This window comes from Tursiops truncatus, chromosome 1 (genome assembly GCF_011762595.2).
Source record: "Tursiops truncatus isolate mTurTru1 chromosome 1, mTurTru1.mat.Y, whole genome shotgun sequence".
NCBI classification, from domain to species: domain Eukaryota; kingdom Metazoa; phylum Chordata; class Mammalia; order Artiodactyla; family Delphinidae; genus Tursiops; species Tursiops truncatus.
In genome coordinates, this window is record NC_047034.1 from 165,214,198 (window position 1) to 165,326,514 (window position 112,317).

Here is a 112,317-nt window from a genome sequence, read left to right on the forward strand (position 1 = left end):
CTCCTCAGGCTGGCCCTGTCCCCACCAGGCTGCACACCCGCTCAGGTCTCTGGCCTCCCAGGCAGGCAGCTCAGGCTACCAGCTAGGGGACGGAGTGTCCAAGGCCCCGGAGCTGGGTGGGGACGCTGGCATTCCTGAGTGTCCTAGGCTTTGACTCCACCACCAGGACTCTCCACAGCCTTGCCCCGCGCAGTCCAGAGAAAGGTGAGTCTGCGAGGTATCACCTGCCTCCAAGGCAGGCAGAACCCAGCCCAGGAGCAAACGAATAGTAGTCCAGCAGTGGCTGCACGAGGAGAAGTCAGAGGAGGAGGAACTCGACCCCGCTGCTGAGAAGTTCCTGTCCTCGCTGCCTCGTTCTTCCATTCACCTGCCCTAATAGGCCGAATTACAGATATTTTACAGAGGAGGAAAATGTGGCTCAGAAGGGTTTCTTGCCCAAGATGGTTTCCTAAACTTGCCTCACCATGAGAATCCCCTGAGGAGCTTACTAAAAATTCAGCTTCTTCAGCCCTAACCCAGACCTGCTGAATCCATAGCGACTGGGGAATCCGGATTCTCAGTAAACTCCTTTGACGATTCCTCTTAGGCAAGTGGAGGGAACCATGCTCTTATACCAATAGTTGTCCTACCTTGTGGCCTCAAATCATCCCCCTAGAGCCACCCCCATCTCCTCCCCTGTATGGGAGCTGGGGAGCTGCAACAAGGGGTGGTATTTCACCCTGGGATGGCTACAGATCCCTGGCCTCCCAAACCCCCAGCCCCAAGAACACACAGGGGTTGCCTGAATTTCCACGCAGAGAATAGGGCTGTCGGGGACGAGGGCTCCTCCAGAGTCCTGGAGGGCAAGGCCGGATCCCTCTGTGCCCATCCGCAGTCTGAGTGTCAGCCTGGACAGAGGGACACGACTCTGAGACCCCATCCCCCCACCCTCAGGCCCTCAGCTGATCTTCCCTTCCCACTCTAAGGAGGAAGGGGCATAAGGAAAATGCGTTTTGACCTGCTAGTATGAGAAGAACAGTAACTGGAATTAACTGAAGTGTGAGAACAGCAGAGGGAGGGAAGGGAGACTAAAGCAGGGAGAAAGGAGGTAGCGGGAGAACGCATTGGACCAGACAGTTCTCCACTTGACCACCAGGTGGGGCCATCAGCCAAAAACAGTTTGGTTGCTGTCAGACAATGGTGTGGAGGTTCAGGGTGGTTGGCAGGTGGAATAGGGTTCAAATGATTGTCCATAATATTCATAAGTCCAGGGAGGGCAACGAAAGGGAAAAGGAGGGGAGAAAGAATGAAATATTTAAGAAGTACTAGCCATGAGTTAAATACTATACCAGGCATTTCATGCATTTTAACCTCATTTGAGTATCATAAACATTCTGCAAGATAGGTATTCATTCGTTCATTTTTGACAAGCATACACGGGGAATTCCCTGGCGGCCCAGTGGTTAGGACTCCGCACTTCCACTGCAGGGGGCACACACGGGTTCCATCCCTGGTCGGGGCACTAAGATCCCACATGGCGTGACCAAAAAAAAAGAAAGAAAGGAAAAAAGCATATATCAAGGACCCAGTTGTATGCCAGGCACTGTTCCTGGGGCTAGGGATACAGTGAACAAGACAGGCAGGCAAGTTCCCTGTTGTCTTAGAGCTTGCATACAATTTGCAGATAAAGAAACGGCCCAGAAAGGAGGCCAAGATCCCCCCATTAGTACAGGTGCCAGAGGTGGGGATTTTTTTTTTTTTTAATATTTATTTATCTGGCTGCGCCAGGTCTTAGTTGCAGCACGCGGGATCTTCGTTGCAGCATTCAGGCTTTTGGTTGTGACATGCGGGATCTAGTTCTCTGACCAGGGATCGAACCCAGGCCCCCTGCATTGGGTGCGCAGATTCTTAACCACTGGACCACCAGGGAAGTCCTGAGGTTGGGATTTAAACCAAGGTTCTTATACCTCCAAGTCTGACCTCTGCTCAGCCTCATGGCCTGAGGGCTAGCTGTGCTCACATTAAGGCACATCAGGAGGAGGGAGGCCATCATTGGGTTAGGGTACATGGAGTACATGGGAATCCCACACCCAGAAGGAGGGGCAGAGAAAGCTCTCAGCACGCCTAGAGTCGTGCAGTTATTGGTGGAGCTCTCACTTAGCAAATGTTGCTGGGTGCCAGACATTGCACCACAGGCTCCACATTCCCTATTTGAATCTTTGCAATCAGACTGCAAAGCAGGCATCATTGAACCCACTGCACAGGTGATAAAACCAAAATGGCTAAGTGACTTGCCCAAGGTCATAGAGCCAGTAGGCGGGGGCACCTCCATCAAGCTGCTTTGGGGGGAAGGGGTTATAGAACCAGTTTAAATGTCTGTCTCGTGCTGGATTGGAAGCCCACACCTCTTGGCTGTAAAACAGATTCACACTCACTCCTCACAATGAATGTATAAATGTGGGTCTTGGAAATCCCTTCCTATGTTGGGTCAGTATAAAATGGGAGAGAGGGCTTCCCTGGTGGTGCAGTGGTTACGAATCCGCCTGCCAATGCAGGGAACACGGGTTCAAGCCCTGGTCCAGGAAGATCCCACATGCCACGGAACAACTAAGCCCGTGCGCCACAACTACTGAGCCTGCGCTCTAGAGTCCGTGAGCCACAACTACTGAGCCCGTGTGCCACAACTACTGCAGCCCACGTGCCTGGAGCCCGTGCTCCGCAACAAGAGAAACCACTGCAATGAGAAGCCTGCGTACCACAATGAAGAGTAGCACCCCGCTCGCCGCAACTAGAGAAAAGCCCGCGTGCAACAACGAAGACCCAATGCAGCCAAAAATAAATAAATTTATAAATTAAAAAAAAAAAATGGGAGAGAGCCATCAAATGGTCTCCACCCAAAGATGCTCTTAATGCTGCATCCAGGAAGGAAGGGAGATACGTAGGAAGGGGGTTTCAAATAGGGCAGGAGACTGAGAATTTTTTTTTAAATTATTATTATTATTATTTTTTTTTTTTTTGCGGTACGTGGGCCTCTCACTGTTGTGGCCTCTCCCGTTGCAGAGCACAGGCTCCGGACGCGCAGGCTCAGCGGCCATGGCTCACGGGCCTAGCCGCTCCGCGGCATGTGGGATCTTCCCGGACCGGGGCACGAACCCGTGTCCCCTGCAACGGCAGGCGGAATCTCAACCACTGCGCCACCAGGGAGGCCCTATTTTAATATTTTTTATTGAAGTATATTTGATGTACAATATTACATAAGTTTCAGGTGTACAATATAGTGATTCACAACTTTAGAGGTTATAGTCCATTTATAGTTATTATAAAATACTGCATATTCCCTGTGTTATACAATATACCTTTGTAGCTTATTTATTTTATACACAGTAGTTTTTACCTCTTAATCCCCTACCTTTATCTTCCCCCTCCCCCCTTCTCTCTCCCCACTGGTAACCACTAGTTTGTTCTCTATATGTGTGAGTCTGTTTCTTTTTTGTTATATTCACTAGTTCGTTTTATTTTTTAGATTCCACATATAAGTGATATCATTCAGCATTTTTCTTTCTCTGTCTGACTTATTTCACTTAGCGTAATGCCCTCCAAGTCCATCCATGTTGCTGCAAATGGCAAAATTTCATTCTTTGTTATGGCTCAGTAGTATTCCATTGTATACATACACCACACCTTCTTTATCCTGTCATCTGTTGATGGACACTTAGGTTGCTCCCATATCTTGGCAATTGTAAATAATGCTGCCATGAACACTGGGGTGCATGTATCTTTTCGAATTAATGTTTTCATTTTTTAAATATATTCCCAGGAGTGGAATTGCTGGATCATATGGTAGTTCTATTGAATTTTTCAAGGAACCTCCATACAGTTTTCCATAGTGGCTGCACCAATTTGCATTCTTACCAGTAGTGCGTGAGGGTTCTGTTTTAGGAGACTGAGATTTTGTCTGAAGAGCTCACTTGTGTATTCTCTCCCCAACACCCTCTCCTGAGGGGTCCCCAAGGCACTAGGAAGAATGACAGGCACAGTGCTGCTGGGCCCCCCCGAGGTCCCAGGAGGAGGCCAGGAGGGAAGCTGTGTCTCTGCACTGGGGCGCAGCCTCCCCCAAACCTGCTCATCCCCCGAGACCTGGCTCAGGTGTATCTTCCTCATCACGTCCTGTTGTAACTGCCTGTGTCCCCGTCTAGATTAGGGCTTATTTCCTAACGTCAGGCACCTTATCTTTTCCCTTCTGCATCCCCAGTGCCCACCAGGCCTAGGTATGAATGAACATGAGGGGAAAAAATTGAGATGGGAGCAGGGCGAGCAAAGATGGGGAAGAAAGTTCCCACAGTGGCCACTCGGGAAGCCTGAGAACTTTGGACAGTGAAGGAGGAAAAGGCTTCCCCTCCTGTCCTGCCTGTGCCACACCCCTGCACACACCCTCGCACATACCCCACTGTGGCCGGGCGGGGCTGGTCAGTAGCTGCTGGAGGGGGCTGTGTAGAGACATGAGAAGAAACCCACTTCCATTTTCACCAGTGATAACTTATGAGCACTGAAGACTCATTTTTAGGTCACATCCCCTCCATGTCTTCACAAAGTCTGGGGGCCCAGCCTCACTATCTCCATTTTCAGAAGGGGAATCAGATGAGAGAAGCTGAGGGTCTTCCCCAAAGCACCTGTCACGGTGGTGGGCAGGGCGGGGGGAGGTGGAATTCAGATCAGAGCTCCCAGCAGCTGAGAAAACCTCCCCTGATCTGTTTTCCATACAACCAGGCCTGAGCTATGAGCTCCTTTCCACTGCAGTGGGGATGGAGCCGAGGGGAGGAGCTGTCTTTGGGTGGGGGTGGGGGTGGGGACAGCTCCACCTGTTGCTGCCGTCTTGGCAATGCTGGACCCAGGGAACGGCCCCTCCCTCTGTCGGCACCCCCCCCCCCCACCATAGTTCTCATCCATTATCATCACACTGCTTCAGCGCTGCTATATTTAAGGCCCGTGCAGGCTCCAAGATCACATTCTTCTCCCGGTCCTTGCTGAGTCCAGGGCAAGAAGAAATCAAGGACCCTCTCATCCTCTGGAATCTTCTCCCCAGAGACACTAAGCGGGCACGGCTGCTTCTGTGAGTCACCTCCAGGGATCAGGGGTGGAGAGGGAGACCTCCAGATAATGAGACCCTCAGCTTTCCTTTGGCAAGTGGAGTGTGTGTGTGTGTGTGTGTGCGTGTGCGTGTGTGTGTGTGTGTGTGTGTGTGTGTGTGTGTTGGGAAAGGATCCTGGGAGATTTGGAAAGCAAAAGTATACATGTGCTTGGGTATCATCCCAAGTGGAAATGAGAGGGGATTCTAGAAAAAATCTCTGCCCCATCACACTGTTCTGTGTGGCCCTGGGTCTTCTGAGCTGAGCCCTCTGTGATGCGAAAGCTACAAAGCACACACACGCGCGCACATCACTTGGGGACGCCCTGAGCAGTGGAGGCTTTCCTGTAGGAAGCAGGCATCAGCAGGGACCGGGGTGGACCGGCAGGTCCAGCAAACCTAGAGCAGTCCTGGCGGAGCCCTGCTTGGCCGGCCCGGCAGGCAGGGGATGAGCGCAAGCCCGGAGGGCCCGCACGGCAAGGCGGGGAGGGCGTTCATCCAGCCTGGGCTCGCTGGTACGAAACCGAGGCCAGCACTCCAGCCTCGGAAGCTGGTGGGAGCATTAAGAGCACATCCCAGGCTGGGCAGGCTGTGTCTCCGCTCCCGCCCACAGGACCCAGCTTTCTGCCATCAGGGCTCTGAGTCACTGTGGCTTGGTGCACGTCTCTTCCACTCCTGAGGAATAGGAGAGGCCTCCTTGCCCCTTCTCACTGAGGGATGCTGTCAGGGGACCGGGCGGGGCAGGGCTGGGGGTGGGCGGCAGACAGACCGAGGCTTGGGAGGAAAGTGGAGTGGGTGGGGAAAGTCACACAGCAGGACCCCTGGCCCGCGGCTTTGCACCCTCCGGGGCGGGCACGGGGGACGATTTCCCTTTCTGGCCGACCACACCCTGCTGACCCCTCCGCAGCAGGCACACGGCACTCTGGGGACAGGACTGGGAAGCTGCGATCTCCTCCTTGCTGCCTAATCCTTAGCCTCAGTCATCGCTTTAAAAAGAATCGATGGCTCATCCACTAAAGCCAGGGGTCTGGTTGCAGGCGGCCCTGGAGGTCAGGGATGAGCGCCAGGCCTGCCCTGCTGCACCAATCAGGAGCAGAGCATCCGGGGAAGGGAGCCAGCAGCTGATGCCAGGGAACATTAACCCTCAGCTGCTGGGGCCGGGGCCATGTGTCCCAGGAAAGCCAGGGGCCTCCCTCCGCAGGGTGGTACCCAGCGGCTCTCTCCTTGGCTGTGAGGAGGAAGGGACAGAAAGGGCAGGCCAGTCATTCTCTGGGTGCAGGCAGACCCTCTTTCTCAGGAGGAAGCGGATGGGAAGCCCAAGGGGTGCCTGTGCCGTTGTGTTCAGCTGAGGTCGCTGTAGGAGGCCAGAAGCCTCACGGGCAGCCCTTGGTCTCGGCGAGCACTCTGCAGCAACCCAGTCTGCCCTGGGTGTCCTTTGTGGATGTCCAAAGTGAGCAAACTTTTAGGAGCCGGAAGGATCAAATCCCAATAAAATTGACCCTTGGCAGCCTGAGCCCCCTGACACCTCAGAACAGGCCCTTTTAGGCCTAGGATCTCTGATGATGTCAGCGGGCCCACCTACCACATCATGGACTTAGAGAAATGGTCCCCCACGGGCAAGTTCACACCCAGGTCAGAACACAGTCCCGCACACACACTCCGCCATAGCCAGCAGGCCCCGAGGGAGAGGCATGGACAGGGCAGAGCCGGACCTCGTGGAAGCAGACAGGAGAGGGCTGAGGGGGTGGGCCCCCCTTCTTCCTCCGCCTTCACGGCCAGGGTCTACCTCAGGGCCTCCCAGGTCAGAGGCCTGGCCCCGAATTCCCACCTGGAGAAGGATTGGAAGCCACTCCAGGGCGTCCACCAGGCATCCTAGAGCTTCAGCGCCAGAGGGCCCTCAGAGGCCTGCTGGTGACACCGCACCCCAGATCTGGGAAGGAATTTAGTGCAAAGAACCCAGAGCTAGCTAGCTGGGGGTCCCCCACTCTCCTCGCCTGCCTCTCCACGTCCTGAACATCAGAGTGCTCAATCCCTCACCGTCTGGGAAGCTGAGACCTGGAGAAGGGAGGGCCTTGCCCAGGTCATGCGGCGGGGGGTGGGGGATGGGGGCAGGTGCCGCTGGAAGCCGGGAGCCACTGGGGCAGCACGTGGAGTGGTGGACAAGCCAGGCTGAGAGCGCAAAGCCTGCCTCTGTCACCTGGGCGGGTCCCCCCGCATCGGGCCTGAGCTCCCCTGTCTGCCCACGGGAGAGAGAACCCCTACCGGCAAACCTCCAGAGATGCTGACGGACCCACGGGGAAGGGGCGGGTGGCCGCCTGGTGGAGTGACCGTGTACCTTGGCTCGGCAGGTCGTCGCTCTTGCAGCCATGACTCTGCCTCAGAGCCCGGGAGGTGTGGGGGAGCCCCGGGCACCCCAGGCCGTGGCGATGCACAGGCTGGAGCACCGCCACGAGGAAGAGCAGAAATCTGAGCAGCAGCACAGCCTGCGGATGGGCTCCTCCGCGCGGAAACGGACCTTCCGCAGCAGGTGGGAGCCTCGGGGACCCAGCCCAGCCCCTGCGCTGCCCCCAGGGCCCTCGGCCCGCCGGGGAGGCGCAGCTCTGCTCTCTGGAGGCCCCGGTCTGCGGGGGGAGGCGTAGCCCTGACCTCTGTGTACTTGAGTTTGAGGAGACAGGCACAGCCCTGCTTTCTGAGAGCCCGGTGTGAGGAACGAGGGTGCCTGCTAGTACCCCGAGGTAGGAGGACGGATCCCCCAGCCAGACCCCCAGCCAAACCTGCAGGAGCCATGACCTCTCTTTTCCCGGGGGCAGCGAGGAAGAGTATCGGTTCAGCGCGGCAGACTACGCCCTCGCAGCAGCCCTGGCTCTGACGGCCTCCTCAGAGACGTCGTGGTAAGTCAGGTGACCTTGCCAGAGAGCCCTGGGCCGGGAAGAGGTCGTCCTGTCCAGTCCTCTGCCTCCCCACTGGGCTCCCACACTCAGCTTAAAGAACCTGCCCGAAGTTACACATCTAGAGTAAGCGGCTAGTCGGAGGTTTAAGCCCGGGGCTGACTGACCACAAGGCCCGCCGCACCACCCTCTGGATGAGCCCTCAGGCGGTAGTGAGGGAGCGTCCCCGGGGGAGAGGCTGGTGGGGGTCTGTACTTCACCACCCGGCTTCCGTGGCGGGGAAGGAGGCGGGGATGGGGAGAGGAGGAACAAGGAAAGCAGCCCACGTTTTGGACACGAGGCCCGAGATGGGAAGGCCTCTGAGCCTGAGAGCATCAGGAGGCCTGGGTCCTGGTCCTGGCTGGCCTGGAGCAGGTTACCCAGCCTCAGGTCCCTACCCTGTAGAACGGGGAGACTAAGACCTGTCCACCTGCTTGCAGTGAAAACAAGAGGAACGATGGCTTGTGAAAGAGCCTCATGAACTGGATCAATCATATTCATTACGCACCTTCTAAAAGCCGGACCCTCGCAGGGCATTCTGGAGGCAAGAGAGGATTAAAAGTTGCCCTTGTCCTCAAGAAGCTTTAAGTGTGGCCGGCAGTGCTGGGCGTGGGGAAGGCAGGGCCAGGGCGTCCCCACATCACCACCCCCAGGGTCTCCACCCCTGATGGCCTCCGTCACTGCAGGGAGGCCCAGCTGAGGCGCCAGACCAGCACCGTGCAGCTGGAGGAGAGAGGGCAGAAGCGGGTGGGCTTCGGCAATGAGTGGGAGAGGACGGAGATCGCCTTCCTACGGACCCAGTGGCTGCTGCGCCAGAGGCGAGACCGGAAGGCGCTGAGATGGCAGGTGAGAGGGATGGACTGGGGCCTCCAGGGCCCTGAAAACTGAGACCCATCACACGCCAGCCAACTCAACCTACCCCCTTCTCAAGAAGAGCTGGACATCCCAGTGCCCCTACCCTCTAGCTGCGTGACCTTGGTCAAGCAATAATTCTAACTGAGCCTCGGTTTTCTCATTTGTAAAATGGGTGTATGTGGTACCAATGCTTGGTGTCGAGGTGGGAAGTAAATGAGATCAAGCTGGTAAAGTCACTTTCCCAGTGCCTGGAACACAGAAGACCCTCAGGGAATGCTACTCCTAACAAACGTCAGGGATCTGAAGCCAATTCCATACCCCCTCCCTGGGCAGGACAACAATAGCTGTAATACTTACATGGGTGTTATCAGTGCCTATGTTTTTCACATATTAACTCATTTAATCCTCACTGCAACCCCACAGGAGGGTGGGGGAATATTATTATCATCCCCATTTTACAGATAAGGAAATGGAGGACTGGCCTATTGTCTCACAGCTAGTAAGCAGCAGCGTTTGGCCTTGACCCCACGCCCTGCCCTCTGTGGCACGCTGCCTCTCAGCTGCTGGTTGGGGGGGTGCGCGGCTCTAGCCCACGTGGGCCCAACTCCAGAGCCTGGGTGTCGGGGAAAAGGCAACAGCAAAGACTGGGGAGAGGTGGTGCCCCGGCTCATAGAAGTCACAGGCCCCCTCCCACCTCCAGACAGAGAAGAAGGTCCGGGAGGCCAAGGAGCTGAGGGATCTGTGTTCCGGACGCGGGCCCTGGTTCTGGATCCCGCTGCGCTCCCACGCCGTCTGGGAGCACACCACGGTCCTACTGACCTGCACCGTCCAGGCCTCGCCTCCACCCCAGGTCACCTGGTAAGCCCCCAGGGGGCAGGAGAGAAGGGGTCCTTGCCCTGCCCCCATGCTCTGGGCCTCTGGGGGTTCCCTGAGTGTGAGTTCCTTACACCTAACACCTCCCTTCCAGGGACCCGGCCCCTCCCCTAGAAGTTCCTGCCGCCTTAGAAAAGCTACAGACCCACAGACCCTGAGCTCTGCCCTCCCCAAACAGAGCAGCAGCTGCTGGGGAGGCTCAAGAGGGGTTATTCTTAGCTGCCTCCCAGCCAGCCTGGGGCTAGAAGTCTGGGCTGCCTGGGGAGCCAGCGCTTGTAAAAATATGATTCTGGTGGCATGTGAAGGCAGCTGCTCTGAGCTGGACATCCCTGGGGCTGCAGGAAGATGGGGGGAGGCAGGGAGGGCAGGGGCCCTGCAGTGAGAAGGAGCTCAGGCCTCGCTTTCTCTCTGCCAATTTGGTGTGTGGTCTCAACTATGGCTCTTAACCTCTCTGGTCCTGCCTCCATATCCTGTTCTGTAAAATGGGTTGAAGACCTCCTGTCCGGCTTGCACGTGGTGAGGATTTAACGCCACGACAACGTGGAAGCCCTCAGAACTTGAAAGGTGCTGGGAAAGCAGGAGGTGCCGTTCCTGGGAGTGAACCCGTGACAGAACCACAGAGTCGAAGCCTTGCTGGCGGAGGCGGGCAGAGGCAGGAGCCTCCTGGATGGGCCTGGTGGAGGTGGGGGTGGAGAGTAGGAAAGTGATCATTCCAGTTGGCTTTTCTTTTCTTTTTTTTTTTCCTTAAAGCATATATAATACCTTGGAAGTCAGAGAAAGAAAAAGAGCTTAGGCCAAGAGCAATCAAGAAAAGTGTTCTGAGGGAGGTGGCCTTGGGGCTGGCCGTTGCCAGGTGGCATTCATTCACATTCCTTGGGAACCAAGGCAGTCCGGTAGGAGGACTGCTCCCAACAGCCAGCCTGGGCTAAGTGGGGGTCAGCTGCTCAGCTGGCCTGGCCTGGCAGCTAAGCCCTGCCCTGCCCTGGCACTGAGGCCCACATCTAAGCCATGCCATGGGAGCCTCTTGGGAGGGAGTCTTGTTTCCACCCTTGCCAGCAAGGTTGCCACAACAAGGAGCTGAGCATTCTCTGTAAGTGGCAGAGGCCAAGGCCAGGCCCACCTCCAGCCAGAGGGACTCAGGTGGCCCCCGGGGCTCCTGGCTTTGGGATCTGGTTTCCCTTCATCAATCACCTCCGGCAGGGCCACACATCATCCTGGGATTGGCCTCCAGAGCTCTGCCCGGGCCCTGGTAGAGACCCAGCCCCCCGGTCAGCAGGAAGATACTGGCTGCCCAGGCTTGTCAGGCGAGTCCATTCATTCACCAATTATTGAGCACTTCCTGAATGCAGGGGCAACTTCAGGCGAGTTAGGCAAGGCCCAGGCTGGCTATGTTTATACTGCAGAAGTGGGCCCTGGCCACAATTCATTAATGTCAGAATCACTCTCCCAGGCCAAGCCGCCTTCAAAAGTAAAATCTCACACCAAAATATGGGGAATTCCTGGCTGGCCAGTGGTAGGACTCGGCGCTTTCACTGCCAGGGGCATAGGTTCGATCCCTGGTGGGGGAACTAAGATCCCACAAGCCGCATGGCCAAAAACTTAAAAATTAAAAAAATAAAGGGGGGGGGAACACACCAGAATATGTAGGGGAAAAATAATAAAAATCTCACTCTTTTATGTGGGCCTCTCTGAGCCAGGCTCTGGGCTGGGTGCCTTGCCTTAGCTGTCTCACTTAATGCTGTTTTATGATTGGCTGCCATTCAGCCTCATCCTTCAAGGGCCTGTCGCACAGGCAGGAGACTGAAGCCCAGAGGGGGGCAAAATGAGACCTCAGGTCTCTGGCTGCCCAGGTTGTGCCCAGAGCTGCAGCTGCTGCTTTTTCTGGGAAAGGCAGAAAGCTGGCCAGGCTGAGTTGTCTGGAATGTTCCTGACAGCTGGCGGGTGGGGGGGCTGACCTTGGCCCCCAGGCCTGGGAGATGTGGAAAGATTGGGCATGCAGATTAGGCACCATCCTCCCCACAGGAGACTTAGTTGGGGTCCTTTCAGAAGAGGTCACAGCCTGGGGGCTGTGTAGTGGGGCGTGGGCACAGCACTGTTTGGTTGCCATGGAGACAAACGGGGGCGGGGGGGGGGTGTGCTGTCCAAGGAAGGTGATGTACTGAGGTTGGGGTGCCCTCTCTTGGCCAAGGCCTCCTCTTTGAACTCAACCACCACTGGGGCTGACTTTTCATGCAAAGTTCTCATGGACACAGAGGCCCAGAGAGGGGGACTGATTTGCCCAAGGTCACACAGCAAGCTAATTTTCACAGACATTCACTCGCCAGCCCCGACTCCTCAGGCCTCCAGAACATACCCCAGTGGGCTGTGGACAGACACAAGGCCACCTCATTGTTCAGTGCCTGTGGCAGATAAAACCAGATCCCAGAGTTCACAGAAAACAAAAGGAAGTATCCAGGGTAGAGCGGGGCAGGGCGATCTGCGGGGCCAAACTCGGGAATCACCTGGGAAATTTTAAAAATTACTGATACCTAGTTCCCATGCCCAGAAACTCTGATTTCATTGATCTGGGCTTGAGACTGGGCATGGAGATTTTTTTAAGGCTTAAATAAGATAGATCTTTTTTTTCTTTCATGTAAATGTCTGATGTAGACAGGGCAGGGCTGCTGTGGCAACTCCACCACAGATTCCTCAGGGACGCAGGCCTGTTCCCTCACACTGCTTCAGGGCACAGGCCTTCCTGGTTCGAGATGCAGCCCTCATGGCCATATTCTTGCCGCAGAATGGAGGGAAAGATGATGGGAAAAGGGGCAAAGGATGTCATCAGAAGCTTGTACTTACCTTCTGCTGACAAGACTTAGTTTAGTCACATGGCCACACCTAGCAGAAAGAGAGGCTAAGAAACATGTCATATTTACTTTAGAATAAGAGGGAGAATAGCTACTGGAGACCAATGAGCAGTTTCTGGTGCAAATTCTCAAAGGCTTATGTTCAGACTCTGAGCATGGAGATTGTTAAAGCTTCCTCTAGTGATTTTAACAAGAACTGAGATCAAGAACTGCTGTCCCTGGGGTTGACAAGAAGGTAGGGATGGGGAACTTTCCTTGGTACCCCCTTCAGAGAGGAAGGAAAAGCTGGGGCCTGTTCTTTGGGGGATACCACTGGTAGGGGAAGGGGTAGATACCCCTAATGACAGCTCCCTCTTCTCGCCCTCCAGAAGAGAATGAACCCTTGAGCATCTACAGCAGGGATTCCCAACCCCTGAACCATCCCCCTCCCCACCCCTCCCAGTCTGTGGAAAAATTGTCTTCCACGAAACCGGTCCCTGGTGCCAAAAAGGTTGGGGACCAGTGATATGTACAGTCTTCAAGCTTTACATATCTTATCCCATTTAATCATCACAACAACCCTACAAAGTCAGTGCAATTATTATTCCCATTTCACAGATGAGGAAAACTGAGGTTCAGAGCAGTGAAAGTGCTGCCCTGGGTCGCACAGGTAAGCAGCACAAAGCCGAGGTTGGAATCCAGGTCTGAGAGGCTCGGGATCCTTCCCACACAGAATCACACTGCCTTCCACACACCACTGTGTCTCTACAGGTACAAAAATGACATGCGAATTGATCTCCGCCTCTTCCCTGCCGGAAAGTACCGAATCACCAATAACTATGGACTGCTGACACTGGAGATTAGGAGGTAGGACCATGAGCCCTAGAGACGCACGGCCCCCAGTCCTAGCACTACCACAGCCAGAGCAATGAATCCAAACCCTTCCTCGGAGCTATGAACCAAGTCAGCCTCATCTTCAGAAGTACCTGGGGTGCTTGTTAAAATACTGATTTGTGGGATGTACCCTCCTTTTGCCCTCAGAGAGTCAGATTAAATAGTTCTGAAGTGCGGCCCAGGCATTTGTATTTAAAAAACAGCCCCATGTGATTCTAAAGCCTTGGGATACACGGTGAAAAATTTGGACTCAGAGGCTAGCAGCAAGGACTGAATGAATGCTGAGCTAGGCATGCAGGGAGAGCTCCTTGCTGGAGGAGAGAAAACACACGTATACACACACACACACACACACACACACACACGTGCAAGGGGGAGCAGCTGGAAGGAGAGAGTTAGGCAGGCCTTTTAGGAGGTGGTGAGTCTTAAGCATGGTTTTAAAAGAAGAGGCAGGATGTATGGAGGGAGCATTTGAGCGCAGTCTGCCCCGAAGTGTGCGTTATGCGTACGAGCTGCCAGGGGTTGAATTCCTCCGGGTGCTAAGCCCTGCGCTCGCTGCTTTACACATAATGCCCACCACCATTCTGCACAATGCAGGGAAGCGTTGTTCTGTCCGTGTTACAGGTGAGAAAACGGAGGCTCTGAAAGATTAAGTGTCTTGCGCAGCCTGTACAGGGCAGGGCCTGGGTTTGAGTCAGTTCTCTCCATCTGGGTTCTTTCCAATACACCAAACCCTCCACCTCAAGCAACTCGGGCTTCAGAGACACAAATATGAACAGGACCCTCGAAAAGCAAAGTGAGGCTACATGGACATAAATACCTGACCATCCAAGGCTACAAAGGGAGGCGCCCCGTGGGCTGCACAGTTGGGGAGAGCATGCAGGGCTGGGCAGCCTGGAGGGACACATGGAACCGGCCCTTGAAACGAGAGGGATTCCTGCCCCGAGCAGCCAGGGGAGGGGAGGGGGCACCGAGGGGCCTCTCTGCTTGCTGATGGGGTTGGATGTGTGACTTGTGTCCTACCATCTACCCTCTTTGCCACCGTGGTGCCCTGGGGTGGAGCTGGCTCAAGCCTCCACTGGGAACAAGACAAGGCTGGCCTGGCTGGTGGTGAAAACCAGGCCTGCGGTTGAGAACCCCTGGGCATCCGGCCCGGTTCTGGCACAGACTGGCATTGTACCTGGGGCAGCTCCAGCTCCAGGGTTCTGCTCTGGAGGTGTTGATAGGGCCAGAGGCCGTGCCTGGGGGAGGGCTCGTCCCCTCGAAGCTCGGTTGAATTCCAGTTGCTCTGGGACTCTGGACAAGTCACTTAGCTTAAGTGTTCTGATAACAATCATATTTTCAAAGTATTTTCACCTGAGGTGGTTTAGGCTGCTGTTACATCCCGAGATTTTCAAAGGAGGACCTGGAGGCCTGGAGAGGGACAGTGGCAGCCCAAAGGCCCCCAGCTTCTCAGAGGCAGGCCCTGACCTAGAGCCTGACGTCCTCCCCCAGGCCTTCCTGTTAACCCCCCCCCTTCCCCCCACACCCCACCTGCACGGGGACTTGAGTTTCCCGTGGAGCCCAGCCGTCTCAGGGGGAACATCTCCCTCCCTGCTTTTCAGATGCACCATTGAGGACGCAGGCACCTACACAGTGATGGTCAAGAACGCCTACGGCCAGGCCTCCTCCTTCGCCAAAGTCCTTGTCCGCAGTGAGTCCTGCCATCACCAACAGGCCAGAAAGCCCACAGCAAACCCCAGATGAGCAGATGAGGACATGAGTCTGCGCCAGACTCGGGGAGGGACCCTCAGCCCAGGGGTATTTGGTCTGGGATCAGGTGACCAGGGCAGCCACCGGGATTCCCGCTCCCCAGGGCCTTCAGAGCAAGTGAGATCCTCCGCCCTCGGACTGTACAACCTATATCCCTGTTCAAGGGGACCCCACCTGCCTGTCCCCAAAGAGCATGCTCATCCCATCGAGCTGGGCTTGGGTCCAGATCCAGCTCAGGGCCTCTGGGAGGGCGGCCTGGCTACCAGCGGTCCTCAGGGGCAAAGGTCGATGCCTACCAAGTCCCCTCCTGACCCCCACTGCCCCTTTTGGCTTCTGGTGCATATTCCCCAGTGGGCTCAGGTCCCTCCTGTAGGTTAATCACAGCAGGAGGCAGAGGAGACACTCAGGACTCCTTCAGGCCCCCGTCCACCTGCTGCCTCTGGCGCTGACCGGCCGTGTGAGCCTGGGTGCCGTCTCACTTACCTGACCTCCCCACCTGCAAAGGGGGCATCCTACCGCCTCCCTCAGATACTCCTGTGGATTAAATGAGATGGTTTAGGTAAAACTTGGCTGGATCAGGGCCGAGCCCAGCCCAGAAGGCCACACCTTTGAGCCCAAGGCTTTGCCCTCAGGGCCCTGAGAGAAGCTGCACACACACACAAACACACACACACACACACACACACACACACACACACACACACACACTGAGCAGCAGACAGTCCCCAGCCTCTCATCGGACCTTCTTAAACTGTCCTTCACAGCCTCTCCACCCCTCTGCCTTGTTCCCCAAATCGCTCTTGGTAGGCAGCTGTCCCCGCTGCCAGGCCAGGCTCTCTGGGTGGAATCTGAGCCGTCCCTATAGGCAGTGCCCAGAGTCGATTGCAAGGTCAGGCATCGGGCCCTTGGGCCCTGCCTTCCTCTGTCCACCCGTCCTTCCCATCATTTCATCCACATATCCCCATCCCTCCTCCATCAAGGCCATCCCAGGGACCAGTGTCATGTCCTGGCTTCAGGCTGCTGGGGTGCTCGCTAGGTGACTATGCCTCAGTTTCCTCATTTGTATGAGAGGATAATAATGACAACAACAGACAAGGTTGCTGTGGATTAAACGAGTTAATAAGCGGCACGTGGTACCCGCTATGTGAATAAAAATGTTCTCACTATCCCCTGGTGGTCCGTGTCCACACCACCTTGGACTTCACCCTGAAGCCTCCAGGAGGCTCTCTTAGCGCTGCCCTGGACCCACCAGAAATCCCAGTCTGACCAGGCTCCACCTGTAGGACTGTGATTCTGGCGGTGGATTTGGGTAAAGGAAGGAAACCACCATTTATTGAGCACTGACTGTATGCCAGGTTCCTGCTGAGGGCTTTGTTCATGTGAACTCATGTATTCAGAACCCCCCCGCCACCACCATCAGGGAGGAGTCAATAAGGAACTGAGGCACAGAAAGGCTAGGGAACTTTCCCCAAGCTGAAGGGGGAGCCACTGCCAGATCAGGATTCAAACCCATGACCAAAGGCCATGCCTCCAAAATCCAGTAGGAACGTGGGCTCTGAGCCTCCTCCAACTCCATTTGCTCTGGGTTTTCAGCTTACCTGGGGAAGGATGCTGGCTTCGATTCGGAGATCTTTAAAAGTAAGGAGGCTTGGGGAGGGATGGGCCCTCAGGGAGGAGGGTGTCTGGGGCTCCTCGTCAGGGCCCCCAACAGTCCCCTTTAGAATATCGCCATCCACTGCCCACAAAGGGATGTCCACGTGTGGTTTGCCTATAAACTGTTCATACCTGTAGACTGGTTTCTGGGGTCCCTAGGCACCCCAGAGCTGCCTCCAGCTGCTGCACTCTCAGTGGCCAAGACTGAATGAGAAAAAGGCAAATCCAAAAAGACAAACCAGTATTTGCCGTTTCAGCTCATCTGGTCCCACCCAGAGAAATCTCTCCCCCACCCCCAGCCCCCAGGATCAGGCCCCCTCTTCTCTTTGTTAACACCACCTGCAAAACTGTGAATCCTGAGCGGGGAGGAGGAGCGGGGACACCCCAGAAGGGTCCTCACTCGCATCTAAGCCCCAGGCTGAGCTGGCAGCCTTAGAAGACTTCTGCCCTAAATCTCTGTTCCCACCCAGGACTGATGTTTGGCTCCAACGTGGAATTCACATCGGTGCTGAAACCAGTCTTCACCCGTGAGAAGGAACCCTTCTCCCTGTCCTGCCTATTTTCTGAAGATGTATTAGACGCCGAGCAGAACATCCAGTGGTTCCGGGATGGTGAGGACCCCTAGTCCTGGCCCCTTACCTGCAGAGGCAGAGGTGGAAGCCAGAGAGGGACTAGAGCCCTGGCTCCATTCCCACCCCTGGGACCCCCGGTGGAGAGAGGAACTCAGCTATACCCGCCCCCTAACTGGTACAAGCTGGGCGATGGGTGCTGATGAGGTAGAGGGAAGCAGAGCACAGCCAGGTGGGTTCAGATCAAGTCACCCTGCAAAGTGTCACCGAGCACCTGTGGTGCCAGGCCCTGTGCTGGGTGCCGGGGCAGGGTTAGGAACAGACATGCGTAAGCTCAAGGGGCTGTCCATCCGGGAGGAAGCAGGAAGCCAGAACACAATTGCACACTGCCCATTGAGAGCCTGTGGTTGGCCAGGCACCAGCCCAGCCCTTTACATCTATGGACTCGACATCAGCACCCTAGGGGTAGGTGATGACATTTGAAGCAACAAGAACAGAGGCTAAGGCCAGGAGCAGGTCAGCCTGAGGAGGGTCCCGGCAGGTTGTGACAATTGCCTCGGGCTTTTCAGAGTCAGGGTTGTAGGTGCAGGTACATAACTGCTACTCGTGAGCTGGAAGGTTCACGGGGGGTCATGGGCCAGGGCTGGGGAAGGCCGGTCAGCCAGGGAGGAGAGGAACAGCTGGGCTTCCTGCCCCATTCGTGACCAGACCTGCAGCCAAAGGGCCAGGAGCACAGCCCCCTGACACCCCAGAGCTTGAGCCTGGGGAAGCTGCCCCTGCTGGGGGCTGGAGTGGAGGAGTGGAGGGAAAGCCGCGAGCCCTGAGAAACAGCTGCGACAACAGGCAAAGAGCTTTCCCAAACCTGCAGGTCTTCCGGAACAGAGGCGCTGGCAGGAGGGAGGGGCCTTCGCGTGGCACAAAGAGCAGGGTGGTGCAACAGCAGGACCGCAGGGCGAGGCCTAGAGCCCCAGAGCCCCTTCCCCCTCCCCTCACTAAGGTCCCGCCTGCCCAGTCCCCACCCGCCTCACTGGCACCCCTCCCTCCATTAAGCTCACACCCCCTGCCCACCGAGCCCCGCCTCCTTTCTCCAGCCCCAGGCGTCCCAATGAGCCCCTGACCCTCACACAGGCCCCATCTCTCTTGGTCCCACTTCTTCACAGGACCTCCGACTCCTTACCGAGCCGCTCACCCAGCGCTGACCACTTCCCTGAACCCTCATTACCTCACTGAAGCCCCAGCCCCTTCCCTGGGCCCGGCCCTGCCACTCCCTGCCCGCCTCAAGCCTTCTGCAGAGGAGAGTTCAGAGACCACGTTGGCAGAGTCCTGGAGGTCACCACCCCCTCCCCAACTGCCCAGCAGAGCCTCAGGCTCTAGCCAGGCCAAACTCCCCTCTGCCTAGACCCCCAGAGCATCTGTGGGTTCCCAGGTGAGGCCCAGATCCCCCACGGGCTCACCCTGGACCCCTCCCTCTGCAGGGAGGCTGCTGAAGTCCTCCAGCCGCCGGCAGATCCTCTACGCAGACCGCCAGGCGTCCCTGAAGGTGTCCTGCGCCTACAAGGAGGACGAGGGTCTCTACACGGTCCAGGTGCCCTTGCCCTTTGGGCTCCGGGAGCAGAGCGCCTATGTGTTTGTGAGAGGTGAGGGGGCGGTGGGGGACCGGGGCTCTGCCTTGACTGATTTGCTGTGGGACATTTGGGCGAATCCCTGCTCCTTGAGGCCTCGGTTTCCATGCTATATATTGGGGGTGCTGGGGTAGAGTCTCTCTAAGAATCCCTGTGCATCCCATGACCCTCCAAAGGGACACAGCCTGAGAGTCTGAGACGCGGAGCCAGCTGGAAAGGGAGGGCTGATCGTGGGCTGGGACCATTCTAGTCCTGGTTGATTTCTGTCTCCTGGCTTTGCCACTTCACTAGCTGGGTGATTTGGGGAAATTCACTTCTCCTCTATGACACTCAGTTTTCCCACCTGCAAGATGGGGGGTTGCGCCGGGACTCAGAGATTAATTATGCCAATTGTGCAGGTGTGTGGCGTAGAATGGGCCCCTAATAAACGGTACTCCTACCCCTACCCCCAGATGCTGTTGTTTGAAAGGAAGAGGCTGTTATTCAGGTCGTTCTCCTCGAGATCCAACTGAGCCCCTGGGGGGTGGTGAATGAGAAGAGGATGAGGGGTGAGAATGGGAGGGGGTCTGTCGCCAAGTGGACATTGATGGGAAGAGCCTCCCCCCACTCTCTTCCCACCCCCGCCCACCCCGGGCTTCAGATGCTGCAGCCGAGAAGCCCGGGGCTCCAGGATCCCCCCTGAATGTTCGATGCCTGAACGTGAACAGGGACTGCCTCATCCTGACGTGGACCCCGCCCAGCGACACACGTGGCAACCCCATCACCAGCTACTCCATTGAGCTGTGAGTCGGTCTCTTCAGTGGCAGAGCCCATGGGGGTAGATGGCTCTGTGAGGATAAACGTGGGGGCCACGGGAAAGAGGGACCCCCATGCCTGTCCTTGGAATAGGGCAGGAGGTAAATGTGTTATTTAGGGGCAATAGAAGGGTGTCCGCCCCTGGAGTCAGCCGCTGCCCTCTAGACCCTTTACAGCAGGAGCTGCCACTGGGAGGGGCAAACATCAGTGCTTGAAACCTGAGCACGTGTGGATGCTGTCCTCCCTGAGTGCCGGAGACAGAGTAGCACTGACGCGGGAGGGAGGGGGCACACCAGGAAAGGGGAGGCCTAGAACACCCCCCCTCCCTCACCTGCCGCCGGCTCCGGGGCCCTAGCTGGAGGTAAGCTAAACCAGCCACTCGAATCCTTCCAACAATCCCTATCTAAGGGGGCAGGGGGACTCTCTAGTGCCCCATTCTACAGATGAGGAAACTGAGGTACATGGCCCCATCCAGCCAGTACTGAGGACAGTGGCACCCAGGGGGGCACAGAGAGCCCAGACTCCGAGGGTCACTCTGGAAGGCACTCCGACAGGGAGTGGACAGCCCTCTGGGGAAAGGCTAACTCGCCCACTCACAAGCCATGTGACCTTGGGCAAGTCGTCTCACTCTCTAAACGCGGATCCCGTTGGTAGAGTGAAGGTAATCACACCTAACCGTGAGGACCGTCAGGATTAAACGCGATAGCAGGTGCGGAGGGACACAGATGGCTCCAGACACGCAGGAAAGCTCATGGGAGGCACTAGCTATTTTGATTAGCATCGCGCTTGGTGGAGGATGGTGAGAAGGCCTCCTGGGGCCCGAGGTTGGAGCCGGGCTTCTAAATGGAGAGAGATGAGCTGGGCCGGCAGCCCAGGGCGGGGGAAGGGCCCTGGAAGAGGCTCACCCTGGGAAGATGTGAGTCACGGGCAGGGGCTGCAGCCGAGGCCTCTCTCCCACAGGTGCCAGGGCGAGTCCGAACAATGGGTGCCCTGCCACCAGGCCCCCGGCGGGACCTGTCGGTGCCCAATCCAAGGCCTCGTCGAAGGCCAGAGCTATCGGTTCCGGGTGAGAGCCATCAGCAGAGCGGGCAGCAGCATCCCCTCCAAGGCTTCAGAACCGGTTGCCATGGGTGACCCTGAGGAAGCCTGGAAGAAGACAGGTGGGCACAGAGGCCCTGCAGGGACATTCCAGAGCATCAGTCAGGGCATGCTCAGGACTGCCTCACTCAGGAGACAGGCACACAGCCCCCATGCCAAGCCCTGATCCAGGAGGGGAGACACAGCCCAGCCCTCAGGAACCCCTAATCTGATGGAGGAGACAGTGCTGTCCTTAGCAACCCCTAGCTGGAGGGGGAAGGTACAGCACGTCTGATGGAAGAAACACAAACCTGTCCACACAAGATGCTAATCTGGGGTAAAACCACAGCACCCTCCTCGGATGCCCTTAATCTGAAGGAGGAAAACCGTCCCGCCTCAGAAGCCCCCAGCCTGCACAGTGGGGGGAACACAGCCCTCTCAGCTCTGAGGAGTCAGCCTGATTTGGGTTTGCCGTGCCCTAGGGATCTGACCCCATCACTTCTCTCTGTCCCAAGAGGACAGAGCATCTTTGGGGTCCAAGAGCAACAGTGCTGCACTTTGGACCCCTGAGATCGCTGGGGCCCAGGTGGCCCTGCTTGAGGACACACAGTGAGGGGCCGGAAGGCCAGGACCAGGAGCGGGGGAGGAATCAGCACCCAGAGTGGGGCAGGCCCTTCCCTGTGGCCTGCTGAGCCCGCCCACCACACACACCCTGTACCCCTTAGCTCTCCCCTAACATGTTCCCTTCTCCCCACTAGAGATCCCCTTTGATACAGGAAAAACGATCACGGTCAGCACAGATGATTCTGAAGGTACGTGTGAACCTCCTGACGCTTTGTCTCAAGACTCCAGCCCCCTTCGCGGTTCTGGAAACTCTGGACCACAAACTGAACCCAGAGGCAGAAGCTGTCGTGTGCAGGGTGCGGGGAGGCGAGCGCGGGCAGGATCCAGGCTGAGGGGCCAGGCTCTCTGGTGGGCGACTGCGCCCCTCGCGGAGGAAGTAGACGTCGGGGAAAGTCTCGGCAGGACGTGGGGAGACCTGGATTCTGGCCCTGGCTCTGCCCGGCCTTGCTGGGTGACTGGAGCAAGTTCCTGCCCCTCTCTGGGCCCCAGTTCCCTCCTCAATGAAGTGAGGGGCTGAGATCTGGGGTCTCCGACGGCCCACACATCTCCCCCCACCCCCGATGGCTCTGATTCCAGACTTCGTGACCATTCCGTCGCCCCCGACCAATGTCCACGCCAGCGAGATCCACGAGGCCTATGTGGTTCTGGGCTGGGAGAAGCCAAGACCCCGGGGCAAAGCCCCACTGACGTACTTCCTGGAGAAGGTACGGAGACCCCAAGGGCCCCAGCCCCAGGCCGGCCTGAGAAACAGACGCGCTGTGTTACCAGGACGTGGCGGGGGGTGTTCAGGGAGGTGCTGGGAGACCCCGACAGTGTCCCCTGGGAGGCCTGAAGAGAAGAGAATTTCCTGCCTGGAAGGCTCGAGCATAGCCCCGCACAGAGGCAGGCGGGTGGATTAAATGACCTTTCGAGGTTACCTCCAGCCCTGAGAGGTCAGTTACTGATGGCAGTTCCGGAAGCTGTTCACGGAAATACACAAAATCAAGAGACACAGACAATAGCAACAGTAGGTCCACCATGTCCTGCGCACACCCGCACCCCAAGTCTGTCTGGCACCTGGTCACACATCGGGTCGAACACCCAACCTCCGCCAGGGCCAGGGTGGGAGGGAAGCCAGGATGGTGCCCACCTGCCAGGGTCATTGGCAGACAGCACATACAGGGCATGGGGGGTGGAGGTGGGTAGCACCAGGAGGCGGTTCTCCCTGGGGGCAGAGTAGGGGCAGGAGACTGGGGAGGGAGGCAGCTCATGTGAAATGGATTTCACAGTGGAGGGGAGGCATTGTGGCAGAGTAAAAAACAGCATGGTGTTAAGATCCATTTCATTCCTGACCTGCTGTGTGAGCTCCTTTGCTAAGTTCTCTGAGCCTCAGTTCCCTCCAGCATAGAATGGACACCCTACCCTGTGAGGGCGAAATAAAAGCAGCACATAGCCAGGGCCCGCAGCCCTGGGACTGTAAACCCTTCCCAAGGAGATGCTCTTGCCTCTGATCCCCCTAAAGGAAGACACCAGGTTTACCTTCTCATTACTCGCTGGGTCCAGCATGGTGCCTGGCACATGGCAGGTGGACGGTACAGGTTTAGTGAATCAAGGAATAAAAAGGTTCCAGGGAAGAGTCTGTGGCTCTCGTTGTCCAGATGGGCCTCTCTGCACATTCACAGGTGATCCTATTTCTCTGACATGGGAAAGCTATGGATAATGGAGGATTTGTTTTGTGAGGCTATAGCGTATAATGGTTAAGACCTTGGAGTCAGACTGCCTGGGCTCTAATCTTGTCTCTGCTACTTACTAGCTGTGTGACCTTGGGCAAGAAATTTAACCTCTCTGTGCCTCAGTTTCTTCTTCCATGAAATAGACATAATAATTGTACATCTTATAGGGTTGATGTGAGAATCAAATTAACTAAAGCACGTCAAGACTTAGAACAGAACTTGGCACGCAGTGGGTGCTCAGCCGTGTTCCTTGGTTTTTGTAGTGATTTCTTAGCCTACCTGGGTTCTAGGCTACTGACAGCCAGGTGGGCCTTGGGAGGGAAAAGCACAGAGAGGGCAGGGTCAGTGGGTCCCCCCAGGGCTTCTAGGTTTTAACTCTCACACCCAGACTCGGCAGAAGTGGCCTCTGGGTGCCTATTAACCTGCATCACCCTCGGCTCTTCACCCTCTATCTACCCAGAGACACAGGATTTATGGCTGCCTTTGGGGCCCCTGATGCTGTGTAGAATGAGCAGGTTTGGGGGTACCCACACCTGAGCTTAAATACCAAATATGCCAGCTATTAGATGCGTGACTTGTGGCCAAGTTACCAAAACTTCCTGAACCTGAATTTCCTCATTGGTGGGGAAATTAACCCTTACTTTGCAGAGTTATTGTGAGAATTCATCCATTTACTCATGTATTCATCCCACAAACATAGACTGAGCACCTCTCATGCGTCAGTACTGTTCTCAGTGGTGGATAAAACAGACAAACTCCTGCCTCCAGAGCTGAGATTGGAGTAGGGGGTGGGGGATGGATGACAAAGAAGATGAATCCGAAAAGTATTTGGCACATTTGCTAATGGTAGGAGCTTAGGAGAAAGACAGACAGCATGGAGGGGATTTGAAGTGTTGAGGGAGGGGCTGCTGACCTTTCATATGGGGGGCGGTGCTGGGGAGGCCACCCTGAGAAGGTGAGTTTTGAGTAAAGACCCAAAGGAAGTGAGGGGCAAACCAGAGATTTCTGGGGGAAGAACATTCCAAGAAAAGGGACCAGCAAGTGCAAAGGCCCAGAGGCAGGGATTGGGCCTGGCACCATCAAGGAACAGCAGGGGGACACAGAGCCTGGTGAGTGGGCAAAGGGGGGCATGGAATGTGGCCAGACAGGTGGCAGGAGTCAAGCCATGGAGAATTTCACTCTGAGGGAGATGCAGGGCTTGGGAGGGTTCTGGGCAGACACGGATGTGATCTGACTTGTGTTGTAAAAGGATGCCTCTGCCTGTCATTTGGAGAAAAGACTGAAGGTAGTTAAAGGTAGAAACAGGCAGACCAGTTAGGAGGCTATTGAGGTAACTCAGGTGAGAGACAATGGTGGCTTGGATCAAGGCTGTGGAGGGGAGCATGAGGGTGAAAAGCCATGGTTGGACTCTGGATAAATTTCGAAGGTAGAGCCAACTGGGTTTGTTGACAGAGCATCTTCGGGGGATGAGAAATGAGAGAAAGAGTCCAGGATGGCTCCCAGGGTTCTGGCCTGAGCAGCTGAAAGGACGGGTGCCACTAACTCGATGTGGGCTGCATTGGCAGGGGAGCAAGTTCCAGGGTCAGTTCTGTTGAATGTGAGATGCTCGATGGGCATCCAGGTAGAGACGTCATGGAGGCAGGTGGATCCAGAGTTCAGGTGTTGAGGGGCAGCCTGGGCCAAGGATAGAAGTTAGTGAGAGCACATGTGGGAAGGCAACCACTTAACCAAAGGCAAGTTTCTCTCCCTTGTCACAGTCGGTCATAGGTAGCGGCACCTGGGAGGCCATCAACTCAGAAACGCCTGTGAAATCCCCGAGATTCGCCCTTTTGGATCTGGAGAAAGGGAAGTCGTACGTCTTCAGAGTGCGAGCGATAAACCAGTACGGCATGAGCGATCCCTCGGAGCCCAGCGAGCCCATCGCCTTGAGGGGGAAGCCAGGTACCTGTGTGATGCAGGAGGTGGGGCCAGGCCAGGCCAGACCAGGCTGTCAGCATCCGGGGCTCGGGACCCCATGGCTGCAGGGACGCAGCCGTGCCCGTTTCTCTGTCCTTGACCACTTCTACCTATCACGAAGCTGAAAAGCAACATGATCACAGGCCTGTAAAACTTTAGACCATCAAGAATTATTGATACATTTCTCTGGGCAAGAGGCTCTTGAAAGTATAGACATTTTTTTCTAGATCAACAATTCACAGGTTGCAGAATCCAGCCAGGTCCAGCACAGAATCTGAGTGTGACCAAGTGGTCCCTCAGTTCTAAATGTCTCCAACCAGGGCCTGAACCCACCTTGTGCAGCCAGGAGTGAGCCCCAGGGCAGGCCTCCGGCCCTCTCCCTGGTCCCACCCCAATCCGCCTCACCAGGTGGGACCCCTCTCATCTGCAGCACAGCGTGGGCCTGGGCAGGTCATTTCTGAGCTGTGCACCTCGGTGTCCTCACCTGCCAAACCCGCTGTTCTGAAGGCCTGGTTATCGCCCCCACCTGTGGCTCCTTCCCGAATCTCCCAGCGGCAGCTCCATCCTGGTCCTGACTTCCCGGGGTTCCCTCTCTCCTCTCAGGCCTCTGGATTCTGATAAGATCAGAAGGTTCCCTGCCATCACCAGCTAGTCCTTTAAGGAACCAGCTGTAGCGCTGCCCATCTGAAAAGAGCCTGATACGCTGCAAGGCCTGTTTGGGAAGATTCCAAAGTCCTAGATTTGTACTGTTTCAATAATGTAGAAAAAAATATATAGATATAGATATATATTCATAGTAAGTATAAATAGGTTGGTGGGCAAATGGAGTTTTTCTTTAATTCTGGTCTGGTTAACATTTAGTCTTGACTCAGGGGCCTGGCCAGTGACTGGTTTGTGATTGGATGTGGGCAGTCTCTGGACCACAAGGCAGCCTTAGGGCAAGGTTCTGGTACAGTTCAGAAAAGGAAAGGAGAAGAAAAGAAGAGAGAGGAGGGGAGGAGAGGAAAAAAGAAAAGACATTTACTTGTATTATGAAAGTGAAGTTATTGTACAAAAATGGGAAAATACAAAAGAAGCGAGAGAGAGAGAGAGAGAGAGAGAGGGAGAGAGAGAGAGAGAGAGGAAGGGAGGGAGGGAGGGAGGGAGGATCCCGCTGACCAAGGGTAACCACTGTGAACATCTAGGCGCTTGGGCCTCTGGTCTCTGACGCATGCACGCCAATGCATCTTTCTGAAAGTCCAATCAAACCACGTGTAGAGCTTTGCATTCTACCTCTTACAATTAACATTATACCACAAACATATCCTCAGGTCTTGAAATCATGATGTTGGTGCGTGAGTACTACTCCCTACATGGATGTCCTCAGCTCAAGTTCTTGCCTACGGGTAGAATCAGGTCTCTTGGACACATGGGGCCCCTGAGTGCCCTCCTTCTACCCTCTCCCACCACCCAGCCTTCATCCACTGTCAGCCTGTCTTCAACCTGAGAGGCTGAAGTTGCTGACAGGACCTTCCTGAGCCCAGGACCCCAAGTCTGTTTCTCAGTACTTCCCCTGGGCCAGATGCAGAGCCTGGCTCAGAGCAGGCACTCAGTAGTTACAGGATTTATGTTGGATTGATGCTGAGTTCAGCCTCTGCCTGTTGACTTTGAGGCACCACCAGAACACAAGGAGAGGCGTCCAGGGAAAAATGGAAGATGAGGCTCTAGAATTCAGGAGAGAGAGCAGGCCTGGAGGTAAAGCCTGGGGAGTCGCCTGCAGAGAGGTGAGGGCTGAAGACATGGGAATAGGTGGACACTTGAGATGAGAAAAGAGGAGAAAAATGGAGCAAGTCAAGGAGCAGACACTTGGAGGAGTCCCACATGTGGTGACAAAAGAAAGAGGGGGAGGGCTTCCCTGGTGGCGCAGTGGTTGAGGGTCCGCCTGCCGATGCAGGGGACACGGGTTCGTGCCCCGGTCCGGGAAGATCCCACATGCCGCGGAGCGGCTGGGCCCATGAGCCACGGCCGCTGAGCCTGCGCGTCCGGAGCCTGTGCTCCGCAACAGGAGAGGCCATAGCAGTGAGAGTCCCGCGTACCGCAAAAAAAAAAAAAAAAAAAAAAAAAAAAAAAAACAACAACAACAAGAAAGAGGGGGAGCCACAAAAGGATGTGTAAGGAGTTTGAGAAGGAAAAGGAGAACTAGGAAGGTCCTGTATCTGACATCCATCCATCCATCCGTCCATCCATCCATTCATCCATCCATCCATCCAGATCTGTCCATTTAACACATCATGGCAAACCCTACCTCAAGGAGCATAGTCTCAGGGAGCCATGAAAGTTAAAGTTTCAAGGGAAATAAAATGAAGTTTCCTAGAGATCAAAGATAAGGCTGAGGAAAATTGTCAGATCTGGTGACTTTTAAAAGAGAGAGAGCGATAGTAGGGTTAATGAATGGGGATTTTAGTGAGGAAGCGGAGATGTTTGGAGGTAAGATGAGAGAAGACTTTCAGAACACAAGAGTCTGGAGGACACCTCTGGGACTAGGGAAGAGCTGCCCAAAGCCCCAGGGCATGTCTGCAACGCACGTGCCCCCCCTGATTGCCATGTGCGCACCTCCCCGCCTCTCCCACACACCTCCCCCTCCCCAGCCGTGTAACTCAGCATCTTCACTCAGTCCACACTTCTGATTTTTAGCCACTGTCCCTCCTCCAACTCAAGTTCAAGCTTTCCGAGACACGCAGACCTCTGTCTCCCTGACCTGGGATCCTGTGAAAGACAGCCCAGAGCTCCTGGGTTATTACATCTACTCCCGGGAGGCAGGATCATCTGAGTGGAAAACAGTTAACAACAAACCCATCCAGGGCAGCAGGTGAGTCTGCCCCCACCCCCTTCTTGCCCTAGGGCAGGGCCGGAATAATAATGAAGCCTCTGCCGTTCACGGTACGTTGGGCATTGGGCACTGTTCTAAGTTCTTTTCATATATTAGGTCATTCAGTTCTAGCTGCAATCCTCTGAACTTAGGACTATTATTTCTATTATCACTGTACAGATGAAGAAACCGAGGCACAGAGCAGTTACGGAGTTTGCCAAAGCTCACCTAGCTAGTAAGTGCACTTGGCCCAGACGGCCTCTTTTGCGGCAACACTCACTAGGAGCGTGCTGTTTGCAGGTAGTGGTGACTGCCTAGGCCTTGTCTTTCCAGGAGCTTAGAGACAGAGAGGCAGAGAGTGCAGCCAGGGCGGCTGGGGCTCAGGCTCCACACCCGCCCCTCACTCTCCGGGCACCTCTGCACAGAGACTCGCCCTCTCTGACCCTCCGCCCAGACTCCTGTGCTCTTGCCTATGCCACTCCCACTCCCCTCTGAGTCTCCCTCCTCACTCGGTGGCCCCGGTCCTTGCAGGCAGAACCCTCGAGGCTTCTGGACTCATGACTTCTCTCCGTTTTGAGGCTCTGTGGGGGCAGGGGCTCAGGTGGTGACACCCACCCCCCCTTCCCTTTCCATCAGACGACCAGCTGGGCCCTGAGCACACCTGTGGGCTCCCCTCACCCTGGGCTGCGAGCCCCAAGATTATCTCACCCAGAAAAGGGAACAGGACCTGGTGCCCCTCTGGCACACGGTGCCTCACGGTCACTCATGCTTTGTCACTGCTAAAGTTCTCCAGTTGGAGAATAATTAATTGGGTTTTGGACAAATGAGCTCAGAGTCCAGGTTATCCCTAGGATGACATCTCTCCCCTGACTTGCATTCAGATGTCCGTCCCTGAAGGGGAGGACAGGAGCTGAGGGAGAGTCATGTGATGAAAGTGGCATGTCGGAAGAACGTGCCACACGTGGGGCGTGGCGTGATCCTCTGGTACGTCCAGAGACCTCGTCACATGTGCGCATGTCATCGGTTACATGTGTCAGGGCTGGAAAGAGGCTAAACAGCCCAGCAGTGCTGCCTGGGGTGATGGTGTGAAGGGAGCTCAGCTGGGAGGTAGGGTCTGGTCCACCACCGTTCCATGAGCTCCTCAGAACCTGGCTCACAGGAGATGCTCAAAAAAGACCTGAATGAATGAATACTGAACGGGCAGGCGCTGCGCTGGGATTCGGGAGACCCGGGCTCGGTCCAGGTTGTTCCTAACTGGCTGTGTGCTCTTGGCTCACCCCATTCCTTCTGGGGAAGCCCTTCCCTACCTGTAAAATGAAGAAACTGAATGGTTTGATCCATAAAGGCCCCTCTGACATTCCAACATTCAACTCCTCGGGGTCAACTGGCCGAGGGAAGCTCCCTGTAGAACAAGATTTGCTACAGGAAAATGTTGATAAGTGAAAAGGGAAAAAAGAGGTTCACAGTTTGGATCTTATCAAGAAGAGACAGGGGCTTCCCTGGTGGCACAGTGGTTGAGAGTCCGCCTGCCGATGCAGGGGACACAGGTTCGTGCCCCAGTCCGGGAAGATCGCACATGCCGTGGAGCGGCTGGGCCCGTGAGCCATGGCCGCTGAGCCTGCGCATCCGGAGCCTGTGCTCTGCAGCGGGAGAGGCCACAGCAGTGAGAGGCCCACCTACCACAAAAAAAAAAAAAAAGAAGAGACAGGATGGGAGGACATTTTTCTGTAAGCAGAGTGTCCTTGTACGTCTCTGGCTGGTAATTCAGGGGTCTTTAAAAGGACTCTGTGCTTCAGTCACAGCAACCGTACAGATCAGAAGAGCCATTTGTTGTGTTTCCAGGACGAGGCCCAAAGTCCTAGAGATGTACCAGTTGCTCAGTTTAGGGGTTGGCTACCTGGGCCTTCAACTGGTAACTTTCCCAGCGTATTCGCACCTTAATGATGGGCTCTGGAAGCTACATCCTTTAAAACCTTAAGGACCTCATCCTCCATGGGGCAGGCATCACTCTGGGGGCAGGGGCAAGGTCTTTAGGCAAGAACTGAGGCCTCAACTCCTACCACGCTGGTGGCCACTTATCCCCACAAGGTTGTTCTAGAAAGTTCAGGAATGTCTCCCTGCTGCTGGTTTGGCCTTTCCTGAAGGCTGTACATTTCTCTCCCAGGTTTACAGTTCCCGGGCTGAGGACAGGGAAGGAGTATGAGTTTTGTATCAGGTCAGTCAGCGAGGCTGGAGTTGGGGAGAGCTCAGCCGCCACCGAACCCGTCAAGGTCAAGCAGGCTCTGGGTAAGTCCACGGGGCAGGTGCAGCCTGCACACCTCTGGGGACAGACCTGGGCTGAGCAGAGAGCAGGGGGCTTATCCACCACCTCTTGGAGGGTCCAACTCCAGAGGCCATGGGGCAGAAGCCTTCTCACGGGATCTGGTGCTGACCCCCACCACCCCTTCCTTTGGGGAGGAAGTAGCAACGGCCTGAGGCCATGGGGTGAAGTCTGACCAGCTCGGAGGCCCAGGTGCCCTGCACGCAGCTGAGTCAGCATTACCAGTGGACGCTACTGGCTAAGTCCGTGCCCCAGAGCAGGGTGGGCACCCACTGGGGGAGGCTCACTGCCTCCCTCGGGCCCCACCGCCCAGTCCGGCCGCCCCTCGGGAGCAGTGGCCCTCACCCCCTGCCTCCCCGTAGCTGCACCATCTGCTCCATATGACTTCGCCCTCCTGAACTGTGGGGAAAATTATATGGTCATTGGGTGGAAACCCCCTAAGCGGCGTGGAGGGGGCAAGATCCTGGGCTACTTCCTGGACCAACACGACTCAGAGCAACTGGACTGGCACTCGGTCAACCAGCAGCCCATCCCCACCCAGATGTGCAAGGTGAGGCTGGAATGCGGCCACTGGCCTGGTGTCCTGATTTGTGTGGGTGGAGAGTGGGGGTCAGGGTTGGAGGTCCTGAGGCTGAGAGAGGCCTCAGGTTTGGTGCCTCGACAATCCAGCTGATTGTCAAGTGCAGACCAGTCTTACGTGAAGCTCCTATAGACCTCCTGCTGTGAACCTCGTCCCCTGCCTCCCCAGCCCCAGCCTTCACGGTCTGTGCTTTTGCTCTTCAAGGTCAGTGACCTTCATGAAGGCCACTTCTATGAGTTCCGTGCCCGGGCAGTAAACTGGGCTGGTGTTGGAGAGCTGTCGGCACCCAGCAGCCTGTTTGAGTGCAAAAAGTGGACGATGCCTCAGCCAGGTGAGCGGCTGGGAGGCGCCAAAGCCCAGCCCCTGCCCTCCCCTCCCCTCCCCCAAACAAGATGACCGCTGCCGCCGGGCTCGCTGTGCATTCCAGCTTGCTCTGTTGGTCCCAAACACCAGACCCCTGCCCCCTGTAACCTCTGACACAGTCTTAACTCTGCCAAGTCAAGAGCCCTGACCTTGGCCATTGACTGGCCCTGTACCCCCATCCAAACTATCCTCTAGCTCAACACCCCATCTGAGCTCCGATTCTCAACACAGACCAATCTCAAACCCCAAAGGCACACTGCTAGGTGACCAACTCGTCCCAGTTTGCCCAGGGCTTTCCCAGTGTTACCACCGCAGTATTACCATCCCAGTATTACCAGCTGTGTCCCAATCCTGGACAAACAGGGCAGGTTGGTCCCCCTCTGCACCACTCCCGCAGCGCCATCAGCCTTCTCACACACTAGCCCTTCATCTCCCCCTTAGGAAGGAAGGATGACAACCTTCCATCATTCTGTTCAGCTCAGTTCTGTTTTCTGTACAAAACCTTTACCTGAATGGCAGATAATCACTACGTGTGATGCTTTAGACAACGACAGTTATAGACAACTGCTATTTGTTGGGGACTTCCTATGTACTGACACTTTGCATAAGTTATGTCATTAATGCTCACAGCAGCACTATTTTATAAGAACTAGTATTAGCCCCATTTTACCGATGAGGAGACAGGAACATAGAGGCTAAGTAACTTGCCCAGAGTCCCCATAGCCTGAAAAAGGGTGTTCGCTGGGACATGAACCCCAGTGATCTGACTCTGGAGTCCACACCCTGAGCTTCTACATTAAACACTGAAATGGCAAAGAGATTAGAAAGATTAATGCTGTCTGGGACAGGGATGGGGAGGGTCAAGGATGTTTCCCAGAGGAAGTGATACTGAGCACAGTTTGAAGAGTTAACTCTAGTTCAGACACAGACCAAGCTTTGCCATGAAGCCAAGGCCGGCCAGGTCCCCACCATGTCCAGAGCAGGCACTTCCAGGCCTGGCTGGGACTGAAAGATTGACAAGCTTGCTGACTCGCCACCCGCTCACTGCCCGACTGGCTGGCTGGCCATTTGGATATCCATCTCCTTCTCTTACCCTGTCTTCCCACAGGACCCCCGTATGGCGTGCGGGCGTTTGAAGTGCGGGCCACATCCCTGATGCTGACGTGGGAGCCCCCACTGTACCAAGGGGCCGGACCGGTCACAGGCTACTGCTTGAGTGTCCAGGAGGAAGGCTCTGAGCAATGGAAGCCGGTCACTCCAGGCCCCATCTCTGGCACCCACCTGAGGGTGAGTCCCTGCCCCTTCATCCTCTGATGAAGGATGGGCCCGCCCTAAGCCTTCCCTGCCACAGGATATGGCAGGACTACAGAACACCAAAGCTGGAACGACCCTCAGAGATCACTGCCCTCACTTAATGGCAGCAGAGGACCAGAGAGGGGGAGTGGCTTAGCCAGGGTCACGCAGCGAGTTGGTAGTAGGTCTGGCCGGTGGTTGGTCTTAACCTGCTCCATGCTGTGCAGACTCCTCCCTAAAACCTCACTTATAATCAGCAAGGTATATTAGCATTTGGATATGCACATCCCTTGAGCTAGGAATTCTGCTTCTAGGATTGAACTGTAGAGAAATAATTAGTCAAGTGTGCAAAGACCTAAGGACAGTGACGCTTGTTGTAGCGTTGTTTATAGAGGCAAAATTTGGAAACAACTTAAATGTCCATCAGTAGGGGGTTTGCTTAAATAAATCACAGTGTATCCTTAATGTGGACTCAGTGTCAGCGAGTGTAAAGGCTACAGTAGCTGAAGGAGTGGCAATAATATAAAGAATGAGGTAGAGCTAAAAAAATTATAAATTTAAAAATTAAAAAAAAAGAATGAGGTAGAGCTACGTGTATGTTGTGATATAAAAACATATCCACCATATGTGGCTAAGAAAAAAAAGCACAATACAGAGCAGGATATTTATATGTTAGATAACATTTAGAACATGTATATCATGCTGTATATTAATGAACATAGAGGCATATGTGCGTTTCTTCATTTAAATGAGAAGCAAACTCTAAACTCTTTGGATAAATAAGAAATCTAGCAGAATCATCGGTTTTCTTCACCTGTGGTGGTTGTTTTCACTTGCACTAGTGTAGAAGGGAAAGCGCAAACAGTGCTCTCCTGGCATAACAAAGACAACTCACACGTATTTGTCATGTCAGAAAACAAAGGGGTCCACTGAAGCATTCTTAGCAGACGCAAATTACTAACAGACAATCCATCAGGACCACAGACTTCACAGCATCCATCTCTGAAGCCAGCATGTCTCACAGGCCTTCTTTGTTTAAGGAAAGTTTGGAAGGAAAGTTTTGTGATGTGTATTAGGTTTTCTCTTCTGCAGCTCTAGGGAGAGAGGGAGTATGTTCTCCACCTCATTTTCCTGAGGCATCTTTCACCAGCAGGCAGGAGGGTGTGTGGGTTTCAAGACCACACGTTAGCACTCTGTTAGCACCAAGAGGAAAGAAAGCAGGCTTGAGAGGCCCAAAACAACATGGAAAGAAGATACTAACAAGCAGAATACGGCACATGTCACGTTTCTGCATGGTTTACGTGCATTTGCAAGTCTAAATGGATTTTTACAAAATTGTCAATTCTGGTCATCTCTGGGAATGGGGCTGCCAGGAGAGCCTTACCCCTTCATTTTATATTCTTTTCTGTTGCTTTAATATTTCCTCCAACAAACATGAATTTCTTTCATAATCAGAAAAAAATAAAAGTATTTCCTTTTGAAACAATAACATTAAGGCTATCTAAGACCAAATGAAGAAGGGCTTTCCTGGTGGCGCAGTGGTTGAGAGTCCGCCTGGCAATGCAGGGGACACGGGCTCGAGCCCTGGTCCGGGAAGATCCCACATGCCGCGGAGCAACTAGGCCCATGAGCCACAACTACTGAGCCTGCGCGTCTGGAGCCTGTGCTCCGCAACTGAGAAGCCCGCGCACTGCGATGAAGAGTGGCCCCTGCTCGCTGCAACTAGAGAAAGCCCTCGCACAGAAACGAAGACCCAACACAGCAAAAATAAATAAATAAATAAATAAATTTATTTTAAAAAAGACCAAATGAAGAAGGGCAAGCTTCAGCCCATGGAATGCTCTGAGATGTGCAGTTTCCACCACCACGGGGCTCGGCTCCCTACAGTAGAGTCAGCCAGTGCTGGACAGCTGGCCTGAGAGAGCCACGCAAGATGGATGGTCCCTCTGCTCCCCAGGCAGGCTGGCCCAGGGCTGGGGAGCCTCGGTGACTTGGCACCGTTTCTGCATGTGGGTGGTTGGCCGGCATTCACTCACTCAGTCATTCACTCAACACTTCTGGACACCTACTTAGTGCCAGATCCGGAACTAGATTGTGGATGTAAAAAGCTATAGTCACAGTCCTTAGGGAACAGGCAATTACAATACTGTGTGCCGTACAATCAAGGAGGGTCCGAGGGATTCTGGGAGCTCCAAGGAGGAAGGTAAGAGGCCTCTCCTGGCCTCGTCCCATCTGGCCAAGCTGAGTGGCCAAGGGTGAGCTGTTGTTGCTAGACCAAGAGAAGGGGAGGGTGTTCCAGGCAGAGGGCTCAGCAAGGGCAAAGGCAGGGAGGCGTGAAGCGACGTGATGCGTGGGGGACCCTGAGGAGTCAGGGAGTGAAGGGGGCGCGGAGAAGAGGACAGAAGGCTGAGGATGGACGGATGAGGAAGGATTTAGGTACCAAGCCTCGAAATCTGAACTTTACCCTGAAGGCCACTGAAAGAGCTAAGTGTACTCAGACTGCCATCTTGGAAACATTGGCAGAGGGAAAGATAAACCGGGAAGAAGGGTCTAGAGGCAGAGGCGCCATTTAGGAAACTGTTGGACTAATCCAGGAGAGAAGAAATAAAGCTGCAGTCAAAGGCGTGGCTGGGACACAGACAGGCCACGTTCAAGAAACGTTAGGGAAATAAAATGGGAACTTCGGTGATTAGATGTGTAGGGCTCAAGAAAAAGATGTCAAAGACGATGATCACCAAGCTCCTTTCTAGGGAGACAGATGGAGGAGAGGCACGGGGCGCAGGAAGAGAAAGGGTTTTCTTGTTGAGAGGCTGATGATGCGTTAAGTTCCGAGCAGGTGGAGTTCCAGGCATCACAAGCGTGGGAGGTAATCTCAGGGGAGAGGCTCACCTGAAGCTGGAACTCAGGAGAGCAATGTGCCCCTAGCCTGCCCCCCACCCCCAGGGCAGCCTGGCCCTCCTGGGGGTCCCCTGCAGCCCGTGGCCAGGGCTGCAGGAAGGGTGGGTCTTTGCCATCCTCGGTGCTCACTCTTGCCCCCTCCCTTCCCCCAGGTTTCTGACTTACAGCCGGGGAAGACCTACGTGTTCCATGTACAGGCTGTGAATTCAGTGGGCCCAGGGCAGCCATCCATGCCCACCGACCCCATACTCCTGGAGGACAAGCCAGGTAGGGGCAGGGGGAGGGCGCTTGTCTGCAGCAGGAGGACAGAACCTGCTGGGCCCTCACCCCGCCACACCTTCCTGCCCCTCATTCCTTCCTGCCTGTTTCTCTCCCGTCCACGCTCTCGTTTATTTCTGTGGGATCCCAAGATTTGAACATATGGTTTCCTTCCATGTGATGGGTCTTCCATCCTTTACGTGCCACATTCTTAAACTCATACAACTCTCCGTGATATCTAAAAGAACAGCCAACTTTATTTCAGATATGCCGTGTGGCTTTGCCTGCCTTGCAGTCATGGCTCCCGAGGTCCGCTCCTACCACATACGCCAGATGCTGCGCTGGGTCCTTACACTGTCTGGCTCTCCCAATAAGCCCCTGAGGGAGCCGTCACTGTCCCCACTTTAGAACTGATTTCATTGCAGCTCAGAGAAGTTAAATGACCAGGTCACGCAGCTAGTATCCGATGGAATCACTCAGCTCTCCTCACTATAAAGTGTGTTCTTTTCCATTCTTTTAATTATTCATTCATTCAGCAAGTATTTGGTGACATCCACACTGCACTGGGGACATGGCAGTGATGAGAAAGCAAGGTCCCTGCGCTGGTGGGGGGAGGGGCAGGACGAATGGACAGTAAACAAGTAAATGATGAAAAAGTCAGTGATCAGTGCTATAAAGGAAGTGCAACAGGGTGATAGGGCGGGGTGGGCTTTACGCTAGCCTCAGTGGTCTGAGGAGGTGACGTTTGAGCTGAGAAGGAGCCTGATTATACGAGGCCTTGGAGACCACAGCAAGGAGTCTGGGGTTTCTTATTTTATTCAAGAGCAATGGGCAGCCACTGGAGGGGTTAAGCAGGGGAGGGCGCTGACCCGGTTTATTGTTTCTCAATGTCTGTTGCCCTCCATTGGATCCTGCCCTCAGACGCTCGGGAGATCGAGGTTGGTGTGGACGATGAGGGCTTTATCTACATGGCTTTCGAAGCCCCCGAGGCCCCCGACTCCTCGGAGTTTCAGTGGTCCAAGGACTACAAGGGCCCGCCGGACCCACAGAGGGTCAAGGTCGAGGAGGAAGTTAACAAGTAAGTGAAGGGAGGGGCAGCACGACTCGTCCACAGGTCCCAGACGTTGTCGGATGAGTCGGGCAGAAGCTCGTGGGTGAGACCATCCGGCAGGACCCCCAGATAACGAGCTTGAGAGGACTGCTTGGTCTCTCCTGAGGGATGCTGACTGCCATCCGGGGAGAAGTGAGGGAGAGTGCCTGGAGAGGCTGAAACGGTGCCGTTCATTTGCAGACCCTTTTCTGGAAGGAAAGTGTGTGCCTCCGAGGAGACGCTCAGGACTTGGTTTCTAGCCTGAGTGCCAGCGACTCGCTCTTGCAAGTTCTCTGGGTTCAGCTTCCTCAACAGTAAAAGAGGGGTTAGGATGTCAAGGGCCCCCAGGTCTCCCTCCTCCACCCCCAGCAGCTCTGGCCTTGGCCCTGTCCAGCAGGAGACAAAGCTGATGGCTTGAGACCTGTGGAGAGAGGCAGGCCTGGGGGATGTGGCCAGCACGAAGACCATTCCAGAGAGCCTGGCTAGTGAGGACCACTGAAGGTGGCAGGCCAGACGTGCCCTGGGCGGGGGACCCCAAAGAGGTGTAAGGAGGCTGCCACCCCTGCTTACTGGCTTGGCCGGGGTCTGGGCTGGGGTGCAGGGCTTGCAAAGCCGACCGAGACTCCCCAGCTCCCAGGCCTCCAGGGCACACGGCCCCTCTCAGAGCCTCTGCCCTCCTGTCTCTGCAGGTCCAAGATCATCCTGAAAGAACCTGGCCTCGAGGATTTGGGCACCTACTCGGTGGTGGTCACCGATGCTGACGAAGATATCTCAGCAAGCCACACGCTGACGGAGGAAGGTGATGCCCCTGTTCCACTGCCACCTCCCCAGAGAGACGACCCAGACATGGGGTCCCAAGCACAAATACCCCAGAGGCCAGCAAGAAGCAATAAAGATGAGTAAAGCAGAGATTTCCAGGGAAGTAGGCCCTCACCCACTCATTCAGTCAGTCAGCCAGTGAATAAGTATCTGCTGAGCACCGACCAAATGCCAGAGACTGTCCTAGGCACTGAATTACATCAGTGAACTCAACAGGCAGAAATCCCTGCCTGATGGAGTTCACGCTCTTCTTGTCTCTCTCTTTACTTTATCTACTTTTGATAAAAAGCAAAGGTACCAGTGAATTATTTCACTTCCTTCCGTAGCCTAAGAAAAACGACAGCATAAGTAGAATGATAAACTGCAAATGGCAGTCGGTCTGCCATTTGGATGAGGAATGCCATTTGGATGAGGAATGAGGATGGCAAAAGGGAGCAGTGGGGACTGTGGTAAACCAGAGAGAGGATGCCGGGCCTCAGCGGTCATCTATGAGACTCACCCTCTGCTGTCTCCATAGCAACTGGGACAGCCCATTGTCCTCCCTGATGATTGCACTGGAGGCCATTTGATTTTGTTAAGAAGCAGAAGCCAGGCAGGTCCAGAGTGCAATTCCGGTTCCACAATTTCCTAGCTGCTTGACCTTGGATAAGTCATGACACCTCTCTGGGCCTCAGTTTCCTCATCTGTAAAGGGGGATTATAATCCCTGCTGTCCTAAGTGAAACAATGTTGTTATGCAGATATACTTAGATGATTCCATGCAAACTAAAGCCATCCACAAAAGTAATGGGGTTTGCTTTTTTTTTGGACTGGATGCTTGCCATGTGTCCAGACTCATCATGGTAAGGACTCTAGAGCTTATAAGAGGAAATGAGATATGAGCCCTGCCCCTGCCAATTCATTCATGCAACACGTATTTATTGAGCACATACTGTGTGCCAGATACCATGCAGGTCCAGAGCTCAGCTTAGCAGAACAGACAAACCTAACACAAAGAAGCAGTTAGCAGTGAGACAGCACTCTGCTGACCTGCCCTAGACACATGCAGACTGAAATGCTCAGTGGGGAGAGCAGACCCTCAGATACTAGGACAGTATGGCTCAGTGGGGGAGAACAGACCCTCAGATACTACGACAGTATGGCTCAGTGGGGAGAACAGACCCTCAGATGCTGGGACAGTATGGCTCAGTGGGTTAACAAGGGGCCTCAGGAGACAGACAGTAATGCTCACCGCACAGCATGGTGTGAGGACGGCTGAGATCACGCAGAGCCTGGCACACAGTAGGTGCTTCTCTGGGGAGGTGGCACTTGATCAGGTCTTGAAGGACAGGAGAATAAGCAACCTCAGGGTGGCCTGCGGCAGCCCCCGCAACCCCCTCAGTGCCCCAGAGCCAAGGCCCACAGTGGTCATCATCAACCCCTCAGTAGCCAAGTGACCCCAAGCCGAGTCTCTCGGGACTTTCACCCAGTGTGGACGCTAGGACGGCTTCCACGGGCCCCACTGGCCCGGGTATGTCATTCTCTTTGGTTTCTTCCTTGCTCCTCCCTGTCCCAGAGCTGAACAGGCTGAAGAAGCTGAGCCATGAGATTAGAAACCCAGGTAAGTGGTCCAAGCCAGCAGCCTTGGGCAGTCCCGCCAGGCCCACCGGGGTGTTCTGAGCAGGGCTGAGTCAGCCAAGAGCCAGAAACTAGCCGGGGGTGGGGGTGGGGCGGGGGGGGGGAAGGATGGGGATGTCTTGGGGCTGGAAGGCCAGAGACCCAGGGAGTCCTCAGTCCATGAAGGGAACAGAGCGGCCAGCAGAGAGCACATGGGATGCAAGGGAGGGCAGAGTGGCTGGTTTTTTCTTCTTGGATTGTGGGTCATCTAAACCCCTGCTTCCCTCCATTGGCCAGGAGTAGCTTTTGCAGGCCCTGGCACAGGGGTCGCAAATTTGGGTGCATATTGGAATCACCCCTGGAGCTTTTCAAAATCCCAATGCCCAGGCCACACCCCAAACAAATCAGAACCTCTGGGTCTGGAGCCAGACACTGGTGTTTTTGAAAGCCCTTGGGGATCCAGTGTCCAGCCAGGGTGAGAAGCATGACCTCAAAGCTGTGGGAAGAGGATGAATTCCCTGAGATGAATTCAATCTAGGGGGACTGAATGTGGGAAACCCTCCCCAGCCCCTCATCCCCAGTCGTGTCTGCGTCAGACTCTGAAACATTTTGCACATTAAATGCCCACAGTGTGCGCAAGGTGGGGCTGTCGGGAGGGGGGAGGGGAGAAGGGTTCCCTGCCCACCCTTTCCTGTCCTCTGCCTCCCAGTGATCAAGCTGATCTCCGGCTGGAACGTTGACATCCTCGAGCAAGGAGAGGTGCGGCTTTGGCTGGAAGTAGAAAAGTTGTCTCCAGCCGCTGAGCTGCATCTAATCTTCAACGAGCAGGAAATTTTCAGCTCACCGGTAATTGGGGGCTCAGAATCCCTGAGTGAGGTTCCTGGCCCAGGAGGTGGTCTCACAGGCAGTGGTCTCCACTGGCTGCACCTCCCCCGAGCAGACTTTTCAGAAACGGCCACCAGCTTTGGCTGTCACAGTGATAGGGTGGGGGGTGAGGACACCTGGATTTTAGTACCTGGGGGGTGGGTGGTAGGGATGCTAGACACTTGCCAACGCAAGGAACACTCCCACAAAGAACTTCCCACACCTCCCACAATTGTTCACTGTCCTGTCAAACATTTGTAAGGTGAAAAACCTACATTCATGCTTATAATTATCCAAGCCTAGACCCTAACTCTGAGATATAAACACAAAGAATTTTTTTTGCAGTGTTAACATACACTGAATAGAGAGTTTTTATTCTATTAGCCACATTACCTATGCTCTTTCATTCGTTTTCCTGTTCTTCTTGCACTCATGAAGATGTACATGAGTAAAACCTCTCATGAGAGATTCAATCATGAGAAGATCTTATTTGTGAATTTCATCTCCAGATGACCATCAAAAAATGTGTGTTATAAAGAGAGGAGCTGGTTCTGACAGAGGAGGAAGAGCTCAGGGCTAGATGTCAGAAGACTCATATTCATCTCCTGTGGGTTGTGCGCCCTTGGGCAGGTCTCTTTACCTCTCTGTGCCTCAGTTTCTGCATCGGTACAATGGGGTTGGTTGCCCCAGAATCAGGAGGAGCAATTGGGAAAAAAATAGATCTGAAAGTTCTGCACAGAGATTAAGCATGACCTTGGCTCATGGTAGAGGTAACAAAGTCTGGACTCTTGGTACACAGCGCTGATACTAGCAGGTGCCGCTACAGAGAAATCAAATTAGACGTTTCTCTCAAATCACACATACACCCTAAATGTGGAAAATAAAACGTTTGAAAGCTGTTAGAATGTGACAAAATGTAAATAAGTGCTAATTCTGGGCAGCAGGTTCCCAGGCTTTTTTATATTATCCTTTACAGTTTTATGGGAGATTTTTTTTATATTAAATTGCAAAAGAAGTAGAAAATAACCCAAAAACATGGCACAGTAGGAGGTTGGGGATTATTATTAATTGCAACTGATACAAGCACACAAGACTCTTTCCAGTGTCTGCTGGGCCCAGGGTGTTCTCAGGGGCCGGGTGTGAGAAAAGCCCAGTCTATACACAGGAGAGGGGTACCTTGGGCCCCCTCCCCAGTCTCTGAAGACTTCTAACTCTGCATTTATTACCCCCAAGTCCAACCACACCCCGATTTGCACCCCACAGCACAAATTCCCTGGGATTGGAAAAGGGCAGAAAGACTTTCGGGTTTTGTTCTCCCCAGAACCGCAAGATCAATTTTGTCCGAGAGAAGGGCCTGGTGGAAGTTATCATCCAAAACTTGACTGAGGACGACAAAGGGTCGTATACTGCTCAGCTCCAAGACGGAAAAGCCAAGAACCAGATCACCCTGGCTCTGGTGGATGACGGTCAGCTGTGCCCTGACCCCCGCCCTGCCCCATGCACCCGGCCTCAGGTCTCAGCCTGGGCGTCTCTATCCATCCTGACGCCCTCCTCTGGACCTGCGCTACTTCTGGTTCACACCCGTTCCCCCCTCTGTGTTCACAGAGTTCGACAAACTTCTAAGGGAGGCAGATGCTAAGAGAAGAGACTGGAAGAGAAAGCAGGGTAAGAACTGCTCGGGCGAAGTTCAAACACCTCGGCCAGCAGGCCAGCAGACAGCGCCGGGGAACCGCTGGGCAAGTGGATTAATAGATCCCTCCGCCCTGCTGGACCCCCCTGAGGGAGGGCCACTGCCATTTGATCTAGTGCTGTCCCTGTGCCAGAACGAAACAGCACTTGCCCAGCCCCAAGAGTGCGCGCCCTAAACTTTGCACCCTAGATGCCTCCCAGATACCTCACCCCAGTCCCCTTCCTCGTGGGGGCGGAATCCCAGAATCCGAGGGGCCAGTAGTCATTAGGTGCCTCTCCCCAGCTGCCTTCCCCTATCTCGCCACCAGGTGGCGCCCGGGCCGAGCCCGGCGCTCTGACCGCTGGGCGTGCTGTTTTGCCCTCATAGGTCCGTATTTCGAGGAGCCTTTGCAGTGGAAGGTCACCGAGGACTGCCAAGTGCTGCTGATGTGCAAGGCAAAGCCCCGCCCCCGCCTCCACCCCTGCCCCCAGGCCCGGTGGGGCAAGACCTGTGGTTGTCCCCAAGCCCCGTGGCTGTCTTTTGCCCCACTCCCTGCAACTCCACACCCTGTGCTGGTGTGATCCCAAGCAGAGGAAGTAGCCCCAGGGATTTTGCATTTAACTGGAAAACAAAAACCCAGGGAGCAGAGTTAGTGTGAATTAGTGCGCTGAGTCAGCCTTGAGTTAGATCTCCCTGCTGCTCCGGGAGGGGTTCTGGGGGTCACGGGTCTGGGAGCAAGTGAGGGCTCTATACGTTGAGTGGTAGTCCCTGTGTCTGTCAGTAGCCCTGCCAGACACTGTTCTCAGCACTTCAGAGCATTATTTTATTTCATCTGCCTCACAATCATCTGTGAGAGTGGTGTTACAATCCCCACTGTAGGATGAAAAACCAAGTGGGGAACTAGCTGAAGGCTACATGGTAACAGGCCGAGTCTAGAGCCCAGGGTTTAACCGGATGCGCCTGACTCCAAAGCGGGTTTTGTTTCTCAGCACCCTGCAGCCTTTTAGATACCTGGGGGAGGGCAGGGGAGGGGAGGTGCACTCCTAGAAGCCTATCCATTCAGCAAACCTAAGTACCTACTCTGTGTAACACACTCTGCAAGCACTGGGCATACAAGGGTGAAGAAGCGGTCTCCTTAGGCCTGTAAGATCCCACAGTCCAAAGCAAGATCGTGGCGAAAACATCATAGCTCCTGCTGTGATGGAGACATGCAGGAAATTGATTACTCACAATGGGGCACACTCTGGGGTGCATAAAGGAAGGCTTCCTGGAGGAGGTGACACAGGCATTTACAAGAAAAAGTAGGGTAGGAAAGGGATCAAGAAGCAGAGGGAATAGCATTAGCACAAGTCCTGAGTCCAGAAACCATCAGAGGAGACATATGGTGTGAGGAAGGGGTTGGCTGAGATTTAGCCTGGGGGTGGGGGGGGGGAGTCATGTTTGTAAAAAAAAAAAAAAGTTCTGATGATCTGAGTCTTCACTTAAAAGAGAAAGCCTGAAGGAGTCTCCTCACTCCCCACCTTCCTCAGGTGACCAACACCAAGAAAGAAACCCGCTTCCAGTGGTTCTTCCAGAAGAAAGAGTTCCCAGATGGTCAGTACGACCCGCAGACTGGAGCAGGGCTTCTCTGCATGGAAGAGGTAAGTGCAGCTCTGACTTCAGGGCTCACAGCCTCCAGGCAGTGCCAGGAGCACTGGGCAGGGAGTCAGGACCAGGGTGAGGCAAGTGAGGCACTGACCTCACGCACAAACTCTCAGGAAGCGCTGACAGGCTCAGTACTCAAGATAAATAGTATTTCACGCAGTATTTTTAAGGATCAAAATTCATGCCCCAAAAAAAAGACCACGAGGGAAAACAATACCAAAACTTTAAATAAAAACAGGCTCAGTAATACTGACTTTTCCTTTTAGTTGGATTCCAGTCCTGGCCCTGCCGCTGACTGCATGGCCCTGGGCTAGTCACTGTCCCTCTCTGACCTCAGTTTTCATCTGTTACACAAGCGGGTCAGAGGGATGCTCTCTCAGAGATTCCTTCCTGCCCCCGCAGCCTGAGATTCAGGACAGGAAGACGGTCTCCGTGCGAGGCAGGTCTGGGCAGAGCAAAACAGGGCCTGGAGCTCACTTCTCCCACCCACGACCTCCCCATGGCCCTTGGAGGAGTGTGACCTGGTTAAGGTAGAAATGCAAGACTTATTCTTAAACATTCCATGTTTTTCTGCCTTGTCCCTGATTTCTGTGGCCCCACCGTGTGCCAAGGAGGACTATGGCAGATGCAGGTTTGCAGACTAGGAAGGAAATAATGATTTCAGGGTCCTCTCCCAAATCCCGGCCAAGACGATAGCAAGTTGGCCTTTGTCATCACAGTGCAAACTCTTCACACAGGGCTTGGCATCGAGTAGGTGCTTTATAGCTACTGAGTCTTGTCATAATCATCCAGCCTATTGGTGCAGAACTTTCTGGCTTCCGAAGTTATCTCCCTTGATCTTCACAGCAACTATAGTATGTAGCTAGGGCAAGGATTATGCCACCATTTTACAGATGAGTAAACTGAGGCTCAGAGGGTTTAAATACCAAGATACAAAGCTTGAGAGCGGGGCCGGAAGTTTCTCCAAGCACTGTCACCGGAATTTGGCTGGGACTTCGGAGCCTTCACTGAGGGAGGGGGCAGGGGACATGGGAGAAGACTGTTGGGGTTTTCAGCCCTTTGATACCCCAGTTGAGAGATGCTTCTGCCTTGAATCCTGCCTCAAAACACACTATGTAGAGTTGGTTGGGGTGAGAGGGGCCCTTTGAGGGGACAGGGAGGCAGATATCACGCTCCCACCCCCGCAGCCCCTGGAGGAGATGCTGTGTAATGAGAGGGCACAGCGGACTTCTGACCTTGCTTTCAAAGCATGACCCAAGTTCTTGCTTTGCTGAGTGTTGACCCGGGCTTCACTTGGGGTTGACAAGCATGTGCCAGTAAGGACCCCCTTGTCCTGAGCAAAAGAAAGCACACTTCCTTCTGAGAGATGCAGAGAGGTCCCTCTATCCAGGGCCCCTGGGAAGCAGGGCAGCGCTGGTGGAGGGTGCGCCCTGCTCGGCCCAGCTCTGCTAGGAGGGCTCGCTTTGCTCTGCTCAGAGCAGCTGCCTGAGAATCACATGCGGGGCGTCTGTTTCTGCCCTCAGTTCCCCCTCTCGCCCCACCTCCAGGCCCAGACAAGCCCTGGGCTTGGGATCAAAGGGCTCTGGAGCTGGAAGGAGCCTCAGAGATCACCCATTGCAGGGGGGTAAACTGAGGCCCAGGGAGGAGAGTTAGCGGCAGACCTAGAGCCCAGGCCTCCTGACTTGCTGTCCATCGCTCCTTCTGGAACTCATGCTGACACCGCCTTCTCACATCCTTCTTTCCAGCTTTCCAAAGAGGACAAGGGCATTTACAGAGCAGAGGTTTCCGATGAGCGAGGGGAGGACGACACCATCCTGGACCTCACAGGTGAAGGTAGGAGCCGGCGACATCAGAGACGGGCCAGGAGGGCCTCACACTGAACCAAGAGATGCAGTGTGACCTGTGGGGAAACTGTCTGGGATCCTCACTTGGGGCAACTGAGGCCCAGGGGAGTTAAGTGACCTGCCCATGGCTGCACAGCTGGTCGGTGGCAGGGCCTGGTCTGTGTGACGCTGGTGCCCATGTTCACTGCACTATCCCACAGCGAGCCCAGGCTTCCAGACCCGGAGCCTGAGTTCTCTGCTCTGCCCCCCGCCCCCACCCCCAGCGGGCCCCAGGCTCCTCACCAGGCTGGTCGTCTCAGCCTGCAGGAAGACTGTCGTGTCGGCCCATTCGTCCTCCATCTGTGTTGCCCCCCTGCCCCATCAGTCACGCAGTGCCCCAGATCCCCTCCCCACCCCTAAGCCTGTGTTCTGAGAGCTGCTCATAAGGTCCACCAGCCTTTTCCAAGGACGGCCCCACCTGGTGCATCAGCTGACCATTCCCTCTGTCTCCCTCCAGCCCTGGATGCCATCTTCACTGAGCTGGGCAGGATTGGTGGTAAGCAAGCCCCCTCCTTGCTCAGCGCTGCCGTGATGCCACAGAGCCTCCGGGGAACCTCTAGCCATCCTTGGCTGCTGGGGGTGGGGTTAGTTTCCAGCCTCAAAGACTGGGGGGAGATGCTCCTGCCTCTTCACCACACTGTGTTCCCCCCACCACGCCCCAAAGCAGGGGCGAGCTGGCTGCCCCCCAGATGTGCTGCCCAAAGGGCCTTGGGGAAGACTCACCCTGCTCCCATGCCTCCCCAGCCCTCTCTGCGACCCCACTGAAAATCCAGGGGACCGAGGAGGGGATCCGGCTCTTCAGCAGAGTCAAGTACTACAATGCGAGCTACATGAAAACCACCTGGTTCCACAAGTAGGTTGGCCTTGCCCTGGAGCCCTAGCCAGGCTGGAGGGGGCCCAGCACCCGCCTCAGAGCCCAGTCCCAAGGGCTTGGCAGAGACAGGTCTCTCGCCGGTCCTGCTGTCCACAGAGGGAGTCTGGGACAGGGAACAGCTGTTACAGGCACAGAAGGGAGGCTCCCCAGGAAAGGTGGGAACCCTGGCGCTAAGATCACTTTCCCAGAATATCCATGGCAGAGAAGGACCATTGTCTTAGAGCACCATCTGCAAACTGGGGGACAGAAGGATGCAGGAATGATGGGGAACCAGATGATCAAGTGCCCTTGTGGGTCTCTGCAGCCTTAGCAAACTCAGGCAGCCAGGCTGAGGGGAGAGGTGCAGGCAGAGGGACCTGGGGGGCTGACGACTAACTGAGGGCCAGGCCCTGAAGGCAGGATCAGGTATCAGAGACTCCGCCAGGAGCTAAGTGACCCCAGAGAGTTTGGGAGCAGAATTTTCCCAGTGCTTCTTACTTGCAAACCTCAGCCTTGTGGAGCAGACATTACTGCACCCATTCTATGGAGAAGGCTAGACGGACTTAGTCAAATTGGTCATGTGAGTGAGACCAAGGCCAGGCTGAATTTCAGAACAGTGAAGCTCCTTCTCTAGAGTTTCTGAGCCCCATGACGAAGCCCAGAGGTGTCACTTCTGTGACAAAACACTGACATGGGCCAGGTGTCTTTAGGAATGAAATTTAAGTAAAGGAAAGGAGTTTATATAGTTTATAAGAATTACGTAAGAGTGATTGTGGGAAGAAATGCTCGGAGGTTTTACGATGAGGAAAAGGATGAAGTGAGGAAGCGGCTCCCACTGGTGGGGTGTGGGGAGGTGGTCACTGACCCTGGAGCACCATTTCCTCAAAGTCCCAGCCTGCAGGACATGTCACAAATATAGACTCAGCGCGGCCACAAGGTTTGATGAATGAATGAATGATGAGGGGATGAGTGGATAGATATATATCAAATATCTCATGCATGGTCACCACTTTCAGCTCACACATCTGGGAACAAAACCCCGGGAGAGGAGTTTGGGGCAGGGGTGCCTGTAGATGGGCGGGCGGACAGCCCGTCCCGGACTGAGCTGTGTTAACCATTTCTTCGCCCTCACGTTCAGAGAGAAGCGCCTGGAGAGTGGTGATCGGGTGAGGGCTGGTACCACCCTGGATGACATCTGGCTCCACATCCTGGACCCCAAAGACTCAGACAAGGGCAAATACACCCTAGAGATAGCGGCCGGGAAGGAAGTCCGGCAGCTCTCAGCTGATCTCTCGGGGCAAGGTGAGCGCTCCGCCTGTCTGTCCTCAGTGAAACCTGTTTAGAAAACCCCATGGTCTTTTGGGGGGGCTCCCATCTCCCCACCCAATCCTAGCACTGCCCCCAAGAGAATGCTGGAACAGAGTGAAGGAACAGTCAGTGCTGAGCTCTATACCTGTGGGTTGCAGGAAGGGGGGAGATTGGGGGTAGATGCCCTGACGCACCTTTTCCCCTTTTCCTTCTTGTAGCTTTTGAGGACGCCCTGGCTGAGCACCAGAGACTGAAGTAAGTGTCCTCGGCGTTTCTCAGTGTGATCAAGGCCCCTGGGGTGCACGAGCACAGGACCCTTCCTGGGAGGCCGGACAGCTCCACCTTTCCCCCGTCACCCCCTCCCCCCTACCCGGGCAGGACTGTCCTTTAACAAATGAAACACCGAGGCTTTTTCCCATTTCCGTTTTTCAGAGCCTTGGCCATCATCGAGAAGAGTAAGTCCAGCCATATTTCTGTTGTTTCCACTTCTGAGTTTGGGGCGGCTTCCCAGCTGCTCACGCCTCCTGGCAGGTAGCTGGAGTCCCAGTTTCCCATGGGGTCTGTGTGGCTCTGGGCCGTCACAGAGCTGCCGGGAGACCCGGATGGTGGCAGCGTGAAGACAGGTGGATGAGGAGTCCGAGGATACCTGAGACCGTGGATGTGGACGTGCCTGGTGCGGGCCTGGTGGCGAGTAGGCACACGGCCGATGTCGGTGGGACTCCAAAGGCAGGGGCAGACAGGACCGAGGCCCTGTCTTCCAAGCGAGGCCCGGGAGGGGACGACTGCAAAGCTGAAGCTGGTTCTGGCTGTGGGGCCCTAGGGCCTCATCTAATCCAGGACACAGCCTCTGAGTTGCCCAGGGGGACCACCAGGCCCACGCACTGGAGCTTCTCCGGGTCCCTGCAACCAGTTCTAAAGCACCCAGTTCCCGGAGGCTGGCTTTCTGGTCTCAGTGAGCCAGCCGGTCAGTGGAGGACCTTCCATGAGGGGAAGCCTCCTGGCAGCAGAGCAGAGCAGCCCCGTTCAACCTGACAGTGAGGAGGGAAACTGACCCTTTGGGGCCATTGGTAGGAGGGGGCATGAGCCCTATGTGGCGTCTTGTCCCTGAGTGTCCCCACTTGGCGGGAAGTGCAGGCCGTTCATAATAGCCATCTGGGAGGGGGCCATCTGGGGTCCAAGAGCAGTGAGGAGCCCTCGCAGCGGGCGGCCACCTCGGTGGGCGGAGCGCAGCCTGCAGACCTGACTCAGCCCGTCACACCTCCTAATCACCTGCCCCCCCATCCTGGAATGCCGAGTCTCTGCACAGGACACCCCCCCAGGACCCTAACACAGGGGCCTAAGCTCACCACCTGTGCTTGCTAGGGCTGGCCGAGTTGAGAGTCAGGGGAAGTGGATTGTTTCGCCCGCCACGATGGGCCTGGTGAACGTTCCTCCCACAACAGTGTCCATCTCTGGGGCCGTCCTTCCCCTCCCCCTTCAACCCTGATTCAGGCTCCTCCTCCCCTACCTCTGTTGCACAGACACCAGCCACTTCAGGCTCTTGGCACATCCCTGATCGTGGTCTAGGGTCCGTTCCCACAGCCTCGACTGCGACATGCTGGCTTTCTGCTCAGTGATTTACAACCACAGTCTCTTCCTGCCCAGCCGCCATGGCCACCAGGTCCCCTCCCTTGACCAGAGTCAGTGTCCCGGAAGCTCCCTTCCTATTCACTCCCTGAGCTGGTTCGTCACACCTGTTGTGTGCATTTTGCCAGTTTAAGGCTCAGAGCAACCTTATCACCTTCTCTCCCGGTCCTCAGGGGAGGGGCACCTCACTGTCACCTCCAGGTACCACCAGCCATAATAATAACCTCAGGTCAACGACAGAAACACATTACGTCCCTATCTTGTGTTTATAAAGGCGAGGAAGTAACGTAACACAAGTTTAAGGATGTCCACCCAAAATGATGCAAAAAGAAAAAGAAGCATTGCTTCAAAATAAACCTCAACTTCGTGGAACCTGCTGCTGGGAAGCAGCTGGCAGGAAAACATTCATCACTGGGGGTCTCGTTTTTCCCTTCCAGATCGTGCCAAAGTGGTGAGGGGCCTGCCGGACGTGGCCACGATCATGGAAGATAAGGTACTGACTGTTCCCCAGCCCACAGCCGGCAGTCCCACCCTGGGTTCCCTCCTGTATCCATCAAAGAGCACGAAGCAACGCAGCACCGTGGATTCCAGAGCCGAAGGGGCTGGATGCACCAGAGTCTGGCCGAGTGACCACACCTCACTGGTCACATGTAGTATAAAGGAAAGACGCTGAGCCTGGTGTCAGGCCCGTGGCGGGGGGGGGGGGGGGGGGGGGGGGCGGTGACAGGCCTGTGCTCACCCCAGTTCTACCCCATCTCTCCAGGTGGCCCTGGGTGTCACGGACTTCTCTGTGTGAACTTCAGTTTCCACAGGCGTTTGACTAGATGATACCTAAAAAGCCCTTTGAGGACTGAAGTTTTTCAAGCCTAATGTTCTAGAAAATGATGGCTAACGTTTTCATGTCGCTTACTTTGTGCCAGGCACTATTCCATTATTTAACCATCAAGGCAACCCCGTGAAATAGTGTGTTATTACTAGTCATACTTTATAGCTGAGGAAACTGAGGCCCAGAAAGGTTAAGAGACTTACCTAAGGTCATACAGCTTAAAGGAGCCGAGCTGAGATTCACAGCCTGGCAGCCCAGCTCCAGACGGCCATTACACTAGAGTGCCTCTGCAGTGAGAATTGCTCTGTTGAGAATTTTCAAACTCAATTCTTAAATCTTTATGTTAAAGCAGTCTAGCCGGGCTTCCCTGGAGGCGCAGTGGTTGAGAGTCCACCTGCCGATGCAGGGGACACGGGTTCGTGCCCCGGTCCACGAAGATCCCACATGCCGCGGAGCGGCTGGGCCCGTGAGCCATGGCCGCTGAGCCTGTGCGTCCGGAGCCTGTGCTCCGCAACGGGAGAGGCCACAACAGTGAGAGGCCCGCGTATCGCAAAAAAAAAAGCAATCTAGCCTTATTTGCATGGTAAAATCATAATGAAATATACAATAAAAGCATTAAAGCAAAGTCCAGGCCATTCTGGGGCAGGTAATTGCTAAAGTAATAATGGCCCGACAGTCTAAATAGTTAAGTGTTCCCGTAGAAATGTTGAGAATGGAGGATGTGGGGTTAGAGTAAAACATCTCCCTTTACTGTTATTACTTTATGGGTCACAATAAAACACACATAATGAACTTACCACAAGGAGCAGCTTATACTGGGAGCTCCCTGGGAGTGCGAAGGTTTATAAGCTTCACACTTTACCAAGGGTTATTCCAAGCGTGTGGACTGAGCGTTCCCTTCCTGTCCTTTCAAACAGACCCTGTGCCTGACCTGCGTCATCTCAGGAGATCCTATCCCTGAAGTCTCCTGGCTGAAGAATGACCAGCCCGTCACCTTCCTTGACCGCTACCACATGGAGGTGAAGGGGTTGGAGGTCACCATCACCATCGAGAGGGTCAACAGTGAGGACAGCGGGCGCTACGGTGTCTTCGTCAAGAACAAATATGGCTCCGAGAAGGGCCAGGTCACCATCAGCGTGTTCAAGCACGGGGAGGAGGACAAGGTGCTGAAGATGTGACGGTCGGATTCAGGCACAGCCTGAGGTCTGGTCTGCATGGACTACAAGGGTCAACCAGTGGCTCACAGCCTGGCACAAGCCACGGAGGCGGGGCGGGGGGATTGGACATTGTGGGACCCGGGACATGGGAGGGGAGTAGCTACACCAAAGTGGAGAAGCATAGACCTTGCTGGGGTTCTGGGAGGCCTCCAGGCCTCAGCACTGGACTTGGAATGGGAGACCTACGTGCAAAACTGTTCCAACTCTAAACTCTCCACGAGCCTTGCCTTTCTCATCTATCAAATGGGAATTCCTACTCCTAGGGATTGTTTATGAAAACACTTGAAACCGTACACCGGTGATACTCAACAGGAGGCAGTTGCGTCCCCCAGGGGACATTTGGCAGTGTCCAAATTTTGGGTTGTCACAACTGGCGTCTAGTAGGTAGCAGCCAGGGATGCCGCTAAACACGACAGCTCCTCACCGCATAGAATCCAACCCTAAATGACAATAGTGCCGAGGTTGATGTACCCCGCCCCCATAAACGGATTTATCACAATACCCCCTTTTGGATACTGTATTTTCAATTCACTTAAGTTCAACGAACATTCACGTGAAGTCTAGCCTGTGCCAGGCTGCGGATGGCATTGGGAGCACCAAGATACATGATATGCAGACCCCGCCCCCAAGGACACCTCAGCCTAGGAGGAGAGTCAGACCTGGGTGCAAACGACTCCAGGACAAGTCAGATGATCAGGATTATAAAGCAGGTCCACGTAAAGTTCCACGGGTGGTCAGAGGAGGGAGAGAGGTGTTCATCCCAACTACGGAAGGTGAGCTCTAAAACACCTTCACGGAACTAGCAGAATTGGTTGTTGGGCCCGGAAAAAATAAGTTGGATTTGGCGATGGTCGTGGGAAGAGATTTCAGGAGCAGGGGATGGTGAGAGCAAAGGTGAGGCGTAGGGGTGATGCTGCCTGGGTGGCCGGATGCCAGGCTAGAGAGTTGGATGACCTTCAGTACTTCCAGCTCAGGGCCTCTGCCTGGCGGGACAGATACTGCTTGGCCTTGCTTACGGGACCTCTGTACGGAGCTGGGCATTTCACCACCCTCCAGTTTCCTTCTTTTTTTAAATCAGATTGGGAGGGGTGGGGTTTATAAAGTTAGAGATGTTTGTTGTAAAATTTTGGAAAACCTTAAGAATGTTGAAGGAGAAAATAAAACTCATCTGTACTCCCAACATCAAAACATAACACCCACCTCTGATTTCTGAAATGATTTCTGAGTTTAAAGGTAGAATGAATCACTCCTACATTTACCACCTACACGCGCATCAAGGCATGATGGGTAACTTATACCCCCAGCAGCTACAGGTGCAGTCAGGCCAGGTGTTCAGTGAGGGGGGCGAGGGGGCCAGGTGCCCTGCCGTGCCCTGGCTGGGAAGGAGTATGGAGGATTACGCAGGTCTTGGAGGCAAACACACCCAGGCTTGAAGCCAAGCACTCACTGTGTGATCTTGGGCATTTTTTTTTCCTTTGTCTGGGCCTCAATTTCCCATCTATAAAGCAAGAAGTCTAAAAGGTCATTTTTGAGGGTCCTTTCAGCTGACACTACCTCCTACCTAGGAAGACTGTGGACAGGGCAGGTCCAGGGTGGGGCAGTGGGGATGGACGTCCCTGAGACCTTTCGCTGTTCTCTGTCTTAGCTCCCCCCACTTAATCCCAAGTAAACCCCAAGTGCCACTCAGGTGGAAGAAAGGACCTTGCTAAAGGACATTGTGATAAAATTAAAAAATTTTATATCTGGTCTTTGCTCTTGGTTTGGGACACACAGCTCCTAAAACCCTTCGGATCTCCAGGGTGAAAAGAGCGTCTTTTGTATACTAATAAGATGGCGTGACTGGGGGCCCTTAGATAGCTTCAGGATGGGAGCTGGTCACCAGAAAGGCCAAGGCAGGACTAGAGGGTTGGAACTTTTTGCCCCCAGCCACCTCCACTTCCCTCTGGAGAGGGGAGAGAGACTAGAGGTTGAGTTAATCCCCAATGGCCAATGATTTAAAGAATCATGCCTAAGTACTGAAAGCTCCATTAAAAACTGCTAAGCAACAGGATTCCCAGGGAACCCTCGACTTATTGCCGGTTGGTCAGAAGTACAGGTGACAGCCTTGTGGAGTCTGACTCTACCTGTGGGTGGTTAGTGTCAAAATTGAATTGAAGGGCTTCCCTGGTGGCGCAGTGGTTGAGAGTCTGCCTGCCGATGCAGGGGACACGGGTTCGTGCCCCGGTCCGGGAAGGTCCCACGTGCCGCGGAGCGGCTGGGCCCGTGAGCCATGGCCGCCGAACCTGCGCGTCCGGAGCCTGTGCTCTGCAACAGGAGAGGCCACAACAGTGAGAGGCCCGCGTACTGCAAAAGAAAAAAAAAAAAAAAAAATTGAATTGAATTGTAGGACACCCAGTTGGTATCTGGATATTTGGAGGACTGGTTGTTGGTGTTAAAATTACCCACGCATTTGGTGTCCGAAGTGTTGTGAGCCAAACCAGCTAGAGTTATGAATCAACCACCTCCCCAGGGGTCTTTCCCATCTTCATCTATTCTATATTTCCTGAGCCCAGGGTAGGTAGCGGGGGCACACCATCATCCAACAAAGCCAGACTCCACATCTTCACATCTTTCACTGGCCTTGACTTTATTCTCCTCTCCTTAGCCTGTTCCCAGTGGCCTCCACTCCTGCCCCTGGCCTGGGCCACTTCCAGCATCCCCATTTCTGGACCCCTCTGATTCTTCCATATTTACAATTCCCACTTGCTCCTTGTGTTGTTCTTTACTGGCTCATCCTGGGAAGCATCTCAGCTGGTCCAGCCTGATCCCTGGTACCCTGCATGGGACTCAGAAAGTCAGAAACTTTGTCTCTTATCTCGTGAAACCCATCAGCGAACACATGGTCCTGGCATTCTCCAGGAACCCTCCGTGGATCTCCTGGCACGCTGGACTTCCAGGGAGCCAGGCAGGGCGTGCAGGCTGAAGGAAGGCCAGCCAGCCAGTGTGTTCCCCCTTTATCATACCTGCCGCCCCTCCCCACACCTGTTCTGCCACCTTTCACATACCAACCCCAGTGCCATCCTTGGCCTAAAGAATTGAGAGCCGTAAACAGGAGGAGCATGACGAATAAGAACCCTGATGGGAAACGCCTGGCCTGTGTAATAATTAACCTCTACTCACTTGGCCTCCGCCACTTCTCATCAGATGCTTTCAATACCTCAAAACTTCCAAATCACTTCCAGCAGCTCGGGGTGACATTTTCATGCCAAAAATAGTTTCAGAAGCATCACTTCCCAGATGCCTCTAGCTAGAGGAAGCCAGATAGTTTATTTTCAGCATTTGAGAAAAGTTTCAATTCTGAGGCGGGAGGAGTTTCAGCCAAGAAGTGCCCTGGGTTGAGAGCAAAACAAATTGCACAGCCCGTGAGGAATGCGCCCCTCCTCTCCTGGGCCTCCCAGAAACCCTTGTGCCCCTGGGCTGACTTCTATATCACCGCTTCCTGTGCTATAGCAGATCTAAAGAAAGAGAAACGCGGGGCCACACAAAAGCCTTTTCATTCCAATTATAGAAATGTTCATGGCGAAATGAGACTTTGGGTTTGCTTGAAAATACTCCAGTTTAAAAAAAGTAGAAAAAAAAAAGTAAGAGGAAGAGAAATAAATGAAATAAAGAGAAATAAATGAAAAAGTTAGCAAAACATTGATGATTCTTGAAGCTGGTGATGGGTACATGGGTACCATGCTCTCTACTTTCGTATATGTTTGGAATTTTTTTCATGATAAAAATACTTAAAGACTCCATTGCCAAGGGAGACAAACCCTTGGCAGTCCTTTCATCTGGAGTCATATGAGTTACTCATCCAGCAATTAGTCAAGGACATTAGTTACAGGCGAGTGAGCACAGGGTTCCTCTCTGGCAGGCAATGTATACAGCCAGCTATTTTTCAATCACACTAATTAAAATTAATGGTACCAGAGATGTTCTACAAGAAATAATTATCAAGTCGTGGCTGTAGTTTAAAAAAAAACGTTATACATCCAATTGATTCGCTGACTGCATTCATTCAGCACAAGTTTCCCGAGCTTACTATGTGGCAGGAATATACAGATTTAAAGCTTGGTGCTATCATCTGAGATCCAGCTTTGCTTTACTTGATATGTGCCTTAATTAAGTAATTTAAAGTTTCTGTGTCTCGTCTGTAAAGGAGGGCTGCTGTGAGAATTAAATGAGGGGACGCTTGCCGAGTAGCTAGCGTGGTGCCTGAGAGGATCGAAATAAATGACAGATTTCCCCACCCACCCATTCCCCGTAGTCTCAGTTGCTGGGGAAGATAGATGGACTAATCCAGCTCCCACAGAATTCAACAGTTCCTTCTGCACTTTTCTGACTGATGACAGTACAGACACTTCCAGAGACAGGAGTCCACAACCTCACAAGGGATTTTTAAAGTAGCATCTGTTGTATTCTTCCAATGATAGAAATGATAAATGGCTGCTGTAGAAAAATTGGACGAGACAGAAGAGAACCAAGAAGAAAAGTAAAAATATTCATAAACTGAACAGACTTGTGGTTGCCAGGGAGGGGAGGGAAGGATTGGGAGTTTGGGATTAGCAGACAGAAACCATTATCTATAGGATGGATAAACAACAAGGTCCTGCTGTATAGCACAGGGAACTATATTCAATATCCTGTGATAAACCATCATGGAAAAGAATGTGAAAAAGAATGTATATACGTATAACTGAATCACTTTTCTGTACAGCAGAAATTAACACAACATTGTAAGTCAACTATACTTCAATAAAATTTTTAAAAAATATATCCATAAGCCCTCCAACCAGAAATAAATACAATGGAAGACACTGTTTATTAACTAGCCTAACAGATATTTCCAACCCTTCCCCATTGCCACCTCCACTCTCAAGACTGGAAAACGAGATATTCACTTTCCCGGGCTCCCTTGTAGCTGGGGGCAGCCACAGGACACAGTTCTGGTCAAAGAGACATAAACAGAAATCTGCTGGGGCTCTTTGGTAGGCTTACGTTCTCAACAGAAGGGACAGACACTGCAAGCCCCAGACAACCCCCCTTCCTCCTTCCTGCCTCAAATGTGGACACGGTGCCTGAAGCTGGGCGGCCATCTTGTGATTATAAAAAGCAGATTGCAGAGATGCCAGCCCAACATCACCATGCTGCTGATGCCAGGCCTTCAGACCCCCAGACAACTTATGAGAGAAAAATAAATCCCTCTATGCCTAAGGCACCGTAAGTCAGGTTTTCCCATCCTGTGAGCTAAAAGCATTCCCAATTCACACACCACTTGTTAACATTTTTTTGGATGTATTTCCTACCAGTCTTAACAGAATTGAGAAGTCTTACATATCATTTTACATTCTGAGTTTTTTTCCTGTGATATGATGTCATAAAAATTTTCTCACATCACCAAAAAGCATTCCAGTGTTTATCTATCATGTAACTTGTATCATTTCCATGTTCCCAGAAATAGTTTCCAATTTTTCACTAGTCAATGAGACTGGGATGAACATCCTCATATATAAATCTTTGCTTGCATCTCTGAAAAATTCTCTTGTGTAGATTCTAGAAGAGGAATTACTGAGTCAAAGGACATGAATTACTAGGTCAAAAGCAGACTAGCTACACGGCAGGAGTGGAAGGGAACTAACTGATAGTACCCTGGCCTTCCCCTCAGGGACACAAATCAGAAGTTAGTCAATCATCCAACACATATTTATTGAGTAGCTATTTCACTCCAGGCACTATGCTAGATGCTGGCGATACAATGATGACTGAAACAGACATGGGCCCTGCCCACAGGGGAAATACCATTTCTCAGATGGCCACCCAGAAAGATGGTGACTGGTTTTTATTGAACCATGGCCAACTGATGAAAGGAGCGGCTCATCATAAAGCTAAAAAGCAAAAACCAAATGAGAAAAATATTTGTGATCTCTATGGAAAATATAAGGCTAATATGCTTAATATACAATTACGATCCAATCATATCATGACTGGTATGCTATCATCAAAAATGATGCAAAAAAATATTTAGAGGCATGAAAAGATATTCAGGATAGGTTTTAAAAATCAAAAGGCAGGGCTTCCCTGGTGGCGCAGTGGTTAAGAATCCACCTGCAAACGCAGGGGATGTGGGCTCGAGCCGTGGTCTGGGAAGATCCCACATGCCGCAGAGCAACTAAGCCTGTGTGCTACAACTACTGAGCCTGCACTCTAGAGCCCATGAGCCACAACTACTGAAGTCCATGTGCCACAACTACTGAAGCCCACCCGCCTACAGCCCGTGCTCTGCAACAAGAGAAGCCACCACAATGAGAAGCCCAAGAACCGCAACAAAGAGAGCCCCCGCTCGCCTCAACTAGAGAAAGCCTGTGGGCAGCAACGAAGACTCAAAGCAGCCAAAAATAAATAAATTAAATTAAATTAATTTTTTTAAAAATCAAAAGGCAGATTTCAAACAGTATATAAAGTGTAAACTTATTTAATGAAAATTAAAATTGTATATATTTTAGAAGACTAGAAGGTAAACATCAAAATATTGACAGTGAATTCTCTAGTGGTGGGATTATAATTGATGTTTATTTTCTCATCTGCATTTTCAAAATCTGTATAAACTTGCATTATATTTTAAACAGAAGAGAGAAAAATTTTTTTTGAATGTTTTAAAAGCTACCACAGATACACACTCTGTCTCTGCCAAACTAGCCTCTCCTTATTCTCTGTTTTCCTGGTTCATTTTGTTTTTTTTGCTTTTGTAATTCACTCATCAATGTTACCTAACACCCTCACTTCATGATCCTTTGAGACTTAAGCCTACCCAATGTCTTTTTAAATTTCAGATATTGAATTTTACAGTTTTGGAATTTCCATTTGGTTCTTTTTTTATAGTTTCTATTTCTCTATCAAGCTTTTCCTATCTTTTCTTTCATTATGAGCATACTTTCCTTTACAGCAAAAAGCACAGCTATAATAGCTACTTTAAAATCATTAACCAGTCACTTCAGGGTCAGTCTCTTTTGACTATCTTTTCTCTTGAAAAAGGATCACATCTTCCTTTTCTTTGTATGTCAAATAACTCTGGATTTCGTTTTGAATATTATGTTATGAAGACCCTGGATTATGTTATATTTCCACTACAGAGTGTTGATTTTTGTGCTCGTTTTGTCAGGTAATTAACTTGGTTGGACTAAAAATACAAACAGTCTTTTGGCAAGCTGCTCAAACGTCAGTTCACTTCTTTTATCCTTAGCTGATCTGCTTGTAGTCTGTCCTATGTATGTGTAATTTAGAGGTTGGCCAGAGATTTGTACAGAGTTTATAAAGAAGTCTTCCCTCTGACTCTCACCTTTCCAAGATTTCCGCCTCACTTTCCAGTGGCTATGATTGCCCTCAACTCTGTCCTCTGAGTTTTCAGGCCAGAAATACTGCAGGTGTTCTACTCAACACCTCAAACTGGTGCTGACTGCAGTATAATGAAAGGCATTTAAAAAATGAGAAACTCATCCTGTGCCATTCCCTTCCTCCAGGTGTTGACTCTTCTCTGGAATCTGTCTGCCTTTGTTTATTCTCCAGTGCTTCAGATAAGCTTTTTAGGGTTTTTTTGTCTGGTTTTTTTTTTTGCAGTACGCGGGCCTCTCACTGTTGTGGCCCCTCCCGTTGCGGAGCACAGGCTCCAGACACGCAGGCTCAGCGGACGTGGCTCACGGGCCTAGCCACTCCGCGGCATGTGGGATCTTCCCAGACTGGGGCACAAACCCGTGTCCCCTGCATCGGCAGGTGGACTCTCAACCACTGTGCCACCAGGGAAGCCCTAGTTTATTTTTTATTAAAAAAAATTTTTTTTATCTTTTTATTTTTTGTCCAGAGGTTAATAGCTGCAGTCGGCAGGAGGATCAGTCTAGCTGGAGCTTACTTGGGCATACTGTAAATGGAACTCATTGTGACTTACTCTCCTGGTTTCAATGTATTCAGTAGCCCCTTCTAGGTGAGGCGTCCCCATGGCCAAGAGGATGTGCTGCTCAGAGCATCCCTTCCTCCTGGGAAATGCCTCAGCGATTTCTGGCATCTGCCTCTGATCAGATTTTGGATAGGGTTGGGCACCCTTTGCCTTGGCACTCCAGAGGCTGTCCGGCAGGTTTGACCCTTAAGTGGTCGCCCACAACTGGACAGTCAGAACTCAAGTTACATTTTTTTGAATCATCTCAGTGGTAGCAAATCACTGAGCTTTGAGGATGGGTTTACTTTGAAAAGCTGTTAAAAGCCACCTGGAGGGACCTCCCTGGTGGCACAGTAGTTAAGAATCCGCCTGCCAATGCAGAGGAATGGGTTCAATCCCTGGTCCAGGAAGATCCCACATGGTATGGAGCAACTAAGCCCGTGTGCCACAACAAGAGAAGCCACTGCAATGAGAAGCCCGAGCACCGCAACGAAGAGTAGCCGCCAATCACCGCAACTAGAGAAAGCCCGAGCACAGCAGCAAAGACCCAACACAGCCAAACATAAATAAATAAATAAAATAAAACAAAAACCACTTGGAGAAAACAGTACTGGCCTTAGACCCAGGCCAGAGGGTCTTCTCTGGGCCCCATGCTTTAGGGGGCACTGTGACCCTCTGCTGGCTGCACCGCTCTCCATGGGCCAAGGAGTCTTTGGAACCAAGGGAACATGGTAACACAGTCTGTGACATCTCCCCTTTCCAAACTATGCATGCGATACCCAGCACCCAGAACTCTCTGACCAAATGGTCCCAACTCACTTCCAGGACCTGCATGGACCTCTTCCACAGATGTGGAAGGCAAAATAATGGCCCTTCAAACATGCCCATTTAAAATAAACGTTAATAGTTGGACAAGAAAGACGTGGTCAAAGTGTAAAGAAACAGGGCTTCCCTTGTGGCGCAGTGGTTGAGAGTCCACCTGCCGATGCAGGGGGCGCGGGTTTGTTCTCCGGTCCGGGAAGATCCCACATGCCGCGGAGCGGTTGGGCCCGTGAGCCATGGCCACTGAGCCTGCGCGTCTGGAGCCTGTGCTCCGCAGTGGGAGAGGCCACAACAGTGAGAGGCCCGCATACCGCAAAAAAAAAAAAAAAAAAAAAAAAAAAAAAAAATTAAAAAAACAGAAATAAATTATAACAGGGGAGCAATACACAGAGTGAGTAGGGAGCTAGAATGGATTAGGAATGTGGTGAAGATGACTCACGTCCCTTTTGAGAAGAGCATAGTAGTTAAGCATGTGGACATGGGCACCAGGCAGAGTCTGCATTAAACCCCAACTCCACCACCTAACCTCTCTGTGGTTCAATTTCCTCGTCCATAAAATGGGGATACTCTTGTACTTTCCTCTTTGGTAGCTGTAAGGATTAAATTAATTATTATGTGTCAAGCACTCTGTAATGTGCCCAGCGTGTGGCAGTTGCTCAAAAAAGATTAGCAATTTTTATTAGCTTCTCCCAACTTTGAGGCTCAGAAATGTCAGGGGAGGGGGAGGAATTGTATGGGAAAGACATAATCCAAAAATAAAATATGTCATGATTTTAAACAATCAGTGATGTGTATTAAAGAAGAATCCATTTGAAATTGACTCTGTGGACATTTTCCTTGAATGGCATCGAACGAGCAGAGGAGAAAATGCCATCCTAGCACATTACTTGGCTCTATTTACATACTGATAAATATGTAAACTCTGTTTCTTGGAGATCAAAAGGTAACTGTGGAAAGTTGACAGAAAAGAAAAGATGTTTATGAAGCTCAAATGCACATAACGTATCCAAACTTTGTTATACAGCAGAAACTAACACAACATTGTAAAGCAATTATACTCCAATAAAGATGTTAAAAAAAAAAAAGAGAACAGGAAGAGGTTGGAGGTTGTATAACCCACAACGAGAAGTCAGTAGAAATGTCTAAAATCAATGCATTGAGAAGTAACCACACAAATCTATCTTTAGAGGTGTAGGGTGACCATCAGAAGAACTAAAAACAGAACCACTTCAAGTGGTAGATTCCAGATTGCTTGCCGAAGATGGGAAGGCAATTAACAGCATTTAGTTTACTTGGTATTTTTGCAATAACAATCTCTAGTCCCTAAAGCAGCCTCAGGGGGCAGGCTATGTGGGTTCAAATCTCAGCTCACTTATCTTGGTCCAATCACTTCACCTTTCCAGAATTCAGTTTTTTCATCTGCCAAGCGATGAAAACAAGTGCGCCTACCTACCCGGGTGATTGTGAGCCTCTCCCTTCTCAAAGGATTGGTTGGAGCTGGGTTTTGAGGCAATTCAGCTTCCAGCAGAGCCTTTGCCTATTTAATTCTGAATCCGAAATTGAAGTGAATATGTTAACAGAGCAGATTACAAAAGCATGCAGCTTGCTGGCCAAAGAGCTCAGATCTCTCCAGCGGCTGTCAGCTGGGGTTGGGCCCCATGGGCAAAGGGACTGGCGGCTCAGCAAGATTTGCTCCTCCTGACTTTGACCAGATGAGCTGGCTTTCCCAACTCTAACATCCTGTGACATCCTTAGTGGCTTCCCACTTGCTTTTGTACCAATCTCACAGGATACTAAACATGCTTAATAAAGTTGTCTCACCCATCTGGTGCTCAGCACATGACAATATTTCCAAATCATTTGTATTCTCAGGAAATAAAAATAATACTTTGAGTACCAGATGCTATACGAGCAAATCATTTTCATACATACATACATGTACATATATACATCCATATATATTTACATATAATTCATAAATATTTTTATATATTCTGCTCAACTGATCTCTACAACTGCCCTTTGGTAGATGTAAACCAAAGGAAGATCAAGGAGGTTAGTTGATTCGCCAGAAACTACACAGTTAGCAAATGGTTGAACCAAGATTCAAAGCCCAGGCTGCCAACTCTAAGACTCTTTTGACTGTAAACCGTGATGTCTGTATGACACCTTTAACATTCTTCAAGATTTCCCCTGAAAATCTGGCACATAAATCATTCAATTCAAAGAGCTAGCTGGCCCTGGTCAATACAGCAGCCACCAACCACATGTGACCAGTGAACCCTTGAAATGTGGCCGGTCCAAATTGGAATGTGCTGAAGTATAAAATATACACCAATTTCTAAGACTTAGTACAATGAGAAAAATATGAAATAGCTCATTAATAATTTTTATATTGACTACATGGTGAAGTCATAATATTCCAGATATACGGAGTTGAATACAGTGTTGTTAGAATTAATTTCACCTGTTTCTTTTTGTTTTTTCAGTGTGACTATTAGAAATATTTTAATTCTATATATGGTTCACGTTACAGAATTTTATCTATCTATTGGACAGAGCCAAGCTAGACTGTTCAATTAACAGAGACATCTGTGGATCAACAGAAAAAACACTGGTGGAGAAGTCAGGAAACCTGAGTTCAGGTCCTAGCTTTGACATCGTCTAGCTGTGTGGTCTTAAGCAAACCCCTCACCCTCTCCAAGCCTCAGTTTCTCCTCTCTAAAATGAGGGACTAGATCAGATTATTTCAATGAGCCCTTCCACCCTGACAGTCTAAGTTTGGACCAGCAAATCTCTCAGCTCTCAGCACTTACTAACATCTTTGTCTTGTGGGAATTTCTCAGCCAGGAGTTCTATCTGCCCCATCTTGGTCATAAACTCCTTGAGGATAGAACAGCAGTAAATTATCATCTCTCTGTCCCCCAGCCCCAGTCTCACTGCACTGTAGCAAGCACACAGTAGGCACTTAATCATAACTTGTTGGTTTGAAACTTATTTAAAGTCTATTATTAACAGTCCCTGCTTCCTTTTCCTTCATCTCTCCATTCCCCCTCCCCCTGCCACCCAGGATTTCCCCAAAGATTCACATATTACAATTCCAAGGAGCGTGAAATAAGAGCGTAGTTTGGCAAAAGTTTAAGCAACTTCTTGTCACCCTATATGCGTCGGCAAAGTGTAAAGCTGAAGGGTGGGTGTCACCTTCCAGCCCAGGGCTTGGGATCCTACTGGGATCATCAGAGGTTGCAGAATACAAACAGTGGACAACTTTTTGTTCTGAGTCTGTTTTCACCCATGTTGAATATGCCTCCCAAGTCACATTGTTAATTATGAAACTAATTTGATTAACATTAAAACGCAAGTGAATTCACTTCCTGAGCAGTTCCTCTAGTTTCTACTTTTAAGACTATGTTCTGAATTTAGTTAGATTATGAATTGCCTGAGAACAGGTGCAGGGCCTTGAGCATCTTGGTATTTGGTGCCCTCATGGCACTGGGCAAATTGGAGAATGTCAAAAAAAAAAAAAATCTTTTTGGCAACAGAGAGTTAAATAGAAGCCGTCATCAACTTCAGGAACTTGGGCTGAGTGAAGTCTTCATTTAGAGCTAATGTAAACTGAACTGTGACCAAATGCTAGCACCCCGGGCTAGGACATGTGGCATTTAATCCTCTTAACCATGACGCAGGTTACTATTATAATGCCCTGTTCAGTTTACCTGGGAAGTTCGTTCATTTCAAAAAAATGTGTTTTGAGCTCCTACTGTGAGTCAGACACTTCTAGGCATTGGGGTCTGTAGTCTAATGAAAGGGAGATAATAAACAAATGAACAAAAAACCAATATCAATTCCACTCCTAGATATATACCCAAAACAAGAGAAAACAAGGACCCAAACAGAAACTTGTACACTTCACAGCAGCACTATTCACAATAGCCAAATGGTAGAAACAACTCTGAAGTGTCCATCAACCAATGAATGGATAAGCAAAACGTAGTACCTACGTACAATGGAATGTTATTTATCCTTTAAAAAGAATGAAATTCTGACACATGCTGCAACCTAAATGCATCCTGAAAGCCAGACACAAAAGGACAAATGTTATATGATTCCACTTATATGAGGAACTTAGAAATAGGCAAATTCATAGAAAGAAAAAGTGAGATAGATGGACTTCCCTGGCGGCCCAGTAGTTAAGACTCTGCGCTCCCACTGCAGAGCCCATGGGTTCAATCCCTGGTAGGGAAACTAAGATCCTGCATGCCGAATGGTGCGGCCAGAAAAGAAAAGGTGGGATAGAGGTTACCCAGGGCTGAGAGGAGGAGGGAAGGGGGAGTTATTATTTAATGGGTGTAGAGTTTCTGTGTGGGATGACGAAAAGTTCTGGAAATAGATAGTGGTGACGGTTACACAACACTGTGAATGTACAATGGCATGGCATCCTACACTTAAAAGTGGTTAAAATGGTAAATTTTACATTATGCATATTTCTACCATAATAAAAAAATCAATTAAAAAACTAACAATTTCAGATAGCAGCATGTAAATGGGGTGAGGTGATAGAGATTAAGGGTGAAGATGGAGCTATTTTAGGGGGCATTATCAAGGCAAGTCTCTTTGAGAAGCTGACATTTGAACTGCGACTTGAAATGTGAGAAGGGGCCAGCCATGTAGAGAATGTCCCAGGGGAAGGATGCTGCAGGCAGAGACCACAGCCAGGGAGGGGCTCTCCAGCAGTTGAAGGAGCCCAGTGTAGCAGACTTGTTCAAAAATATTCATATCTACATGGCTCATTATAGCTAAAAACTTTGAACAACTCTGTTGTCCATCACCAGTAAGATGGATACGTTCACACAATGAAGTGCTATACAGCAATAAATTAGGACTATACACAATGACATGGATGAATCTCACAAACATAAGTTAGAAAAGAACACATCCGGGGCTTCCCTGGTGGCGCAGTGGTTGGGAGTCCGCCTGCCGATGCGGGGGACGCGGGTTCGTGCCCTGGTCCGGGAGGATCCCAAGTGCCACGGAGCGGCTGGGCCCGTGAGCCATGGCCTCTGGGGCTGTGCATCCGGAGGCTGTGCTCCCGGCGGGAGAGGCCACGGCAGTGGGAGGCCCGTGTACCGCAAAAAAAAAAAAAAAAAAAGAACACATCCAGGGAATTCCCTGGAGGTCCAGTGGTTAGGACTTGGCACTTTCACTGCCGAGGGCGCGGGTCCAATCCCTGGTTGGGAAACTAAGATTCTGTAAACCTCGCGGGGGCAGCCAAAAAAAGAACACATCCAGTAAGACTGTATTCATATAGAACTAAAAATAAACATAATTACATTGTTTGAGGATGCATACTGTTGGAGGACAAAGAGAATGAAAAGTGCCCACTGAACTGAGAGTATCTTGAGACTGAAAAACGAAGCAGGCCCTGCATACGCTCAGTGGGTCAGTGTATTATGGGCTGACTTGCTCACAGAGCGGGATCAGGCAGATGACAATCGGAAGCATTCACGGCTGCGCTCCACAGCACAGAGGGGCCACTGGGACAATTTTATAGTTAACCTAGCGAACGGGGGTACGTGCTTGGAAACGCAGAGTGCTCTCCTGTGTCAAGATTTATGAATGAGTCACTAGTCTGCTGAGCATTGGGAGGAAGTCAGCCAAGGTCTTCAACATTGTTTGGGAACTAAGAGCATAGAGGCCACCTGGACCTAACAATCATTAAACATTATCTATTAACTACAAAGCCCTCGACAGAGAAGAGATTTGCTACATAGTACAGCCCAAGGTAGGGTCAGTGGAAGGACAGGAGGAACCAAATGGGCCCAAGACTGTGTCAGTTATGCTAACATCCAGACACATAGAGATGTACTAAAAGTCTAAAGTAAAGCAAGGATAGCATTATTAGAAAAGCCAGGATAGGGCTTCCCTGGTGGCGCAATGGTTGAGTCCGCCTGCCGATGCAGGGGGCGCGGGTTCATGCCCTGGTCCGGGAAGATCACACATGCCGCGGAGCGGCTGGGCCCGTGAGCCATGGCCGCTGAGCCTGCGCATCCGGAGCCTGTGCTCCACAATGGGAGAGGCCACAACAGTGAGAGACCCGCGTACCGCAAAAAAAAAAAAAAAAAAAAAAAAAGCCAGGATAGTAGTTATCTGGAGTGGGAGGAGGGGAAATGAAGATGGAATTGTGATTAGCGGTTGGGGGGTGGGTGGGCTGGGACTTGCAGGGTGTTTACAATGTGCTACTTCTTGACCTTGGGAGGGAGGATACATAAGTGTGCTCTTTATAATTAGTTAAATTATGCATATGTGTACTTTTTAAAATTTATTTATTTAGGCCGCGCCGGGTTTTAGTCACGGCAGGCGGGATCTTTTAGTTGTGGCATGCGGACTCTTAGTTGTTGAATGCATGCAGGATCTAGTTCCCCAACCAGGGATCCAACCCAGCCCCACCCACCCCCACACCCACACCCACCCCGCATTGGGAGCCCGGAGTGTTACCCCCTGGACCACCAAGGAAGTCCCCATATGTGTACTTTTCATATAAGTAAGAGTCTGGGGAAAGATATGTAACAAATACATAACATAGTATTAAGATTCAGATACAAAGAATTACCAAAAATCAATAAGAAAAAGACAAATGTATGAGTCAAGGTCCAGTCAGGTGACAGAAAACACACAATAATTTGAACTGGGAAAGCATAATGTAAAGTATTGTTATCTAATAATAGAGGACTTTTAGAGTAATTAATGACTAAGGTGTAAAGAGAATGCCCAAGAATGAAGCAATAGCTGATATAGGGAACAGGCCTTACCTATAGGACTGAGGCAGAGCGCCCACGGAAAGAACAAATCTGGAAGAGATTCAGACCTCATGAGAGAAGATGTTGCTCTACTAGATGGGGAAGAGGTTTGCTGAGATGCCATAGGCCAGGGCTGACAAGCAGAAAACTGCCCACTTGGGTGAGAACAAAACTCACTAGGGAACTACTTAATGCAGAAGAATAGCTGGGAAGCCACCCAGTGGGTGCCAACAGAACTCACTTAGAAGATGCCCACGTGGTGCCCCTGAAACTCACTGGGAAGCTGCCCGCAGGGGTGACTCTAAAACTCAGTAGCATGAGCACGACTGTTTGTCCCACATACCACTGGTCACTGAACATTGCCAGCCACTACGCATCACAGAAGCACGAAAAGAACACGGAAATCCTGAAGAGAAGCCCCCTTCCTCCTGCAGTTGCCCCCAAGCATGCTCTACAGACAAGGCTGATTATCGTGCCAGCTGGCAAAGGGGAAATACTTACAGGGGTCCATCTTAACTATCAAAAGCAGGGCAATGAATAGTGGCTTTAATGCTGAGACACAATAAATTGTTAACTGACACCACAAACAAATAACCCAGACTATCCTTAGAAGGATAGAAAAGAAACTAGTAAAATATCTGTCTCCAGGGAGAAGTCTGACTGACAGCAAGGTAAAGGTGCGTGCTTTCCATGGGCAGACCCCAGGGGAACTGCCAGGAATGAGACACCCACAAAGAAATCCACCCCAGAGAGTCAGATGTCATCTGCCAGAGGTCAGATGACATCACCTATAAAAGGCTGGATTTCAGAGCATCAAACACAGAACTGAGATGGGGTGGCCAACCAGAGGAGGCATCCCCCACTCTGTGGAACTGCAGGGGGGTCCCCAGAGAGAGGATCGCAAAAAAAATCCACAAAATCACCTCACAGGACAGTCATCCTTAGATTTCCACTACTTCAGTAGTAAACTGGCACCAACGTCAGATTAGTAGTGAAGCCACCAAAAACAATCTTTCCCTCCCCCGCCCCAGCCCTAGAGGGACCCAAAACAGGGCCCAGGGAGTGGGGATGGAGGGAAAGGAGAAAAAGAGAAGATGCAACCATGTGTCCTCCCCACTCTGCAGGCTTCTGAGCCTGGGAAACAGGGAAACTTTAAATTGGATGAAAGTCTGAAGGTTTTACATCAGACTGGACTGGGGCTTTTTATTACCCTGTCTGCCAAACCCACCAGTTGTTTGTGTTTTTTTTAAGTTTTTTAACTTTTATTTTATATACAAAGAGGTAATATTGTTTCTGCGTAAGGTAGATTCCTGGATGACCCATTCAAGGAAGTTCACTTAGTCCAACTTATTCCACCATGAGGCCAGCCCATAAAGATGGGGAATGAGGAGGTAAGCCCTCCTGCACCTCCAAATGATGTTCATTCAGTTTCCCAAGGCTGATTTCTATCAGTCCTCTTTCATAATTAAATAAAGTGTTTTGTGGGGTTTTTTCCTGGAAGAATTATGGCCTTCCTATGCACAAATATTGTTTCTGCCACTGTTGCTAAAAAACTCCTTTGTGATATTAATCCCCGCTGGAGACCAACCCTCTCCATGTCAAACAACAGAGGTGCTCATTTCACTTGAAAGATTGTTTTTAGAAACCTCCAAATTCTTCCCAATTCAAGACAGTTTATATTGTCTCAGTGATCCCCAGAGTTCAGAAGCATTGAAACTTTTTTTCTATCAATAAAAGACAAATTTAGCTAAAATACATGCCACTACAAACATTAAGCAGCCTGAATCGCTCCCCTTTGGCTAATAAACATTGCAGAAATTCCAACAGGTAAACTGATCTGAGCTCCTACTGTCTTGTCAGGAGAAGATGCATAAAAAATAATCCTGATTTACCCCTATTATTGAAAAAAGAGAAAGAAAGAAAACAAGCCCGAAAAAGATCTTCAAAAGCACTCATAAAGCTGTAAGTTTCGCCAAGCTCTTATGGGTTTTGTGAAATCTTATCATTCACAGCACCGCAAAACAAACAATTCTACAGTACACTTCCCTGTTTCTGCCATCAATTTGCACCTGGGTTGGTGGATCCACTTTCAAGACCAACAAAGGAAAACTTCTTTAGATTCATGCTAGAAAAGACCTTACCCTGTTCCACTGAGCTCATAAACTGCTGGGAAGCATTGGGGTTTCTCAGTGTAGGTTCACAAGTCAGTCTCTAAGAAGATATCTACCCCATGCAAACACCCAGTGAACCAGACTCTTTTCTTAAAGGGTTTAGTAGATATAACAGCACTAGTAGTATTGATAAAATGAGTGCACCAAACCCCTCTCTATGCAATATCACTAGGAGTTAAAGCTTCAGACACACACATTAACAAAGTGACCAAAATTACTCAATGATCCCATTTTCTTCACAAGAAGCCAAAACTGAAAGAAGCAACTCCATGACCCGTGCTGCAGGTTAAGTAATATATTTTCAGTCTAAACTGTCCTGGAGGCCTGTGACAATGTTTACAGCTCTGTAAAAATGGACAATAAAATCTTTAAAAGAATTTTCCGAGGTCAAACTAAAAATTTAGCACTATCTAAATGGTGCTTGATGAACTAAAATTCTAGTTAAAAAAAAAAAAGTTATTTTAATGAACAGTGACTTTCTGAGTCACTGGTGTCTCCAAGGTACTTTTGTGGGGGGTTTTTTGTTTTGCTTTGTTCTGGGCTTAAAGAACAAACATTCATTTCCCAAAGATCTGGAGGCTGGGAAGTCCAAGGTCAAGATGCCTGCAGATGAGGTATCTGGTGAGAACCCACTTCCTGAGTCTTAGAGGGCTGTCTTCTGCTGTGTTTGAGTGAGGGAGCTGAAAAATATGGAACACTTCACGAATTTTCATCTCATCCTTGTGCAGGGGCCATGCTAATCTTCTCTGTTTCATTCCGGTTTTAGTACTCTATGTGCTGCTGAAGTGATCACTTCAAGACACCTTTGGATCTTAATCACTCACTTGTTCTTTGATCAAATGGAAAACCACTGCATTAATTCCGTTTGGGCAAGTTGTCACTATGACCTTACTTGGTCCTGTTGCTTCTTGCTGGAGAGATTCTTCTCTACTCCTGTCTCTATAACTCAGGGGCTTTTACCGGTGATTGTGACCTGACTGTAAAATTCTAGTTTCTAAAAAAGCAGAATGCAAGGCTATTGGTTGGTCTAGAATGAGTTTGTCTCAAAACATGTTTTGTTAAATACATTGATTTCCTGAGCTGACCACTGACCAAAGTAATATTCTGCTGTCTCTGTCATTAGTAGCTTTAACCTGCTTTTCTATCTCCCAATCCAAGGCTGTCCCCAAAACTTCACTAGATGAACCTTAAGTCAAAATACCCAAGTTCTGAGGACTGCATCTATCTCAAAAAAGAACATGACACTCTAATTTATTTAAACCTCACTTTACAGATAATCTTGGCTCAGAATTAAACAAAAACTTAAATAGAAAACTCAATCAAACAAGTTATTCACATGAAGTCATAAACCAGCAACCATCCACCCATGCACCCACCCACTCATTCAGCCCACAAATATTATTGAGCACTTACAAAGTGCCCACGTGCAGTATTAATTGCTTGGAATGGCTCTGTGAGGAAAACAGACAAAATCCCTGCCCTTACGAAGCTCCCATTATAGTGAGGATGGAGGGAGGAGTGGGGGAACAGAGAAGGGTGCTGCTCGGCTGGTGCCAGTACCTCTGAAGGGGGTACAGTGAAGCTGCTTCTGCAGGTGTTAAAAACACTGCAAAGTGGATTCAGCTGCTGCTACAGGAAGGAACTGCCACTGCTGGGGTGAAGATCTGTAGCTGGAGAGATGTTCACCGGAACAGGAAGCAAACTGGGAGGAGCAAGTCCCTTCCTCCTCCTCCATCCTGCAATCTCCCTCAGGCATTGTCTATGCAGAGTCTAAGGGGGACCAGCTGGCAAAGCAGAAATGTAGTTTGCAGAGTCCCAGCACCAGCATTGCAAAGAATATAGGAAGGTGAGTTGGAGCTAAAATAGCTTGTAACTGGCACAATAATGAAAAGATAATTTAGGTTAGAAAATGATAAGGGCTTTGGGGAGAAGAAAAGAGCAAGGTAAAGAGGATCAGGAGAGTGTTACATTTTAAATAGGTCAATCAGGGTGGGCCTCATTGAGAAGGTGATTTTTGAGTTAAAACTTAGAGTGATGAGATGCACCACTAATCTAACAATGGTCCTATCCAAGATGTCTTCCAGTCAGTCACTGCACTGCCAGTAATTGTCCAAGGCCAGCAAAATTCGCTCCTTCAGGCCTTTCTTACCCAGATTTATATTTGAGACAGAACTCCTCCTATTTCTCACATTTCCTTTCCCAATCCTATGTAAACAGATGCTTTAAACTGAATCTCAGGAACAAAGCCCTTTCCTAAAACTGAAAAGACACCTGATCTGAGGTGGACTCACCTGGCATGACTCCATATTCCAAGAACATTCTAGAGAAAGCTTCTTCTCTGAAACAGAGACTTACCAGTTACACACACACACACACACACACACACAGAGGCATTCTTCAGCCTATGAGACTATTGATGCCAAGGCTGGGAATAAGCACATTTGTGAAAGTTGTCCAATCATCTAAGAAACCATTTTAGGGGGAATTCCCTAGTGGTCCAGTGGTTAGGATTCTGTGCTCTCACTGCCAAGGGCCTGGGTTCAATCCCTGGTCAGGGAACTAAGATCCCATGAGCCGTGTGGTGCAGCCAAAAAAAAATTAATAATAATAAGAGTAATGCTGCACCTTTGAGCTTTCAGAAACCATTTTAAACATTTGCATATTCCACTATGTAAAATATAAGGGCTTTTCAGATAAAAAGTAAAAGCCTGGGTAGAGTGACCCACAGAACCAAGTAGGCTTGAAATACAGATTAAAACCATGAGGAGACATCACAACACTCCCATCAGAATGGCTGAATTAAAAAGACTGACTAATGTTCACAAGGACTTGGAGCAACTGGAATGCTCATCTCTTGCTGGTAGGAATATAAGGTGGTGCAACCTCTTTGGAAATCTGTTTAGCAGAATTTTCTAAAGCTAAATATATGGCTACCTTCTCATTCAGCAATACCAATCCTAAGTATACACCCAAGAGAAATGGTTGCACAAAAAGACATGTACAGAATGTTCCTAGTAGCTTGACTTGTAATAGCCAATGACTGGGAAAAATTCAAATTAGTCAACAGATGAATGGGTAAATAAACTGCGGCAGAGGCATATAATGGGCTGCTACTCAACAGCAATGACAACAAAACAGCCCTCTGTACACTTGTCCATGCAGGACCCTATGGGGCCTTCCTGGGACAGACCTCCCTATGTCCTGCACCTTCCTCTTGTTTGTAGAAAAACTTTAGCCTCCTAGGCCTTCCCCAAATTCCAAAGAATAAATTTAATCAGAGAAGTGAGAAAATGCAGAAGCAAAGGGAAACAGTCAAGCAAGACAAAATAATAATAGTTTAGCCATTAAACAGAGTCAGGGACGTTTAGTTCCTCCTCAAGTGCTATAGATAATATTCTGAGCTATATCCGTTGAGCTGTTTTGCAGATACTGAAACCCCCACCAGATGGAAGAAGTTAACTGTATGCTGTCTGCAAGCATGGAGACCCCAGACCAGTTGGAACCAGAAGGCTGATGGTGTTGACTCCCAGTTACCTCACTACCAACCAATCAGAAGTATGTCCACAAGCTAGTCATGCACTCCATAATCCCCCTCCCTTACCCTGTCTTTAAAAACCTTTCCCTGAAAGCCATCAAGGAGTTTGGGCCTTTTGAGCATTAGCTGCCTGGACTCCTTGCTTGGCGCCCTGCAATAAATGGTACATATTCCTTCACCACAACCGGTATCAGTAGATCAGCTTTATTACACGCGGGCAAGCAGCCTCAAGTTTGGTTCCATAACACACTCAATAACTTCGATGAATCTCAAAAACAAAAATATTGTGCAAAAAGAGCCACACACAAGAGCACATACCGTATGTGCAAGAACAGGCAAAACTGATGATAATAGAAGTCAGAACTGTGGTTACCTCCAGTAGCGGGGTGGTATGGACTGGGAAGTTTTGAGGAAGCTAGCTGGGTTGCTGAAAGCATTCTCCACCTTGATCTGGGTGGTGGTCATGTGGATATGTACCTATGTGAAAATCCATCAAGCATTTAGGATTAGCCTGGCTATGAACTTTGTAATCTGTGTGTTATCCCTCAATAGATAAAAGAAAAAGAGAGGAAGAGAGGGAGGCAAGCATCTTTCCTTAGGGAAGCATGGTAAGAAATCAAATAGTCTATAATCGTCAGCTGACTGCTCAAAGAGATGTGCTCAAATCTATCAGATATGACGCAGCTTCATCAATCAAGAGAAACACATCAGAACAAACCAATTATAAACAAAATTCAAGCTGCTGTAAAATCTTTGAAGGTTATTCTAGTCAGCTCCACAAACTGGACAAGTACCCTTAAAAAACCCTTTAAGATACTAAAAAGTTTGTCCTGTGTTTCCTCTTATATGACAAATAGTGATGCCTTAAATCTTCCTATGGACAAATTAAAGCAAGTCCTAATCAAAAAGGCACTTAACCAAATATATACATTAATCAAAAAAGGAAACAAATAGTTCTGATATCATTTGATCAGTATTCTTTAGAATAGTAGAGGAGAGTGTGGAATTTGGCTGGCGCTCAGTGTTTGAACAAACAGTTCAAAAATTATGCTTCTCTGTCTCCACAATAAAATACAAATATCTGAAACCACCTAACCAAGTGGATGACGTAAGCCGGTTCATTAACTGCAAGACATTTTTCAGACAGCTGGTCAGCTACACAAGTCCCCCACCCCTACCCCTACTGAAGGACAGTTCAGGAGATATAAAAAAACATTTGATTAGTAAAGAAACAACACAATGCCCAACATCAAGGGCTATGGTAAGTAGTGATAAAGTCATATCGTGTAATATTGTGTAGAACTTAAAAATCATGGAGTAGAAGTCTACTTATTGACATGGCCAATAAACACATAAAAAGATGCTCAGCTTCAATTGAAAAGCAAAGAAAAGTACATTTAAACCTAAAGAAATGTATTTTACAAGATTATCTGTAGTAAAAAAAAAAAAATCTAGGAACAAGCTAAATGTCCATCCACAGGGGGATTTTGTAATAAGTTATAGTGTACCTATACTGTGGAATACTACACAGAGCAAAGAGAATGAAGCAGATCTAGGTGCACTGACAAGGAAACACAACTATTGTATATAATGAATTATTTTGAAATTTTATTTTATTGAAGTAGAATTGATTTACAATGTTGTTAATTTGTGCTGTACAGCAAAGTGACTCAGTTATACATATATATATACATTCATTTTCATATTCTTTTCCATTATGGTATCACAGGATATTGAATATAGTTCCATATGCTATACAGTAGGACCTTGTTGTCTATCTGTTCTATATATAATAGTTTGCATCTGCTAATCCCAAACTCCCAATCCATCCCTCCTCCACCCCCCTATAATGAATTACTTTTAAAGCCACAGAAGAATCTGTATAAAGAAGCTTTTCCACTTAAATTTCAATGTCTATAGATGCACAAAAAGAAAAACTCCAGAAAAAAGAATGTCAACACTTCCCTCCACCAACAGATGGCACCGACTATAGTGAAAGGTCATTTGAGACCTGCCATGGTGAACAATACAGTCCATGACTCAACTGTGTTGACATCCTTGTGCCCAAGTAATTGTTCACACGTTGTCAACCCCATAATAACCAATAAGCATAACACCCGTGAGAATCTTGAAAGCACTAATAAGAGGCAAAAGTAACCAATGTAGAAATAACGTTTACTTTGAAAGTGGTGAGAAAATGAGGAATGGAAAGTTACAGGTGCATCTGGAAGGAATTGTCACCGTGAGAACAGTTTTAAAGCACAAAAAAATAAAGCATGCAATAAAGGAAAAGAGCTGTGTCTATTCAACCCAAACTAAGCAGAAAAGAAACAAAAAGAAAAGTGAGACTGATGAAATGGAAAAAGTTTCAATCTGTGGCTAAATGATCAGGATCAAATCAGCTATTGATCAACTAATTTGTCTGGAAGTAAGAAGTGGAAAGAGTTAAAGGTTAAGCCCAAATTGACATCAGCTCTTATGAACTTAAGGAGAGGGAAGGGGATGAGCCCCAGGGCTGGGAGCACCCCCTACCCCAGTTAACCCCAGGTGACAGAGGATGGCTCCTGGTGCCGGCCTCCCCCCACCAAGCAGCTCCACTGCTCTCGGTTTCCCCTCAACTGCCTAGAGAGAAGAAACCTTGAGAGGCGGCAGTCTCCCTAAATTGATTCCCCAGCCCTGAAGATTGGAGAAAGAGGGAAGAGTAAATCATGTTTCTGTTTGCATCCTAACCCTTTTAGGGCTTTTGAATGGCCAACATCACCCCACATGAGACAGGAGGGATTCGACAAAAACTGGCTAGAACCTACTAGGCCCAAGATGGCGGAAGATTCGACTTCCAGTAGACCTCGAGCCTCATTATACGCTCATTGTAATACATTAGCATAAGCCAAGTGACACACGCACAGGTGCCATGACAGTTCCGAGGTTTACCTAAAAGGCCAAAAGTGGGCGGTGGCCCAATTCTGGAAATCCCCACCCCTTCTCTAAAATAGTTGGAATAATCCTCCCACTCATCAGCCTATGAAATTACCCAGCCCATAAAAACTAACATATTTCGGGGCGCTATCACTTTCCAAAACGACCCTATGCCCTGGGACCAGTCTCCCTTCTTAGAAGGACAGCATTCTGTCTATGGAATGTGTACCTCCCTAAATAAACTTGCTTTCACTTTACTATGGCTTGGTCTTGAATTCTTACTTGTGCAAAGCCAAGGACCCTCACTTGGCAGCCTATCCCATCCCTATCGGTCACTTGCCCGAGACCTGGGACATGACCATCCTCTCGCGCCCCGTTTTCCTGCAACACATAGGCACCTGCCCTGGAGGAAGGTGAAGATTTGTTCTAAGACACTGGGGGCGTGTGAGGGTGGGCAGGGAAGCAAGGCAGACCCATAAACCAAACCAAACGAGCCCTAGTCAAACAGGCAGTTATCCAAGTATATATACAAATCCATAAACAGAAGCAAAATCATTTTTCTCCAGACCCACTCCCACCCCCTCCGCAGGCCTCACTTCGCACGTGCCCCCCTCCACTTAGCTCAGAAAAATACCTGGAACAACAGTGATTCATCTTAACACACAAATATAGAAGGAAACATAATTAACTGCAAATACTATGGCAAATATTAAGCCCACATATAAAAATTGAATATCACTCGAAATTCAGGCTTGAAATTATCACCCTTGGTCACCCATGGGGCAGGCAGGAAGCCTTTGGGTCCTGGGTTTTCGGCTTTGTGCCCTGTTTCCACCTCTCTTCCCCCACCCCCCCTCCATGGGGCTTCCTTAATTTCCGAAAAGTCTGACCTCATCCTGAGAGCCCATTCACTTACCTATCACATACAAGAGGGCCCTTCCACATCATTTTCCATTTACTAGAATTTTCTTTTCACCATTTTTTCCCCCTCAGGAGGAACTTTTCCCTCCTTCTGGGAAAAAAGGAAAAAATTCCTTTCAATCAAGAGGTCAGTGACCATGACGTCCAGAAATGGTCCCCAATAAAGAGATTCATGGGTGAACAGGAATCTCCAAGAATTGCCACAATAACACACAGGGGTTTCCTTCTAAGGTTTGTGTGCACAAATGTGGTCCCATCAACAGAGAGACTGTGGTCCAACACTGACACGTGTGAAGGAGAAGGATGCCAGCTGCCTCCTTTCTGGGGTTCCTGGCCCCCTCTTGTATCTCTTCCAGGGCTGCCAGGAGGTGGCGTCTCCCATGTTCTCTGCCGACAGCCAACCACTCCGGACTGCACATCTTGTTGCTCCTCTTGGACCAAAGCCCCCCGTCTGCAGCCCCCACTGTGTCCTCAAACGCCGCCCAAACCAATGCTGTCCAAGGCACTGGTCCATCGGTCCTTGTCACATTGGCCTGGACACCAGCACACCTGTGACTCGCCACTCATCCGTCCGTAGCTTTGAGTTTCCCAGGCCATTGCCAATTCCTTAGCAACTGTCAAAGATAAACAAAGCTGGACATGAGTTAAAACGGCAAAAACAGATTTTATTCAGTAACTACCGACAGTAGGGGTATTGCTGAGCTCCACGCACTTTGCGCAGAGGTGACTAGGGCATTTTAAAGGGAGAATGAGGGAGTAGGAAGGGGAGAGACTGGGAGACTGGAGGCCCTGTCCTTCCTGATGAGTGCCTTTCAAAGGGATGACTCTCAGGTCCTTGGAAAAGACATTCCTGAGTTGTAGGAGTTACATATACATCTCAAAGGGACAGAAGGAGAATAAGCCTTCAGAGACCTAGGTCAGGCATTGGCTAAAACAAACAGTAAATTCTTTTGACAGCCCTGAGCTTTTCCAGACAGGAAGGAACTCAAAAGCGGGTTCTGAGGTCTCTGGGACACAGCCTTAGGCTGCTAGAAGCCATGCTAGGGTTGGCCGCGTCTCTTAGTGTAGGGGTTTGGATGCAGTCATCGTGTGCCAAGAGTTCTTGCATTTCTCCTTACCTATCACCCAGATCCACACCCTTGGGCTCCCGACCTTGCTGTTGCTACCTGCCCGCCTGCCACCCACCTCAATTCTTGTCCACAAGCTGCCAACAGCACCACCCCACATGCCACTTGGACATCTGACTCTGCAGCCTGCTTATCAGCTGCTGGCAGGGGAAGGACTCAACTTTCTCTTTGCTTGGGTTTCTGGTGCCACAACTCTCAGCTTTTACACCAGGAGCTTTTTCCTTCCCCAGTGTAACCATGAGCCACTAGCAAGAGTTCCAGCTACTGCCTCACCCTGTGTGGAGGAGCCACTGCCCACACCTGTCCAAGGCCCCATAGCCGAGCCTGGCATGGCCACATTCCTTCTTCCCTATTGTCGCCTGTCCCGGGGAACACAATTCCACCTACAAGTGAGCTGATGTGGATCCATTAACCCCCCACCCAGTCTATTCCCACCCCGACACCAAACATGCCCAGGTAAATTCAACCCCCAAGTGAGAGCAAAGTTCAAATTATTTTCCCTGGTGCACCTAGGCCTATGTAAATAAACAGCTCTAACCATGCAGGAGGGTAGAGTTTTACAGTGTTATCCAGTGTGGTTTTTGTTCCTGAATCCTTCCCCTCATCAAGAAGCAGCTAGGGCATTTGAAGCTTACCCTCCAGGAAGTCATGGAGAATGCAGCAAAACAGAAAGTCAATTCTTAGCTTTTTTAGTTTCAAAATAGACCTTTGAAATTTATGGCCAAGGTCATATTTGAAAAAAAGAGGGTGGGGGTGGGGAGGGGAAAAGGCTGTTGAATTTTAAAACCTAAGTCATGAAAGATTCAAAGCACAATATTTATGTCTCAATAAATTCAGAAGAACGTGCAAGAAAGTAAAAGCAGTTTTTCCAGCTGCAGGATTGAGAGGAGAGAGATGAGTTGGGGAGGAGGGCAGGGAAGCTTAAGTGTTAGTGTGTCACTGAGAAGGGGCCCTGCTCCCTGCCATCTTCAATCCCTGGCCCATTCTCAAGAATAGAATTGACAGTGGAATCCCGTAAAGGCTCACAGAGGCCCCAAGAGCAGAGAATCACCCTTGCTGAGGCCCCAACCAACGCAACAGTCGACTGCAGTTGTATGAGCAGTCCCAGCCAAGACCAGCAGAAATGCCGCCCAGCGCAGCCCAAAGAGCTGACCCAGAGAATCCTGAGCAAATAGTATGATTGTTGTTATAAGTCACTGAGCTTGAGAATGGCTAATTACACAGAAACAGATAAGTGAATTTGGACAAAATCGCTTTATTTACATTTGTACTTGGAAAAAGAAATAAGCAACAATCATTTCTATAGCAAGAGGGTTACGTTTTTAAAGATGGGTAAACCTATGTATGCTTTCTATATGCAGAGAAAATGTCTGGAAGGTCACAAAAGAGACTGAATGATGGCTGGGGAGAGGAGCTGCGGGAGAGGGAAGCATACTTTCCACATGTTTGAGAGTTTATAAACGTGCATTACATTTATAATAAAAGGAAATTCACTGAGTACTTGGCTATATACCAGGCACTGTGCTAGGCATTAGGATCAAAAAATTGAGCTAGACATTGTCCCTGCCCTCAGAAAGCTCCCGGCCTAACGGTGACAGCCATGCAAACAGACCACTGACAGCAGAGAGAGGAAAGGCATAAAGAAGCAAATGGACAATTTTATGGGGCAGGGCGGGGAATGAGCACGCTGGGACAGACTGAGAAAGTTCACAGAGGAGGCTTAAAACTAAGTCAATGCTGGTGGCATAAATGGGGGAGGACCTGAGAGGAGGGGTGGAGGGGGGAGGCACTTCCCACCTCTGGGCTTCAGACCTTCCCTCATTCTAAAATGAGGGAATCAGGCTAAGTTATCTTGGACACCACTTCCAGTTCCGAAGCCCTAGGCCTTCCTTCACCTTCTCTCCCTCTGTTCAGGTAGCATATTCATCACACCGTGAGAATAAGAAAACTAATACCATATGTAGGCGAAGCTCAACATGCCGACAGAGCTGTAAACTGGGACTCAGGGATGTGAGTTTCTTAATCAGACTTCTGCAGGCAGGTATTGTTTTGTCTTCTGTGATTCAAACACCACATGTGTGAATTTCAGAGGCCCGGTGTAGGGGAGGAAAAATATTTCCTCTACCTATCTTAATTAAGTTCCTCAGTTGGGGCTCTGTAACAAAAGACAGATTAACAAGAGAAAACAAACAGAATTTTGTCAACATGTATATTTCATATAAACATGGGAGAAACTCAGAGATGAGTAATTTAAGGAGGTAATTTAGAACTCAGGCTTAGGTAGCTTATGTAGCATCTTCAACAAAGAACAATAGATTTGTAGAGCTATGGCAGGTCAAAAGAAAGAAGTTTTAGGCTTCAAAGGGCAACAAGCTGTGTGAAAGTAAATACATGGGGGAAAATTAATGGTTGGTTTGTTGGTTTGTTTGTTTACAGTAACGTTTGTCTCTGGGCTGATAAGAGTCCAGAGTCATAGTAAAGGAAAATTTATATCCTGCCTTTAAGCAGAACTGGGGAAGGTATAGAGAGCTTTTCCTGCATTTGCTATTTCTTAATTGCCTTCAGCTCAAAATAATTCTTACATTAAAAAGGGATATTTTGACATATTCTCGTTTACTTCACAAGTTATGTAGACCAGCCATCCATCTGTAGATGGAATCACTGAAAAAAAATGGGGAATTACAAAACAGAGGACAGTGTCTTATCTTGGCACCCAAGGCAAGTTCCTAGAACCTCAGCAAATGTGCAGTGGGTTGGGAAAGAACACTGGAGTCAGGAAACTGAGTTCAAATCTGGATCCAGCTGTGTGACCTTGGGCAAATTACTCACTCAATGATTCTGTTTCTCCATTTACATGTTATTTACAAGTAACTGAGCCTCTATGAACCCACTCAAGACTTAAAATCAATTTCAAACATAATCACATTAAAACACACACACACCTCTGAAGGCAAAAATGAGTAATGAGTATTTTTCCTGGAATTATAGTACACATCACATAGCAAAACTTCCCCCAAATCTTGGCTTTGTAGGGGAGGAAAAATAATTTGCCTTTTACACTTATGAGTTCTTAGCTGAGACCCTTGTAATAAAAAATAGAGAAAAGCATAAAAGAAAAAAGCAAACAGAAGTTTATTAACATGTATGGCTCATGTATACATGGGAGATACCCAGGAAAAATGAGCACCCCAAAGAGGTGGCTTTAGAATTCAGGATTAAATACTATGTTCATAGGGAAAGAGGTAAGGGGATGTAGGCCTCTTAGGGGAGAGTATGTAATTTGGTGGAAAGATGAATGGGCTCTTAGAAGAATATGTGGGAGATAAGATAGTTTGTGACAAAGTTACCTGGGTGTGGTATTGACATCCAGTCTCCTCTCCTATGATAAGAATGAATCTTCCCCTGTTAACGAAATTCCCAGGGAGGGGATTTATGACATCTGAGTTTCTTTGGGAGGATTTATCTTTAGGCAGATAGGGGAGTTCAGAGAAAGCCTGTCCGTGCATTTGTTGTTTTTCAAATGCCTACAGTTCAAAATAATAGATATATCAAAGCAGCATACTTTGGGGCGTGGCATGGCCTAAACGCCTACAGTCAGATTTTGTGGTGGCATACTCTACAGCCTTCAGCTCTTTCTTCAAATTCCTCTCCCTTTAGCAGCTGCTACAGTTGTCCCTCTCTCTGTCTCTCTCACTTATATCTTCCAGCCCCTCTTCACCCTCTTAGCTGCTGATGCCCCTCCAGCCTCACCCCCCAGGTCCAGCTATTCCTTTCTTATGAAGAGCAGTAACTCCACCTAACACCCTCCTTAGATGATTATCTACAACTATTCATTAAAATACTTTTGGTCTCCAAGACTGGATGAAGAACACAGACCTTGCCAAGTGTTTGGGAGGATTAAATAAGAAAAGTATGTCTAGTGCTGAGAGAGAGAGAGTAGATACAGCAGATATGTGTTCCTCTTTTTGCCTTCCTTTCTCCTGGACAGTAGTGGATATTCAGAAGTGGAAAATGGGGCAGAAAAGCAAGCTGCCTTAAGGAGAACTGTCAACCACTGAAAACCAGACTTTGTACTGAGATTTTGGGGTGTGGGATTGAGTCCCCTCCCCACTACACACACATCTTTCTAAAGTACCCCCAATCCCCCTTCACCCAGTCACACTACTGCCCTTAAACATTCTTCCTTGTGGCCACTTCACTACCTGACTCTTTCCCCACCTGTTCTTAGCTACCTACCAGTAGGTATCCATGGAAACATCCCTAAATAGGCAGGCAAGTTACTCACTGATAAAGGACCCTGCTCTCCCTTCTTGCTACCTTGAAATCCTTGCTCTACCCTTCTCACAAGGTATTGGTAGTGTTACCAAACCAAACATGGGTCCACTCACCCAATGTACAGCAAAGTCAATCTACTGACAGCAGGTTGCAGTAAAGGAGAGTGCAGCTTTTATTGCAGGACACCAAGCAAGGAGAATGGGCAGCTCATGCTCAAAAGACCTAAACTCCCAGATGGTGTTCAGGGGAGGGTTTTTAAAGGCCACATTTGGGGTAAGGGTTGCAGCTCACAGACTTTCTTCTGATTGGTTTGTGATGAGGTAACAGGATGGTGTTTCAGGAATCTTAATCATCAACCTTCTGGTGGCAACCAGTCTAGGATCTACATGATTGTGGTCAGCAAGTAGTCACCATCCTCCATCTGAGTATGTGTGTGTGTGTGTGTGTGGGGGGGGGGTCTCAGTATCTGAAGAACAACTCAAAAATATGCATCAGATAGTTATGTATATCCCTTGAGGAAGAACTAGGACTCTGTTTTATCCACTGAACTATTGTTTCTAGACTGCTTTTCCTTTTTTTCTGCATTCCCTCACCTCCCTAATTAGTAATTGCTTGATTCTGTTCTTTGGAACTCAGGGAAGTCCTAGGAGACTAAAGCCTTTTTCTACAATCAAGAAACAGGGGACACAGAGGGGCTTTTGCACCTGGGAAGGCCCCACAGAATCCTGCTCAGTTTCAATCCCTGCTTTTCTTTGATACTCCTCAATCCTGAGGGGAAGGGGGTGGGATAATGAAGGGAATACAGTTTTGAACTGAGAGGTTAATCATAAACCCAGCATGGGAACTCGGTTTTAGGGGAGCTCAGTTTCACTAGTTCTAGTCCCTGTGAGCAAAAACCAATTGCACCCAGTCAGTGCTACCTCAAAACATGCTATGTGGCAGTTTCTTCTAAAGTTAAACAGTATTTACCACATGACCCAGCCATTCCACTCCCGGTGTTACCCAGAAGAGGTTAAAGTACATGTTCACACAAGATTTATACACAAATGTACATAACAACTTTATTTGCAATAACTAAACACGGAAAACAGCACAGATGTCTATCTGCAAGAGAATGGACGAGCTGTGGTCACATTACGGAGTCCAAGCTTGTACTGCCCACCACACAACAGGCCAGCAAGTCAAGAGACAAGTTGTTGGACAAGGAAGAGTGAATTTACTCAGAAAGCCAGGAGACCAAGAAGTGTAGTGTCCCAAAGAACCAGCTTACCCGAGTTAGAATTCAGGCTTCTTTTCTACTAAAAGGGGAGGGTGGGCTGGGGGGGTGGCGGGGGAAGGAGGTAGCTGGTTGCTGTGAACTTCTTGGTGCTGGAACCCTTTGTTCCTGTAGCTGTCCCTGTAGGTCAGGTCACGGTGCTCCTATAAACCTCCCACAAGACAAATGTTATTCTCTGTTCTGCAACTTTTCATGTCTATAGGAATGGAAAAGTGTTACACATTTAAAGGTCAGAGCCTTGAGGATGGGCTATCTTGTATATTTCAGGCTACAGGCAACATTCTTTCACAAAGGTGCAGAGTCAGCATGACTCAGCACAGGCAACAGAGCTCAAGGGTTAGCGCTAAAGGACTAGCTCCAATATGGAGTCAGGCTTGTTCTCTGTTACAGTCACTCCATACAATAGCACCAGCAATAAAAAGGAATAAACAGGCAACCACACAGATGAATCTCAAAAACGTTATGCTGAACAAAAGACACATGCCACAAAAGTGCACATACTAGATGGTTCTATTTACATGAACTTCTAGAAAAGGCAAAATGAATCCATGGTGACAGACAGCAGATCAGTGGCTGCCTGGGCCCAGAGGTTGGGGAGGTGGGAGGATAACTGCAAAGCAGCAGGAAGAAACTTTGGGGGGTGATGGAAAAGTTTTATATCTTAATTGTAGTGGTCATTACCCAAGTGTATAGACATTGTCAAATCTCATTGAACTGTGCACTTAAAATGGGTGCATTTTATTGGATGCAGATTCATCAGTAAAGTTGAGCTTTTAAAAAACTGTTCTGTTTCTGCAGGTCTCAGAGGCAGGCTCTGAATACAGCACCTGGTATGTAACAACTGATAGTAGTTATTCCAGTAGCCCAAGGAAAACCATTCCCAATTCCAAATCTGGGGTGCCCTGGAGAACACCCCCCAGAAGTCTTTCTCACCCAAGGTTGGGTTTGTGCAAGTTCAGAAGCTGATTGAAAGGGGTTTCCTAACTCAGCTCTTCCTGCTGTGCTGGAGAGCAGGCCTGAACTATTTCAGGCCCAAAGGCAACATCCTTGAGAAGTTCTATCTGGAAGGAGTGGGAGATCGCCATGGCAACCTGTCCCAGGCCCAGCCCTGGCCAGCCTCCAAGGCACACAAATAAAGCCATTGGAATGTGGTGCAGGGCAAAGGGTGGGGTGGGGGGAGAAAGTTGCCAAGTTTCCATGCAAACCAATAATGTGAGGCCTGAGGCCCTGGGAGCTGTCAGGGAAGCTTGGGCCCCCACACAATCAGCCCCAGGGAAATATAACACGTTCACAGACAGACAGACAGACAGACTTGTACACACACCCTGCTTGGAGAACAGCAGTGCTGCTTTTTGAAAAAAGAGGCCTGATGAAATGAGAGCCCTGGCTTTAGAGTCTGACAAACAGCCCTTCCAGTGCCCAATGATACTTCCTAGTAACCTCAGGCAAGTTTCTGAGCCAGTTATCTACTTGGCCCACTCCCTCCCCTCTTTGCCCGGAGGTCACCTTCTCCCTGAGACCTTTCCTGGTAACCTTACATCAAACTGCAGCCTCCCCTGCCCCAAACGCCTGCTCTGCTTTATTTCTCTTCATGGCACTTAGCACCACCTGACATATGAGACATTTCACTTATTCATCTCGTTTGTTGTCTTGCTCGTGTCAGTTCCACAAGGGCGGGGATTTTCGTCTGTCCATGCTCTCTCACCAATGCCTAGAACAGTGCCTGGCACATAGTAGAAGTGCACAAGGAACATGACAGAGCATGGACTTCTCTGTACATCAGCTTTCTCATCAGCAAAATGGGGATAATTCTACCACTGTGGGGTTAATGGGAGGGTTAAAGGAGTGGATTTAAGGCTGTGAGGTAGGTGCCCAGCCCTTAGTGGGGTTCCACTACGGCAACTCACAGTTAGAGTCTTCATTTAGTGAGGCTTAATCGTGAGCAGGTTCCTCATTACTGCCCTTCTGCACTTTGGTCCACATTTAAAAACAACTTTCCTGGGTTCTTACTTGCTACCCTGACCCGAGTCCAAGAACTTACCTGTGTCCATGTTCTGCAAAATCACTAGATATTAAAGACAATGTAATCAGAGATTTGATGCACAGAGGCATTTCTCTCTCTCTAAATATTTGTTAGGAGACTGAGCAAATGAACTAATTAATTCATAGGAAAACAAGGTCTTAAAAATGTACAGACGGGGACTTCCCTGGTGGTGCATTGGTTAGGAATTCATCTGCTAATGCAGGGGACACGGACTCGAGCCCCGGTCTGGGAAGATCCCACATGCTGCAGAGTAACTAAGCCCGTGTGCCACAACTACTGAGCCTGCACTCTAGGCCCGCAAGCCACAACTACGAGCCCCTGTGTCACAACTACCGAAGCCCGCGCACCTAGAGCCCGTGCTCTGCAACAAGAGAAGCCACCGCAGTGAGAAGCCCGTGAACCACAACGAATAGTAGCCCCTGCTCACTGCAGCTAGAGGAAGCCCTGAACATGCACAGCAACGAACACCCAACGCAGCCAAAAAACTAAAATTAATTAATTAATTAAAAAAAAATTTTTTTTAATGTACAGACGGTTTGTACAGGCAGGAAATGTTTAACCTGTCAAAGGAGAGAACAGGTATTTCTTGCCTTCTTAGACTGTGCCAGGTGGCGTGTTAGGCACCTGACATGTCTTATATTGTTTCATCCTGTGTCAGCCTTACAAGGAATGTATCCAAGAATGAACAAACTGAGGTCAGGACACTGGCCTGAGGCCGCAGAGCATTAAGTAGTGGGACAGGAGTTGAACCCAGAGCCGACAAGCCCCACAGCCTGTGTTCCTCCTGCCGCCCCACCCCACCTCCTTTGAAAATTCATTTGGTAAAAGGCCTCTTTGCCAAGCTAGGGACTTTGGATACATTCTGTTGGCAATTCTTAAAAAAAAAAAGCAACTGATTATAAATATATGGGAACTACTAAGGAAGGAGGAATTATTTCTGCCTGAGATAAATCAGAAAAGCTACCGAGGGGAGATGGGACTGTTTCAGGACTTGTATTTCTATTTCATTTAACTCGTGTTTGCAGAGGTTATCACTGGCTTTTGGTTCCAACACATGATAATGAACAGCACTTTCTATTCATATGAGTTTTCCATCTTGTCATATTTTCAGCAGGTCATTCCTTTGGGATCCGGTACTTTTATCTATAGCCGTTTACATCACTTCATTGCCAGCATTTATCATGTTCTGGCAACGGCCACTTTCCGAGGGGCTGAAGTCTCCAACTACAAACCTTTAAGAAAGCAGAGAGTGTGGAGTTTGGAGCCTGCTTGAACCAATTCTCCTGTTCAGTGACTTCACAGAGGTGGCTTGAAATTAGCCAAGATGAGAGCATTTACTCGGCAAAAACCGACAGATGCTTTAAACCGAGGCTCTTTTTTGTTTCCCCTAGAGAGCCGGTTGTTAAACATCGCACCAACACACAACTGGCTTAGCTATTGTGAAAGAGCAGAGAGAATCCTGGATAGAAGTCAGAAAACTTGAGTCTTAACCTGGTGATATTACTAACGCACTTCAACCTCAGGCAAGTCATCTCACCTCTGGGGCCTCAGTTCCCTTTTCTATTAAATGGAGGGAGATTGACTAGATTCAAAAACCAGTACTGCGACCAGCAATCCCACTACTGGGCATATACCCTGAGAAAACCATAATTCAAAAAGAGTCATGTACCAAAATGTTCATTGCAGCTCTATTTACAATAGCCAGGACATGGAAGCAACCTAAGTGTTCATCAACAGATGAATGGATAAAGAAGATGTGGCACATATATACAAGGGAATATTACTCAGCCATAAAAAGAAACGAAGTTGAGTTATTTGTACTGAGGTGGATGGACCTAGAGTCTGTCACAGAGAGTGAAGTAAGTCAGAAACAGAAAAACAAATACCGTATGTTAACACATATTTATGGAATCCAAGAAAAAAAAAAAAAAGGTCATGAAGTACCTAAGGGTAAGACGGGAATAAAGACACAGACCTACTAGAGCATGGACTTGAGGATATGGGGAGGGGGAAGGGTAAGCTGTGACAAAGTGAGAGAGTGGCATGGACATATATACACTACCAAACGTAAAATAGATAGCTAGTGGGAAGCAGCTGCATAGCACAGGGAGATCAGCTAGGTGGTTTGTGACCACCTAGAGGGGTGGGATAGGGAGGGTGGGAGGGAGGGAGACGCAAGAGGGAAGAGATATGGGAACATATGTATATGTATAACTGATTCACTTTGTTATAAAACAGAAACTAACACACCATTGTAAAGCAATTATACTCCAATAAAGATGTTAAAAAAACACACCAGTATTGTTAGGCTCCCAAGTTATTCCTCAAAAAGAAAACAGTTTAGAAGTTCTTCAGGCAATCTTCAATATTAAAAAGAATGAAAGAAAGAAAAGAAAACCATGCATGAATCCCCTGATAAGACCCAATAGGTTAACTTAAGGAATAAATTGTGTTTACTGGTTAAAATCTTTCAAAATCTGAAACTCAGAGGAAAGACAATAAAAGCAGGCAGCCCTCTGCTCCCCTCAATCCAATATATTGAGCACAGGAAATGGGGCAGTCACTGCTGGTCACTGAAGCTATCGTGCTGGGGAAGACACAGTCCCTGCTCCCGGGAGTTTGCAGACTAGGGAGGTAGATAGACAAGCAGGCGAGCATCGTAACAAACGGGATCCACGCTCTGATGAAGGAAGAACCAGGCTTTAAGGGAGCACAGAGCAGGGGCACTATCAGTGTTGGGAGAGTAGAGGATGGCTTCTCGGGAGAAGAGACATCTAATGGGAATTAAAGCCCAGAGGTCAAACAGGGTAGGAACACTGGGGGAATTTTGCAGGCATGGAAAGTAGCTGAAAAGCATGGGACTAGCTGATGCCGGAAAGGCACACAGGGTCTTTTGTATCAGGTAAGGGAGTTCAGAATTTATCTTTAGAGTACCGGGAAACCATTGAAACGTGTGTAAACAGGTGAGTAATTTGAACGTTACAGAGCTCATTCAGGCTGTTATGTTGGGCAGGAATGGAAAGGAAGCAACACTGGAAGCTGGGGGACCAGTTCCGAGGCTCTTGCAGCAAAACAAGAGTCTGGTGACTTGGTAGAGTGTGAATGCATTAGGGCGTGTATAAGTACCCTGAGGCTGCTGTAACAAAGTACTGTTACCCAACAGGGTTCTTGGCCTTCCCCAAGCAATAGCAATTGACTAGAGGCCAGACCAGAAATTCAGGCATGGTTTTATTGGCTCCTCTGCTGCAGCAGGGGAGAGTGAGAACAAAAACAGGTTCCCTTGCTTGCTCCGTCACCAACCGTCACCCAGGGGGTGGAGAGCTTGTTTCTTATATGGGGTGAGGGTAGGGGTGCGTCCAGAGGTCGGGCCAGAGGGGTGGCTTAGGTGGTGTTGTGTGCAGGGGGCATGCGCTGCTTTTGCTCCTGACACCCTGTTTTTTCTCCAGGCTCTTCAAAAGTGGCATTTGGGTTTTTCGGTCTCTTTGTATCTTTGGGGTCCAGAATTTGTCCCAACTGCCCATGCAGGCAGTTATTTTTAATCCCATATAGTTTCTTTGTATTTTGTTGCTCAAGGAGAGGTGTGTCAGGTGCAAGCATTGCAGCACAGCAGCAAAAGTATCCCAGGTCCCAGCAAAGGGTCCCAGGTCCCAGCCTGTCTCAGTACCACAAATTTGGCGGCTTAAATAACAGAAATGTATTCTCTCACAGTTCTGGAAGCTAGAAGTCTAAAATCATGGTGTCAGCAGGGCTGAGCTCCCTCGGAGACTCTGGGTAGAGTCCTCCTTCCTTCGCCCTAGCGTCTGGTGGGGCCATCAATCCTTGTGTTCCTTGGCTTGCAGCTCTATCTCTCCAATTTCTGCCTCTGTGTTCTCCCTGTGGGTCTTTGTCTCTTCACATCGTATTCTATAGACACCAGTTGTATTGGATTAAGGATCTACCCTGCTTCAGCATGATCTCATCTTAACTAATTGCATATGCAACGACCTTATTTCCAAATAAGGTCCCATTCTGAGGTTCTGGGGACTAGGAGTTTTGTGGGGGGTTTTTTGCGGTACGCAGGCCTCTCACTGCTGTGGCCTCTCCCGTTGCGGAGCACAGGCTCCGGACGTGCAGGCTCAGCGGCCATGGCTCACGGGCCCAGCCGCTCCGCAGCATGTGGGATCTTCCCGGACCGGGGCACGAACCCATGTCCCCTGCATCGGCAGGCGGACTCTCAACCGCTGCGCCACCAGGGAAGCCCAGGACTAGGAGTTTAACACAGCTTTTAGGGGGACACAATTCAACTTGTAATAGGGAGAGATTTAAACATTGAATCAATAAAACTAATAAATTTATTAGGTATTGGGGGAGGGGCAAATAAAGGTTAGAAGTCAAGGGTTGCATGTTGATTTCTGAGTAGATGGTGGTCAAGGGAACCAAGTAGGGAACACAGGAAGGGAAGTGGATTTCAGGGAGAAAGTGATGAGTTTCATTTTGGATGTGTATCAATTTAAAAATGTGTTCCCCAGCAAAAAAACAAAAACCCAAGGCTATGGGGGTTTCCTTTTCCCATATAACAAGACCAGAGGTACGCAGTCCAGAGCTGGTACAGTTGTACCCCATTGCCATCAGGAAGCCATGCTCCTTCTGTCTTTCCAGTTGCCAACATTACCATGTAGGGCTTCACCCTCCCGCCTGTGTGTCCTGGTCACCTACAGGCTATTCCAACTCCAGCAGCTACATTCCAGACAAGCAGAAGACGAAGGAGGTGAAAACACGAGGAAACTGTTAGAAAAGCAAAAACATCCCAGAAACCCTAAGTCTGTGTGTCATCTGGCCACCTCTGCCTGCAACGGAGACTGAAGCAGACAGTACTTTCGCTGGCACATTGTCACCCTGAACAAAATCAGGGCTCTGTTAAAAAGAGATAAAGAGAGAGTAGATTTGAGGTAGAAAACCAGCAGTTTCTGCCACAGTCCACCCCTTTGGCTAGCCAACATTCAAACACATCCTTCTTCCCATAAATAAAAAGCACTTACCCCTCCCCAAGAAATACAGCTGCAAAGTTCCATCTCGTCACCGACTCCAGTGAGAAGTCCAGGATCCTTAGAGGCTTAGAGTCAAGATGTGGCTTCCCTTGAGCAAGGATCCATAAGCTTAAAGCTGAAAGACTAGTTTCTCTCCCCAACAGTAGTGAGTTATAAATACAGTCACAGATGTAGATATAGATATAAATAGAGATAGGTATAACTTAAGTGATCACTTATACAAGTGATTGATGATTGATCACATTTTAAAACCTCTTTGGGAAGAGGGGAGCATGGCAAACACCCAGCTGCCACTGGTCCATGGTGCTCATACAATCCCACTGGACAGGAACAGTGAGCATTCACTGTCCTGGCAGTGGAACTCCTTGGTTAGCTCCTTAGCAGCCCTCGTTCTGGCCTCTGGAAGGATTTTCCTTGTTTGCTATTCGGTACTGAAACCAGAAAGCAGTTTTCAGATGGCGCTTGAACCCAGTCAAAACTCAGATTGGGACTTGAACCCATGATCCCTGACTTAGGAGGGAACTTGAACCCACTGTCTTTTTTTTTTTTTTTAAATACATTTATTTATTTACTTATCTTTGGCTGCGTTGGGTCTTGGTTGCCGTGCACCGGCTTTCTCTAGTTGCGCGAGCGGAAGCTACTCTTTGCTGTGGTGCGCGGGCTTCTCATTGCGGTGGCTTCTCTTTGTTGCAGAGCACGGGTTCTAGGCGTGTGGGCTCCAGTAGCTGTGTCACGTGGGCTCAGTAGTTGTGGCGCACGGGCTTAGTTGCTCCACGGCACGTGGGATCTTCCCGAACCAGGGCTCGAACCCGTGTCCCCTGAATTGGCAGGCGGATTCTTAACCACTGCGCCACCAGGGAAGTCCCCCCACTGTCTTTTACTTGAAACCACTCACCTGGTGTCTGGACTTACTGAAGCTCAGGTTCTTTGTCTCAGAGCAGAAAGAATTCAGCAGCAGGCAAAGAGTAAGTTTATTAGCACGAGACGCTTGTGAGAGATACAAGCGGGCAGGCGAGAAGGCTCTACCCCGGGGACTGAGAGGACTTTATTTTTATAAGCAAAAGAAAAGTGGGGAGGGGGAGAAGACCACCTTCTTCCTCATTTGGGTGTAGATATCAAGGCTTATGTCATTAGTTCCTCCTTAAACCCTACATGTTCTAACCGGGACTGTCATGGCGCCATTTAAATCATATGTATATTAGTGGAAGGGTGGTAACATATACTAAAATCTGGTAATTCATCTCAGGTTTCAGTATAATGTCTCCTTTCACTTAGTTTTTTTCCCCTTTCACCTCTATTCCTATGTTGGCTACAGGCAGAAATGCTACTCTTCAAGGACCATTAACTTCCTGACTTCATGTAACAAGATTCAGACCCCATATCTATTGTCCTGTGTTTCAGGTTTGTGGCTTGAGTGTGCCTGGCGCTTGAATGTGCCTGGTCTTCCTTCGAGGTAGCATAGATTGTTACTAGGTTACTGGATTCTTTTCTTGAGTGGTAATTAGCCTACAACAGTCTCCCAAACTCCCTTAAATTTCCCTCTCTGTCTTTAGTCCCCTAAGTGGAATTTTTTGTTAAAATACATTTATTTATCCTACTCTATCCCTATCCCTGCGACTGCACCTGATTCGGGCACTGGGAAGAATACCCTTCCTGGAGGCTGTCAAGCTTCAGCAGACACTGCTGCTCACATAGATCAGGTCCCATCGATGCCTTAGGGGTTTCACAGGCTGTACTGAACAGCCTGGGGGATTCTTTGATAATCCAAACCTTCAAGATCTTAGCAGGCTTCCTCTATTTGTTTCAGTTCTATGAATAACCCTCATCAAAAGATCTTGCCCAGCTCTTTTCCAGAGCTGAAAATTGGCAGAATATGCCAACCCCAAATATGCTACTTTGCCATAAGGATTATTTTGAGCTAAAGACATTTGAAAAGCAGCAGGTACAGGAAGGACACTCTGACCACCTGTGCCCACCCCCTACCCACTGCACTTTTCTTCCTGAAAGCAGGAGATAAATAACTCCCTAGTGCAAGATGCCAGGAGGAAAGACACATTCTTACCGCCAGAGATGGGGGGTGGAAGCAGGAGAAATCTATACGAACAGACCTTTTTAAAACAACTCATCCTACCTAGGTCTCCCCATATGTTTTACTTTTCCACAGTTGCTGCTCTTCGTTCAACTAAGTTTATAAACTTAGATGGGGGTGTCAAGGGGGGGAGGTCAAGGGGGGGGGTCTTCATTTTCCTATGGGAAATGTCCACACAAAAATCCATGTGCTTTTCTCCTATTAATCTTAGTCAATTTAATTCTCAGGCCCAGCCAGAGACCCTGTGAGAATAGAGATACAGTCCTGCCTCCCCTACAGATTTAAGTCTGAAGACCTGATTTTTTACCTCTGTATTCTGCCAACCTACTTCTCACTTAAAGGTCTTTGTCTTGAGACAATCCAAAATGAAAGATGGGGGAGGGCTGGAGTGGGGGAGGAAATGCCCGATGCCCTCTTTGCTGGTAGACCTACTCCCTTGAACTGGCACATACTCCTTAATGGAAAAGGGGCAGGAAATCAGTACACAGCAACCTTCTAAATGTTTTCTACCATTTCCTCTAGCCCTGATTGGCTTGGCTCTGTCCCAACATGTAGCAAAAAACAGTTTGATCGAATGCCACTGCATAACAAAGCTCACCACCTTTCCAGGCTGCAGCCGTGGGGACCTCATTAACTACCATTCTCCTCCACTCAGTCAATCCCACAGATTAGGGCCTGTGACTTCCAGAAACCACCTTAAAATACGAAAGTCTACATGCATCAGGGTTCTTAATTGTAAGCAACAGAAGCTGATCCTGGCTGATTACAGAGAAAATAAATGTATTTAAAACAATCTCAACAGCCCACAGAATCTGTGTGAAACTGAAGAAACTGGCTCAAGATTAAGCTTCCAAGAAATGGATTGAAAACCGAAAACCTGGCCTGATGAAGAAGCTGCTGCTTCTGCTACTGCAGTTGCCGCCATGATGTGCTGATGCCGCCGTCTGCATTTCGACCAGAATCTCCATTTGATTACAACCACCGCTACACCGGTAATGCTACCACCTGTGCATCAAGAGCTCAGCTCAACTGGAAAATGCTGTGTCCCTGAAAGCAATTCACCTCTGCCACTGCCAGGAAAATGGTTTCCACGCCAAGCCTCCTTCCTCAAATTGTGCCATTCTGAATCAAAGTTTCATATGGGCGAGTCCCATTGGTGGAGAATAGCTCACAGGCCTAAGCCTGACCACAAAAGAGACTGGGAAACACCTTTCTGAGGAAAAGGGACTGATGAGGCTGGAAACTCCCCCAAACAGAGCAAAAAGTACTGAGAATCCAGAAAACATAGCTATGTGGGGCATTCAAGTGGAGCAATCTGGTAGATGATGACTACGCATATCTGTAGTTTGGGAGAGCTACCTGGGCTTGGGAGCATAGAGGTGGTATTACGGTTTGAACTGTGTCTCACCAAAATTTATATGTTGATATCCTCCTCTCCATTACCTCAGAATGTGCCTTTACTTGGAGATAAGGTCTTTCCAGAGGTAATCAAGGTAAAAAGAGATCATGAGAATTGGCCCTAATCCAACATGACTGGTGTCCCTCTAAAACGGGGAAATTCCGACACAGAGAGAATGCCATGTAAAGATAAAGGCAGCAAGCCAAGGAACATCAAAGATTGCCAGCAAACCATTAGAAGCTGGGAGAGACGGAGGGAACAGGTTTTGTCCTCACAGGCCTCAGAAGGAACCAACACCACCACACCCTGATCTAGGACTTCCAGACAGCAGTGAGCGGTCCCAAAGAGAGATATTAGTTCCCTGCCCAGGAATTGAACCTGGGTAGCCTGGATAAAAACCAGGAATCTTAACCAGTAGACCACCAGGGGCTAGAGGCTGGAAGTAAAGTGGCCCTGGCTCTTGCCGGGTTTGAAAGCAAGAATGTTTCAAGGAGGCAGAAACTGTACAAAGGAGTACAAAGTTTATTATTGCAGACACAGCACAAGAAGTGGGAGAGCACACAGAGAAAGTGTTTGACTGAAGCAAGGCTGAAATACACATGCAGAGAGAAAGGGTGTGGGCATCCTTCCTAATGAGGAGCACAGTAAAGAGGTGATTTAAATCACTTGTACAGGGCAGTCCTTCTGGGTCTTTGTTTACCTTTGGCCAATTATCTTGTTTCTTTTTTCACACCTGACTGGGCCTAGGATCCTCCCCAGCATGTGTGCTCAACTTTTCGCTAAGACGGATCCCACAGCAGAGGCCTGTGACGGTATGTCCACCCTTATTATGGGGTGGCGCCCCCTCCTTTTTGACCCCCAAGGAGTCTTTCTGCTCCTCTGCAGTCGGGGAAGTTTCCCTGACCTCAGCAGTGGTCATCTTCCTTCTTTATTCCAGCAGAGCTCAGCTTCTGCCGCTAGCTTTGTCCTTGGAGTGTCTGGGGGAAAACAAAGCTTCAGTTTTAGTGCACTTGACAAACACGAGCTCTCCAGCCCAGGAGCCCATCTACCTCCTACCTCAGAAGGGCAAGGAAAGGGAGCGAGGGCTAATACCTGGGGACATATTAAAGGGAAGGCATCTCTTCCTCCATGAGAAGAGGAAAAGCCAGATGCAGGTGAGATGAGGATTCCTGGGCAATGACCTATTTGAGGAAGCATTCTCAGGAATGACCTGAAGGGGAGCGGGAAAAGAAAGCAGGAAGGGAAGGGGGCCGAGCACGAATGCCATGACAGCAAAGTGCCATGAAGGGCACCCAGACTTGGGTGCATCCCCCCGGGGAGCTCTCACAGCTCAGTCATCCCAGTCATCGGGCAAGTTTGCGGGGGTATTTATACTCCCGATTCAGGCAGCCTGAGGGCAGTCCTCAGACAAGAGACACAGGTGCTGGCTGTGGGGAGTGAAGGCACATGGGGGTGCTGGTGTGCCCCCAGACAGTGAAGGAATCCAAGGGGACATGGGCAGAGCTCGGGCAGCCTCTGCTATACAGTTGTGGGGTGGCAGGACAAGAGAGTGACACATGAAAAATTCTATATCCCCTTCTATTCTATAGGGAAGACATTTGAGGAGAATGAAGAAGGTTTAAAGTATGAAAGAGGTGCTCGCTTCAGCAGCACATATACTAAAATTGGAACGATACAGAGAAGATTAGCATGGCCCCTGCGCAAGGATGACACTCAAATTCATGAAGCGTTCCATATTTTTGGGGAAGCAGATTCGTGAAGCATTCCATATTTGGGGGAAGCAGCCGTATAGCACAGGGAGATCAGCTCGGTGCTTAGTGACCACCTAGAGGGGTGGGATAGGGAGGGTGGGATAGGATGGTGGGAGGGAGACGCAAGAGGGAGGAGATATGGGGATATATGTACATGTATAGCTGATTCCCTTTGTTATAAAGCAGAAACTAACACACCCTTGTAAAGCAATTATACTCCAATAAAGATGTTAAAAATAAATAAATAAAAAATTAAGTATGAAAGAGAAAGCTGATCAGGAAGGTACAGAAAGATTGCCAGGCAACAGTGAAGTCCCAGTTGAGAGCGAGACCAGGACCTTGTTATGACACAAACACCAACAGTATCCAGGTATAACAGGACCGTGGGGCAAAAGAGGAGTGATTGGCAAAGACGTGGTAAAGGCATTCGGTCTTTCCCGGGCAGGAAAGGAACTTAGAACCTTAGAACTGAATAGAAAGGGAGACAACGGAGAGGCCAGGGGCTTGGCAGTTTTAACAAATTTGAAGAACAGGTATTGTGGGAGCAATTGGGTTAAAAAAATGTGGAAGAATGAGAGGGTGTGGTCCCAGATTTAAGAAACGATGATGCAAGGTCCAGGCTGTGGCCATTATGGTGGGTACCTAAGGTGGAACAGAGGGAAAGGTCACTGGAGCTGAGGAGGTCAAAGAACCAACAGGCTGCTCTCACCACGTTGCTGGTGCCTGAGTCACCCACTCCTCTTCCCCTCTCCTCTCCTGGCTGAAGCCTGGGGGACCACAGCCAGAAGCTGGGACCACCGCAATCCTGCCAACTACAGTGCAAAGATGAAACAGAATTTAGAAACAATTGTTTGAGATTAAAGACAGAAATAATTTAAGAAACGTTCACAGCAGTGACTGACCCAAGTTCTTTGAAAGGTATCTCAGCGCCATGAACTGGTTTTTCAAGATCGCCAAGTAGCAATTGGCTGGCTTCTTGATTTAGCTGTTGACTATGGAGGTAATGCTGAAAAATACAAAGACTTGGGACCTGATGGTGCAAAACATGCAGACAGTGCAACTAAAAATGCAGAGCCATCGATCAGTTTGGATGTAAATAATCCTGCTAGGAAGGCTGGGGTAAAGGCTTTGCTAACCTCCTTTGGGTTCAGCGTCACAGTGATTACCTGGTAACAAGGTAACAAGGTAAAAAAAGGCAATTCTCATTATGGTCCAGGACCTCCTGAACAGGATGTAGCTGCTGGAGGAAATCGAACAAAAGAAGGCTTGCCTGTTGGCTTTAGACAAGCATATTCTTGGTTTGGACACAGGAAATGCAGTTCTCCATGAAGCTACTCAAATTCTGTTGCATATAGAAGAGCTCAGAGAGCTGCAGACAAAAGTGAATGCAGCCAGAGTGGCTGTTCGGGCGATTCTTGCTGATCCAAAGACAGACCACAGGCTGGGAAAAGTTGGAGGACCAACCTTATAGGATTTCAGCTTCTCACCTGCTTAGTACAATTGGGAACCATGTACGCTCTGGCGTATGTTTGGAAATCAAATGTCACATTTTCAAAGGAGAAACCCCAGAAAATGGATGATGGTCTAGAGATTTACCATCATTGCTTTTTCTTTAATAAAGTTCTAGGAAGTGGGGAAAAGAAAAGAGAACTAGCAGGATGGGTGTGGAACGTATCATGTACATGGACACCGAAAACTCACAGGAAGCCTCAGAGCCAGGCGCTGACTAGAGCAATGCTAACGGTAATACTCATCACTGACACATACTGAGTGCTTCCACCTGCTTTATCTCATGTCATCCTCCTTCTCTTCCTTCAGGTCTTAGCTTAAATGGCACCTCATTCCCTAACCCCCTTCCCATCATGGTTCTCCTTCATTCTGTCTCAAACTCTTCATAGAACATATATCAATTTATAATTATTTTCTTCTGTTCACTTTTTTTTTTTTTTTTTTTTTTTTTGCGGTACGCGGGCCTCTCACTGCTGTGGCCTCTCCTGTTGCGGAGCACAGGCTCTGGACGCGCAGGCCCAGCGGCCATGGCTCACAGGCCCAGCCGCTCCGCGGCATGTGGGATCTTCCCGGACCGGGGCACGAACCCGTGTCCCCTGCATCGGCAGGCGGACTCTCAACCGCTGTGCCACCAGGAAAGCCCCAAAGCCCACATTCTTAATGATAACACCTCCAAAAAATTTTCAGTGACTGAGAGGAGATGAAGGAAGTGGGGAGAGAGCAGGGCAGAGATGGGTGTACTGCCCTGCTCCCAGGTTATACGGTAGTTGTAGGACCAAGGACCTTCATACTAGAAATAGTTCAGAAGTAGCCCTGGGAAGGAAGGAGGGCTGCTAACCTACCTTCTGACCCCAGGTGTTCGAGATGTGGGCAATGCATAGTATCCTTTTGAGAGAGCTGCAGAGAAATCTCTCGGAGGAGCTCTGGGTTTCTATTAGCCAAGAGGTAGAGGGAAATTTCCATGAAGAGCTCACACTCCTTGGTAGGGTTTGCTTAGCATAGGATGAGGCTCCAGGGGGTGCAGTGGGAGGCTTTAGGGGAGCAAAGCAGTAGGAAAAGGCAACACAGAGCAGAATGCAGACGAGGGTGTGAAAGAAGATATATAATGGGGAGGCTTATATTTCGAGCATTAAACCAAGGATCAGAGGGCTGTGGGGAAGGTCAGATTCAGCTGGCCACATATTTGCAAAGAATCATCCTTACCAGTCTTCTGATGGGCAGGAGAAATTCAGAGCATTCTGGAAGAAGTCAGTCTTGTCCTAAGTTGGTTGGGTTTTGAAGACAGTCTCATCTCACTCTCATCTCACTGACCCATGAGAGTTCTATTTAGTCCCCAGGACTCTATCAGCAGTTGAACACAGCAGAGGGAGTGGACATGATTCAGGTCTCCAGGAATGTGTCAGGGATGGCCTGTACTGATTTGCTTCAAACAGAATCAGACAGCACAACAGGGTAAGCCTGCAAGTTCCTGGGCAAAAACCGTTTACTCAGCTCTGTAACTCCAGAATGTAACAGATGCCCACCTCACGTACCAGAAAGAGGCTTGCTAAATGCTTGTTGATTGAATGATGGTGGGTTTATACGCTTTGTGATGGAATTCAGCACAGCCATCTAGTAATACGGAGTATTATAGAGACATTTAAGTTCAAGATTAGATTTGAGTAAAGATTGAATCAGTAGGGCTCCCCCGCAAAATCCTTGAAATATAGCAAAATGGAGACTATTTTTTTGTGTGGAGTGAAAAAGCCTAACATAAGATTTTCCATCTTAACCATTTTTAAGTGTACGGTTCAGTCGTATTAAGTATATTCACATTGTTGTGAAACAGATCTCCAGAACTTTTTCAGCTTGTAAATCTGAAGCTCTATACTCATTAAACAACCCCCCTTTTCCCCCCGCTCACCTGCCCCTGGTACCCACCATTCCACTTTCTGTCTCTATGAATTGGACTACTTTACATATCTCATGTAAGTGGAATCATACAGTATTTACCTTTTTGTGATTGGCTTATTTTGTGCAGCATAACATTCTCAAGTTTCATCCATGTTGTAGCGTGTGACAGGATTTCTTTTCTTTTTAAGGCTAAATAATATTCCATTGTATGCATATACTATATTTTGTTTATTCATCTGTTGATAGACATTTGGGTTGCTCCTACCTCTTGGCAGTTGTGAATAATGCTACTCTATATGTGGTTGAACAAATAACTCTTTGAGACCCTCCTTTCAATTCTCTAGGATATATATTCAGAAATAGAATTGCTGGATCACATGGTAGTATTATTCTTAGTTCTTTGAGGATCTTCCATACTGTTTTCCATAGTGGTCGCACCATTGCACAATCTTGACAACAGTACACAAGGGTTCCCATTTTACCACATCCTCACCAACCCTTCTTATTTTTTTTTTTTTATAGCCTTTCTAATGGGTGTGAGGTGATATGTCATTGTGGTTTTGATTTACGTTTCTCTGATGATTAGTGATGTTGAGCATCTTTTCACATGCTTGTTGGCCACTTGTATTCATCTTTGGAGAAATGTTTATTCAAGTCTTTTGTCTATTTTTTGGTTGGGGTATTTGGGGGTTTTGTTTGTTTGTTTATTTTAGGAATTCTTTATTTATTCTAGATATTAACCCCTTATCAGACATATGATTTGCAAATAATTTCTCCCATTCCATAGGTTGCCTTTTCTCTCTGTTGATTGTGTCCTTTCATGCACAAAAGTTTTTAAGTTTGATGTGGTCAAAATGTAGAAGATTTTTTAACCACAATGAAGTAGCTAAGAGATCATGGACTAATACTCCTAATGTTGGCAAGAAAATCTTGCTTACATGATTAGGAAGATATTCAAGGTAAACTGACATTTGCACTAAAACATCTCTTTATTTGAAGTGTTGGCTTTGGAACTGAGCCTGCAATTACTCTAGGCTGTATTCCTCAAGGGGCTCAGTGCAACACTGGACCTGCTTAATACAATAAAACTGATGTTATAAAACTTGGTGCGATAAGACGACAACAACAAAAACTAAAAAAACTAAAAAATAAAATGAAATGATCACTAAGGAAAGGTATTAAGCAAAACCAGTAATATTAGTGGTTTAAAAGTTGCCACCTGGATTATGCAGCCATTACTTTTTTTTTTTTTGGCTGTACCACGCAGCATGCAGGATCTTAGCTCCCCCACTGGGGATCAAATCATTGCCACCTGCAGCGGAAGCGTGGAGTCTTAACCACTGGACCGCCAGGGAAGTCCCACAAATGTTAATAAAACCCTTAAAGGACGTGATAGAATGCTTTGAAAGTAATATTAAGAAAAAAAAGTTAGATATAAAATTGTAGAATTCATTTTCATAATTTTAACAAAACACATGCAAGACCATAAGGCTGAGAATTCCGACAGAACATTGCCAAGACAAATTAAAGAAGGCCTAATTAAACAGAGAGGTGTACGCCATGTTTATAGATTGTAACACTCAATATTGCTGAGATACTTCAGTTATCTTAAAACCACTAATGCCCATCAGCAGTAATTCATTATTTTAAATGGTGGTTTACGTTTTATATTGCTAACATCTGAAAAGTGTAAGTATTTTACTGGGATACTTTATATTGTCGAATTTGATAGATTTCAGGGTGGGCTCAACAAAAAAGTAGTTTCTGAACCTGCAAAGGAGATGACCAGTGCTGGGACTGTGGGTTTTTTACTGGGGACAATCCTATTTTTTACTGAGTGAGCAAATCCTTTTTGACTCCTCTTCAGCTATAATAATCTGGGATTAGCCTCAGCTTCAGAGGTAGAAGCGACATGTGGCATCACCTCTCAAGATGGTATGAATAAAATAGTCCCTAGGGCAAGAAATCTTAAATTTCCCCATCAATAAAAAGAAAGTATTCCCGCGCTCCTGGGTGATGGAGCTGTATTCAGATAAGGTTAAGGCTTTAGATCACTGGAAAATTAACTATTCACGTGGAAGTCATTAACCGTTCTCGTGCCCTAGGGCACTCCAATATGAAGAGTCAAGTTGAAGAGGGAGAATCAGCCAGCAAGGGAGATTGAAAGTGTCTACTAGGATTGGGCGGGGAACCCTGTGTGGTGCCGTAGAAACCAAGTGAAGAGAGTATACTACGTACTGTATGAATCAGGATCCAATCAAAGGAAAGCAAACCAGTTCTAGGTATTTCAGACAGAAGAATTTAATAAAGGAACTGGCTACAAGAGTATTAGAAAAGATGGAGGAGCAGAAGAGGAGAGGGGCGATTACTCAAAGATTATTAACTTCAGGAAACCATCACCACTCTGGGCTAGAAGTGCAAAAATGTTACCTGAAGCCCGGGGCACAGTATCCCTAAGGTTCCTGTTGGTTGTTGGAGCCCAGTTATCTGAGCAGGAGCCCGGGAGCCTGCACTTACAGGTTGTTGCTCCTGTGTCCACAGGCACCACCCAGATCCACTGCTGCCATTGTCACTAGAGCCAATGCTGTCACCACCACCAACGCCGTACTACTCAGTGGTACTGCTGTCACTGATGCCAAAGACACCACAAGAAACCAGAGTCAGAAAGGGAGGCAATTCTCTCTTCCTTTCATCTTCCAGTGCCTTTCGTTGACAAAACCTAAACAGAAACCGGCTAGCTCGGGAGTCTGGAAAGTATCATTTGTCTCTCTCTGATACATACCAGAGCACAGAAAGGCAGATAAGGGCCGAGAGCAATAGGCAAATGACCAGCATAATCTACCCTTTTGGTCATTCAGCATCCCTTCTTATTCTTCTACCTATATTTAGGTCAAAGACTCAAAGACTAAATTGAAGTTACTTACCAATGCTGCCTACATCTTAGAAACCTTTCATAGCTCTCCATTACCTTCAGAGTAAAGTCAAAACCCCACAGCTTGGAGGTTAAGAACCTACCAAGCTAGACCAAGCTTCCTTTCGTAACTTCTCACTATTCCAACTAGATTGATCCATATTTCGTTTCCCAAACACATCTGGTATATTTCTCCCTCTAAGCCTTTGAGCTTGTCATTTCTCCCACCTAAAATGCATTCCCCTTCTCATCTTTTCTACCTCCTCTGCTCCAAACCTACCCAATGATCACAGCATGGATCAGGTTCAATTCCTCCACACAGTCCCCTCCCAAAGGCGTCAGCCCTCAGCACTCTTCCACTCTCTGAATTCCTCAAGTCTATGCCACTGATAGAGACCAACTAGCCTTCCTGGCAACCCCATGGCACCTAGTGGCATATTGCCTCCAACCTATCCATTTACTGGCTGATTTCTGGCGGTGGAGGATAGGGAAAATGAATTGGCAATACATAGCCGACTATTAATTGGAAGCCCAAGGCACTTACTGCCCGATATCAGCTTCCTGCTGTCTCCCATAGGCCCCACTAAGGCTCTGCCTGTTTAATTCTGAATTATAATTTGGAGCAGTTCATCAATTCTCCATAGCAACCTTCAGAGGAGCTCAGCAGGCCTCCAGAGACATTGTTCTCAGATTACTACCAAGCTAGCAACCTGGTTGAGGGTATTACTAAACCACACAGCTTGCCAGCTAATATCAAGTCAAAGCAGAAGCAAACAAAATGTTTTCAAGGGTGTTGCTCAACAGGAATCCTGTGACCTGAGAAAACTTGCAAAGACTCAGAGCTAAACAAATTTCTGCTTAGCTATCCTGAGTCTGCTCCTGACAAAGATTAAAAGAAGCAAAGCAGCTATAAATCCTCCTTCTCTACGGAAGTTTAAGATGTGGTTCAGGGCTTCCCTGGTGGCGCAGGGGTTAAGAATCCACCTGCCAATGCAGGAGGCACGGGTTCAAGCCCCAGTCTGGGAAGATCCCACATGCTGTGGAGCAACTAAGCCCATGCGCCACAGCTACTGAGCCTATGCTCTAGAGCCCGCGAGCCAAAACTACTGAGCCCGTGTGCCAAAACTACCAAAGCCCGCGCACCTAGAGCCCGTGCTCCACAACAAGAGAAGCCACCGCAATGAGAAGCCCGTGCACCTCAATCAACAGTAGCCCCCGCTCGCTGCAACTAGAGAAAGCCTGTGCGCAGCAACGAAGACCCAACACAGCCAAAAATAAATATATTTTTAAAAAAGATGTAGTTCAGAATACTAACTCCTACCAACAAAGAAAGTTGTTCATCAACACGAACGGCAGTCAGCAAAGAACCAAAGACGTGGTTCTTGTCCCAGTTCTGCCCTGCATGAGGCATGTCCCTTTCCCTCTCTGGAGCTCAGTTTCCTCATCTGAAAAATTAGGCATTTGAGCTAGATAATCCCCAAGGGCCCTTGCAACCACCAAATCCAAAGACATCTTTAATTGCTTTCTGGTCTCCTTTTACAAAACATCCAATTATTCATTGAAGACTATTAATCATCTATTATCTTGAAAGCCACCACATATGACTGTTCAGATTGTACTGAACAAATCCAGAGGGCACCATCTACATTGGGTTTGTGTGAACTGTACCCCTGTGTTGAGTGGTAAACAACCTGAACATCCAAACATAGCAGCCTTGATTACGCTCTTCAATTTGGACAATATTTAAGTTTTCACCTTTTATTTTCTTAATACCCATTGTTTCCTGACCTTGGGTCCCTACCAGCAGAGATGAAACTACATTAATATCTGGTACTGAGTTAAGTACTCTCTTATTGATTAACTTTTAATCATGGACAAGAAATGAGAATAATAACATTAATACACTATTGACCACATATGTGCAAGATACTTTACATATATTAACATTTAATCCTTATGAAATCCTAGCAGGGATAAATATTTCATCCTTATCTTTGGATGGGAAAGTCAAGGCTCAGGGGGACTAAGTAAACTACCCCAGGGTTCCTAGCCAGAGCTAGAAAGTGGCTGAGATGAGGATTCAAAGCCACGTCTGACTCCAAAGCTCATCCTCTTTCCACTCCACCACCCACGACACCTTCTGTACGCTCCATACTCTGCCAACAAGCTTGACATTTTTCTGATATCAGTGAACACGTACAAGTAATTGGAACATTCAGTTAACCAGAAACAGCAGTCACGTTGCATAATCACACCAGAGAGAAGTCAACACTCACCCATTTCCATCCTGATGTTGCTGCTAACTAGAGATGTGCTTACCTCTCTGTGGGCCTGTGCTCTCCAAATAGGAGTGCTGTCTTGGGACCTTTTTAGGTAAGTTAAGTACCAGCAATTCCTATAGCAACGAGCATTTAATTATTTGCATTCTCTGAGTTTTTGTTAGTCTTTTTGGCTCCAGCTAAACAGTTGGGCCACTCTTGTGACCACTTCAGCCACCAAGGAGAGTTCTTCGTGGTCCTTGCTTCTTTATGCCTCCCTCGGGGCACTCCTGTACTTCTTCCCCCTCAGCCTCAAGATCCCAGGTCTGAGAACTTATTCCGTGTAGATTTGCAGGCTTTGAGACACTAGCCTGTTATCAGCAGCCCTTGTTTCCTTCCCTCTCGTGTCTCCAGCTCTTTCAGAATTTCCCAGGGAATCGAGCATTGCATTCCTAAAGAGGGCTGATGTCAGAGTTGTGGTCAAATAGGAGGTGAAATGGAAGGACAGATGCTGGCTGCTCCTTCACAGACCCTGTCTTTCAACTCAGCATCAGTCAACAGAACTAGAGGATGTCCTAATGAGCAGCCATAACATTTTCAGATCCAGACCAGGTTTTCCTTCTCAGTATGAATAGTCAATCATCATGCCTACGATTATGAGGGTAGGGGGAAAAGGAGATCTAAATAAAATTAAAACGTGAATTATTTCCCAAGTGCAGCTGTTTTCTGCTCCATAACACCTGGATACAAGATATAATATTTTCTTTATTTGTCTACGTCACACTATATCTGGCTCTGAACGCTTATCTATGTGTATGGGAAAAAAATATAATCTTCGTTATATGTAGAGGCCCACAACCTTCCCCTCCTCCCAGAATTGTACTTGGGTATCAGGGCACTTAGGCAATGCCGAAATTTGTGGGAAAGTTCTCTGATCCTCAGTGTGTCGAGGTTGACACTAAGAGGCTCATTACCCAAAACTATATGGCCCATTAAAAGATGACAGTTCAGGGCTTCCCTGGTGGCGCAGTGGTTGAGGGTCCGCCTGCCGATGCAGGGGATACGGGTTCGTGCCCCGGTCCGGGAAGATCCCACATGTCGCAGAGCGGCTGGGCCCGTGAGCCATGGCCGCTGAGCCTGCGCGTCCGGAGCCTGTGCTCCGCAACAGGAGACGCCACAACGGTGAGAGGCCCGCGTACTGCAACAACAACAACAAAAAAGATGACAGTTCATAGCCCAGTTCATAGTGAGTGGGGACCTCACTCACTCCCAAGATTCCCATGATGCTGAGGGTTTAAACCCCAGGTTCCACGCATCACTTCCAACAGAGGAGCAGCCCCTCTTGGAATGCTGCATGGTGGCTGGGCACTGGTCTCCGCCACTCTTGTGACCACCACTGCCACCAGGGAGAGTTCTCTGTGGTCCCTGCTCCTGTGTGGCTCCAGCCTGCTGTCTAACTCTGGACAAGGGGCGTGTGATTGGTGAAGCTTAGATCACAGGTCCATACCTTTGCTACAAGGGAGGCTGGGAAAACAAGCATCTATACTGTGAGGCAGGCTCTGCCTCTTACCAAGACATGGAAAGCAAGGGATTCCCCAAACAAGTCATGGGCAGGAACAAAGAAGGACAATGTCTGTACTGCTTTAACCTGTGGATCTTGGCAAAACCCCTTGTCTTCTCTTGGGCTCAGCTTCCTCAACTGAAAATAGAGATAATGACACTGACTTCACAGCATAAAAGCCCAGGAGACAAAGGCATACCTGGGCGACCCAGCCTCCCTGTCTTCGGGGTGTGGCAGGATGGGGCAAAGGGAGATGAAATCCCAGGAGAGGGATGAGATGTAGGGAGCATGCCTGGAGGTGATATGTTCTGACCATCAAGGCAAGGACCTGAGCTGAAGTGCCCTCTAAAAGTGGGAATCATCTAGAAGTCATTCCTCTCCAACAGGTAACACTGAGCCAAGAGCATTCTAGAAGGAGTCAGACTTCAGGAAAGGAAAAAGAGAAAGAAGAAGGTGCTTTAAAATGGGACACTGTGTGCACGTGGAGCCAGGAGCGGGAGGAAAGTCAAAACGCAGGGCAGTGCTAGAGCAGAGGTCATCTTGCCCTAAATCAGGATTGGGTAACTGAGGCAGCTTCTCACAGAGGGCTCCGTCTTCTGATCTTCCCACATGCCTGCGGGCTGCCTGTTAACCAAGTCACATAGTTTCCAGTACAGCAGCAGTGAGGCTAAACAATTAAATCTCTGCCTCTTTGCTTTTCGTGCGGAAGGTCTCTCCATGTGAAAAAATCTAACGTGATTTTTTTCCCACATAACTGTGTGCCTCCTCTGATGTTCCAGACAGGAAAACAAATAACAATTGATTATGAAATATGGTTCCAAAAAGAATGTTGAAGACTTGTTTACTGGTGTTTTTAATCTCTACAGTAGTTTGAGCTCAAAAATAATAATAAAAACACTATGACTATATACAGTGAAAGATATATACATATTTTTAGAACACCCTGCACAATTCTATAGTTACTCTATATTTATACACCATATATATGTGTGTGCATACGTATAGAGAGAATTTGTCTACATATGTATACACATATACTCACTGAATTGTATACTTTAAATTTTACTAAAAGTTTTACTAAAAATTATTGAATTGTACACTTACAGTGGGCATATTTTATGGTATGTAAATTATACCTCAATAAAGCTGTCTTTAAAAACCACCCAACACAAGATTTGAAAACAAACTACAAACTAGCAGAATATATTTGCCATGAAAATAACTGTAACAGAGGTATCCTTACTATATAAAGAACTCTTCAACATCCTGAGAAAAATGTTTACATCCGAATTGAAAAATGGGCTAAGGGAGAAACAGAAATGGTCAGTAAACATGAAAAAAATCTTTATTTCACCAACAATCAAATAAATGTAGTTTTAAGAAGTAAAAGTTTTAATCTATAAAATTCTTAAGAATTGCAACTTCTTTTTTAAGATGATGTCCAGAATTGGTGAGAGTAGCTGACCCAGGCTGGGAAAACTCCTAGATCTCCTAGATATCATCTCCCTTCCTAACCCAGAGGGAATTAAGTCCTCCTTCTTTGTTTCAGTGTCACCCTAAACTTCCATCTCTTATCCCTTATTGTTACTGGCTACTTACATGACTGTATCACCCAGTTAAATTTCAACCCCCTGAGAACTGTTGCTTATTCTTCAGTGTACTCCCAGTTCTAGCAGAGAATATAAACCCTACACGTTTATTCTATGTTTATTGAATGAATAAGAAGAGTGAATTTGGTACAGATTTCCAAAGGGCATTTTGATCATGTCTATCAAGTCCTTAAATTCTTTAATATTCCTTTGACTCAGTGATTCAAAACTGAGAAGTCTGTCCTAACCAAAATGTACAAAGATATTTATCTCAGGGTTAGTTTTAAATGTGGAAACAATGCAAATGTCAAACATTCAGTGATAGATTTAATTTTTTTAATTTTTATGTCCTTTTTCACTGTGGTAAAATGCACATAACATACTATTTATTATTTTAACCGTTTTAAAATGTGAAATTCAGTGACATTTAATACATTCACAATGTTGTGCAACCATCACTACTACCTTGTTCCAGCACATTTTCTTCACCCCAAAAGGGAACCTCATACCCATTGAGCAGGCTCTCCCCATTCCGCCTTCCCCCAGAAGGAGGAACCACAATCTGCTTTCTGTCTCTATAGATTTACCTATTCTGGATATCTCTTATAAATGGAATCATGCAGTACTGTATGTGGTCTTTTGTGTCTGGCTTGTTTCATTTAGCATAATGTTTTCCAGATTCAACCATGTGGTAGTAATTCATTCCTTTTTATGGCTGAATAATATACCTTTGTATGAATATACCATATTTTATTTATCCATTAATGTTCAGCTAATGAACATTTGGGTTGTTTCCACCTTTGGCTGTTGTGAATAGTACCGCTATAAACATTCATGTCCAAATTTTTGTTCAAACACTGTTTTCAGTTCTTTGGAGTATATACACCAGGAGTGGAATTGCTGGGTATTTCTATGTTTATGTTCTATAGTAATTCTATGTTAAATTTATTGAGGAAGGGCCAAACTGTTTTCCACAGTGGCTGCACCATTCTACATTCCCACCAACAATGCACAAGGGTTCCATAGATTCACATTTTATTATGTGCTTTTGCGATGCGAGATGGTTCTGGCATGAATAAAACAGCCAAGTCCCTGCTTTGAAGAAGCTGACATTCAGGGACTTCCCTGGTGGTCCAGTGGTTAAGACTCCATGCTCCCAATGCAGGGGACGTGGGTTCAATCCCTGGTGGGGGAACTAGATCCCACATGCATGCCGCAACTAAAGATCCCGCATGCCACAACTAAGACACAGTGCAGCCAAAATAAATAAATAATAAAATAAATAGGTAAATATAAATAAAAAGAAACATATTCAGCAGCAGGAGTCAGGTAATAAACAAGTAAATAAACATAAACCTTCTTTTGATTTTTTTTCAACTCTTTGAAAACATTAAGACCCATTCTTAGTACATGGGCCGTGCAAAAACAAGCTGCAAGCCAGACTTGGCCCGAGGGCTGTAGTTTTCTGACGCCTGATGTACATTCCCACTTACCAAGACTGACCTACCTAGCTGCTGCCAACCTGCCGCCAACCTGCCAGGTACAAAGATCAATGCTGAGCCCGGGATACGATGCCTCACGACTGCCAACCAACCCCTTCAGCAGGAAGAGATAGTGTTACTGTGATACCACAGGAGTTGAGAGGAATGCGTGTAGAACCCAGGTGATCCTGGGACTTCCCTGGTGGTCCAGTGGTTAAGACTCCAAGCTCCCAATGCAGGGGGCATGGGTTCAATCCCTGGTTGGGCAACTAAAATCCTGTATGCCGCATGGCACAGCCAAGAAAAAAGAACCCAGGTGATCTAGTCAGGTCTCTTCATATCACTTACTTGACAATTGTACTGCAGATGGACAAGTGCTGCAACCCTGACCTGAGAAGGACATGGTGACAAGGGGCTCAGACCACTACGGGTGAGCCATCAAGATTTGAAGAAGTGACATGAGCGTGAGGATAGCGGAGGCGGGACAAGATGGGTGTCAGCTGTGGCCCAAGAGCAGCTGCAGCTACGGAGCTGTAGTTCATCCCAAGAGCCTCCCTCTTCCAATTTTTCCCCTTAGTAGGAAAGACCCATGGGACCCATGAAGGAGATGCTCCCCAATAATGTCAGAATAAGGGGATCTGCATGAAGCAAGGCATGGACTTTAGCCATCATGTGAGTGTAACTGAGCAGGACCCTATGGGGCCTTCCTGGGACAGACCCCTCCCCCATATCCTCTGCTGTAGCTCCTCTGAAGTACCCAGGTAATAGTATCTCATGCATATTTCCTGAGTTTTTCAGATGCTAAAAACCACCACCAAATGCAAGAAATTAACTACCTGATGATCATGTGCATGTAGGCCTATCTAAGGATCAATCCCATCAACCAATCAGAGAATTGTGCATGAGCTGATGACGTACCCTGTGACCACCCTCTCCCTCACCTGGCCTTTAAAAATGATTTGCTGAAGCCCTTCGGGGAGTTCAGGGTTTGAGGGACACAAGCCACACATTCTCCTTTCATGGCTCAGCAGTAAACCTTTCTCTACTCCAAAGTCCAACATTTCGGTTTGTTTGGCCTCACTGTGTGTCAGGCACATGAACTCGGAACGTGAGTTCAGTAACAGAAGTGTGCCCGCTTAGGTCTCCCTTTCAAGAGTGACCTTCCCCCACCACGTGTGTTGTTAGCTAATAGCCTCAGCCACAGTGCCTTCAGGATCCAGTCCGAGAGCAGAAGACCAACGTCCCAGCTCAATCAGTGAGGCAGGTGAAGTTCCCTCTTACACAGCCTCTTTCAGACGTCCTATTCAGGTCTTGCATTGATTGGATGAAGGCTGCCCACGTTAGGGAGGACAACCTGCTTTACTCAGTCTACCTGTTCAAACGTTAATCTCATCCCAAAACATCTCCACAGACACACACAGAATGATGTTTGACCAAATGTCTGGCACCCCAAAGCTTAGTCAAGTTAACTATGTTTGTCTATTTGTGTGTTGTGCTTCCAACAGTCTCTGACTATAGGCTCAGTGACACTCATAAAAGGTATAGATACCTGTAAACAAGTTTTTTTACTCGGCCTATTGTTACTCTCTGGGACTGGATAGTAATTGATGGGCATCTTGGATGATATAAAACTAATCTGATTAAAATTAAGATAACTCAATTATGAACCATGTAAAACTAACCTAAAACTCAATTTTACAAATACTGTGTACCTCACTAGCTTAAGAGCTCCTTGAAAACACAGGAACTGTCTTAAATTACCTTTTATTCCCTCAGCCTTATATACTGTCAGAAAGCCTTATAATGTCTCAAAGGTTCAGTCTCTTCATCCGTAGAATGGGGATTAAATGATTAAATGAGATAGTGCAGATAAAATGATAAATACAGTATCCGGCATGTAGTTAGTTCTTATTCAGTGTTAGCTTTTATTATCATCATCATCATCATCATCACTGTTTCTACATAAATCAATTATGCTACAACCATGTAATGAAATGTACCCTTTTAATGTATCCACAACATCTTTCCTTTCCCTCTTCTTCCTTACAAACAGAATTCTAATTTTGTTGAGAATAAGAGTGGTTAGCCTCCCTTGATGATAGGGTTGGCTACAAGACTCAGTTCTGGCTAATTAAGTATAAGTGGGTATTGCTGTCTCCAACTTAATAAGTTCCTTGAGTGTGGGGGGTGGGTGGTGATTCAGCTAGCATATGCTTTTTGAACTTTGTCCTACTCTTTCTTTTTTTTTTTTGGACTGTAGACATGATGCCTGCAGCTCCAGCAGCCATCTTGTGACCATGAGGCAATTTGAGTCTAGAAGCCAGCACTAGGGATAACAGAGAAGAAAGAATGAAGGAGGAGCCTGGATATCCTGAAGCTGCCATACCAGTCCTGGACTCCCTATTCCTGACTTCTCATTATACAAAAAATAAATAAATAAGTAAGTAAATAAAATAAATAAATAAAATAAATAAGAAACTCTAATTTGTTTTGACCACTCTGTATACCTGTTTCCTCACCTATAAAATGGAAAGAATAATAGTAACCTAGCTCATAGGTTTGGAGTGAGAATTAAATGGGTTAATATATGTGACTTAAAATAACTGAAAACTATGAGCAGAATGACCTCTGAAAGTTGTAACATTCTGCTACTTCTTGAGCCATTTCTCTTGCTCTTTTGTGAGAAAAATGCCTGGCATTTAAGTGCTCAGTAATAAGTGTAAGCTAACATGATCAACATTATTATTATTTCAAGTTTTTGTTACAGGCAATTGAACCCAATTCATAACTGATACAGCAGTGATTAAAAACTATACCTATTGGGCTTCCCTGGTGGCGCTGTGGTTGAGAGTCCGCCTACCAATGCAGGGGACACGGGTTCGTGCCCTGGTCCGCGAAGATCCCACATGCCGCGGAGCGGCTGGGCCCGTGAGCCATGGCCGCTGAGCCTGCGCGTCCGGAGCCTGTGCTCCGCAACGGGAGAGGCCACAACAGTGAAAGGCCCGCGTACCGCAAAAAACAAACAAACAAACAAAAACTATACCTATTAAAACTATCTAATGGCCAGGGAAGATAATTCTTTTTTTTAATTTATTATGTATTTTATTTATTTAGTTTTGGCTGCATTGGGTCTTTGTAGCTGCACGCAGGCTTTCTCTAGTTGCGGTGAGCAGGGGCTACTCTTCCTTGCAGTGCGCGGGCTTCCCCTTGCAGTGGCTTCTCTTGCTGCCAAGCAGGGGCTCTAGGCACGCAGGCTCAGTAGTTGTGGCACATAGGCTTAGTTGTTCCACGGCATGTGGGATCTTCCCAGACCAGGGCTCGAACCTATGTCCCCTGCATTGGCAGGCAGATTCTTAACCACTGTGCCACCAGGGAAGCCCCAGAAGATAATTCTTTATAAAATGTTTAGTGAGGAAGAAAACACATTATAAAACTGTATATATAGTATGACCCCAATTTAAACAATTATAGAAATGCTCAGAAATTCAGAAAAGTCTTAGAAGTAATTAGTTCTGAGTGGTATGATCACAGGTAATGTTTGTTGTCTTTATAGTTCATTTCCAAAATGTTAACAATAAACACAGGACATTTATTACTGGGAAAAATGTTATTTTAAGACATTAAAAAGTAGGCTAAGATATAACAAGTGATTTTTACCTTAAGCATATTCAAGGTAGCAATCCACATGCTAGAATAGATCATCTAAGGAATAAGATAAACAAGTATGTGCAGTAGTGGTGAATTCACCCACAGAGCAGAACTAGTGGGAGCCTGAGGTTAAAAGAAGAGTCTGTACATAGGTAAATTGATAATGTGTTTATG

General features: G+C 49.1%; 1 protein-coding gene, 2 long non-coding RNA genes, 2 other non-coding genes and 1 pseudogene across 6 annotated transcripts; 4 read left to right on the top strand and 2 right to left on the bottom strand.

The window, feature by feature from the left end:
- Positions 1 to 4,970: 4,970 nt before the first annotated feature.
- MYOM3 (myomesin 3) lies at positions 4,971 to 52,425 on the top strand. The gene is made up of 37 exons (XM_033841260.2): positions 4,971 to 5,089; positions 7,453 to 7,631; positions 7,915 to 7,995; positions 8,718 to 8,877; positions 9,587 to 9,744; positions 13,356 to 13,451; positions 15,083 to 15,171; positions 16,824 to 16,868; positions 17,354 to 17,494; positions 18,928 to 19,089; positions 19,715 to 19,856; positions 20,830 to 21,029; positions 21,705 to 21,758; positions 22,147 to 22,274; positions 25,040 to 25,223; positions 27,912 to 28,086; positions 30,251 to 30,372; positions 30,769 to 30,956; positions 31,191 to 31,317; positions 32,458 to 32,636; positions 35,693 to 35,807; positions 36,720 to 36,876; positions 37,578 to 37,687; positions 39,262 to 39,306; positions 40,012 to 40,148; positions 41,488 to 41,632; positions 41,772 to 41,831; positions 42,223 to 42,290; positions 43,365 to 43,475; positions 45,225 to 45,312; positions 45,820 to 45,858; positions 46,107 to 46,215; positions 47,354 to 47,517; positions 47,742 to 47,778; positions 47,956 to 47,978; positions 49,587 to 49,642; positions 50,893 to 52,425. The coding sequence occupies exons 2-37, from the start codon at positions 7,471 to 7,473 to the stop codon at positions 51,151 to 51,153; spliced, it is 4,317 nt and encodes a 1,438-aa protein (XP_033697151.1). The 5' UTR covers positions 4,971 to 5,089; positions 7,453 to 7,470; the 3' UTR covers positions 51,154 to 52,425.
- Positions 52,426 to 69,616: 17,191 nt separating this feature from the next.
- On the bottom strand, positions 69,617 to 69,726 carry LOC117309710 (U6 spliceosomal RNA). The gene has a single exon (XR_004524027.1). It is a non-coding gene; the product is annotated as a U6 spliceosomal RNA (small nuclear RNA).
- Positions 69,727 to 70,662: 936 nt separating this feature from the next.
- On the top strand, positions 70,663 to 75,317 carry LOC141276842 (uncharacterized). Of its 2 annotated transcripts, none has more exons than XR_012327022.1 (3): positions 70,663 to 70,779; positions 72,360 to 72,488; positions 75,207 to 75,317. It is a non-coding gene; the product is annotated as an uncharacterized lncRNA (long non-coding RNA). The 2 variants fall into 2 exon arrangements; XR_012327023.1 differs by lacking the exon at positions 75,207 to 75,317 and adding an exon at positions 73,021 to 73,169.
- Positions 74,061 to 87,118, bottom strand: LOC117308330 (uncharacterized). Its single transcript, XR_012327021.1, has 3 exons — positions 80,780 to 87,118; positions 79,388 to 79,587; positions 74,061 to 76,919 (listed from the first exon to the last, which is right to left on the bottom strand). It is a non-coding gene; the product is annotated as an uncharacterized lncRNA (long non-coding RNA).
- Positions 87,119 to 94,690: 7,572 nt separating this feature from the next.
- On the top strand, positions 94,691 to 96,764 carry LOC101329371 (RNA transcription, translation and transport factor protein pseudogene; annotated as a pseudogene).
- LOC117310030 (U6 spliceosomal RNA) lies at positions 95,177 to 95,283 on the top strand. Its single transcript, XR_004524295.1, has one exon. It is a non-coding gene; the product is annotated as a U6 spliceosomal RNA (small nuclear RNA).
- Positions 96,765 to 112,317: the final 15,553 nt, after the last annotated feature.

Excerpts from the sequence above, each read along its gene's own strand:
- MYOM3 (XM_033841260.2), top strand. The coding sequence starts at position 7,471 with ATGACTCTGCCTCAGAGCCCGGGAGGTGTGGGGGAGCCCCGGGCACCC. Across the intron at positions 9,745-13,355 it reads CCTCCACCCCAGGTCACCTG|GTACAAAAATGACATGCGAA; the intron begins GTAAGCCCCCAG and ends GTGTCTCTACAG. Across the intron at positions 13,452-15,082 it reads CTGACACTGGAGATTAGGAG|ATGCACCATTGAGGACGCAG; the intron begins GTAGGACCATGA and ends CCTGCTTTTCAG.